This window comes from Rutilus rutilus, assembly GCF_951802725.1.
Source record: "Rutilus rutilus genome assembly, chromosome: 3".
Classification (NCBI taxonomy): domain Eukaryota; kingdom Metazoa; phylum Chordata; class Actinopteri; order Cypriniformes; family Leuciscidae; genus Rutilus; species Rutilus rutilus.
Genome location: NC_140211.1, coordinates 44,410,892 through 44,555,070, shown reverse-complemented (window position 1 = coordinate 44,555,070; position 144,179 = coordinate 44,410,892). Strand labels below are relative to the sequence as shown.

Genomic DNA, 144,179 nt, shown 5'->3' with positions numbered 1-144,179 from the left:
TGATATAAACCAACTCCCATGCCTCTGCGACATTCAGAATGGAAGATATGCCTCTTTGGATTTTGGTTGCTAGGGTACTCTGTTTGGTTGCTAGGGAGTGTCTTGGCAGCTCTCAATCATGAAACTCAAAGGCTGCTTGTCGATATGAATGTTATAAACCAACTCCCATGCCTCTGTGACATTCAGAATGGAAGATATCCCTCTTTGGATTTTGGTTGCTAAGGTGCTCGACAATGGTTGCTAGGGAGGGGCTTGGAAGTGTTGAGGTGATTCATGATTGGCTGTTTGCTGCCCCGAGTCAAATGAGACCACCCCCATGTTTCTATGACAATTCAGTCCGGAGATATCTCTTTGAACTCTTTCAATGTAAGTCTATGGATCTTGTTGCTAAGGGGCTCTAAATGGTTGCTAAGGCGTGGCTTGATAGCTTCACAATGATCCAGAGAGACTGACTGGTCATCTGAGTAAAATGAGCCCTCCCCTTTGTCTCTATGACACTGTGATCCAGAGCTACGTTCAATACAAAGTCCCTATGCAATTTACCATAGTAGGAAAAGCATGTGTGTTTCACGGGATGTTCCTTCCCTATAGTAAGTCAATGGGGCAACTTTGGGCATCTCCTGCCCCCCAGGGGTGCAACTTTTACCCCATTGTGAGGTATGTTCTTACAGAGCCTGTCAGCCTCTTCAAATGTGGCAAATCACACGTTTCTGCGAAATCCTTGCTCAGAGCTACGTGTGGTCAAAGTTCGTCGCAATGTTAAGTCAATGGGACTTTTTTGGCCGCTTTTTCGCCCCTGGGGCGAACACCGTACCCCCGATCACTTATAAAAGTCATAGCACACCATTCCCGAATGATCCGCACGATTTGACGCCTCATTCGTGTGTCTGTGACAAAAGCTGCGGGACGAGTTACGCGCCAAACTTTTGTCCGGAATAATAAGAAGAAAAATAATAATAATAACTAGAATGTACATTTCCTGAAGAAAATGTGAAGTGGTGCTTGCAGTGGCAAAACTCGCCACTCGGTTGCTAGGGTGTTGTACATGATTGCATACGAGCCAACAACCATGCCTCTACGATGTTGTGGAGCTGAAATATGGCTTCTATATGTTGCAATATGGTTGCTAGGTGGCTCTAAATGGTTGCTAGGGTGTGAATACACAGTTACCATGGTGATATTTACAGACCGTTTTCCAACTGAAACTAATGAGCCAACCCCCATCTCTATACAATATTCTGATGCAGAGATGTAGGTCTTGTAAAATGGTTGCTAGGGTACTCTGTTTGGTTGCTATGGAGATGCTTGTCAGCTGCTAATGATGAAACTGCAAAGGCTTCTTGTCAGTATGAATGATATAAACCAACTCCCATCTCTATATGATGTTCTGATGCAGAGATATACGTTTTGCTAAACAGTTGCTAGGGTACTCTATTTGGTTGCTAGCGAGTGGCTTGTCAGCTGCCAATCATGAAACTCCAAAGGCTTCTTGTCACTATGAATGATATAAACCAACTCCCATGCCTCTGCGACATTCAGAATGGAAGATATGCCTCTTTGGATTTTGGTTGCTAGGGTACTCTGTTTGGTTGCTAGGGAGTGTCTTGGCAGCTCTCAATCATGAAACTCAAAGGCTGCTTGTCGATATGAATGTTATAAACCAACTCCCATGCCTCTGTGACATTCAGAATGGAAGATATCCCTCTTTGGATTTTGGTTGCTAAGGTGCTCGACAATGGTTGCTAGGGAGGGGCTTGGAAGTGTTGAGGTGATTCATGATTGGCTGTTTGCTGCCCCGAGTCAAATGAGACCACCCCCATGTTTCTATGACAATTCAGTCCGGAGATATCTCTTTGAACTCTTTCAATGTAAGTCTATGGATCTTGTTGCTAAGGGGCTCTAAATGGTTGCTAAGGCGTGGCTTGATAGCTTCACAATGATCCAGAGAGACTGACTGGTCATCTGAGTAAAATGAGCCCTCCCCTTTGTCTCTATGACACTGTGATCCAGAGCTACGTTCAATACAAAGTCCCTATGCAATTTACCATAGTAGGAAAAGCATGTGTGTTTCACGGGATGTTCCTTCCCTATAGTAAGTCAATGGGGCAACTTTGGGCATCTCCTGCCCCCCAGGGGTGCAACTTTTACCCCATTGTGAGGTATGTTCTTACAGAGCCTGTCAGCCTCTTCAAATGTGGCAAATCACACGTTTCTGCGAAATCCTTGCTCAGAGCTACGTGTGGTCAAAGTTCGTCGCAATGTTAAGTCAATGGGACTTTTTTGGCCGCTTTTTCGCCCCTGGGGCGAACACCGTACCCCCGATCACTTATAAAAGTCATAGCACACCATTCCCGAATGATCCGCACGATTTGACGCCTCATTCGTGTGTCTGTGACAAAAGCTGCGGGACGAGTTACGCGCCAAACTTTTGTCCGGAATAATAAGAAGAAAAATAATAATAATAATAAGTATGAGCAATAACAATAGTGATGCCTTGCTTTCAGCAAGCACCACTAATAAGTATGAGCAATAACAATAGTGATGCCTTGCTTTCAGCAAGCACCACTAACTAGAATGTACATTTCCTGAAGAAAATGTGAAGTGGTGCTTGCAGTGGCAAAACTCGCCACTCGGTTGCTAAAGTGCGTTTAGCTAGTTTTTAGCAAGATTCTAACAAAATTATCATCATGCTAGCATTATAAGCATGTGACTAACATAATGCTAGCATGTTGCTATCATGGTGCTAATATGATTAGCATGTTGCTAGCATCATGCTAGCATGTTTTTAGCAAAAGCTAACGTGAATGTAGCTAGCATGATTAGCATGTTGTTAGCATGATGCTAGCATTTTTTAACAAGATGCTAACATGAATAGCACGTTTGCTAGCATGTTTGTAGCAAGAAGCTAGCATGATTAGCATGTAGCTAGTATCATGCTAGCATTATTAGCATGTTGCTAGCATCATGCTAGCATTATTAGCATCATGCTAGCATCATGTTAGCATGATTAGCATGTAGCTAGCATGATGCTAGCTTGTTTTACCATGTTGCTAGCATGGTTTACCATGATTTACCATAGTTTACCATGATTTACCACAATTTACCATAGTTTACCAGATTTACTATAGTATACCATGATTTACCATGTTCAAGTATGATTTACTATGATTCTACCATGATTTACCACGATTTACTATAGTATACCATGATTTACCATGTTCAAGTATGATTTACTGATTCTAGCATGATTTACCATAGTTTACCATGATTTACCATAGTTTAACATGATTTACCACAATTTACTATAGTTTACCATGATTTACTATAGTATACCATGATTTACCATGTTCAAGTATGATTTACTGATTCTAGCATGATTTACCATAGTTTACCATGATTTACCATAGTTTACCATGATTTACCACGATTTACGATAGTTTACCATGATTTACTATAGTATACCATGATATACCATGTTCAAGTATGATTTACTGATTTTAGCATGATTTATCATAGTTTACCATGATTTACCATAGTTTACCATGATTTACCATGATTTACTATAGTATACCATGATTTACCATGTTCAAGTATGATTTACTATGATTCTAGCATGATTTACCATAGTTTACCATGATTTACCATAGTTTACCACGATTTACCACGATTTACTATAGTATACCATGATTTACCATGTTGAAGTATGATTTACTGATTCTAGCATGATTTATCATAGTTTACCATGATTTACCATAGTTTACCATGATTTACCATAGTTTACCATGATTTACTATAGTATACCATGATTTACCATGTTGAAGTATGATTTACTGATTCTAGCATGATTTACCATAGTTTACCATGATTTACCACGATTTACCATAGTTTACCATGATTTACCATAGTTTACCACGATTTACCACGATTTACTATAGTATACCATGATTTACCATGTTCAAGTATGATTTACTGATTCTAGCATGATTTATCATAGTTTACCATGATTTACCATAGTTTACCATGATTTACCATAGTTTACCATGATTTACTATAGTATACCATGATTTACCATGTTGAAGTATGATTTACTGATTCTAGCATGATTTACCATAGTTTACCATGATTTACCATAGTTTACCATGATTTACCACGATTTACCATAGTTTACCATGATTTACTATAGTATACCATGATATACCATGTTCAAGTATGATTTACTGATTTTAGCATGATTTATCATAGTTTACCATGATTTATCATAGTTTACCATGATTTACCATAGTTTACCATGATTCACCATAGTTTACCATGATTTACTATAGTATACCATGATTTACCATGTTCAAGTATGATTTACTATGATTCTAGCATGATTTACCATAGTTTACCATGATTTACCACGATTTACCATAGTTTACTATGATTTACTATAGTATACCATGATTTACCATGGTTTAGTATGATTTACTATGATTCTAGGATGATTTACCATAGTTTACCATGATTTAGTCAAAAGAGCCAAGTCCCATCTCTATACTATGTTTTGATGCAGAGATATACGTTTTGCTAAACGGTTGCTAGGGTACTCTTTTTGGTTGCTATGGAGTTACTTGGCAGCTGCCAATGATGAAATTCCAAAGGCTTCTTGTCACTATGAATGATATAAACCAACTCCCATGCCTCTGTGACATTCAGAATGGAAGATATCCCTCTTTGGATTTTGGTTGCTAGGGTACTCTCTTTGGTTGCTAGGGAGTGGCTTGTCAGCTGCCAATCATGAAACTCCAAAGGCTGCTTGTCAGTATGAATGATATAAACCAACTCCCATGCCTCTGCGACATTCAGAATGGAAGATAACCCTCTTTGGATTTTGGTTGCTAGGGTACTCTGTTTGGTTGCTAGGGAGTGGCTTGTCAGCTGCCAATCATGAAACTCCAAAGGCTTCTTGTCAGTATAAATGATATAAACCAACTCCCATGCCTCTGTGACATTCAGAATGGAAGATATCCCTCTTTGGATTTTGGTTGCTAAGGTGCTCGACAATGGTTGCTAGGGAGGGGCTTGGAAGTGTTTAGGTGATTCATGATTGGCTGTTTGCTTCCCCGAGTCAAATGAGACCACCCCCATGTTTCTATGACTATTCAGTCTGGAGATATCTCTTTGAACTCTTTCAATGGAGGTCTATGGAACTTGTTGCTAAGGGGCTCTAAATGGTTGCTAGGGCGTGGCTTGATAGCTTCACAATGATCCTGAGAGACTGATTGGTCGTCTGAGTAAAATGAGCCCTCCCCCTTGTCTCTATGACACTGTGATCCAGAGCTACGTTCAATACAAAGTCCCTATGCAATTTACCATAGTAGGAAAAGCATGTGTGTTTCACGGGACAATCCTTCCCCATAGTAAGTCAAAGGGGCAACTTTGGGCATCTCCTGCCCCCCAGGGGTGCAACTTTTACCCCATTGTGAGGTATGTTCTTACAGAGCCTGTCAGCCTCTTCAAATGTGGCAAATCACACGTTTCTGCGAAATCGTCGCTCAGAGTTATGACTCGTCAAAGTTTGTCGCAATGTTAAGTCTATGGGATTTTTCGGACGCTTTTTCGCCCCTGGGGCGAACACCGCACCCCCGATCGCTTATAAAAGTCATAGCACACCTCTCCTTAATGAGCCGGTCGATTTGACACCTCATTCATGGATCTGTGACAAACGGTGCGGGACGAGTTACGCGCCAAACTTTGTGTGGAATAATAAAAAGAAGAATAATAATAATAACTAGAATGTACATTTCCTGAAGAAAATGTGAAGTGGTGCTTGCAGTGGCAAAACTCGCCACTCGGTTGCTAGGGTGTTGTACATGATTGCATACGAGCCAACAACCATGCCTCTACGATGTTGTGGAGCTGAAATATGGCTTCTATATGTTGCAATATGGTTGCTAGGTGGCTCTAAATGGTTGCTAGGGTGTGAATACACAGTTACCATGGTGATATTTACAGACCGTTTTCCAACTGAAACTAATGAGCCAACCCCCATCTCTATACAATATTCTGATGCAGAGATGTAGGTCTTGTAAAATGGTTGCTAGGGTACTCTGTTTGGTTGCTATGGAGATGCTTGTCAGCTGCTAATGATGAAACTGCAAAGGCTTCTTGTCAGTATGAATGATATAAACCAACTCCCATCTCTATATGATGTTCTGATGCAGAGATATACGTTTTGCTAAACAGTTGCTAGGGTACTCTATTTGGTTGCTAGCGAGTGGCTTGTCAGCTGCCAATCATGAAACTCCAAAGGCTTCTTGTCACTATGAATGATATAAACCAACTCCCATGCCTCTGCGACATTCAGAATGGAAGATATGCCTCTTTGGATTTTGGTTGCTAGGGTACTCTGTTTGGTTGCTAGGGAGTGTCTTGGCAGCTCTCAATCATGAAACTCAAAGGCTGCTTGTCGATATGAATGTTATAAACCAACTCCCATGCCTCTGTGACATTCAGAATGGAAGATATCCCTCTTTGGATTTTGGTTGCTAAGGTGCTCGACAATGGTTGCTAGGGAGGGGCTTGGAAGTGTTGAGGTGATTCATGATTGGCTGTTTGCTGCCCCGAGTCAAATGAGACCACCCCCATGTTTCTATGACAATTCAGTCCGGAGATATCTCTTTGAACTCTTTCAATGTAAGTCTATGGATCTTGTTGCTAAGGGGCTCTAAATGGTTGCTAAGGCGTGGCTTGATAGCTTCACAATGATCCAGAGAGACTGACTGGTCATCTGAGTAAAATGAGCCCTCCCCTTTGTCTCTATGACACTGTGATCCAGAGCTACGTTCAATACAAAGTCCCTATGCAATTTACCATAGTAGGAAAAGCATGTGTGTTTCACGGGATGTTCCTTCCCTATAGTAAGTCAATGGGGCAACTTTGGGCATCTCCTGCCCCCCAGGGGTGCAACTTTTACCCCATTGTGAGGTATGTTCTTACAGAGCCTGTCAGCCTCTTCAAATGTGGCAAATCACACGTTTCTGCGAAATCCTTGCTCAGAGCTACGTGTGGTCAAAGTTCGTCGCAATGTTAAGTCAATGGGACTTTTTTGGCCGCTTTTTCGCCCCTGGGGCGAACACCGTACCCCCGATCACTTATAAAAGTCATAGCACACCATTCCCGAATGATCCGCACGATTTGACGCCTCATTCGTGTGTCTGTGACAAAAGCTGCGGGACGAGTTACGCGCCAAACTTTTGTCCGGAATAATAAGAAGAAAAATAATAATAATAATAAGTATGAGCAATAACAATAGTGATGCCTTGCTTTCAGCAAGCACCACTAACTAGAATGTACATTTCCTGAAGAAAATGTGAAGTGGTGCTTGCAGTGGCAAAACTCGCCACTCGGTTGCTAGGGTGTTGTACATGATTGCATACGAGCCAACAACCATGTCTGTACGATGTTGTGGAGCTGAAATATGGCTTCTATATGTTGCAATATGGTTGCTAGGTGGCTGTAAAGGGTTGCTAGGGTGTGAATACAAAGTTACCATGGTGAAATTTACAGACTGTTTCCCAACCAAAACAAAAGAGCCAACCCCCATCTCTACATGATGTTCTGATGCAGAGACATGGGTCTTGATAAACGGTTGCTAGGGTCCTCTGTTTGGTTGACAGGGAGTGACTTGGCAGGTGCCAATCATGAAACTCCAAAGGCTGATTGTCAGTATGAATGATTTAAACCAACTCCCATGCCTCTGTGATATTCAGAATGGAAGATGTCCGTCTTTGGAATTTGGTTGCTAGGGTACTCTGTTTGGTTGCTAGAGAGTGGCTTGGCAGCTGCCAATCATGAAACTCCAGAGGCTGCTTGTCATTATGAATGATATAAAGCAACTCCCATGCCTGTGTGACATTCAGACTGGAAGATATCCCTCTTTGGATTTTGGTTGCTAGGGTACTCTGATTGGTTGCTAGGGAGTGGCTTGGCAGCTGCCAATCATGAAACTCCAAAGGCTTTTTGTCACTATGAATTTTATAAACCAACCCCCATCTCTATACGATGCTCTGATACAGAGATATAGGTCTTGCTAAATAGTTGCTAGGGTACTCTGTTTGGTTGCTATGGAGTGGCTTGGCAGCTGCCAATCATGAAACTCCAAAGGCTGCTTGTCAGTATGAATGATATAAACCAACTCCCATGCCTCTGCGACATTCAGAATGTAAGATATGCCTCTTTGGATTTTGGTTGCTAGGGTACTCTGTTTGGTTGCGAGGGAGTGTCTTGGCAGCTGCCACTGATGAAACTGCAAAGGCTTCTTGTCACTATGAGTGATATAAACCAACTCCCATGCCTCTGTGACATTCAGAATGGAAGATATCCCTCTTTGGATTTTGGTTGCTAAGGTGCTCGAAAATGGTTGCTAGGGAGGGGCTAGGAAGTATTGAGGTGATTCATGATTGGCTGTTTGCTGCCCCGAGTCAAATGAGACCACCCCCGTGTTTCTATGACAATTCAGTCTTGAGATATCCCTTTGATCTCTTTCAATGGAAGTCTATGGGACTTGTTGCTAAGGTGCTCTAAATGGTTGCTAGGGCGTGGCTTGATAGCTTCACACTGATCTTGAGGGACTGATTGGTCGTCTGAGTAAAATGAGCCTGCCCCCTTGTCTCTATGACAATGTGATCCAGAGCTACGTTCAATACAAAATCCCTATGCGCAATTTAACATAGTAGGAAAAGCATGTGTGTTTCACGGGACATTCCTTCCCCATAGTAAGTCAATGGGGCAACTTTGGGACGCACCTGCCCCCCAGGGGTGCAACTTTTACCCCATTGTGAGGTATGTTCTTACAGAGCCTGTCAGCCTCTTCAAATGTGGCAAATCACACGTTTCTGCGAAATCCTCGCTCAGAGCTACGAGTGCTCAAAGTTCGTCGCAATGTTAAGTCAATGGGACTTTTTGGGCCGCTTTTTCACCCCTGGGCCGAACACCGCACCCCCGATCATTTATAAAAGTCATAGCACACCTCTCCTCAATGAGCCGGTCGATTTGACACCTCACTCAGGGGTCTGAGACAAACGGTGCGGGGTGAGTTACGCGCCAAACTTTTGTCCGCAATAATAATAAAAAGAAAAGAATAATAAGTATGAGCAATAACAATAGTGTTGCTTTGCCTTTGGCAAGCACCACTAATAAGAATAATAAGTATGAGCAATAACAATAGTGTTGCTTTGCCTTTGGCAAGCACCACTAATAAGAAGAAGAATAATAAGTATGAGCAATAACAATAGTGATGCCTTGCTTTCAGCAAGCACCACTAATAATAAGAATAACTAGAATGTACATTTCCTGAAGAAAATGTGAAGTGGTGCTTGCAGTGGCAAAACTCGCCACTCGGTTGCTAGGGTGTTGTACATGATTGCATACGATCCAACAACCATGTCTGTACGATGTTGTGGAGCTGAAATATGGCTTCTATATGTTGCAATATGGTTGCTAGGTGGCTCTAAACGGTTGCTAGGGTGTGGCTACACAGTTACCATGATGATATTTACAGACTGGTTTCCCAACCGAAACAAACAAACACACCCCCATGTCTATACAATGTTCTGGTGATGAGATATAGCCCATTCATGTGTTTGTACGGTTGCTAGGGTACTCCAAATGGTTGCTAAGGTTTGTTTATACAATTTATGGGGTAATATTTAAAGACTGTATGGGAGTCTGGGTCAAAAAATGCCCAACTCTGTGTTTTTACAATGTTTTGTTGCTGAGATATGGCTTGTAAATGTTGTTCAATGGTTGCTAGGGGCCTGTAACTGGTTGCTAGGGCATGACTATGAAGTTTTTATGTCATTACTTATTGGCTGCTTGATAGGACGAATCAAAAGAGCCCACCCCAAGCCTCTATGACCTTCTGAGCCAAAGATATGATTTTACAAATTTTGTGCCAATGTTAAGTCTCTGGGACATTTTTCGGCTAATTTTTCGCCCGCCAGACGAACATCGTAGACCCGATCGCTTATAAAAGTCATAGCACACCTCTCCTCAATAAACCGGTCGATTTGACACCTCATTTAGGGGTCTGTGACAAACGGTGTGGGGCGAGTTACGCGCCGAAGTTTTGTCTAGGTGAATAGTAATCACAACACTAGAATGTACATTTCCTGAAGAAAATGTGAAGTGGTGCTTGCAGTGGCAAAACTCGCCACTCGGTTGCTAGGGTGTTGTACATGATTGCATACGATCCAACAACCATGTCTGTACGATGTTGTGGAGCTGAAATATGGCTTCTATATGTTGCAATATGGTTGCTAGGTGGCTCTAAACGGTTGCTAGGGTGTGGCTACACAGTTACCATGATGATATTTACAGACTGGTTTCCCAACCGAAACAAACAAACACACCCCCATGTCTATACAATGTTCTGGTGATGAGATATAGCCCATTCATGTGTTTGTACGGTTGCTAGGGTACTCCAAATGGTTGCTAAGGTTTGTTTATACAATTTATGGGGTAATATTTAAAGACTGTATGGGAGTCTGGGTCAAAAAATGCCCAACTCTGTGTTTTTACAATGTTTTGTTGCTGAGATATGGCTTGTAAATGTTGTTCAATGGTTGCTAGGGGCCTGTAACTGGTTGCTAGGGCATGACTATGAAGTTTTTATGTCATTACTTATTGGCTGCTTGATAGGACGAATCAAAAGAGCCCACCCCAAGCCTCTATGACCTTCTGAGCCAAAGATATGATTTTACAAATTTTGTGCCAATGTTAAGTCTCTGGGACATTTTTCGGCTAATTTTTCGCCCGCCAGACGAACATCGTAGACCCGATCGCTTATAAAAGTCATAGCACACCTCTCCTCAATAAACCGGTCGATTTGACACCTCATTTAGGGGTCTGTGACAAACGGTGTGGGGCGAGTTACGCGCCGAAGTTTTGTCTAGGTGAATAGTAATCACAACACTAGAATGTACATTTCCTGAAGAAAATGTGAAGTGGTGCTTGCAGTGGCAAAATTCGGCACTCGGTTGCTAGGGTGTTGTACATGATCGCATACGAGCCAACAACCATGTCTGTACGCTGTTGTGGAGCTGAAATATGGCTTCTATATGTTGCAATATGGTTGCTAGGTAGCTTTAAACGGTTGCTAAGGTGTGGTTACACTGTTACCATGATGATATTTACAGACTGGTTTCCCAACCTAAACAAACAAACACACCCCCTTGTCTATACAATGTTCTGGTGATGAGATATTGCCCTTTAATGTGTTTGTACGGTTGCTAGGGTACTCCAAATGGTTGCTAAGGTTTGTTTATACAGTTTATGGGGTAATGTTTAAAGAGTGTTTGCGAGTCTGGGTCAAAAAATGCCCAACTCTGTGTTTTTACAATGTTTTGTTGCTGAGATATGGCTTGTAAATGTTGTTCAATGGTTGCTAGGGGCCTGTAACTGGTTGCTAGGGCATGACTATGAAGTTGTTATGTCACTACTTATTGGCTGCTTGATAGGACGAATCAAAAGAGCCCAACCCCAAGCCTCTATGACCTTCTGAGCCAAAGATATGATTTTACAAATTTTGTGCCAATGTTAAGTCTATGGGACATTTTTCGGCTAATTTTTCGCCCGCCAGACGGACATCATAAACCTGATCGCTTATAAAAGTCATAGCACACCTCTCCTCAATAAACCGGTCAATTTGACACCTCATTCAGGGGTCTTTGACAAACGGTGTGGGGCAAGTTACGCGCCGAAGTTTTGTCTAGGTGAATAGTAATCACAACACTAGAATGTACATTTCCTGAAGAAAATGTGAAGTGGTGCTTGCAGTGGCAAAACTCGCCACTCGGTTGCTAGGGTGTTGTACATGATTGCATACGAGCCAACAACCATGCCTCTACGATGTTGTGGAGCTGAAATATGGCTTCTATATGTTGCAATATGGTTGCTAGGTGGCTCTAAATGGTTGCTAGGGTGTGAATACACAGTTACCATGGTGATATTTACAGACCGTTTTCCAACTGAAACTAATGAGCCAACCCCCATCTCTATACAATATTCTGATGCAGAGATGTAGGTCTTGTAAAATGGTTGCTAGGGTACTCTGTTTGGTTGCTATGGAGATGCTTGTCAGCTGCTAATGATGAAACTGCAAAGGCTTCTTGTCAGTATGAATGATATAAACCAACTCCCATCTCTATATGATGTTCTGATGCAGAGATATACGTTTTGCTAAACAGTTGCTAGGGTACTCTATTTGGTTGCTAGCGAGTGGCTTGTCAGCTGCCAATCATGAAACTCCAAAGGCTTCTTGTCACTATGAATGATATAAACCAACTCCCATGCCTCTGCGACATTCAGAATGGAAGATATGCCTCTTTGGATTTTGGTTGCTAGGGTACTCTGTTTGGTTGCTAGGGAGTGTCTTGGCAGCTCTCAATCATGAAACTCAAAGGCTGCTTGTCGATATGAATGTTATAAACCAACTCCCATGCCTCTGTGACATTCAGAATGGAAGATATCCCTCTTTGGATTTTGGTTGCTAAGGTGCTCGACAATGGTTGCTAGGGAGGGGCTTGGAAGTGTTGAGGTGATTCATGATTGGCTGTTTGCTGCCCCGAGTCAAATGAGACCACCCCCATGTTTCTATGACAATTCAGTCCGGAGATATCTCTTTGAACTCTTTCAATGTAAGTCTATGGATCTTGTTGCTAAGGGGCTCTAAATGGTTGCTAAGGCGTGGCTTGATAGCTTCACAATGATCCAGAGAGACTGACTGGTCATCTGAGTAAAATGAGCCCTCCCCTTTGTCTCTATGACACTGTGATCCAGAGCTACGTTCAATACAAAGTCCCTATGCAATTTACCATAGTAGGAAAAGCATGTGTGTTTCACGGGATGTTCCTTCCCTATAGTAAGTCAATGGGGCAACTTTGGGCATCTCCTGCCCCCCAGGGGTGCAACTTTTACCCCATTGTGAGGTATGTTCTTACAGAGCCTGTCAGCCTCTTCAAATGTGGCAAATCACACGTTTCTGCGAAATCCTTGCTCAGAGCTACGTGTGGTCAAAGTTCGTCGCAATGTTAAGTCAATGGGACTTTTTTGGCCGCTTTTTCGCCCCTGGGGCGAACACCGTACCCCCGATCACTTATAAAAGTCATAGCACACCATTCCCGAATGATCCGCACGATTTGACGCCTCATTCGTGTGTCTGTGACAAAAGCTGCGGGACGAGTTACGCGCCAAACTTTTGTCCGGAATAATAAGAAGAAAAATAATAATAATAATAAGTATGAGCAATAACAATAGTGATGCCTTGCTTTCAGCAAGCACCACTAACTAGAATGTACATTTCCTGAAGAAAATGTGAAGTGGTGCTTGCAGTGGCAAAATTCACCACCCGGTTGCTAGGGTGTTGTACATGATTGCATACAAGCCATCAACCATGTCTGTACGATGTTGTGGAGCTGAAATATGGCTTCTATATGTTGCAATATGGTTGCTAGGTAGCTTTAAATGGTTGCTAAGGTGTGGTTACACAGTTACCATGAGGATATTTACAGACTGGTGTCCCAACCAAAACAAACAAACACACTCCCATGTCTATACGATGTTCTGGTGCTGAGATATAGCCCATCCATGTGTTTGTACGGTTGCTAGGGTACTCCAAATGGTTGCTAAGGTTTGTTTATACAGTTTATGGGGTAATTTTTAAAGAGTATTTACAAGTCTGTGTCAAAAATGCCCAACTCTGTGTTTTTACAATGTTTTGTTGCTGAGATATGGCTTGTAAATTTTGTTCAATGGTTGCTAGGGGCCTGTAACTGGTTGCTAGGGCGTGACTATTAAGTTGTTATGTCACTCCTTATTGGCTGCTTGATAGGACGAATCAAAAGAGCCCAACCCCAAGCCTCTATGACCTTCTGAGCCAAAGATATGATTTTACAAATTTTGTGCCAATGTTAAGTCTATGGGACATTTTTCGGCTAATTTTTCACCCGCCAGACGAACATCTTACACCCGATCGCTTATAAAAGTCAAAGCACACCTGTCCTCAATAAACCGGTCAATTTGACACCTCATTCAGGGGTCTGTGACAAACGGTGTGGGGCAAGTTACGCGTCGAAGTTTTGTCTAGGTGAATAGTAATCACAACACTAGAATGTACATTTCCTGAAGAAAATGTGAAGTGGTGCTTGCAGTGGCAAAATTCACCACCCGGTTGCTAGGGTGTTGTACATGATTGCATACAAGCCATCAACCATGTGGAGCTGAAACATGGCTTCTATATGTTGCAATGTGGTTGCTAGGTAGCTTTAAATGGTTGCTAAGGTGTGGTTACACAGTTACCATGATGATATTTACAGATTGGTTTCCCAACCGAAACAAACAAGCACACCCCCATGTCTATACGATGTTCTGGTGCTGAGATATAGCTCATTCATGTGTTTGTACGGTTGCTAGGGTACTCCAAATGGTTGCTAAGGTTTGTTTATACAGTTTATGGGGTAATATATAAAGAGTATTTGCAAGTCTGGGTCAAAAAATGCCCAAATCTGTGTTTTTACAATGTTTTGTTGCTGAGATATGGCTTGTAAATGTTGTTCAATGGTTGCTAGGGGCCTGTAACTGGTTGCTAGGGCGTGGCTATGAAGTTGTTATTTCACTACTTATTGGCTGCTTGATAGGACGAATCAAAAGAGCCCAACCCCAAGGCTCTATGACCTTCTGAGCCAAAGATATGATTTTACACATTTTGTGCCAATGTTAAGTCTATGGGACATTTTTCGGCTAATTTTTCGCCCGCCAGACGAACATCCTACACCCGATCGCTTATAAAAGTCATAGCACACCTCTCCTCAATAAACCGGTCGATTTGACACCTCATTCAGGGGTCTGTGACAAACGGTGTGGGGCGAGTTACGCGCCAAAGTTTTGTCTAGGTGAATAGTAATCACAACACTAGAATGTACATTTCCTGAAGAAAATGTGAAGTGGTGCTTGCAGTGGCAAAACTCGCCACTCGGTTGCTAGGGTGTTGTACATGATTGCATACGATCCAACAACCATGTCTGTACGATGTTGTGGAGCTGAAATATGGCTTCTATATGTTGCAATATGGTTGCTAGGTGGCTCTAAACGGTTGCTAGGGTGTGGCTACACAGTTACCATGATGATATTTACAGACTGGTTTCCCAACCGAAACAAACAAACACACCCCCATGTCTATACAATGTTCTGGTGATGAGATATAGCCCATTCATGTGTTTGTACGGTTGCTAGGGTACTCCAAATGGTTGCTAAGGTTTGTTTATACAATTTATGGGGTAATATTTAAAGACTGTATGGGAGTCTGGGTCAAAAAATGCCCAACTCTGTGTTTTTACAATGTTTTGTTGCTGAGATATGGCTTGTAAATGTTGTTCAATGGTTGCTAGGGGCCTGTAACTGGTTGCTAGGGCATGACTATGAAGTTTTTATGTCATTACTTATTGGCTGCTTGATAGGACGAATCAAAAGAGCCCACCCCAAGCCTCTATGACCTTCTGAGCCAAAGATATGATTTTACAAATTTTGTGCCAATGTTAAGTCTCTGGGACATTTTTCGGCTAATTTTTCGCCCGCCAGACGAACATCGTAGACCCGATCGCTTATAAAAGTCATAGCACACCTCTCCTCAATAAACCGGTCGATTTGACACCTCATTTAGGGGTCTGTGACAAACGGTGTGGGGCGAGTTACGCGCCGAAGTTTTGTCTAGGTGAATAGTAATCACAACACTAGAATGTACATTTCCTGAAGAAAATGTGAAGTGGTGCTTGCAGTGGCAAAACTCGCCACTCGGTTGCTAGGGTGTTGTACATGATTGCATACGAGCCAACAACCATGCCTCTACGATGTTGTGGAGCTGAAATATGGCTTCTATATGTTGCAATATGGTTGCTAGGTGGCTCTAAATGGTTGCTAGGGTGTGAATACACAGTTACCATGGTGATATTTACAGACCGTTTTCCAACTGAAACTAATGAGCCAACCCCCATCTCTATACAATATTCTGATGCAGAGATGTAGGTCTTGTAAAATGGTTGCTAGGGTACTCTGTTTGGTTGCTATGGAGATGCTTGTCAGCTGCTAATGATGAAACTGCAAAGGCTTCTTGTCAGTATGAATGATATAAACCAACTCCCATCTCTATATGATGTTCTGATGCAGAGATATACGTTTTGCTAAACAGTTGCTAGGGTACTCTATTTGGTTGCTAGCGAGTGGCTTGTCAGCTGCCAATCATGAAACTCCAAAGGCTTCTTGTCACTATGAATGATATAAACCAACTCCCATGCCTCTGCGACATTCAGAATGGAAGATATGCCTCTTTGGATTTTGGTTGCTAGGGTACTCTGTTTGGTTGCTAGGGAGTGTCTTGGCAGCTCTCAATCATGAAACTCAAAGGCTGCTTGTCGATATGAATGTTATAAACCAACTCCCATGCCTCTGTGACATTCAGAATGGAAGATATCCCTCTTTGGATTTTGGTTGCTAAGGTGCTCGACAATGGTTGCTAGGGAGGGGCTTGGAAGTGTTGAGGTGATTCATGATTGGCTGTTTGCTGCCCCGAGTCAAATGAGACCACCCCCATGTTTCTATGACAATTCAGTCCGGAGATATCTCTTTGAACTCTTTCAATGTAAGTCTATGGATCTTGTTGCTAAGGGGCTCTAAATGGTTGCTAAGGCGTGGCTTGATAGCTTCACAATGATCCAGAGAGACTGACTGGTCATCTGAGTAAAATGAGCCCTCCCCTTTGTCTCTATGACACTGTGATCCAGAGCTACGTTCAATACAAAGTCCCTATGCAATTTACCATAGTAGGAAAAGCATGTGTGTTTCACGGGATGTTCCTTCCCTATAGTAAGTCAATGGGGCAACTTTGGGCATCTCCTGCCCCCCAGGGGTGCAACTTTTACCCCATTGTGAGGTATGTTCTTACAGAGCCTGTCAGCCTCTTCAAATGTGGCAAATCACACGTTTCTGCGAAATCCTTGCTCAGAGCTACGTGTGGTCAAAGTTCGTCGCAATGTTAAGTCAATGGGACTTTTTTGGCCGCTTTTTCGCCCCTGGGGCGAACACCGTACCCCCGATCACTTATAAAAGTCATAGCACACCATTCCCGAATGATCCGCACGATTTGACGCCTCATTCGTGTGTCTGTGACAAAAGCTGCGGGACGAGTTACGCGCCAAACTTTTGTCCGGAATAATAAGAAGAAAAATAATAATAATAATAAGTATGAGCAATAACAATAGTGATGCCTTGCTTTCAGCAAGCACCACTAACTAGAATGTACATTTCCTGAAGAAAATGTGAAGTGGTGCTTGCAGTGGCAAAACTCGCCACTCGGTTGCTAGGGTGTTGTACATGATTGCATACGATCCAACAACCATGTCTGTACGATGTTGTGGAGCTGAAATATGGCTTCTATATGTTGCAATATGGTTGCTAGGTGGCTCTAAACGGTTGCTAGGGTGTGGCTACACAGTTACCATGATGATATTTACAGACTGGTTTCCCAACCGAAACAAACAAACACACCCCCATGTCTATACAATGTTCTGGTGATGAGATATAGCCCATTCATGTGTTTGTACGGTTGCTAGGGTACTCCAAATGGTTGCTAAGGTTTGTTTATACAATTTATGGGGTAATATTTAAAGACTGTATGGGAGTCTGGGTCAAAAAATGCCCAACTCTGTGTTTTTACAATGTTTTGTTGCTGAGATATGGCTTGTAAATGTTGTTCAATGGTTGCTAGGGGCCTGTAACTGGTTGCTAGGGCATGACTATGAAGTTTTTATGTCATTACTTATTGGCTGCTTGATAGGACGAATCAAAAGAGCCCACCCCAAGCCTCTATGACCTTCTGAGCCAAAGATATGATTTTACAAATTTTGTGCCAATGTTAAGTCTCTGGGACATTTTTCGGCTAATTTTTCGCCCGCCAGACGAACATCGTAGACCCGATCGCTTATAAAAGTCATAGCACACCTCTCCTCAATAAACCGGTCGATTTGACACCTCATTTAGGGGTCTGTGACAAACGGTGTGGGGCGAGTTACGCGCCGAAGTTTTGTCTAGGTGAATAGTAATCACAACACTAGAATGTACATTTCCTGAAGAAAATGTGAAGTGGTGCTTGCAGTGGCAAAACTCGCCACTCGGTTGCTAGGGTGTTGTACATGATTGCATACGAGCCAACAACCATGCCTCTACGATGTTGTGGAGCTGAAATATGGCTTCTATATGTTGCAATATGGTTGCTAGGTGGCTCTAAATGGTTGCTAGGGTGTGAATACACAGTTACCATGGTGATATTTACAGACCGTTTTCCAACTGAAACTAATGAGCCAACCCCCATCTCTATACAATATTCTGATGCAGAGATGTAGGTCTTGTAAAATGGTTGCTAGGGTACTCTGTTTGGTTGCTATGGAGATGCTTGTCAGCTGCTAATGATGAAACTGCAAAGGCTTCTTGTCAGTATGAATGATATAAACCAACTCCCATCTCTATATGATGTTCTGATGCAGAGATATACGTTTTGCTAAACAGTTGCTAGGGTACTCTATTTGGTTGCTAGCGAGTGGCTTGTCAGCTGCCAATCATGAAACTCCAAAGGCTTCTTGTCACTATGAATGATATAAACCAACTCCCATGCCTCTGCGACATTCAGAATGGAAGATATGCCTCTTTGGATTTTGGTTGCTAGGGTACTCTGTTTGGTTGCTAGGGAGTGTCTTGGCAGCTCTCAATCATGAAACTCAAAGGCTGCTTGTCGATATGAATGTTATAAACCAACTCCCATGCCTCTGTGACATTCAGAATGGAAGATATCCCTCTTTGGATTTTGGTTGCTAAGGTGCTCGACAATGGTTGCTAGGGAGGGGCTTGGAAGTGTTGAGGTGATTCATGATTGGCTGTTTGCTGCCCCGAGTCAAATGAGACCACCCCCATGTTTCTATGACAATTCAGTCCGGAGATATCTCTTTGAACTCTTTCAATGTAAGTCTATGGATCTTGTTGCTAAGGGGCTCTAAATGGTTGCTAAGGCGTGGCTTGATAGCTTCACAATGATCCAGAGAGACTGACTGGTCATCTGAGTAAAATGAGCCCTCCCCTTTGTCTCTATGACACTGTGATCCAGAGCTACGTTCAATACAAAGTCCCTATGCAATTTACCATAGTAGGAAAAGCATGTGTGTTTCACGGGATGTTCCTTCCCTATAGTAAGTCAATGGGGCAACTTTGGGCATCTCCTGCCCCCCAGGGGTGCAACTTTTACCCCATTGTGAGGTATGTTCTTACAGAGCCTGTCAGCCTCTTCAAATGTGGCAAATCACACGTTTCTGCGAAATCCTTGCTCAGAGCTACGTGTGGTCAAAGTTCGTCGCAATGTTAAGTCAATGGGACTTTTTTGGCCGCTTTTTCGCCCCTGGGGCGAACACCGTACCCCCGATCACTTATAAAAGTCATAGCACACCATTCCCGAATGATCCGCACGATTTGACGCCTCATTCGTGTGTCTGTGACAAAAGCTGCGGGACGAGTTACGCGCCAAACTTTTGTCCGGAATAATAAGAAGAAAAATAATAATAATAATAAGTATGAGCAATAACAATAGTGATGCCTTGCTTTCAGCAAGCACCACTAACTAGAATGTACATTTCCTGAAGAAAATGTGAAGTGGTGCTTGCAGTGGCAAAACTCGCCACTCGGTTGCTAGGGTGTTGTACATGATTGCATACGAGCCAACAACCATGCCTCTACGATGTTGTGGAGCTGAAATATGGCTTCTATATGTTGCAATATGGTTGCTAGGTGGCTCTAAATGGTTGCTAGGGTGTGAATACACAGTTACCATGGTGATATTTACAGACCGTTTTCCAACTGAAACTAATGAGCCAACCCCCATCTCTATACAATATTCTGATGCAGAGATGTAGGTCTTGTAAAATGGTTGCTAGGGTACTCTGTTTGGTTGCTATGGAGATGCTTGTCAGCTGCTAATGATGAAACTGCAAAGGCTTCTTGTCAGTATGAATGATATAAACCAACTCCCATCTCTATATGATGTTCTGATGCAGAGATATACGTTTTGCTAAACAGTTGCTAGGGTACTCTATTTGGTTGCTAGCGAGTGGCTTGTCAGCTGCCAATCATGAAACTCCAAAGGCTTCTTGTCACTATGAATGATATAAACCAACTCCCATGCCTCTGCGACATTCAGAATGGAAGATATGCCTCTTTGGATTTTGGTTGCTAGGGTACTCTGTTTGGTTGCTAGGGAGTGTCTTGGCAGCTCTCAATCATGAAACTCAAAGGCTGCTTGTCGATATGAATGTTATAAACCAACTCCCATGCCTCTGTGACATTCAGAATGGAAGATATCCCTCTTTGGATTTTGGTTGCTAAGGTGCTCGACAATGGTTGCTAGGGAGGGGCTTGGAAGTGTTGAGGTGATTCATGATTGGCTGTTTGCTGCCCCGAGTCAAATGAGACCACCCCCATGTTTCTATGACAATTCAGTCCGGAGATATCTCTTTGAACTCTTTCAATGTAAGTCTATGGATCTTGTTGCTAAGGGGCTCTAAATGGTTGCTAAGGCGTGGCTTGATAGCTTCACAATGATCCAGAGAGACTGACTGGTCATCTGAGTAAAATGAGCCCTCCCCTTTGTCTCTATGACACTGTGATCCAGAGCTACGTTCAATACAAAGTCCCTATGCAATTTACCATAGTAGGAAAAGCATGTGTGTTTCACGGGATGTTCCTTCCCTATAGTAAGTCAATGGGGCAACTTTGGGCATCTCCTGCCCCCCAGGGGTGCAACTTTTACCCCATTGTGAGGTATGTTCTTACAGAGCCTGTCAGCCTCTTCAAATGTGGCAAATCACACGTTTCTGCGAAATCCTTGCTCAGAGCTACGTGTGGTCAAAGTTCGTCGCAATGTTAAGTCAATGGGACTTTTTTGGCCGCTTTTTCGCCCCTGGGGCGAACACCGTACCCCCGATCACTTATAAAAGTCATAGCACACCATTCCCGAATGATCCGCACGATTTGACGCCTCATTCGTGTGTCTGTGACAAAAGCTGCGGGACGAGTTACGCGCCAAACTTTTGTCCGGAATAATAAGAAGAAAAATAATAATAATAATAAGTATGAGCAATAACAATAGTGATGCCTTGCTTTCAGCAAGCACCACTAACTAGAATGTACATTTCCTGAAGAAAATGTGAAGTGGTGCTTGCAGTGGCAAAACTCGCCACTCGGTTGCTAAAGTGCGTTTAGCTAGTTTTTAGCAAGATTCTAACAAAATTATCATCATGCTAGCATTATAAGCATGTGACTAACATAATGCTAGCATGTTGCTATCATGGTGCTAATATGATTAGCATGTTGCTAGCATCATGCTAGCATGTTTTTAGCAAAAGCTAACGTGAATGTAGCTAGCATGATTAGCATGTTGTTAGCATGATGCTAGCATTTTTTAACAAGATGCTAACATGAATAGCACGTTTGCTAGCATGTTTGTAGCAAGAAGCTAGCATGATTAGCATGTAGCTAGTATCATGCTAGCATTATTAGCATGTTGCTAGCATCATGCTAGCATTATTAGCATCATGCTAGCATCATGTTAGCATGATTAGCATGTAGCTAGCATGATGCTAGCTTGTTTTACCATGTTGCTAGCATGGTTTACCATGATTTACCATAGTTTACCATGATTTACCACAATTTACCATAGTTTACCAGATTTACTATAGTATACCATGATTTACCATGTTCAAGTATGATTTACTATGATTCTACCATGATTTACCACGATTTACTATAGTATACCATGATTTACCATGTTCAAGTATGATTTACTGATTCTAGCATGATTTACCATAGTTTACCATGATTTACCATAGTTTAACATGATTTACCACAATTTACTATAGTTTACCATGATTTACTATAGTATACCATGATTTACCATGTTCAAGTATGATTTACTGATTCTAGCATGATTTACCATAGTTTACCATGATTTACCATAGTTTACCATGATTTACCACGATTTACGATAGTTTACCATGATTTACTATAGTATACCATGATATACCATGTTCAAGTATGATTTACTGATTTTAGCATGATTTATCATAGTTTACCATGATTTACCATAGTTTACCATGATTTACCATGATTTACTATAGTATACCATGATTTACCATGTTCAAGTATGATTTACTATGATTCTAGCATGATTTACCATAGTTTACCATGATTTACCATAGTTTACCACGATTTACCACGATTTACTATAGTATACCATGATTTACCATGTTGAAGTATGATTTACTGATTCTAGCATGATTTATCATAGTTTACCATGATTTACCATAGTTTACCATGATTTACCATAGTTTACCATGATTTACTATAGTATACCATGATTTACCATGTTGAAGTATGATTTACTGATTCTAGCATGATTTACCATAGTTTACCATGATTTACCACGATTTACCATAGTTTACCATGATTTACCATAGTTTACCACGATTTACCACGATTTACTATAGTATACCATGATTTACCATGTTCAAGTATGATTTACTGATTCTAGCATGATTTATCATAGTTTACCATGATTTACCATAGTTTACCATGATTTACCATAGTTTACCATGATTTACTATAGTATACCATGATTTACCATGTTGAAGTATGATTTACTGATTCTAGCATGATTTACCATAGTTTACCATGATTTACCATAGTTTACCATGATTTACCACGATTTACCATAGTTTACCATGATTTACTATAGTATACCATGATATACCATGTTCAAGTATGATTTACTGATTTTAGCATGATTTATCATAGTTTACCATGATTTATCATAGTTTACCATGATTTACCATAGTTTACCATGATTCACCATAGTTTACCATGATTTACTATAGTATACCATGATTTACCATGTTCAAGTATGATTTACTATGATTCTAGCATGATTTACCATAGTTTACCATGATTTACCACGATTTACCATAGTTTACTATGATTTACTATAGTATACCATGATTTACCATGGTTTAGTATGATTTACTATGATTCTAGGATGATTTACCATAGTTTACCATGATTTAGTCAAAAGAGCCAAGTCCCATCTCTATACTATGTTTTGATGCAGAGATATACGTTTTGCTAAACGGTTGCTAGGGTACTCTTTTTGGTTGCTATGGAGTTACTTGGCAGCTGCCAATGATGAAATTCCAAAGGCTTCTTGTCACTATGAATGATATAAACCAACTCCCATGCCTCTGTGACATTCAGAATGGAAGATATCCCTCTTTGGATTTTGGTTGCTAGGGTACTCTCTTTGGTTGCTAGGGAGTGGCTTGTCAGCTGCCAATCATGAAACTCCAAAGGCTGCTTGTCAGTATGAATGATATAAACCAACTCCCATGCCTCTGCGACATTCAGAATGGAAGATAACCCTCTTTGGATTTTGGTTGCTAGGGTACTCTGTTTGGTTGCTAGGGAGTGGCTTGTCAGCTGCCAATCATGAAACTCCAAAGGCTTCTTGTCAGTATAAATGATATAAACCAACTCCCATGCCTCTGTGACATTCAGAATGGAAGATATCCCTCTTTGGATTTTGGTTGCTAAGGTGCTCGACAATGGTTGCTAGGGAGGGGCTTGGAAGTGTTTAGGTGATTCATGATTGGCTGTTTGCTTCCCCGAGTCAAATGAGACCACCCCCATGTTTCTATGACTATTCAGTCTGGAGATATCTCTTTGAACTCTTTCAATGGAGGTCTATGGAACTTGTTGCTAAGGGGCTCTAAATGGTTGCTAGGGCGTGGCTTGATAGCTTCACAATGATCCTGAGAGACTGATTGGTCGTCTGAGTAAAATGAGCCCTCCCCCTTGTCTCTATGACACTGTGATCCAGAGCTACGTTCAATACAAAGTCCCTATGCAATTTACCATAGTAGGAAAAGCATGTGTGTTTCACGGGACGTTCCTTCCCCATAGTAAGTCAAAGGGGCAACTTTGGGCATCTCCTGCCCCCCAGGGGTGCAACTTTTACCCCATTGTGAGGTATGTTCTTACAGAGCCTGTCAGCCTCTTCAAATGTGGCAAATCACACGTTTCTGCGAAATCGTCGCTCAGAGTTATGACTCGTCAAAGTTTGTCGCAATGTTAAGTCTATGGGATTTTTCGGACGCTTTTTCGCCCCTGGGGCGAACACCGCACCCCCGATCGCTTATAAAAGTCATAGCACACCTCTCCTTAATGAGCCGGTCGATTTGACACCTCATTCATGGATCTGTGACAAACGGTGCGGGACGAGTTACGCGCCAAACTTTGTGTGGAATAATAAAAAGAAGAATAATAATAACTAGAATGTACATTTCCTGAAGAAAATGTGAAGTGGTGCTTGCAGTGGCAAAACTCGCCACTCGGTTGCTAGGGTGTTGTACATGATTGCATACGAGCCAACAACCATGCCTCTACGATGTTGTGGAGCTGAAATATGGCTTCTATATGTTGCAATATGGTTGCTAGGTGGCTCTAAATGGTTGCTAGGGTGTGAATACACAGTTACCATGGTGATATTTACAGACCGTTTTCCAACTGAAACTAATGAGCCAACCCCCATCTCTATACAATATTCTGATGCAGAGATGTAGGTCTTGTAAAATGGTTGCTAGGGTACTCTGTTTGGTTGCTATGGAGATGCTTGTCAGCTGCTAATGATGAAACTGCAAAGGCTTCTTGTCAGTATGAATGATATAAACCAACTCCCATCTCTATATGATGTTCTGATGCAGAGATATACGTTTTGCTAAACAGTTGCTAGGGTACTCTATTTGGTTGCTAGCGAGTGGCTTGTCAGCTGCCAATCATGAAACTCCAAAGGCTTCTTGTCACTATGAATGATATAAACCAACTCCCATGCCTCTGCGACATTCAGAATGGAAGATATGCCTCTTTGGATTTTGGTTGCTAGGGTACTCTGTTTGGTTGCTAGGGAGTGTCTTGGCAGCTCTCAATCATGAAACTCAAAGGCTGCTTGTCGATATGAATGTTATAAACCAACTCCCATGCCTCTGTGACATTCAGAATGGAAGATATCCCTCTTTGGATTTTGGTTGCTAAGGTGCTCGACAATGGTTGCTAGGGAGGGGCTTGGAAGTGTTGAGGTGATTCATGATTGGCTGTTTGCTGCCCCGAGTCAAATGAGACCACCCCCATGTTTCTATGACAATTCAGTCCGGAGATATCTCTTTGAACTCTTTCAATGTAAGTCTATGGATCTTGTTGCTAAGGGGCTCTAAATGGTTGCTAAGGCGTGGCTTGATAGCTTCACAATGATCCAGAGAGACTGACTGGTCATCTGAGTAAAATGAGCCCTCCCCTTTGTCTCTATGACACTGTGATCCAGAGCTACGTTCAATACAAAGTCCCTATGCAATTTACCATAGTAGGAAAAGCATGTGTGTTTCACGGGATGTTCCTTCCCTATAGTAAGTCAATGGGGCAACTTTGGGCATCTCCTGCCCCCCAGGGGTGCAACTTTTACCCCATTGTGAGGTATGTTCTTACAGAGCCTGTCAGCCTCTTCAAATGTGGCAAATCACACGTTTCTGCGAAATCCTTGCTCAGAGCTACGTGTGGTCAAAGTTCGTCGCAATGTTAAGTCAATGGGACTTTTTTGGCCGCTTTTTCGCCCCTGGGGCGAACACCGTACCCCCGATCACTTATAAAAGTCATAGCACACCATTCCCGAATGATCCGCACGATTTGACGCCTCATTCGTGTGTCTGTGACAAAAGCTGCGGGACGAGTTACGCGCCAAACTTTTGTCCGGAATAATAAGAAGAAAAATAATAATAATAATAAGTATGAGCAATAACAATAGTGATGCCTTGCTTTCAGCAAGCACCACTAATAATAAGTATGAGCAATAACAATAGTGATGCCTTGCTTTCAGCAAGCACCACTAATAAGTATGAGCAATAACAATAGTGATGCCTTGCTTTCAGCAAGCACCACTAATAAGTATGAGCAATAACAATAGTGATGCCTTGCTTTCAGCAAGCACCACTAATAATAACTAGATGCGAAAGTTCGTCGAGACAAACTTTAAGTTGGCTTGAGAAAGTTTGGACCGGTACGATTTTTGCTAGGCGGTTGTTAGGATGTTATGGGTGGTTGCTATGGTGTTGCTAGGCGGTTGCTAAGGTATTCTGGGTGGTTGCTAGGCGGTTGCTAGGGTATTTTGGGTGGTTGCTAGGGTATTTTGGGTGGTTGCTAGGCGGTTGCTAGGGTGTTCTGGATGGTTGCTAGGATATTTTTGGTGGTTGCTAGGGTCTTTTGGGTGGTTGCTAGGGTCTTTTGGGTGGTTGCTAGGCGGTTGCTAGGGTATTTTGGGTGGTTGCTAGGGTGTTCTGGGTGGTTGCTAGGGTGTTATGGGTGGTTGCTATGGTGTTGCTAGGCGGTTGCTAAGGTATTTTGGGTGGTAGCTAGGGTGTTCTGGGTGGTTGCTAGGAAGTTGCTAGGGTGTTATGGGTGGTTGCTATGGTGTTGCTAGGCGTTGCTAAGGTATTCTGGGTGGTTGCTAGGTGGTGGCTAGGGTGTTCTGGGTGGTTGCTAGGCAGTTGCTAGGGTGTTATGGGTGGTTGCTATGGTGTTGCTAGGCGTTGCTAAGGTATTCTGGGTGGTTGCTAGGTGGTGGCTAGGGTGTTCTGGGTGGTTGCTAGGCTGTTTTGGGTGGTTGCTAGGGTATTCTGGATGGTTGCTATGGTCTTTTGGGTGGTTGCTAGGCAGTTGCTAGGGTGTTTTGGGTGGTTACTAGGCGGTTGCTAGGGTCTTTTGGGTGGTTGCTAGGGTCTTTTGGGTGGTTGCTAGGGTGTTCTGGGTGGTTGCTAGGGTCTTTTGGGTGGTGGCTAGCCGGTTGCTAGGGTGTTCTGGGTGGTTGCTAGGCTGTTTTGGGTGGTTGCTAGGATATTCTGGGTGGTTGCTAGGCGGTTGCTAGGATATTTCTGATGGTTGCTAGGGTCTTTTGGGTGGTTGCTAGGCGGTTGCTAGGGTATTTTCAGTGGTTGCTAGGGTCTTTTGGGTGGTTGCTGGGCAGTTGCTAGGGTATTTTGGGTGGTTGCTAGGGTGTTCTGGGTGGTTGCTAGGCAGTTGCTAGGGTGTTCTGGGTGGTTGCTAGGCGGTTGCTAGGGTGTTCTGGGTGGTTGCTAGGGTCTTTTGGGTGGTTGCTAGGCGGTTGCTAGGGTGTCCTGGGTGGTTGCTAGGGTCTTTTGGGTGGTTGCTAGGGTCTTTTGGGTAGTTGCTAGGGTCTTTTGGGTGGTTGCTAGGAGGTTGCTAGGACATTTTCGGTGGTTGCTAGGGTCTTTTGGGTGGTTGCTAGGCGGTTGCTAGGGTATTTTGGGTGGTTGCTAGGATATTTTTGGTGGTTGCTAGGGTCTTTTGGGTGGTTGCTAGGGTCTTTTGGGTGGTTGCTAGGGTATTTTGGGTGGTTGCTAGGGTGTTCTGGGTGGTTGCTAGGCGGTTGCTAGGGTGTTCTGGGTGGTTGCTAGGGTCTTTTGGGTAGTTGCTAGGCGGTTGCTAGGATATTTTGGGTAGTTGCTAGGGTCTTTTGGGTGGTTGCTAGGATATTTTCGGTGGTTGCTAGGGTCTTTTGGGTGGTTGCTAGGCGGTTGCTAGGGTATTTTGGGTGGTTGCTAGGGTATTTTGGGTGGTTGCTAGGATATTTTTGGTGGTTGCTAGGGTCTTTTGGGTGGTTGCTAGGCGGTTGCTAGGGTGTTTTGGGTGGTTGCTAGGATATTTTGGGTGGTTGCTAGGTGGTTGCTAGGGTCTTTTGGGTGGTTGCTAGGGTGTTTTGGGTGGTTGCTAGGATATTTTGGGTGGTTGCTAGGGTCTTTTGGGTGGTTGCTAGGGTATTTTGGATAGTTGCTAGGGTGTTCTGGGTGGTTGCTAGGCGGTTGCTAGGGTCTTTTGGGTGGTTGCTATGGTATTCAGGGTGGTTGATATGGTGTTACTAGGTGGTTGGTAGTTGTCACAGATGGTTACTATGGAGTTTTTATGGAGTTCTTAGCATGATCTTGGCATGATTTAACACTTAACTAATCGCTATTAGCATGTAGCTATTCACTGCTAGCATGTGTAGCATGTTGGAAGTGCTGTTTGCTAGCATGAGTCAAAAGAGCCAAACCTCATCTCTATACGATGTTCTGATACAGAGATATAGGTCTTACAAAACGTTTGCTAGGGTACTCGAGTTTGGTTGCTATGGAGTTGCTTGGGAGCTGGAAGCTTTAAACTTAAGAAGTTTAAAGTGGTTTGAAGTTTAAAGTAGTTTGAAGTAGTTTGAAGTTTATGATAGATATATAAATAAGTTAGATAGATACACACACACACACACACACACACACACTCAGACTACCTCGCTCACACACTCACTCAGACACACACACACACACACTCAGAGTTTATGAGTTTAGAGTTTATAAGTGTACGAGTTTTTGAGTTTAGAGTTTATAAGTTTAAATGAGTTTAGAGTTCAGAGTTTATTAATTTATTAGTTTAAGAGTTCATAAGTCTATGAATTCATGAGTTTATTAGTTAATTAGTTATTAAATTTAAGTTAATTAGTTTATAAATGTATGAGATTAGAGTTTATTAGCTTAAATGAGTTTCATTGGCTAATATATATAGAACGGCAGTTTGGTTTAGTCTTCAAGGTGTTTAGATTTGAATTTTTGTCGGTTTGAATTTTTTAGAACTCCCCAATGTAAGTCAATGGGAGTTTTTGAATGAGTTTTTTCGAGTTTTGATCGTCATTTGTAGGAAAACCGTAAGTCCGATCAGTCTGAAAAGATAGAGCACACCGAGTCAGATCAGTTTGAGTGTCTGAGCCGAGTTTGGAGTATGTAGAGTTAAAGCTCTAAGAGGAGTTTGAGTTGTAAATTTTTAGGGTCAGAATAATAATAATAACTAGATGCGAAAGTTCGTCGAGACAAACTTTAAGTTGGCTTGAGAAAGTTTGGACCAGAACGTTTTTTGCTAGGCGGTTGCTAGGATGTGATGGGTGGTTGCTATGGTGTTGCTAGGGTATTTTGGGCAGTTACTAGGGTGTTCTGGGTGGTTGCTAGGTGGTTGCTAGGGTGTCCTGGGTGGTTGCTAGGGTCTTTTGGGTGGTTGCTAGGGTATTTTGGGTAGTTGCTAGGGTGTTCTAGGTGGTTGCAAGGGTATTCTGGGTGGTTGCTAGGCGGTTGCTAGGGTGTTCTGGGTGGTTGCTAGGCTGTTTTGGGTGGTTGCTAGGGTATTCTGGGTGGTTGCTAGGCGGTTGCTAGGATATTTCTGGTGGTTGCTAGGTTCTTTTGGGTGGTTGCTAGGCGGTTGCTAGGATATTTTGGGTGGTTGCTAGGGTCTTTTGGGTAGTTGCTAGGCGGTTGCTAGGATATTTTGGGTAGTTGCTAGGGTCTTTTGGGTGGTTGATAGGCGGTTGCTAGGATATTTTCGGTGGTTGCTAGGGTCTTTTGGGTGGTTGCTAGGCGGTTGCTAGGGTATTTTGGGTGGTTGCTAGGATATTTTCGGTGGTTCCTAGGGTCTTTTGGGTGGTTGCTAGGCGGTTGCTAGGGTGTTTTGGGTGGTTGCTAGGATATTTTGGGTGGTTACTAGGATATTTTGGGTGGTTGCTAGGGTCTTTTGGGTGGTTGCTAGGGTGTTCTGGGTGGTTGCTAGGATATTTTCGGTGGTTGCTAAGAACTTTTGGGTGGTTGCTAGGCGGTTGCTAGGGTCTTTTGGGTGGTTGCTAGGGTATTCTGGGTGGTTGCTAGGCGGTTGCTAGGGTATTTTGGGCGGTTGCTAGGGTGTTCTGGGTGGTTGCTAGGGTGTTGCTAGGCGGTTGCTAGGGTATTCTGGGTGGTTGCTAGGTGGTTGCTAGGGTATTCTGGGTGGTTGCTATGGTGTTGCTAGGCGGTTGCTAGGGTATTCTGGGTCGTTGCTATGGTGTTGCTAGGGTATTCTGGGTGGTTGCTATGGTGTTGCTAGGGTGTTGCTAGGCGTTTGCTAGGGTGTTCTGGTGGTTGCTATGGTGTTGCTAGGCGGTTGTTAGGGTATTCAGGGCGGTTGATATGGTGTTACTAGGTGGCTGGTAGTTGTCACAGATGGTTGCTATGGAGTTTTTATAGAGTTCTTAGCATGATCTTGGCATGATTTAACACTTAACTAATCGCTATTAGCATGTAGCTATTCACTGCTAGCATGTGTAGCATGTTGGAAGTGCTGTTTGCTAGCATGAGTCAAAAGAGCCAAACCTCATCTCTATACGATGTTCTGATACAGAGATATAGGTCTTACAAAACGGTTGCTAGGGTACTCGAGTTTGGTTGCTATGGAGTTGCTTGGGAGCTGGAAGCTTTAAACTTAAGAAGTTTAAAGTGGTTTGAAGTTTAAAGTAGTTTGAAGTTTATGACAGATAGATAAATAAGTTGGATAGATAGACAGACACACACACACACACACACACACACACACACACACACACACTAACTCGCTCACACACTCACTCAGACACACACACTCAGAGTTTATGAGTTTAGAGTTTATAAGTGTATAAATTGATGAGTTTATAAGTGTAAGAGTTTTTGAGTTTAGAGTTTATAAGTTTAAATGAGTTTAAGAGTTTAGAGTTTATAAGTTTAAATGAGTTTAAGAGTTCAGAGTTTATTAATTTATGAGTTTAAGAGTTCATAAGTCTATGAATTCATGAGTTTATAAGTTAATTAGTTTATAAGTGTTTATAGTTTAGAGTTTATTAGTTTAAATGAGTCTCAATGGCTCATATAGTATATAGAACGGCAGTTTGGTTTAGTCTTCAAGGTGTTTAGATTTAAATTTTTGTCGGTTTGAATTTTTTAGAACTCCCCAATGTAAGTCAATGGGAGTTTTTGAATGAGTTTTTTCGAGTTTTGATCGTCATTTGTAGGAAAACCGTAAGTCCGATCAGTCTGAAAAGATAGAGCACACCGAGTCAGATCAGTTTGAGTGTCTGAGCCGAGTTTGGAGTATGTAGAGTTAAAGCTCTAAGAGGAGTTTGAGTTGTAAATTTTTAGGGTCAGAATAATAATAATAATATGTTTAAATAGGATTTCAATATGTTGGCTCTCTCAAGCCAACTTAATAATAAGTTTAAATAGGATTTCAATATGTTGGCTCTCTCAAGCCAACTTAATAATAAGTTTAAATAGGATTTCAATATGTTGGCTCTCTCAAGCCAACTTAATAACTAGAATGTACATTTCCTGAAGAAAATGTGAAGTGGTGCTTGCAGTGGCAAAACTCGCCACTCGGTTGCTAGGGTGTTGTACATGATTGCATACGAGCCAACAACCATGCCTCTACGATGTTGTGGAGCTGAAATATGGCTTCTATATGTTGCAATATGGTTGCTAGGTTGCTAGGGTGTGAATACACAGTTACCATGGTGATATTTACAGACTGTTTTCCAACTGAAGCTAATGAGCCAACCCCCATCTCTATACAATATTCTGATGCAGAGATGTAGGTCTTGTAAAATGGTTGCTAGGGTACTCTGTTTGGTTGCAATGGAGATGCTTGTCAGCTGTCAATGATGAAATTCCAAAGGCTTCTTGTCAGTATGAATGATATAAACCAACTCCCATCTCTATACGATGTTCTGATGCAGAGATATACATTTTGCTAAACGGTTGCTAGGGTACTCTATTTGGTTGCTAGCGAGTGGCTTGTCAGCTGCCAATCATGAAACTCCAAAGGCTTCTTGTCACTATGAATGATATAAACCAGCTCCCATGCCTCTGCGACATTCAGAATGGAAGATATGCCTCTTTGGATATTGGTTGCTAGGGTACTCTGTTTGGTTGCTAGGGAGTGGCTTGTCAGCTGTCAATGATGAAATTCCAAAGGCTTCTTGTCAGTATGAATTATATAATCCAACTCCCATGCCTCTGTGACATTCAGAATGGAAGATATGCCTCTTTGTATTTTGGTTGCTAGGGTACTCTGTTTGGTTGCTATGGAGTTACTTGGCAGCTGCCAATGATGCAATTCCAAAGGCTTCTTGTCACTATGAATGATATAAACCAACTCCCATGCCTCTGTGACATTCAGAATGGAAGATATCCCTCTTTGGATTTTGGTTGCTAGGGTACTCTGTTTGGTTGCTAGGGAGTGTCTTGGCAGCTGTCAATCATGAAACTCAAAGGCTGCTTGTCAATATGAATGATATAAACCAACTCCCATGCCTCTGTGACATTCAGAATGGAAGATATCCCTCTTTGGATTTTGGTTGCTAAGGTGCTCGACAATTGTTGCTAGGGAGGGGCTTGGAAGTGTTGAGGTGATTCATGATTGGCTGTTTGCTGCCCTGAGTCAAATGAGACCACCCCCATGTTTCTATGACAATTCAGTCCGGAGATATCTCTTTGAACTCTTTCAATGGAAGTCTATGGAACTTGTTGCTAAGGGGCTCTAAATGGTTGCTAGGGCGTGGCTTGATAGCTTCACAATGATCCAGAGAGACTGATTGGTCATCTGAGTAAAATGAGCCCTCCCCCTTGTCTCTATGACACTGTGATCCAGAGCTACGTTCAATACAAAGTCCCTATGCAATTTACCATAGTAGGAAAAGCATGTGTGTTTCACGGGACGTTCCTTCCCCATAGTAAGTCAATGGGGCAACTTTGGGCATCTCCTGCCCCCCAGGGGTGCAACTTTTACCCCATTGTGAGGTATGTTCTTACAGAGCCTATCAGCCTCTTCAAATGTGGCAAATCACACGTTTCTGCGAAATCCTTGCTCAGAGCTACGTGTGGTCAAAGTTCGTCGCAATGTTAAGTCAATGGGACTTTTTTGGCCGCTTTTTCGCCCCTGGGGCGAACACCGTACCCCCGATCACTTATAAAAGTCATAGCACACCATTCCCGAATAATCCGCACGATTTGACGCCTCATTCGTGTGTCTGTGTCAAAAGCTGCGGGACGAGTTACGCGCTGTAATAGAAATTTTACATTTAGATGTGTTTTTTACTCTTAGATGTGTTTTTACTTTTAGAAGTGTACAACTTGTATTAACATCTGTCACTTTATTTGTACTCATGAGCATTTAAAGAAATATATTCATATAAGCTAAAGCATAAGTTAAGACAAGCTTGCAGGGACGAAATGTTTTGAGTTATAGGAGACTTAGTAGCAAAGAGACTAAGAGTACTCAAGTGACCTTTTGTGCTTCAAGTGTCCCTTTGTGAGCTTCAAGTGTGAAAATATGTGCGCAGCTCAGATCAAAATAAAGATAGACAAAGGGTGTGAATTTTGAGCAGCAGCTAAAAACAGGAACTTGTATCTAGGCATGATATTGTTCTGTTTAGATATAATTTATGCAAGACAAAGATTTTGAACGAGATGCCTCCTTTTAAGGTAAACGAATGGTGAAGCCTAACCAGGATGTGTTTTGTGTATATAAGCTGGGCAAAAAGCAGAAGTCGGGGCCTTCCCATACCAGATGCGTTCTGTATGTGAATGTCAATTTCTTGCAAGAAATAAAGATCTTTATAACCTTTGAAATCTCCAGCTGTCTTCCAATTATTATTTAAAGTTGAGAAAGAATTTCCACGACAAATGGCGACGAGGAGGGATTCGCAAAGCTGATGACCTCCGTGGACGAAGCAATTGACTGAACATCCCAAAGACAAGAAGTCTCTGGCTCCGATACCCCAACGCTAAACTGCAAGGGATGGGAGAATTGTAGACACCACGGCAGGCCTAGGTGGACGCGATCCCGAATAAAGAACAAAGCTGCAAAAAGCACGGTGAGAGAAAATTAGGGTTTGAGAATAAATTTGAAAGTAATTTCTCAAATGCCAGGTGTTAATTGTTTTCCCAGAAGGGCCAGAGTTTGGAGAATAAACCGGAAAGTAATTCTCAAACGTCTAGACAAGGTGCGGTTTGGAATAAGCTGAAAGTGATTTTCAAATATTTAATAAGGCACTTGTCTGGGAAAAAGACCTAGCATCGACGGATGTGGGCATTTTTGAAAGTCCTAGATTGACGGATTTAGGCTGGCGTGGTGGCGACGCTGGGGGGGAGGATTAACACAGTAAATATAGTGCGTGTGAGCACGCGACTGGGAAATACGATACTGAAAAAAAAAAATTTAAATACGCAAATATAAATACCGTCGAGTATGTTAATGATAAGGAATTGGAGACAGTGGATTTCTCAAAAGGGTGGCATCATAGGATACCACAGTTAATTAATGTGTGTTTAATGTAAGCATAAGTGTTTAATGTCTGAGTGTAAGCCATCTGCAAAAGACAAAGGAAAATTGGACAAAAATATACAGAAGTCCAAAAATATACAGAAAAATATACAGATGACTTTAATGGTCGAATTATAGATGTATGGTTAAATGAGGCAATTACCAGACAAAGAAAACAGATAAATGCAGCATTAGCAACCATTAGAGAGTGCAATCAGAGGAAGCCAGAAAGAGGAAGCCAGAGAAAAAAACTTTACTAAACTCTGTTTCTAATTCTTCCGAGGAAATGAGATGCATGAAAACCCGCCTGGCTGAGGACGACCGCTGTCCGGCTCCCTACTCCCCCTACCAACCACCACCAACAGTGGTCCTCCACGAACCGCAAAGACAACCAGGAACAATGGAAGGCAAAAGACAAAGACAAAGAAGAAGAGGGAACGAGTCTGCAAGCAAGACCACCAAGACACCCTGAACATCGAAGCTTGCTAGGTTCGATCACCCTGCCCTCTGCTCCTCCAGACTACACTCCTCCATCTCCAACATTCGCAAATGTTCACCAACCCAAAGAGAAGCACAGGCCAGACAATCAAAGATAAGTACGTATGAAAGATATCTGAAAACTGTTTTTTCTGGACGGTCTGGACCCTGAAATAGGGAAAAAGGTCAAAACAACGTCTGGAAGAAATCCGGCGACACGCAACTCATCAACAACAGCTGCTGAGAGACCAAGCCAAGAACAAACAGAAAAAGATTGACAAAGACACTCAACTGGCTCTGCTGAAGATGGGGTGGAAGAGGACGTGGAATGGGTGACCGACCCGCAATGGACCCTGAAGTTTGTTATAATTGTGGACGAAAAGGACACTGGAGAAATGACTGTCCGGATCCTCCAAAGAACAGAGGATTCCAACAGCCACCAGAGCCACAAGGGGATTGAAAGAAGGAGGGGGAGGGGAGCGACGGTGAAGGGTCTGACTCCCAGGTGGTAAATATGTTTAATCTTATCTCTTTTTTCTGCTCCTTGCAATGAAGAAAATATGCTTGCTGTTTCTTGCAATGAAGAAAATATGCTTGCTGTTTCTTGCAATGAAGAAAATTCGCTTGCTGATACTGAACGAATGTATAAAGCATTTGCAAAATTACCAATGATTGATATCAGTATCGAGGGTAGGAAAATTAAGGTTCTAAATTGACAGTGGAGTGAAGAACTCAGCAATTAAAAATGAACAATTGCCTGATTTAATTGTATTATCTGGAAAATGGGCAACCTCCAGAAGTGCCACAGGGCATCTGGTAAAGGAACCATATACAGCAGATTTGTCTTGTCAGATTGGTGATCACTCATTTTCTCATGCTTTTCTTGTAACTACTACCTGTCCTTGTAATCTTCTGGGAAGAGATTTGATGTGTAAACTAAAGCTGAATTTGTATTGTGATGACAGTGGCCTCACTGCTGATATGAGCATGGTGCGAATGCCATGTTTGTTTTTGAATGGAGCACTCCTCAGTGTGGTCTGCAAAACAAAGCCACAGATAGGATGCCTCCTGACCATGATTTCATGGAAGAAAGTGATTTGCATTGCACATGTCATGTTAGCAGTGAGCCAGATGAAATGTTTGCTGAAAAATGGTCTGAACTAGAGATTGAGGAACTGAAAACCTCAGAGTTAATTTGGTCAGATAAATGGTGTGCTGTGAAGGTTGAATTGACTGATAGCCAAGCATCACTGTATGATGTAGAGGGGGAGTCCCTCACATCTTTTTAGCTAAACCACAGACTGCAGAGTGGAGAGGCATTGGGCTTTTTTGTGAAACAATGTGACTCACTAAAAGATTGGTGGCTGACAAAATGTGTGGCCATCTGAGCACAGGGTTTTACAAACAGTTACTATTATAAGAAAAAATATTAAGGTAATCAGAACTGTTAAAGTGATGAATAAATAGTACTATATGAATTGCACGTGTTTTAAATATTATACTTTTTATATGAAGGCGTCTAGAATTTGTATCCCGTTATCCCTGGGAGACGGTGTGGAAAAACAATGTTTTCTAATTATAGACATTTGAAATCACATGCTGTCATCATCAGGGGTACGAGATAGAAATGTTTTTTTATTTTGTCCATGGATCAAAGATTGTGTGAAGATTTTCAAATCTTCTTTTAAATAGCTTATGAGCAACAACAAAAAGTTGGGAAATTGAAATTGTGCAAAGAATGACAAATTGCATTTGGGAAATTAAAACGGATTCTCTCAACTGCAATTGTAGGTCTATACGATTTCTATTTAAAGTGTTTAATCTATTTGATTTTGAAAAGTTAGGTTTACGTTCACGGTGTTAAACTCAAACACATGACGACTGCATCGGACAACTGAGAATTGATATCGTAACGTTCAGACACTGTCGCAAGGGGAATGCCACAGTGTGTCTACGTTCAGTGGTTTGTCGTCGTCGAACTTTGTTACCGTTCATATTTGGTGGTATTCCACTCCTAATATATGTTCCCCATTCAGTTCATAAACTGCTAAGGCAGACAAGAATGAATGAATGAATGAATGAATCAATCTCTGGCCAGAGAGGTGTGTGTGGAGTGTGTGAAAGTGGATGTGTGAATTATGGTGTTCAGAGACATAAATGATGTCAATCAAAACAGCTGTATCTAAAAAATTAAAATATGACCCAACAGGGAAGAAAATATTCCCAATAAAATAACAACCATGGATGATTTTGACTAACTATCCTGAGCTGGGTTATTGTTGTGGTAGAAATAAACAATGCCACACACGTACAGCGTATAACTTTGGGAAGGAAGAGAGCAAGCTAGCTTGCCCTGTCCACCCATACTTAACGTTTTACTTTTTACAGGATGTCATGATGGATCTCAGCGAACAGAACTGATTCTGTTCCAAATGTATAAAATATTGTCTTGTTACTGTTTAACATGAAATTTTACAGGTGTCATCAAAAAAGGACGACCGGCCAGACAAGCAGATGAGTCTGGCGACATGATACATGTTGTCACTAACAAAAATACTCAAGGTCTCCATTCACAGGTGAAAGAAGCCAGGAAATGGTTCACTCCACAAACAAGGTCCCATCTGGGGTGCGGTGACACCTCCGTCCAAGCATCTCGACTTAAACTACACCAACCAGCCCTCAGCAACCCCAAACGCCGACACCAACGACAACGCACAGCGTAAAGTGAGGGACAAAGGAAGTGCTAGTAACTTTCCTCCTTTGCCAACATGGGAAAGCCCATTGCAACGGTTCGCAAAGAATCACCCTGGTGAAGATGGAATGTCCATGGGGCAACGAGATGATCAACACATCTGGAGGAAGATGTGGACCAACTAATGGTTCAAGCTTAGCGTAATAATTAATTGTGTGTTATGTTAATTGATGTTTTTATTCAGTTCAATCAAACTGTGCGACTGAGAAATTGATTTAGAACTCATGATTTGAACAATTACTAATTAATAGGTACATTCAGGTACTCGTAAATTAAGAAGAGGAAAAATGTCTTAATTCTGTAGAGTATAAGGACTCTTAACTAGGTACATTACTGAAAAGATAATAAATAATCTAGGGACTATTTTTGAAGAAACTTAAGGGGTTTAGAACCCTAATTCAGATATCATAGATGCTAAAAAAAAAAATTAATAGTTGTTCTCTAATAAGAGAGAATAAGTTACTTTGCTGGACTAGGTCAGAGTAGATAATTGGGTAAACTTCTATAGCGATTAATTAATGACTACATTAAATATTTTTTAGGTGTTTCCATTTGTTAAAATGCAAAAGAAAAACTTTCAAAAGGAGATTGATTTTGGGAAACATATTTAATTTCTGGATTATTATTAGTTAAAGAAGTTACCAGTGTGATTATTGAAATGTTCCTTTCATGTATTGTCTAATGTCTGTATTTGATATCTGAGAGGTGACTGCGGGTCTAGTCTATCTAGGAATACAGTAACAGTGCTTGCTTATTTAGCCCGGTTTCCAGAAATGAAATATGGATTTGTTTTGTTGAGAAAGGTCTTCAACGTGTTAAAAATATATATATATGTATCACAAAGTTAAAACCAAGACCAAGAACAATGTAACTCGAACATGTTAAATTTAAACTGAAATGAATCTAAACAGTTAAGACATTTCAGTGAAATAGAATATTTGCTCATAAAACAAAATTCTAAAAAGCTTTCTTAATTCAGAATGAAGTTACAGATTTAGTGATCTGGATCAATGGATCCATTATGAATTATTCCGCATTGCCAACAAATAGAGGCAGGACATGTTAATTCTGGAAAAATAGGATTTTAGGATAGATAATAAAAGATTAAATGACATATCAGCAGCTAAAGCTATGCTCATGGCAACAGCTGGGTGAGAGTTAATTTTAAAATTAATGACATTGTTTGAAACAAAATAATATAATTATTGATATTTGTGTTAAGGATAAAAACGGAAGTATTCTAGAACTTTTTGGTTAGATTTTATTACACAGATCCTTAAATAGATCTGACTAAGTAAAACAATCGCCTGCTTGAATTAAAAGCTAGTAAAATATGGTTAAGAAAAATGGTTAATCAGCAGTATCTAAAGGCCTAATAGATCAAGGTGATTCGAAATTTAGCAAAGGATAATGAAACTTGATTCAAAGTTAAAAGGCAATGTACTATGGTATGGAGAAGTAAATGTCAAATTTTGTGTATGTTCTTTGAATGAACATGGGGTGGAATGTAATAGAAATTTTACATTTAGATGTGTTTTTTACTCTTAGATGTGTTTTTACTTTTAGAAGTGTACAACTTGTATTAACATCTGTCACTTTATTTGTACTCATGAGCATTTAAAGAAATATATTCATATAAGCTAAAGCATAAGTTAAGACAAGCTTGCAGGGACGAAATGTTTTGAGTTATAGGAGACTTAGTAGCAAAGAGACTAAGAGTACTCAAGTGACCTTTTGTGCTTCAAGTGTCCCTTTGTGAGCTTCAAGTGTGAAAATATGTGCGCAGCTCAGATCAAAATAAAGATAGACAAAGGGTGTGAATTTTGAGCAGCAGCTAAAAACAGGAACTTGTATCTAGGCATGATATTGTTCTGTTTAGATATAATTTATGCAAGACAAAGATTTTGAACGAGATGCCTCCTTTTAAGGTAAACGAATGGTGAAGCCTAACCAGGATGTGTTTTGTGTATATAAGCTGGGCAAAAAGCAGAAGTCGGGGCCTTCCCATACCAGATGCGTTCTGTATGTGAATGTCAATTTCTTGCAAGAAATAAAGATCTTTATAACCTTTGAAATCTCCAGCTGTCTTCCAATTATTATTTAAAGTTGAGAAAGAATTTCCACGACAGCGCCAAACTTTGTCCAGAATAATAATAATAAGAAGAATAATAAGTATGCAAGAGAACACTAATGATGCCTTGCTTTCAGCAAGCACCATTAATAAGTATGAGCAATAACAATAGTGATGCCTTGCTTTCAGCAAGCACCACTAAATAGGATTTCAATATGTTGGCTCTCTCAAGCCAACTTAATAAGTTTAAATAGGATTTCAATATGTTGGCTCTCTCAAGCCAACTTAATAATAATAATAATAAGTTTAAATAGGATTTCAATATGTTGGCTCTCTCAAGCCAACTTAATAATAAGTTTAAATAGGATTTCAATATGTTGGCTCTCTCAAGCCAACTTAATAAGTTTAAATAGGATTTCAGTAAGTTGGCTTTCTCAAGCCAACTTAATAATAATAAGTTTAAATAGGATTTCAGTAAGTTGGCTTTCTCAAGCCAACTTAATAATAAGTTTAAATAGGATTTCAGTAAGTTGGCTTTCCCAAGCCAACTTAATGATGCACTCTGCAGAACATTTAAACGCAAATGTATTAAACGTACATCACAAGAGTGTTGCTCTTTTGGACACTGTTGACTTTAAACTATTACAACTATTGTTTTTTTCCATTACTCAGATGAGGATGATTATGAGAGATGCCTTCATAAAAGAGAGAACGACTCACGAAAAACTGATTCAGTACCCTGCATTGTGCTTACTTGCAATTGTAAGATTGACATATTTTATTTAAATACAAACAATAATGTGCTTCAAAAAGTATTTCAAGTGACATTAATATCTATGGTAATGTGATTCCTAAAGAGATCTTTGCCAAATCAGATTTTTTTCAGAAATGAAAACAACATATATTGATGTGGACAGAAGAATTTTGACTGGATTTGGGACCACTGCAGAGAAAATACTGACTGAGGCACAAAGAAGAGATGTGGCTAAGGACCTTCTGGCTTTATAAACCACTGCACTTCAATCACATGCTGAAGAAGCACACAAAGGTGAATATTCTTTATTGCTTTCATTAGCAATAAAAAATTAAGCAAGGAAAGTTTATATTTGTAAACTATATTTTGTAGGGTTGATTGGGACCCTTTTTTCCTAGTTATCTCAATGGCAAAAAAGTGTCCTAATCAATGTGAATTCTCCCTTTTAGGTTTTTTTTTCTGTGTTTTTTAACCTTATTACACTCAGCATAATCATCTATTCAACAAGTAATTTGTTCAGTAACAATTTTTTTTTGTGCACAGCAACTACTATATATGATAAAGGGTGTATTTTATAACTGTATTTTTCATATTTGTATATGTATTGTTAAAATACATTGTGCTTATACTGATCATATATATTGTAATAATTCTAACCAAAAGTTATTGGAGAAATCACATTTCTTTTATGGAGCACTGTTGCAGAGAAACATCAGTAACCTTTTTTTTTCATTTTTTTTTCATATTTGTAGGACTAATTTTCATTGCAGGAATCCTTCTCTTGCCTTATGCTGGGTACACACCAAAAGATTTTTTACATCTTATAAGATTTTCAAAATGTGACAGACCACAAACATGAGGACAAAAAATCCTAGATTTAAGCGTTTTGCTCCTTTAGTGTGTGGTGTGCCATGATGTGACAAAGACAGCACACCACACACAAACAGATTTTCAACCAGAGTCTCGACTGTGAACACAGGAAATCTCGCAAAATCTCGCGAGACTTCAGAAAAAGCATGACGGACAACATGCAGGAAGAAATTGCGATAGTGTTTGTAATGATTTTCACAGAAAATCCACGTGAAAAAAACATTGTACCTACCATTATATATAACCTTTTATACAGAAATATATTCATTCTTTATTGTCTTTATTTATTCTTTATTGGATTTATTGTCTCTTTAGAAAAAATTATTTAATCCCTCTATAGAACCTCACTGAACCCTTAACACTCAGCTTTTGAATTTCAACACTTGATTTTAAGAATGACAATTACAGTCAGGGGGTACAAAGAGTAAAGCCGATAAACAAACATAAAAAAGACATATACATAAACAGTGACAAACTTAAAAGTTAAACAAAAATTTGAAAATGTTTACAGATTGAAACGCACTTTGCAGCTTTCTTATTTTTCAAACTCAATATTGTGTTTAGGTATTGTAAAATTTCTGCACTTAAAATGAAAAACAAAGGCTTGTTTCCTCGAAATTTACACTTATGAATAGGCCTACTCAGAGCCATAGAGAGAAAGAGTTGCGACACTCTTTGATGTCGCCGCTATGGCTGTCACGTGGTTCATGTAAGCCCCAATAGTTCCAAAACATACGCTGGCTGTCATGCTCTTCTATGGGACAGACAGCAGCGATTGCATTATTGAACGGTAAATATAAAATAAAACACACACCCAAGTACTTTTTCAGCTGTTATTGCATTATTGCATTTTGTTAATGTCAGTTTTGCATTTGGAGATAAGTTTTAGGCTATATTTTTGGAGGGAAAAGCAGTGTTCATGTTCGCATGGGTAGTAGCACTGGCTTTAGCGGCTCTAACTTAACTTTTCCATATCATTCATCTGATAATGGACGTCTCATGATATTTATTTTAGCACAACTGGGCTGTATTAGGCTATTGATTCCCGTGATTTTGCTTATAAATTTTGATTCAGCCATTAGCCTACCTTCGTGATCACGCAAAGAGGTCTGCCGTGGCGGTCCGTTCAGAGTTCGCTTAAATATTTTTTATTAAACAATGACAGACAACAAAAATGTGTGCTTGTGTGGGTGTGTGTGAACAAGAAAAACAAAAACCAGGGGCAGGTGATCCATGAAACAGACAGGACTGGTGATCCCATAACAATCCTAGAGGTCCAGCATTGTTCTCACAAGCCGCTTCACTCAAGACAATAAAACATAATGAAAAGTTAGTATATCCCAAAAAAATTAAATAAAATAAAAAGTTGCTATAAAGGTGGTAGTGATTCATTACCGAACTCTTACTGTCACAGCTGACGAAGTCGCACTAGCTAGCAGGCAGTGCTTGAAAATTGGTTGAAACGACCAACATAAAATATAAATAATTACGCTGTGCATATACAAATGAAGACCAGTATAAGCATCGCAAAGGGCCTCTGATACAACATAGACAGTTGACAAATCAAAAGAGGTCGATATTTCAGCAACTTAACTCTGGAACAACTCGACGCGCAGCAATGTAAGTGAATGGGGTCCAACGCCAAAATGACAGTGTTTGGAACTATTCCGATCTTCATATCCCGGAAGTAGGCGGTTAAAAGCGCCGCCATTATTTACAACGGAGGTCTATGGGAGTGTCGCAACTCTTTCTCTCTATGGCTCTGGGCCTACTTAATCTCAACATTAAGCTTCCTGCATGTGTGTGTGTGTGTGTGAGAGAGAATGGCCGTGTCTTCCATCATCTCGCTTTCTGATTGGATATTGTTTTGTTTCACGTGATAATCTCCAGAACGTGCGCGCGTTTGTCCTCGGGGTTCCCCCCACACATCAGGATTTCTGATCGTAAATATTAAACATGTTTAATATTTACGATTCGCGATCGGAGTGGCTCCGACGTTCTTCCGAGCAGGTTTGGACACTCTTAACACACCTCACACCAAGGGAAAATCTCATAAAATAATCTGTTAAACCATCAAGATAATCGGGACATAGCTAGGATTGTCGGAAGGGGGGAAATCGGCCCAAAATCAGCCCGATTATCTTTTGGTGTGTACCCAGCATTACCTGTTACATGATGATCCTGCTGGACTGTACATGATAAACAAGGTCGGTTTTTACATATACATGCAAATGTTTTAGGCCATTGACAATTAAAATAATCAGCTTAAAAGGCACTTCTACAACAATAAAATGATATTGTATATGTATATTGTTAGCTCTGTGACCAGTTGCATTTGATGTTTCTCATTTTTAAGACACTTTGAATAAATGTTTGTGGAAAATTAATTAAAGTAAATGTTTTGTAATAAAAATGAATCTTATCCCCCTTTTTTTTCAACCAACAGCCTCCACAGAACCTCACACCAACTATGGTGATTACAGGAGACCCATTTGGTGAAAGCAGTATTGCGTTTTTTCTTGATAGCGAAGAACTGCTTGCTGATGAGCCTGATGACATAACAATGAGTGTAGGCCTTACTATGAGTGCCTACCTTCTGTTCAACATTAAGTACAGGAAACCAACTAAAAGTACACTGACTTTTCTGCAGTATCTGTTAGGCATTCAGGAGTAGAGCATCAAGCTTACAGTTGTGTTGAGGCTTATCAATTACTTAATTGTCCTGTGTGAATATTCCCAGAGTGAAAATGTTACCATTGACTGCATTGTAATTTGAATTGTAGTAAATTTGAATTGTACTGTTTTTGAGGAACCTGAAATATATTTTAAAGTTATAAGATATTTGAGTCATATTTATCTTTTACAGTTTTGTCAAGATTTAAACTCTTAATGTATGACAATATTAACACTATACATGTGCTTCCATGAATTAGATGTTGATGTACAGTATTAACTATTCTGAATGAATTTACTTATGACTATAAGGTGATTATTTCTTGAACTTTTTATTTTTATGGATGTTGTTGTTTCCAATAAACAATGTTTGTTTTGAATTTGGTTTCAGTTTTTCATTTTGTTTATAAAACAAATAATAAATGTAAATAAATAAATTATATTTATTAGTAAACAAAAGGGAGGGGGAGGGTGGGAGCAAGAAATAGAGTTCAAATTGGGAAATGGTGCATTGAAGCACCAGAGGTAGTTCCTGATCATTCTTAATAAAAGGGTTCCTCAAGAAGCCTTTAAGGTTTCTCAGAGAACTGCCCCTTTTGAAAGGGTGCCTAGAGGTTATATAAAGGGTTCTGCCGGTGTGGCAAAGTGAAGAACCCCAAAAGGTTCCTCCAGGATCCTTTCATTTGTACAGTGTACATCTTAAAGTCGCTTATTTTAAATGTCTATTTACATCTGACAGGAAAATCTTCTATATGCGACTATATCGCAGATGAGCACATCACAACATGAAATAGACATCTGAGTGATGAATGTGTGCTATTATGTAAGATAAATCACTGTTACCAAATTAGATAAATGATCTGTAAGGAAGGAAAATAAACAAATCTATAAAGTAACTAAACATAAGTTATATATTTTATTTGTCCATTTGTACTGTTGATAAATTGAGGAACATTTATGTTGGACAAACAGTGAGTTAACACATCAGCAACAACCTCAACATGTAAATGTAGTGTTGAGCACATAAATCACAGAGGTAACGTGAATCTTGTCTGGATGTTACAGGGACAGATGAGCACAAAGTGTGTTTATCCGGTGGAGAGTGGCTGATGAAGGCTTTGAGTGAGTATATTACAGAAATGAAAAACAAAATCTATTTAAATATTAAGTTGTAGTTTATTTTAATTATTGCAATTTCAAACAATAATTAAATAATTAAAAGTGCTTATTACAGCACTTTTCTGATTCTTGATTTCTGTGCATTTGCTGCACAGCTTTTGTGGTGGAGCTGGGCCTGCAAGGAAAGATGATGGTTGCATTTGTGGGAGGATTTTAGGAATCTTACTAAAATATAAAGTAATATCATTTCTAATACTGAAATCAAATGACATTGTGCTGTTAAAATTACTGCTTTTGTATTATGTTTGTGTATTTGATCTGAAATGTCAGCAGACTGATGTGAGCCCAGAGCTGAATCCTGGAAATGGTGCCATGGATGAGACCCTCCATCACTCCACCGGCCCGCAACAACCTCCAGCACAAAGGCACGGCTCACCTCTGGCGATCAGCTGCTTCATCAGAATAAAGCCACAGAATGGGAACAGTGAGATGGCAGTAGGATGGGGTTCACCGCCTGTAAATACATGATTGTAGTTTGAATAAAGTTTCATGTGTTGTTGACTTGTATATGCATTTGTTTATTGATGGTTACTTTTATTTGTTCTTTTACTAATTTATTCATGTTTCTTATTGTTGTCAGTAAATAAAATATAATTATTTAATTCATTTATGCATTAATTCATTGCTTGACTCAAAATTTAAATGTGTTCACTGCATTTATTGTGATTGTGTATTCATGCTATGTCATATGACAAAACAAATTACATTTAGCTTGTTTTATTAGATTATATAATTTTCAGTCAAACAAAGGTAATATAATTAAGTATTGGTCAGCATTTATCATTATTATTGTGTGTAAGTTTTGGGATGGGCTAGCAATACAATTTGTTCTGGGGTAATATTAATTTTTAAGGAGTGATACTTAAATTTTTCGAGTATAAAATCAACAGTTTTCTCCAAAGGCGAGATCTCCCCATCAGACAGAAATCTTACTTTCTTCAGACACATGACACATCACTTTTGAATGACTGGGATCTTGATCTTCAGACACCAGACATGATGCAACTATTTTAATTTCTTTGGAGCTCTAAATTAAAACAAACACAGTTCACAAGTACACAAGAGGTTGCACTTTATTCTTATAAGTCTACACTGATCTTGGATTAACACACCGACAGCATATGAATGTTAATGGGATAGTCCAGCCAAAAACAATAATTCTCTCACCTTTTACCCACTCTCATGCCATCCCAGATGCATATGACTTTCTTTCTTCAGATAAACACGAATGAAGAGAATCCATCCGGTGAGTTTATATAATGCAAATAAATGGGTATTTAAAAGTTGACACTTTTAAAACCCCACACAGTGACTGTAATGGGTTATTAATACAACCCCAGTGGATGAATCAATGTCTTCTGAAGTAAAACAATAGATAATAAAAATACTAATAATTTAAACTGTTTTAACCACCGCTTCTGACCAACCGTCACACATGGGCTACAATACCTGTATATGGATTCACGGAGATGGAATATTTTCTGAAAAATCTTTGTTTGTGTTAATGTGAAGAAAGAAAGTAATATGCATCTGGGATGGCATGAGAGTGGGTAAAAGGTGAGAGAATTTAAATTTTTTTGTTTGGAGTATCTGTTTAGACTTGTGTATACTTCATTACAATGTACCCAGTCACTGCTTTTTTACATTTACTGTAACAAGAACTGTTCAAATGATCATTACATAATTTAGCCTAAAATATAAATTAATTTTACACAAATTTTGTATATTATGTACTTGTGCATTTTTAGTACTATATGTGTATTATGAGAATACTGAGGTCGGACTGTCACAACATCCAAGACTTTCACTTTCATACTTATGTATAGTGACAATAAAGGATATAATTAAATATCCTTGAAGGTCTGTACCATCTGAAAGCAAGCCAACATCTGGTTGCAATTTACATATTGTTTGAATTCTTCAGAATTAAGTGATCATTAATTGTGATGGTGCATGTGTAACCGAATGAATGAGATGATTGACATTAGTGAGCACCTATCAGCAGGTAATCCACCCTATTTAAGAGCTGGTTGGCTGTAGCCTGGCATGCGTCACGTCCGACTCCGCCCCCTGATTCGTTGTTGACAGTGGCTGTAGGTAGGTGGGTTAGCATATAGCAATGGTTATCTTTGTGTATGGCACTGACTATTTGTGTTGTGTTTAGCCTGTCTTTTCTCTGTGCCTTGTCCGTGGCATCGTCTTAGTGGGTGCATTCGTGTGCTTGCTTTACAATCAGGTATGTGTAAATTAGGTGTGGAGGGCGAATTGTCTGTTTTGTTTGGGATCGACTGATGTTTTGGGCTGTGTGCAGTGTCTCTGTGCTCCAGCTGAGTGCACAAATTCAGAGCGTCTGTGCGACGAAAGGATAAACCCCATGGGTGGTTAGATCATCTTCTTTTGGTAAGTTTATTGCGCATGTAACTGAGTTGAGTTTAACATTTAGCGTTGAGGCATAACATTTTAGTGGTGTTTTCTTTGTCTTTGGACCAGGATTTTCCCTCTCGTCCGGGCGATCATTTTCTCTACTGATGCTATAAATAGCCATTATAATCTTGTCGATTCCTTGCTGCCATATTACAAGAACATCATATATTTCTGCAAAGAGAAGGGATTGCCGCTTTCCGGTCACACCTGTGGCGTTTACTCTTGCTGCTGTCTGGTTTGGTTTTATTTATTGAGGGTGTAATATTACCATTTGCTACATGTGGAACTAACACTCATTAGGGTCTGTAACCAGTGCACAAAACCGTCCGTGGCTCTATGCGAACCCGTGATGGAAATTGAGTGTTGTTGTTTGTTAAATTATTACCATCATTTGTTTGCTTATACTGGGACAATCTCTAATTGTGGTTTGTTATTATTATTATTATTATTATTATTATTATTATTTAGAAGTTGTGTATTAATTTTCTTATTTCTTTTCAGGAGCTGGGGTCCCACGGGTAGAGGGTCTCTTCTGGTGGTGGTGTTTCTTCGAGTGTTTGCCGTGTGACACTGTTGAAGTGCTTGATGGTGTGACCTGAGTGCACTATGGTGTGTGAGTGTGCTTTGGTAAATTAAACTTAACGACTGCGTCTCCCGTGGTGTACCTCAGCCCTGTCAATTTGTGTCTTTTTGGGGTTTTTTTTGTCAACTGTATGTTTTGTGTAAATGTCATTTGTTGACCTTGTGTCAGTATTCTTTTTAGTTCCAGATGTTATTTTATGAAATGGTTGTCTTTTAATGTGATTTGTCTTTTTGCTATAAATTAAATTGTAATAAATCTTTTGTATTTTTGATACCCATGTCTCTGCCTACCTTTACTAGAGAAAGTGAACCTGAGTGACCTAATGATGATAATCTGAGTGTTGTCCATATTTCCCGGGGCGAAACTCCCCGGGTGGCGTAGTCGTAAATCTTTCTACCTGTAATACCGCTCTATCGCCACACATGTGCTAACAATGGGTCTAAACCCCAAGCGTGCCGCACAAGCCCTCAAAAGTGAAGCCAAAACGTCTCGATCGCCCCCCGGTGACTGGTCCTAGTATAGGTTATAAGTCCCGCCTCCCCGTGTTATTCAACGGGACGTGAGACCAACTAAACAATTAAATTACACTTCAAATATCTTTTTTCCAAAGGTGGTTTATTTCATTTGCTGTCATTTTTATCACGCTGATGTAAGTTCAAGTGTCCGTTTCAAAAATAAGTTGGCTTTTAGTTAGTTACGTGATGCGGTGGTGTAACGTCATGATTGACAGCTGTGATTGACAGGTCCTCTGAGCGAAGTAGTCACTGAAGCACCAACGGACATTTTTTCGGGATCTTCGGAGGACTGAGGAGATTGTATTTACTATATTTTAACAAGCCTCTTGTCTAACTGCAATCAATTTGTAAAAAAGTGTGCAGAATCCACTCTCCCTGCGTGCGTTCTTCGAGAGTGAGGGCGGAGCGTTGATCTCGCGGCTTTACTTCCTGCTCACGACTGCGCAGGTCTGGTCCCGAGATCGCTACTGCGCAGACTCAAGTTCCAATATGTCAGCGCCATATCGGGACTCTGGCGGCTTCAGTTCTCATCAATGGAAGAGAGCGAAGGGGCGTCGTCCATATTTTTTTACAGTCTATGGTCTAAACCTGTACCTGTGATGGCCAGGGTTGCTAACTTTGATTATCAGGTTAGAGAGACTTTCTTGATGGCTGAAAATATCCCACACATGTATATGACACTATTGTTACATCACAATCTAATCAAAGCCTACAATGCATAAAAAAATAACATTTAACATTATCAGGAACAAACAAATATTCTCCGAAAGAATTGGTACCCATTTAACCCATTATCATTATTATGCAGTATTTTAATGTAGCCTACTATTATACCTCTAGACATTAATTCTCTCTCGTGCAGACAAATACTGCTCCTGAAAGCTAATGCTAGTGATGCTACATTTGACACTGAAGCTTCAAAGCGCGTATCGAGTACGCAGCGCAATTTTTCATGACGCGTATTGTTTTCAGAGAAACACGCGTGATCAACGAAAAACGAAGCCTCACTTTCTTTCCAGTCACGTGAATGCTTCACTTTGCGTGTCGGAATGCTTGAACCCACACCACTACTCTACATGTTTTTGGAAGTTTAAGTCCATTCACTGACATTTGTGTATATATATATGTATGTATATATAAATAAGCCTACAGCCTATGTTACATGATTATATATTCTGACACATAAACAGCATAGAAACCATAAAATAATTAGACCAACATTTACTTGCATCAAGCAACTCTGTTGGTATTTTTATTTCTGTATAGTATTAATATAATTGTTACATTTCTTTTATTGCCACACTTTAATATGTGAATTATATTATCAGACAACTGAACATTTAGCGTTGTCAGGCTTTTATTTGTGCTTAATGGATAAAACAACGGCGCTGCGCACTCAGCTGCTCATAAACATGGCTGCTATAAATTTGACCTGCCACAAGATGGCGCTGTTTTCGACACTTGGTGCTTCGAATCTTATCATCTTTTCCCTAAACCACAGGTGTCAAACTTAGTTCCTGGAGGGCCACAGCCCTACACAGTTTGGTTCCAACCCTGCTTCAACACACACACACCTGCAGTTTTCAAATAAGCCTGAAGGACTTAGCTGATCAGGTGTGTTTAATTAGGGTTGAAGCTAAACTCTGCAGGGCTGTGGTGCTTCATGAGGCTTCATTTGCCCATCCCTAGCTTATGCTGACATAGTAGTAGTAGAAGATAAATCACAGATACAATTAAAAAACAAAACTAACTTTATATCACTACAATTAAATGGGAAGCCGCTCACATGTAAACACAACACTGACGTCTTCACTTCCAGGTCAAGCATCTGTCAAACTCAGTGGCCAATGAGAACACACCGCTGTTTGCCCCGCCCCCACGAGAGTTATGTGCCTGAATGGCGAACGAAAACTCAGGGAGCGTAAACAAAAACTTAAGAAGCGCATTTGCAAGTACAGATCAGCGAAAGAAAAAAAGAGAAAACAATTAGTAAAACATGCAGTATATTAAAAACAAAGTCAAATTTTTTTCAAAGACATTTTATTTAGTTTCAATTTATATTTTCATTCATTTCTTGAAAAGTTTGTTCAATTTTAAAGGCACAAAAATAATCCCATTGTATATGCGGGAAAACAAATTAATGCAATCATGAGATTTATTAGGATTAGTGGATAAAAAAAATAGGATATGGATTACGTGAGAAATATTGAATTCATTCTCTTTACACACACATAGGTGGCGGTATGCACCAATGAAATTGGTTTGCAACCTGCAACCCGCTTTAGTAGAAGAAGAATCAACCTCACTCATGTTATGTACCTCTTACGTGAGTGACTCTCAGTTGTACGTTATATCATAGGGAGCCCGACTTTATTTTGTGTCATGTGTATGAGTAGTTAAAAACTGTGCCGCTTTGTGTGAAATCTGCACTGGACCCATGTCCAAGAGGTAACTGCTGTTCATTAATTTTTTTCTTCAGTCTTAGATTGTTGATTTCACACTTGAATGATTCACTACAAAATGATTCAAGAGTTTTTACTGTGGCTGAAATAGAAATGTCTTATTATTATCATCATTGTTATTATTATGTTGGCTTGATAAAACCAATGATCCACGATATTCATCACACTCTTTTAAATAATAGTGTACAACTATACATATATAGCACTCACTGAAAGAAAAACGGTTGTACTGTAGGCTATATCATGCATACAGTATAACCCTCATATTTTTTGTATAAATTGTGCTATACTTAAATAGAGCACCCCAGTATTCCCTTAGACATGGAAATGACAGTTTAATAATAATTAATTGGAATTGTTTTTTTGTTTTTTTTTATAAGATATTCTGCTTTATATTCCAAAACATTACAATCTTTCTAAACTATTTAACAGAGTAGGTACCTCTACAAGCATGATGAACACAGGATAGCCATAAATTACATGTCAAATGCTATATATGATATACCATCAGTTACATGTGTATAGTATAGTAACAATGGCACTTTTGATATTCATTTAATCTTTTATGACTGTTAATGAGATGACATATATATATATATATATATATATATATATATATATATATATATATATATTATCAATCTGTGCATATCTAGTCAGATATTGTGACCTTAGCACAACCTTTTCCACTTCGTCCTTCATCATAGCAGAATTTGCATGGTTTCTGTGTTACAAGCTGAAGGATGGAGTGAGAAACTGAGGAAGCATCAATTTGAGGTTTTGAAAGTCACGCATTTGAAATCTTACTGACAGTACCTTGAAACAGAAAAACGGATATCTCTGATCACAAGTTTAGTAGATTATGTTTAATTTTAATTGACATGTTCTTTCTTTTGTTTTGACTGCAGATTAAGGATATGGTAGCTCTTTTTATGATGGCCAAAACCCTGGCACTGAGGCTGCATTTGCTGAGACATTTGGATGACCAAATCCTTCCTTCACTGAAAGCATGCACTGGTAAGCGTCTGGTTTCTCCCTGTCTTCGAACCTTTGCTGCCTGCTTTCCTACACGTTCCAACCTCAGTCCAAGGTGTATATGCACCACAGAACGAGACCCACTTTTCCTTGTTGCTGGAACCATTCGCCCTTACCAGGAGCTCCTCGCCAGTGGAAGTGGTCTGTCATTGTTGCACCACCTTACTTCTGATGAGGACCACACCTTTATGAAACGACTCTCCTCCTGTACTTCATCTCAGCAAGTTCTATGTCTCTTGCGATCTTACCCTGTCCTCTCAGCTGCAGCAGCAGTATCTATACTTCACAGACTGGCTGACTTGGAGCAGGATGCCACATGTGGTCTTCGGGAACCGGAGATACTGCTATCAGATTTGGCCCTTAATAAACTTTGTCAAAGACTGGAACATGATTCAGCTGGATTAGAGGATGAAGTGTTGGTTAGAGCTCTCCTGGGCTGTACGCGTCTCTACCTTGACCCTCAGAGCCGCCTAGTGCAGAGGCTAGTGTTCGAATGCCAGAAGAAATTAGATTTGGAACAGTTAAGTGTTGAAGCGCTATGTGGGTTATCAAGGGCTTTCTTTGCATTGGAAGGGCCTGACGGTGGGATGGTAAAATTGGCTATGAATCAGCTCCAAAATGAAGAACCAGCTCAATGGAATATGGCAGAGCTAGTTGCTGTTTACTGCATGCTAGCAAATGGTTTGGGTGAAGATGGACACTACCTGGAGCTTCTAAATGAAATGAATGCGCAGGCACTTCGACAGGCGCAACGAATGGACCCAGTGGCGGTTAGTAAGATTCTAGGTGCTTTAGTCACATTGAGACAGAATCAAGCATTACCACTTGTAATTGCGCTTTGCAAGCAAGCTGTTCATCATGTGCAAAACTTTGCAGATGCAGAACTGACTGTGGTGTTGTCAGCACTTATGCACTATGGACACAGCGACCACTTTCTTGTGGAAGCTCTTGAGCGTCATGTGCCCAAAGTTGCCTTCACCGCTCATGCAGAAATCGTAACCAAGGTGATGCAGTATTTCCAGAGACGGCGCATTCTTTCTCCACCAGTTTTTAACACTGTGGCTGAGAGTTTTGTGTATCGCGCAGAGGAGTACTCAACGTGGCAGGTGTCACAACAGATAGCTGCACTGGGAGATTTGGGATATCTGCCACCTGACGTTGGGAGATTGTTCGGAAAGGTGGAGTCTGTTTTGCATGCCCGGTTTTCACAATTTCAGCCCAGAGCCCTTCTAGACCTACTGTATGCCTGTACACTTCTACAGAGGTACCCACTTAACTTCGTCTCAAAAGTCTTCAGTCCTTACTTCATGCAGCAGCTACAGGGTAAGAAGCAATGAAGAAGCATGTTCTATGCAGTACTTGGGATTAATTTTCAGGAATATTCATTTAAATCATTTAAATTATTTAACACTTGATCATTAACATGCTTCTGTGCTTACTTTTTTGAATAATATCTTTTCCATCTCTGCACTTTCTAAGGGGAGGGCAATGGGTTGGACCCCATAGTGCTTGCAAAGCTGACTCAACTCTACATGACTGTAAAGCTGGAGTGTCCGTTTTATGATGTGAGTAAAACTGTATTTTTCTATCTCACACCAAACATGATGTAAAAAAGCTGAGCAAATCACTAACAAATGGTTCTTTCACACCAAGAGTGAAATTAATCTCTGTCAGGATGAAAGAATGTAACTTTTATTTCAGTACAATAAAGGGCACAAATCGAATCACCTTTTAGCGAGGGGTGGGGAAAAATTAAATTCTTAAGACAAACGATAACTGGTTACCATGATCACTATGATGATTTTTAAATGATTGATACAATAAATGAAGTAACAGAAAGACTTCTGCAGAAGTACCAGTATGTCCGACTCTGTGCTGTACACTGCAAAAATGCTTTTCTCACTCAGTATTTTTGTCTTGTTTTCAATCCAAATATCGAAAAATTCTTAAATCAAGACTTCCATAAAGATAAAATTCCATAAGATATTATGTCTTGTTTTTTGGGAAAATAAATAAAAATTAAGCCCTGTGTTGAAAATCAAGCTTTTAATGTTTTTCATATGTCTATGTGGTGTTTTTAATCTGCTTTAAGACAAAACCATGTACAAATTCATAAGTCCACACTATTGCTGAGTATTTTCTCTTTAAAACTGCGGTGAACCAAAGACAGTCTCAAAAACGCGGTTTGAAATCGCTGGTGTTTCTGACGTCACACACTACCTTGTAACCGTCAACATGCCGGCGAGCTTTAGCATATCATTAACAGCAAACTAACAGGGAGTCTCGAGAGATGCCAGGTTATGCCGGTATATTTTTCTGTTGATATGAAAAATCAGGTAGATTTAGCAATATAGCGGGTGTATGATGTATATTACGTTCCCACGTTCTTCTGAGTTGTTCAAAGCGTTTCTAATGATTGTTAGAAGGCAGCTGTCTGACTCTGAGATGACGAACGGGAACATGGTTTGTGTAACATTAGCACTCATTACACATTGGCGAATCATATTTAACCACATTATGTGTCCGACGTTGTGAAGAGCGATACCATTGTGCAGCGTTTACCTCAGTAAGTTGGCGAGTGAATCTGTGATTGGGGCCGGGCCCAATTAGCATATTCATATACAGTACTAAATGTTTCGAATAAATTAAGCAATGGAGTTACATTCAAGCTATTTTAAGGTGAAATTTTCATAGAATGTTTTTGCATTTCACTGTGCTTTCTTTTTTTCTTTTCTTTTTTTTTTAAGAAATCAACATCCTGGACGTTGAGAGCCAAAATGTATAAAATGTTAAATACATAAATACTTTTAAAGTTGCAATACATTGTGCAATACAATGTAATTACCTTGACAGCTAAATATTGTTGGAAGGTATGGAAAGTAATATCCTTTTATGGAAAGCTTGTATTCATTTTGAAGAATTAAATCCTTTTGAGTGAATGAGACAAGTAAAGCGCGTCTGTTGCAGAAATCATCATCATCATCAGGTAATAAAAACACAAATGTTCATTGTTAGTTCATGTTAGCTCAGATCTATTAAATAATATTCCCCCAGTTTCACAGATAAGGCTTAAGCCTAGTCCCAGACTAAAATGCATTTTTGAGCTGTTTTAACAGAAAACAACTTGCACTGACAGATCTTAAAATATGTCCGTGCCATTGTTTTGTCTCAAGATGCACACCAGTAATGTGTTTTTCTAAGGCACGTTAATAAAAGCTACGCAAATTGAACTAAGGCCTATTACTGGCTTAATCTAAGCCCAGACCATTAACATATACAACTTTTGATTTTAATAATGTATTAATAAATGTTAAAATAAACATTTGACTAAAGGCCCTTTCACACCGAACGCGTAACGAAAAAGCGATACGAAAAAAACGAATAGTTCGCGTGCGAATAGTTCGCGTCAAAACCATTCACATCATACGCGATGCGAATTTGCGAAGTTCGGAGCTTCAACATTCCAAAACATTCGCGCCAACAGTTGAGAAAGATGGACACATCATCATCATCCAGTGAAGACGAGCTTTTAATTTCATTTCACTTGAAAAGACAGAAAAGACGGTTTTGGGTGCACCCAATCTTGAGGAATAGAGAGTCTGAAGGGGAGTATACTAATCTCGTACAGGAGCTAAAACTGTATCATGACCGGTTCCACACTTATTTTCGGATGTCCGTGGGACAATTTGAGGAGCTCCTTCAGACAGTGGCACCGCATCTGACTAGACAAAATACTAACTTCAGAGAACCAATCGATCCGGAGCAGCGTCTGGCAGTCTGCTTAAGGTGATTTGTCCTCCTAAAATCATCAGGGGCTGCGTTTACATGCAATCAAATAAACAATCATTACTTATCGGACTCATTTGGTCTAAAAAGCCTTCATGTAAACACTCGGTTGGACTCGATACGAAAGAAATGGATTGAATGGGGTGGGTTTATTCCCCGATTGAGAGAACATGTAAACACTTGAACCGATTGAAAACCTAAACATAAAGGACTGCGCATGTGCAATGACGTTGAAATAGCGTAATGACGTACCTATGCCACGCTGAACAGTTGTCATGTATATTAGTGACATAGCCCATCAACACACACATCAACCCGATCACATGTTTAGCATTCATGTAAACACTACGTTCAGATTCGTTGAAACAAAAGTTGTGCATGTAAACGTGGCCTGATTGTCATGTTCAATATTACAATGCTTTCAGTTGATTCACAATGAAACACATTTAGCTACCAGTCCTACAGTTTTAATAAACATTAAAATGTACATTAGTATTCAATTGTTTAAGTAGAGCTAAACAAGGTAACACATGTAATATAAGAATGCCAGGATATATCTGAATAAAAGCATCACAGAAAACCCAGGAACAGTTTTACCTTTTATTGTTAATAATAACATGTCTGAACAACAATATTTTTACTATTGATAAGATATGGTTTATTTATACTCACAAATCTACATTATTCAAATACTTAAATATTCCTCAGATTCCTTAGCACTGGGGATTCTTTCACCACCATAGCCGCTAGTTTCCGCCTTGGAATTTCCACTGTGTCCAACATCGTTAGGCAAACATGTGATATCCTCTGGGAGACCTTAAAAGACACCTACATGCCAGTCCCCAATGAGGAACTCTGGAAGACAACTGCCCTGAAATTCTCTGAAAAATGGAACTTCCCCAATTGTATCGGTGCTTTGGATGGGAAGCACATTGTGATTCAGGCACCAGCTAATTCTGGCTCCCAATTTTTTAACTATAAGGGCACCTTTTCTGTAGTTTTGCTTGCCTTGGTTGATGCCGACTACCGCTTCCTAGTGGTGGATGTAGGGGCATCAGGCAGCAACAGCGATGGTGGAATATTTTCCAATTCTTTATTGGGACAGGCCCTAAATACTGGAAATTTAAACATTCCAGAGCCTTCTCCTCTGCCATCTGCACCAGAGCTGGGGGCGTTACCATATGTAATTGTTGCAGATGAGGCATTTCCTTTAAAAACGTTCCTTCTCCGTCCCTACCCTGGAAGACGCCTGCCAGATGACCAGCGCGTGTTTAACTACTGGCTCTCCAGGGCTCGACGTATAGTCGAGAATGCTTTTGGCATTCTCAGCCAGTGCTGGAGAGTCTACCAGCGCCGTCTGCAAGTGGCTCCAGAGACAGCCGACAGCATTGTAAAGGCAACTTGCATCTTACACAACTTCCTCCGAAGGGCCAATGGGAATCACGGTGCAGAGCCTGACAGTTCTGATGGTGCAGAGGGCAGTGAGCTGGGTGACATTAGAGGCCTTCGAGGGAACAGGGCATCAGCTGAGGCTCTGAGGGTGCGGGACACATTCAGACATTATTTTAGCTCACCTGCAGGCCAAGTTCCATGGCAGGTTGCTTATGTGAACCGAGGTCAACCTCAATAATATTATTGACTTGATTGATTTCTGAAAATTGTTACATTAAATTAATTCATAATGATAAGCACAATGTAGCATGCTTTGTTAAATGCAGATTAAAGGCCCTTTTGCCTCCAAAACTGCATTAAACAAAGCATGCTACAGTGTGCTCATCATTATGAATCCATTTAATGCAACAGTTTTAATGCAACATAAAAAAGTATATGATATAATTTAAAGGTTATTATTATTAATTAGTCCAATTTACGTTCCAAAATCCCTTGATTTTAATTTCTTCCCGGTTGTGCAGGTGGCCCTGAAAAAGCTAACGCAACATGGTTAATTTGTATATTGTTCAAAAAGTAAATCATTTGAGTTTGCCTGTTAAATCTAAATGTATTTCATGAAAGTAATAATCTTGTATTTGTATATATTTTTTATAGGCTAGTTTGTAGTTGTACTTTAATAATTTAAGACCTTTAAAGCCAGTGAAAAAACACCAATGTCTTGATTATTATTTATTTAAGATGTATACAGACAGAATTTAAAGGACAGAAAATAATAACTGATAACACAATATTAAAAAATAAACTCATAGAACGGTGTATGCTGATGTAGATGGAAGGCTAAACTCCACCCCATAAATCATCTCCTGCATTTTCATTTTTAGCCAGGACTGCCTTTCTGAAGGCATCCTTCTCATGGCCGGGGCCAGGCTCATTAAAAAATGATAAATATCATCTTTCTCTTCTTGCTGCCTAACTTTCTGGTCATCCCTGGCCTCTTTCCTTGACAGATAATTCTCAAAGAAATCCTTAGACTTCCTTTTCTGAGGAGGTGGACAGAAAGGCTCTCCCTCACTCTCGGATGTGCCCTGACCTGCATCATCTATCACCTGCTGCTCCTCCTCAAGATTGCTGCAGACACTGTTCAAAAGCATTCTGTAAACTTTCCTGTGCGACCTTATTATTCAAACACTGCATTATTTTTCAACTTCATAGATGTATTTTAGAGAATAAAAAAAAAACAAAAAACTTATAAATCTGAATAACTGAACTAGCTACAGCTACCTTCTGAAAGAAGTAGAAGCCTCAAGAAAGCTCATGCACTCCATATACTTCCACCTCTTCCTAGATTTTCCAGCCTGTCCACTTTTGGTTGACTTTTCCTCTCTCCTTTTCCTAACGTAAGTGTCCCTGAGGTTTTTCCAAAGTTTTTTTGCGTCTTCAACTAAACACAAAGCGTTTTGTAATGTCCATATACATTACATGTAACTCACGAAGTAACCAGCTAAAAACAATCGACAAAACACTGTAAATATCACACAATAATATGTATAGTATACTAAAAACAGCCCTAAATAGTCTCACTACATTTAGTTAAATTTTCAAAGTAAACACGGTATCTATCTTTGACATTATAGCTGCTAAGTATTATCTTCTATCCAAATGTAGCTTAGCCTGCTAGCTTACACAGCAGAGTTCTATACAGCGGCTTTTACACTATCGCACAACATACTCACAGTCGTGATAACCGAGTTGGTTGGCAATGCCACTCCACACGTTGTCTTTTAAGTCATTGTCCTTGTAGCTTTTGTGACTTTTATCAAACAAAACAGGGTTTGTTGACACACAAGCGATCAGCAAATCCGCCATTGTTGTTGTGACGTTGCCTTTGTTTCCTTGAATGTGATTGGCTGAAGTATTTTCCGTCGCCGCAAAGGTAAAAAAAATCGACATCGAAGCGAATAAAATAAATGTCGTTTTTTCGCCGCAGCAGATTCGCGTTCGGTGTGCAAGCACTCATTACACAAACAGCTGATCAAAAAATAAAACCATCGCGCGAATTATTCGTGCGTCAAAATCGCGTCTGGTGTGAAAGGGCCTTAAGATTAATAAATGTTTTAGAAGTATTATTCATTGTTAATTAAGTTGGCTTGAGAGAGCCAACTTACTGATATTGTACTTGAAAAATTTACAACTCTATCTCCTCCTAGAGCTTTAACTCTACATACTCCAAACTCGGCTCAGACACTCAAACTGATCTGACAGGGTGTGCTATATCTTTTCAGACTGATCGGACTTACGGTTTTCCTAAAAATGACGATCAAAACTCGGAAAAACTCCCATTGACTTAAAGGGGACATATCATGCCAAATGCACTTTTTTAGCCCTTAGATGCATTTTGTTGTATATTTAGAGTGTTTAGAAGTACAGAAAATATGAAATTATTCTCTTCAGGTGCTTCGTTGATATCTTTATATTCTGTTTTGGTCATATTTTTCAACCTGTTCCGATTTTTCTGTTATCTATGACGTTTTTTGAACTATTACGTCACAGTATTTGCAGCGGAACTGCCAAATAAGGACATTGACTTCCGGCCCAACACTTCGAGCAATCCGCCATTTTTATTTCTCGCTGCAATTTTGTAGTCCAAGCTAAAGGATGCAGAAGTTACGAGAGGGTAAGTTAAAATGTTCGGTTGTTGGATGTAGTAACCCACACGCTTCATTACACCGTCTAATGTAGATAAACTGCCGCGCTTGTGACAAGGGCGCATGTTTAACTGAAAGAACGAGCAGAGAGAGAGACCCGGTCGCGCGCGCGCGCGCTCTCTCTCTCTCTACAGAGCCAGGCGAAAGTGTAAACAAGACACCACCGTCTCCAAACTAGACGCTGTCTTGCTCTCTCTCCCTCGCACATATTAATCAAAATAAATCGACACGGTGGTAAAAGGTCGGAAGACCAAAGTTTCATGTGTAAATACAGTACACACCAGTGCGATACATCCATATGAAGACGTTGTTCTACAGGTTCGTCGTCTTCATTTTCATCTCGCTCCGACTCTGGCTCGAACATGTAAGGCTGGCTGGACAAGTCTTCCGTTGTTGACATTTTGTTAATAATGTGTGAATAAAAAGTTTCTGTGCCGCTAGATAATCGTATCTCTGCTATCAAACTACAAAAATGGCCGAACGGGGTGGAGTTGAACCTCTGCAACCTGGAGAGGGGGCGGGGTATGAAGTGTCTCAATTGTATTTAAAGAGACCGCACCAAAACGAGTTGCTCTCAGACGCACATCAGAAAAGGGGTAGAAAAGGGGCCTGTGGAGCTATAATAATGAAGAATTCAGACCCAAGCATTGCAGTTCCGCTTTATATAGACTACAAATGTATGATTTATATGTAAAAAGGAACAATTTAAAAGCATGATATGTCTCCTTTAACATTGGGGAGTTCTAAAAAATTCTAATCCAAACCGACGTTTTCACACACACAGACACAAAGGGCCTGACACCCCTGCGATTCTCTCCCTCTCTCTCTCCCTCAGAGGATTTATATTATCGAGCAACCAATAAGTAATGGCCTAAAATCTTCATAGCAACCACCCAGGACACCCTAGCAACCGCCTAGTAACCACCCAGAACACCCTAGCAACCACCCAAAATAACCTAGCAACCACCTAGCAACACCCTAGCAACCACCCAAAACACCCTAGTAACCATCCATAACACCCTAGCAACCACTGAAAATATCCTAGCAACCGCCTAGCAACCACCCAGTACACCCTAGTAACCACCCATAACATCCTAGCAACTGCTTAGCAACCACCCAGAACACCCTAGCAACCGCCTAGCAACCACCCAGAATACCTTAGAAACCGCCTAGCAACACCATAGCAAGCACCCAAAAGACCCTAGCAACCACCCAAATATCCTAGCAACTGCCTAGCAACGACCCAGAACACCCTAGTAACCACCCAAAATAACCTAGCAACCACCTAGCAACACCCTAGTAACCATCCATAACACCCTAGCAACCACTCAAAATACCCTAGCAACCGCCTAGCAACCACCCAAAAGACCCTAGCAACCACCCATAACATCCTAGCAACCGCCTAGCAACCACCCAGAACACCCTAGCAACCACCCAAAATACCCTAGCAACCACCTAGCAACCACCCAGAATACCTTAGCAACCGCCTAGCAACACCATAGCAACCACCCAGAACAGCCTAGCAACCGCCTAGCAACCGCCTAGAAACACCCTAGCAACCACCCAAAATACCTTAGCAACCGATTAACAACACCATAGCAACTGATTAACAACACCATAGCAACCGCCTAGCATCCACCCAGAATACCCTAGCAACCGCTTAGCAACACCATAGCAACCACCCAGAATACCCTAGCAACCACCTAGCAACACCATAGCGACCACCCATAACATCCTAGCAACCGCCTAGCAAAAAACTTTCTGGTCCAAACTTTCTCAAGCCAACTTAAAGTTTGTCTCGACGAACTTTCGCATCTAGTTATTAAGTTGGCTTGAGAGAGCCAACATATTGAAATCCTATTTAAACTTATTATTATTAAGTTGGCTTGAGAAAGCCAACTTACTGATATTGTACTTAAACTTATTAAGTTGGCTTGAGAGAGCCAACTTACTGAAATCCTATTTAAACTTATTATTAAGTTGGCTTGAGAAAGCCAACTTACTGATATTGTACTTAAACTTATTAAGTTGGCTTGAGAAAGCCAACTTACTGATATTGTACTTAAACTTATTATTAAGTTGGCTTGAGAGAGCCAACATATTGAAATCCTATTTAAACTTATTATTAAGTTGGCTTGAGAAAGCCAACTTACTGATATTGTACTTAAACTTATTATTAAGTTGGCTTGAGAGAGCCAACATATTGAAATCCTATTTAAACTTATTATTATTATTAGTGGTGCTTGCTGAAAGCAAGGCATCACTATTGTTATTGCTCATACTTATTAGTGGTGCTTGCTGAAAGCAAGGCATCACTATTGTTATTGCTCATACTTATTATTAGTGGTGCTTGCTGAAAGCAAGGCATCACTATTGTTATTGCTCATACTTATTATTATTATTATTTTTCTTCTTATTATTCCGGACAAAAGTTTGGCGCGTAACTCGTCCCGCAGCTTTTGTCACAGACACACGAATGAGGCGTCAAATCGTGCGGATCATTCGGGAATGGTGTGCTATGACTTTTATAAGTGATCGGGGGTACGGTGTTCGCCCCAGGGGCGAAAAAGCGGCCAAAAAAGTCCCATTGACTTAACATTGCGACGAACTTTGACCACACGTAGCTCTGAGCAAGGATTTCGCAGAAACGTGTGATTTGCCACATTTGAAGAGGCTGACAGGCTCTGTAAGAACATACCTCACAATGGGGTAAAAGTTGCACCCCTGGGGGGCAGGAGATGCCCAAAGTTGCCCCATTGACTTACTATAGGGAAGGAACATCCCGTGAAACACACATGCTTTTCCTACTATGGTAAATTGCATAGGGACTTTGTATTGAACGTAGCTCTGGATCACAGTGTCATAGAGACAAAGGGGAGGGCTCATTTTACTCAGATGACCAGTCAGTCTCTCTGGATCATTGTGAAGCTATCAAGCCACGCCTTAGCAACCATTTAGAGCCCCTTAGCAACAAGATCCATAGACTTACATTGAAAGAGTTCAAAGAGATATCTCCGGACTGAATTGTCATAGAAACATGGGGGTGGTCTCATTTGACTCGGGGCAGCAAACAGCCAATCATGAATCACCTCAACACTTCCAAGCCCCTCCCTAGCAACCATTGTCGAGCACCTTAGCAACCAAAATCCAAAGAGGGATATCTTCCATTCTGAATGTCACAGAGGCATGGGAGTTGGTTTATAACATTCATATCGACAAGCAGCCTTTGAGTTTCATGATTGAGAGCTGCCAAGACACTCCCTAGCAACCAAACAGAGTACCCTAGCAACCAAAATCCAAAGAGGCATATCTTCCATTCTGAATGTCGCAGAGGCATGGGAGTTGGTTTATATCATTCATAGTGACAAGAAGCCTTTGGAGTTTCATGATTGGCAGCTGACAAGCCACTCGCTAGCAACCAAATAGAGTACCCTAGCAACTGTTTAGCAAAACGTATATCTCTGCATCAGAACATCATATAGAGATGGGAGTTGGTTTATATCATTCATACTGACAAGAAGCCTTTGCAGTTTCATCATTAGCAGCTGACAAGCATCTCCATAGCAACCAAACAGAGTACCCTAGCAACCATTTTACAAGACCTACATCTCTGCATCAGAATATTGTATAGAGATGGGGGTTGGCTCATTAGTTTCAGTTGGAAAACGGTCTGTAAATATCACCATGGTAACTGTGTATTCACACCCTAGCAACCATTTAGAGCCACCTAGCAACCATATTGCAACATATAGAAGCCATATTTCAGCTCCACAACATCGTAGAGGCATGGTTGTTGGCTCGTATGCAATCATGTACAACACCCTAGCAACCGAGTGGCGAGTTTTGCCACTGCAAGCACCACTTCACATTTTCTTCAGGAAATGTACATTCTAGTTCTTATTATTATTATTATTCTGGACAAAGTTTGGCGCGTAACTCGCCCCGCACCGTTGGTCTCAGCCCCATGAATGAGGTGTCAAATCGACCGGCTCATTAAGGAGAGGTGTGCTATGACTTTTATAAGCGATCGGGGGTGCGGTGTTCGCCAGGGGCGAAAAAGTGTCCAAAAAAGTCCCATTGACTTAACATTGCGACGAACTTTGACCACACGTAGCTCTGAGCGAGGATTTCGCAGAAATGTGTGATTTGCCACATTTGAAGAGGCTGACAGGCTCTGTAAGAACATACCTCACAATGGGGTAAAAGTTGCACCCCTGGGGGGCAGGAGATGCCCAAAGTTGCCCCATTGACTTACTATGGGGAAGGAACGTCCCGTGAAACACACATGCTTTTCCTACTATGGTAAATTGCATAGGGACATTGTATTGAACGTAGCTCTGGATCACAGTGTCATAGAGACAAGGGGGAGGGCTCATTTTACTCAGACGACCAATCAGTCTCTCAGGATCATTGTGAAGCTATCAAGCCACGCCCTAGCAACCATTTAGAGCCCCTTAGCAACAAGTTCCATAGACTTCCATTGAAAGAGTTCAAAGAGATATCTCCAGACTGAATTGTCATAGAAACATGGGGGTGGTCTCATTTGACTCGGGGCAGTAAACAGCCAATCATGAATCACCTCAACACTTCCAAGCCCCTCCCTAGCAACCATTGTCGAGCACCTTAGCAACCAAAATCCAAAGAGGGATATCTTCCATTCTGAATGTCACAGAGGCATGGGAGTTGGTTTATATCATTCATACTGACAAGAAGCCTTTGGAATTTCATCATTGGCAGCTGCCAAGTAACTCCATAGCAACCAAACAGAGTACCCTAGCAACCAAAATCCAAAGAGGCATATCTTCCATTCTGAATGTTACAGAGACATGGGAGTTGGTTTATATCATTCATAGTGACAAGAAGCCTTTGCAGTTTCATCATTGGCATCTGCCAAGCCACTCCATAGCAACCAAACAGAGTACCCTAGCAACCAAAATCCAAATAGGGATATCTGCCATTCTGAATGTCACAGAGAAATGAGAGTTGGTTTATATCATTCATAGTGACAAGAAGCCTTTGCAGTTTCATCATTGGCAACTGACAAGCCACTCCATAGCAACCAAACAGAGTACCCTAGCAACCAAAATCCAAAGAGGGATATCTTCCATTCTGAATGTCGCAGAGGCATGGGAGTTGGTTTAAATCATTCATACTGGCAAGCAGCCTTTGGAGTTTCATGACTGGCAGCTGACAAGCCACTCCCTAGCAACCAAACAGAGTACCCTAGCAACCAAAATCCAAAGAGGGATATCTTCCATTCTGAATGTCACAGAGGCATGGGAGTTGGTTTATAACATTCATACTGACAAGAAGCCTTTGGAGTTTCATCATTGGCAGCTGCAAAGCAACTCCATAGCAACCAAACAGATTACCCTAGCAACCAAAATCCAAAGAGGGATATCTTCCATTCTGAATGTCACACAGGTATGGGAGTTGGTTTATATCATTCATACTGACAAGCAGCCTTTGGAGTCTCATGATTCGCAGCTGCCAAGCCACTCCATAGCAACCAAATAGAGTACCCTAGTAACCAAAATCCAAAGAGGGATATCTTCCATTCTGAATGTCGCAGAGGCATGGGAGTTGGTTTATATCATTCATATTGACAAGCAGCCTTTGAGTTTCATGATTGACAGCTGCCAAGACACTCCCTAGCAACCAAACAGAGTACCCTAGCAACCAAAATACAAAGAGGGATATCTTCCATTCTGAAAGTCACAGAGGCATGAGAGTTGGTTTATATCATTCATAGTGACAAGAAGCCTTTGGAATTGCATCATTGGCAGCTGCCAAGTAACTCCATAGCAACCAAACAGAGTACCCTAGCAACCAATATCCAAAGTGGCATATCTTCCATTCTGAATGTCACAGAGGCATGGGAGTTGGATTATATAATTCATACTGACAAGAAGCCTTTGGAATTTCATCATTGACAGCTGACAAGCCACTCCCTAGCAACCAAACAGAGTACCCTAGCAACCAAAATCCAAAGAGGCATATCTTCCATTCTGAATGTCACAGAGGCATGGGAGTTGGTTTATATCATTCATACTGACAAGAAGCCTTTGGAGTTTCATGATTGGCAGCTGACAAGCCACTCGCTAGCAACCAAATAGAGTACCCTAGCAACCGTTTAGCAAAACGTATATCTCTGCATCAGAACATCGTATAGAGATGGGAGTTGGTTTATATCATTCATACTGACAAGAAGCCTTTGCAGTTTCATCATTAGCAGCTGCCAAGCCACTCCCTAGCAACCAAACAGAGTACCCTAGCAACCAAAATCCAAAGAGGGATATCTTCCATTCTGAATTGCACAGAGGCATGGGAGTTGGTTTATATCATTCATAGTGACAAGAAGCCTTTGCAGTTTCATCATTGGCATCTGCCAAGCCACTCCATAGCAACCAAACAGAGTACCCTAGCAACCAAAATCCAAAGAGGGATATCTGCCATTCTGAATGTCACAGAGAAATGAGAGTTGGTTTATATCATTCATACTGACACGAAGCCTTTGCAGTTTCATCATTGGCAGCAGCCAAGCCACTCCCTAGCAACCAAACAGAGTACCCTAGCAACCGTTTAGCAAGACCTATATCTCTGCATCAGAACATCGTATAGAGATGGGAGTTGGTTTATATCATTCATACTGACAAGAAGCCTTTGCAGTTTCATCATTAGCAGCTGCCAAGCAACTCCCTAGCAACCAAACAGAGTACCCTAGCAACCAAAATCCAAAGAGGGATATCTTCCAGTCTGAATGTCACAGAGGCATGGGGGTTGGTTTATATCATTCATAGTGACAAGAAGCCTTTGCAGTTTCACCATTGGCAGCTGACAAGCAACTCCATAGCAACCAAACAGAGTACCCTAGCAACCGTTTATCAAGACCCATGTCTCTGCATCAGAACATCGTATAGAGATGGGGGTTGGCTCTTTTGTTTCGGTTGGGAAACAGTCTGTAAATATCACCATGGTAACTGTGTATTCACACCCTAGCAACAATTTAGAACCACCTAGCAACCATATTGCAACATATAGAAGCCATATTTCAGCTCCACAACATCGTACAGACATGGTTGTTGGCTCGAATGCAATCATGTACAACACCCTAGCAACCGAGTGGAGAGTTTTGCCACTGCAAGCACCACTTCACATTTTCTTCAGGAAATGTACATTCTAGTTATTCTTCTTCTTATTATTATTATTCTGGACAAAGTTTGGCGCGTAACTCGCCCCGCACCGTTTGTCACAGATCCATGAATGAGGTGTCAAATCGACCGGCTCATTAAGGAGAGGTGTGCTATGACTTTTATAAGCGATCGGGGGTGCGGTGTTCGCCCCAGGGGCGAAAAAGCTTCCGAAAAATCCCATAGACTTAACATTGCGACAAACTTTGACGAGTCATAACTCTGAGCGACGATTTCGCAGAAACGTGTGATTTGCCACATTTGAAGAGGCTGACAGGCTCTGTAAGAACATACCTCTCAATGGGGTAAAAGTTGCACCCCTGGGGGGCAGGAGATGCCCAAAGTTGCCCCTTTGACTTACTATGGGGAAGGAACGTCCCGTGAAACACACATGCTTTTCCTACTATGGTAAATTGCATAGGGACTTTGTATTGAACGTAGCTCTGGATCACAGTGTCATAGAGACAAGGGGGAGGGCTCATTTTACTCAGACGACCAATCAGTCTCTCAGGATCATTGTGAAGCTATCAAGCCACGCCCTAGCAACCATTTAGAGCCCCTTAGCAACAAGTTCCATAGACTTCCATTGAAAGAGTTCAAAGAGATATCTCCAGACTGAATTGTCATAGAAACATGGGGGTGGTCTCATTTGACTCGGGGCAGCAAACAGCCAATCATGAATCACCTAAACACTTCCAAGCCCCTCCCTAGCAACCATTGTCGAGCACCTTAGCAACCAAAATCCAAAGAGGGATATCTTCCATTCTGAATGTCACAGAGGCATGGGAGTTGGTTTATATCATTCATACTGACAAGAAGCCTTTGGAGTTTCATGATTGGCAGCTGACAAGCCACTCCCTAGCAACCAAACAGAGTAACCTAGCAACCAAAATCCAAAGAGGGTTATCTTCCATTCTGAATGTCGCAGAGGCATGGGAGTTGGTTTATATCATTCATACTAACAAGCAGCCTTTGGAGTTTCATGATTGGCAGCTGACAAGCCACTCCCTAGCAACCAAACAGAGTAACCTAGCAACCAAAATCCAAAGAGGGTTATCTTCCATTCTGAATGTCGCAGAGGCATGGGAGTTGGTTTATATCATTCATACTGACAAGAAGCCTTTGGAGTTTCATGATTGGCAGCTGACAAGCCACTCCCTAGCAACCAAACAGAGTACCCTAGCAACCAAAATCCAAAGAGGGATATCTTCCATTCTGAATGTCACAGAGGCATGGGAGTTGGTTTATATCATTCATAGTGACAAGAAGCCTTTGGAATTTCATCATTGGCAGCTGCCAAGTAACTCCATAGCAACCAAAAAGAGTACCCTAGCAACCGTTTAGCAAAACGTATATCTCTGCATCAAAACATAGTATAGAGATGGGACTTGGCTCTTTTGACTAAATCATGGTAAACTATGGTAAATCATTCTAGAATCATAGTAAATCATACTAAAACATGGTAAATCATGGTATACTATAGTAAATCATAGTAAACTATGGTAAATCGTGGTAAATCATGGTAAACTATGGTAAATCATGCTAGAATCATAGTAAATCATACTTGAAAATGGTAAATCATGGTATACTATAGTAAATCATGGTAAACTATGGTAAATCATGGTAAACTATGATAAATCATGCTAAAATCAGTAAATCATACTTGAACATGGTATATCATGGTATACTATAGTAAATCATGGTAAACTATGGTAAATCATGGTAAATCATGGTAAACTATGGTAAATCATGGTAAACTATGGTAAATCATGCTAGAATCAGTAAATCATACTTCAACATGGTAAATCATGGTAAACTATGGTAAATCATGGTAAACTATGGTAAATCATGGTAAACTATGATGAATCATGCTAGAATCAGTAAATCATACTTGAACATGGTATATCATGGTATACTATAGTAAATCATGGTAAACTATGGTAAATCGTGGTAAATCATGGTAAACTATGGTAAATCATGGTCAACTATGGTAAATCATGCTAGAATAATAGTAAATCATACTTGAACATGGTAAATCATGGTATACTATAGTAAATCATGGTAAATTATGGTAAATCATGGTAAACTATGGTAAATCATGGTAAACTATGATAAATCATGCTAAAATCAGTAAATCATACTTGAACATGGTATATCATGGTATACTATAGTAAATCATGGTAAACTATGGTAAATCGTGGTAAATCATGGTAAACTATGGTAAATTATGGTAAACTATGGTAAATAATGCTAGAATCAGTAAATCATACTTCAACATGGTAAATCATGGTATACTATAGTAAATCATGGTAAACTATGGTAAATCATGGTAAACTATGGTAAATCATGGTAAACTATGATAAATCATGCTAGAATCAGTAAATCATACTTGAACATGGTATATCATGGTATACTATAGTAAATCATGGTAAACTATGGTAAATCGTGGTAAATCATGGTAAACTATGGTAAATCATGGTAAACTATGGTAAATCATGCTAGAATCAGTAAATCATACTTCAACATGGTAAATCATGGTATACTATAGTAAATCGTGGTAAACTATGGTAAATCATGGTAAACTATGGTAAATCATGCTAGAATCAGTAAATCATACTTGAACATGGTAAATCATGGTATACTATAGTAAATCATGTTAAACTATAGTAAATTGTGGTAAATCATGTTAAACTATGGTAAATCATGGTAAACTATGGTAAATCATGCTAGAATCAATAAATCATACTTGAACATGGTAAATCATGGTATACTATAGTAAATCATGGTAAACTATAGTAAATCGTGGTAAATCATGGTAGAATCATAGTAAATCATACTTGAACATGGTAAATCATGGTATACTATAGTAAACTATGGTAAACTATGGTAAATTGTGGTAAATCATGGTAAATCATGGTAAACCATGCTAGCAACATGGTAAAACAAGCTAGCATCATGCTAGCTACATGCTAATAATGCTAATATGATGCTAGCATGATGCTAATAATGCTAGCATGATGCTAGCAACATGCTAATAATGCTAGCTTGATACTAGCTACATGCTAATCATGCTAGCTTCTTGCTACAAACATGCTAGCAAACATGCTATTCATGTTAGCATCTTGTTAAAAAATGTTAGCATCATGCTAACAACATGCTAATCATGCTAGCTACATTCACGTTAGCTTTTGCTAAAAACATGCTAGCATGATGCTAGCAACATGCTAATCATATTAGCACCATGCTAGCAACATGCTAGCATTATGTTAGTCACATGCATATAATGCTAGCATGATGATAATTTTGTTATAATCTTGCTAAAAACTAGCTAAACGCACTTTAGCAAACCGAGTGGTGAGTTTTGTCACTGCAAGCACCACTTCACATTTTCTTCAGGAAATGTACATTCTAGTGTTGTGATTACTATTCACCTAGACAAAACTTCGGCGCGTAACTCGCCCCACACCGTTTGTCACAGACCCCTGAATGAGGTGTCAAATCGACCGGTTTATTGAGGAAAGGTGTGCTATGACTTTTATAAATGATCGGGTGTAAGATGTTCGTCTGTCGGGCGGAGAATTAGCCGAAAAATTTCCCATAGACTTAACATAGCCACAAAATTTGCAAAATCATATCTTTGGCTCAGAAGGTCATAGAGCCTTGGGGTTGGGCTCTTTTGATTCGTCCTATCAAGCAGCCAATACGTAGTGGCATAACAACTTCATAGCCACGCCCTAGTAACCAGTTACAGGCCCCTAGCAACCATTGAACAACATTTACAAGCCATATCTCAGCAACAAAACATTGTAAAAACACAGAGTTGGCCATTTTTTGACCCAGACCTGCAAATACTCTTTAAATATTACCCCATAAACTGTATAAACAAACCTTAGCAACCATTTGGAGTACCCTAGCAACCGTACAAACACATGAATGAGCTATATCTCAGCACCAGAACATCGTATAGACATGGGGGTGTGCTTGTTTGTTTCGGTTGGGAAACCAATCTGTAAATATCATCATGGTAACTGTGTATTCACACCCTAGCAACCGTTTAGAGCCACCTAGCAACCATATTGAAACATATAGAAACCATATTTCAGCTCCACAACATCGTACAGACATGGTTGTTGGCTCGTATGCAATCATGTACAACACCCTAGCAACCGGGTGGCGAATTTTGCCACTGCAAGCACCACTTCACATTTTCTTCAGGAAATGTACATTCTAGTTATTATTATTATTATTCTGGACAAAGTTTGGCGCGTAACTCGCCCCACACCGTTTGTCTCAGAGCCATGAATGAGGTGTCAAATCGACCGGCTCATTAAGGAGAGGTGTGCTATGACTTTTATAAGCGATCGGGGGTGCGGTGTTCACCCCAGGGGCGAAAAAGCGGCCAAAAAAGTCACATAGACTTAACATTGCAACGAACTTTGAGCACTCATAGCTCTGAGCGAGGATTTCGCAGAAACATGTAATTTGCCACATTTGAAGAGGCTGACAGGCTCTGTAGGAACATACCTCACAATGGGGTAAAAGTTGCACCCCTGGGGGGCAGGAGCGTCCCAAAGTTGCCCCATTGACTTACTATGGGGAAGGAACGCCCCGTGAAACACACATGCTTTTCCTACTATGGTAAATTGCATAGGGATTTTGTATTGAAGATAGCTCTGCATCACAGTGTCATAGAGACAAGGGGGCGGGCTCATTTTACTCAGACGACCAATCAGTCTCTCAGGATCATTGTAAAGCTATCAAGCCACGCCCTAGCAACCATTTAGAGCACCTTAGCAACAAGTCCCATAGACTTCCATTGAAAGATATCAAAGGGATATCTCCGGACTGAATTGTCATAGAAACATGGGGGTGGTCTCATTTGACTTGGGCCAGCAAACAGCCAATCATGAATCACCTCAACACTTCCTAGCCCCTCCCTAGCAACCATTGTCGAACACCTTAGCAACCAAAATCCAAAGAGGGATATCTTCCATTCTGAATGTCACAGAGGCATGGGAGTTGGTTTATATCATTCATAGTGACAAGAAGCCTTTGCAGTTTCATCATTGGCATCTGCCAAGCCACTCCATAGCAACAAAACAGAGTACCCTAGCAACCAAAATCCAAAGAGGTATATCTGCCATTCTGAATGTCGCAGAGGCATGGGAGTTGGTTTATATCATTCATAGTGACAAGAAGCCTTTGGAGTTTCATGATTGGCAGCTGACAAGCCACTCGCTAGCAACCAAATAGAGTACCCTAGCAACTGTTTAGCAAAACGTATATCTCTGCATCAGAACATCATATAGAGATGGGAGTTGGTTTATATCATTCATACTGACAAGAAGCCTTTGCAGTTTCATCATTAGCAGCTGACAAGCATCTCCATAGCAACCAAACAGAGTACCCTAGCAACCATTTTACAAGACCTACACCTCTGCATCAGAATATTGTATAGAGATGGGGGTTGGCTCATTAGTTTCAGTTGGAAAACAGTCTGTAAATATCACCATGGTAACTGTGTATTCACACCCTAGCAACCATTTAGAGCCACCTAGCAACCATATTGCAACATATAGAAGCCATATTTCAGCTCCACAACATCGTAGAGGCATGGTTGTTGGCTCGTATGCAATCATGTACAACACCCTAGCAACCGAGTGGCGAGTTTTGCCACTGCAAGCACCACTTCACATTTTCTTCAGGAAATGTACATTCTAGTTAAGTTGGCTTGAGACAGCCAACATATTGAAATCCTATTTAAACTTATTATTAAGTTGGCTTGAGAGAGCCAACATATTGAAATCCTATTTAAACTTATTAAGTTGGCTTGAGAGAGCCAACATATTGAAATCCTATTTAAACTTATTATTAAGTTGGCTTGAGAAAGCCAACATATTGAAATCCTATTTAAACTTATTAAGTTGGCTTGAGAGAGCCAACATATTGAAATCCTATTTAAACATATTATTATTATTATTCTGACCCTAAAAATTTACAACTCAAACTCCTCTTAGAGCTTTAACTCTACATACTCCAAACTCGGCTCAGACACTCAAACTGATCTGACTCGGTGTGCTCTATCTTTTCAGACTGATCGGACTTACGATTTTCCTACAAATGACGATCAAAACTCGAAAAAACTCATTCAAAAACTCCCATTGACTTACATTGGGGAGTTCTAAAAAATTCCAACCGACAAAAATTTAAATCTAAACACCTTGAAGACTAAACCAAACTGCCGTTCTATATACTATATGAGCCATTGAGACTCATTTTAACTAATAAACTCTAAACTATTAACACTTATAAACTAATTAACTTATAAACTCATGAATTCATAAACTTATGAACTCTTAAACTCATAAATTAATAAACTCTGAACTCTTAATCTCATTTAAACTTATAAACTCTAAACTGATTTAAACTTATAAACTCAAAACTCAAGAACTCATACACTTATAAACTCATCAATTTATACACTTATAAACTCTAAATTCAGACACACACACTGAGTTTATGAGTGAGTGTGTGAGCGAGTTAGTGTGTGTGTGTGTGTGTGTGTGTGTGTGTGTGTTTGTGTGTGTGTGTGTGTGTGTCTATCTAACTTATTTATCTATCTGTCAAACTTCAAACTACTGTAAACTTCAAACCACTATAAACTTCTTAAGTTTAAATCTTCCAGCTCCCAAGCAACTCCATAGCAACCAAACTCGAGTACCCTATCAACCGTTTTGTAAGACCTATATCTCTGTATCAGAACATCGTATAGAGATGAGGTTTGGCTCTTTTGACTCATGCTAGCAAACAGCACTTCCGACATACTACACATGCTAGCAGTGAATAGCTACATGCTAATAGTGATTAGTTAAGTGTTAAATCATGCCAAGATCATGCTAAGAACTCTCTAAAAACTCCATAGTAACCATCTGTGACAACTACCAGCCTCCTAGTAACACCATATCAACCGCCCTGAATACCTTAGCAACCGCCTAGCAACACCATAGCAACCACCCATAACACCCTAGCAACCGCCTAGCAACCACCCAGAACACCCTAGCAACCACCCAAAAGACCCTAGCAACCACCCAAAACATCCTAGCAACCACCCAAAACACCCTAGCAACCGCCTAGCAACCACCCAGAACACCCTAGCAACCACCCAAAATACCCTAGCAACCACCCAAAACACCCTAGCAACCACCCAAAATATCCTAGTAACCACTCAAAACACCCTAGCAACTGCCTAGCAACCACCCAAAAGACCCGAGCAACCACCCAAAACATCCTAGCAACCACCCAAAACACCCTAGCAACCGCCTAGCAACCACCCAAAAGACCCTAGCAACCACCCAAAAGACCCTAGCAACTGCCTAGCAACCACCCAAAAGACCCTAGCAACCACCTAAAATATCCTAGCAACCGCCTAGCAACCACCCAAAATATCCTAGCAACCGCCTAGCAACCACCCCAAAGACCCTAGCAACCATCAGAAATATCCTAGCAACCGCCTAGCAACCACCCAGAATACCCTAGCAACCACCCAAAACAGCCTAGCAACCACCCAGAAAACCCTAGCAACCGCCTAGCAACCACCCAGAACACCCTAGCAACCACCCAAAATACCCTAGCGACCACCCAAAAGACCTTAGCAACCACCCAGGACACCCTAGCAACCACCTAGCAACCACCCAGAACACCCTAGCAACCGCCCAAAATACCCTAGCAACCACCCATAACATCCTAGCAACCGCCTAGCAAAAAACGTTCTGCTCCAAACTTTCTCAAGCCAACTTAAAGTTTGTCTCGACGAACTTTCGCATCTAGTTATTATTATTCTTCTGACCCTAAAAAAATCTATATCAAACTCGTCCTAGAGCTTTAACCCTACATACTCCAAACTCGGCTCAGACACTCAAACTGATCTGACTCGGTATGCTATATCTTTTCAGACTGATCGGACTTACGGTTTTCCTAAAAATGACGATCAAAACTCGAAAAAACTCATTCAAAAACTCCATTGACTTACATTGGGGAGTTCTAAAAAATTCAAACCGACAAAAATTTAAATCTAAACACCTTGAAGACTAAACCAAACTGCCGTTCTATATACTACATGAGCCATTGAGACTCATTTAAACTAATAAACTCTAAACTATAAACACTTATAAACTAATTAACTTATAAACTCATGAATTCATAAACTTATGAACTCTTAAACTCATAAATTAATAAACTCTGAACTCTTAATCTCATTTAAACTTATAAACTCTAAACTGATTTAAACTTATAAACTCAAAACTCAAGAACTCATACACTTATAAACTCATCAATTTATACACTTATAAACTCTAAACTCAGACACACACACTGAGTTTATGAGTGAGTGTGTGAGCGAGTTAGTGGGTGTGTGTGTGTGTGTTTGTGTGTTTGTTTGTGTGTGTGTGTGTGTGTGTGTGTGTGTGTGTGTGTGTCTATCTAACTTATTTATCTATCTGTCAAACTTCAAACTACTGTAAACTACTGTAAACTTCAAACCACTATAAACTTGTTAAGTTTAAAGCTTCCAGCTCCCAAGCAACTCCATAGCAACCAAACTCGAGTACCCTAGCAACCGTTTTGTAAGACCTATATCTCTGTATCAGAACATCGTATAGAGATGAGGTTTGGCTCTTTTGACTCATGCTAGCAAACAGCACTTCCAACATACTACACATGCTAGCAGTGAATAGCTACATGCTAATAGTGATTAGTTAAGTGTTAAATCATGCCAAGATCATGCTAAGAACTCTCTAAAAACTCCATAGTAACCATCTGTGACAACTACCAGCCACCTAGTAACACCATATCAACCGCCCTGAATACCTTAGCAACCGCCTAGCAACACCATAGCAACCACCCATAACACCCTAGCAACCGCCTAGCAACCACCCAGAACAGCCTAGCAACCACCCATAACACCCTAGCAACCGCCTAGCAACCACCCAAAATACCCTAGCAACCACCCAAAAGACCATAGCAACCACCCAAAACACCCTAGCAACCACCCAAAAGACCCTAGTAACCACCAAAAATATCCTAGCAACCACCCAAAATACCCTAGCAACCGCCTAGCAACCACCCAAAAGACCCTAGCAACCACCGAAAATATCCTAGCAACTGCCTAGCAACTACCCAAAAGACCCTAGCAACCACCCAGAACACCCTAGCAACCGCCTAGCAACCACCCAGAACACCCTAGCAACCACCCAAAAGACCCTAGCAACCACCCAAAATATCCTAGCAACCACCCAAAACACCCTAGCAACGCCTAGCAACCACCCAAAAGACCCTAGCAACCACCGAGAACACCCTAGCAACCACCCAAAATACCCTAGCAACCACCCAAAACACCCTAGCAACCACCTAAAAACCCTAGCAACTGCCTAGCAACCACCCAAAACACCCTAGCAACCACCCAGAATACCCTAGCAACCGCCTAGCAACCACCCAAAACACCCTAGCAACCACCCAAAATACCCTAGCAACCGCCTAGCAACCACCCAAAACACCCTAGCAACCACTCAAAATATTCTAGCAACCGCCTAGCAACCACCCAAAACACCCTAGCAACCACCCAAAATACCCTAGCAACCTCCTAGCAACCACCCAAAAGACCCTAGCAACCACCCAAAATATCCTAGCAACCACCCAATAGACCCTAGCAGCCGCCTAGCAACCACCCAAAACACCCTAGCAACCACCCAAAACACCCTAGCAACCACCCAAAAACCCTAGCAACCGCCTAGCAACCACCCAAAAGACCCTAGCAACCGCCTAGCAACCACCCAAAAGACCCTAGCAACCACCCAGAATACCCTAGCAACCGCCTAGCAACACCATAGCGAACACCCATAACATCCTAGCAACCGCCTAGCAAAAAACGTTCTGGTCCAAACTTTCTCAAGCCAACTTAAAGTTTGTCTCGACGAACTTTCGCATCTAGTTATTATTATTATTCCGAGACTAAAATTTCTATATGAAACTCGTCCTAGAGCTTTAACTCTACATACTCCAAACTCGGCTCAGACACTCACACTGTTCTGACTCGCGTTGCTTTATCTTTTCAGACTGATCGGACTTACGGTTTTCCTACAAATGACGATCAAAACTCGGAAAAACTCCCATTGACTTACATTGGGGAGTTCTAAAAAATTCAAATCCAGATTCAAACTCGCCAACCGACAAAAATTCAAATCTAAATACCTTGAAGACTAAACCAAACTGCCGTTCTATATATATTAGCCAATGAAACTCATTTAAACTAATAAACTCTAATCTCATACATTTATAAACTAATTAACTTAAATTTAATAACTAATTAACCAATAAACTCATGAATTCATAGACTTATGAACTCTTAAACTCATAAATTAATAAACTCTGAACTCTAAACTCATTTAAACTTATAAACTCTAAACTCAAAAACTCATACACTTATAAACTCATCAGTTTATACACTTATAAACTCTAAACTCATAAACTCTGAGTGTGTGTGTGTGTGTCTGAGTGAGTGTGTGAGCGAGGTAGTCTGTGAGTGTGTGTGTGTGTGTGTGTGTGTGTGTGTATCTATCTAACTTATTTATCTATCTATCTCTCTGTCATAAACTTCAAACTACTTTAAACTTCAAACCAATTTAAACTTCTTAAGTTTAAAGCTCCCAGCTCCCAAGCAACTCCATAGCAACCAAACTTGAGTACCCTAGCAACCGTTTTGCAAGACCTATATCTCTGTATCAGAACATCGTATAGAGATGAGGTTTGGCTCTTTTGACTCATGCTAGCAAACAGCACTTCCAATATGCTACATATGCTAGCAGTGAATAGCTACATGCTAATAGCGATTAGATAAGTGTTAAATCATGCCAAGATCATGCTAAGAACTCTAGAAAAACTCCATAGTAACCATCTGTGACAACTACCAACCACCTAGTAACACCATATCAACCGCCCTGAATACCATAGCAACCACCCAGAACACCCTAGCAACCGCCTAGCAACCACCCAAAAGACCCTAGCAACCACCCAGAACACCGTAGCAACCACCCAAAAGACCCTAGCAACCACACAAAACACCCTAGCAACCGCCTAGCAACCACCCAAAAGACCCTAGCAACCACCCAAAACACCCTAGAAACCGCCTAGCAACCACCCAAAAGACCCTAGCAACCACCCAAAATATCCTATCAACCGCCTAGCAACCACCCAAAAGACCCTAGCAACCACCAGAAATATCCTAGCAACCGCCTAGCAACCACCCAGAATATCCTAGCAACCACCCAAAACAGCCTAGCAACCACCCAGAACACCCTAGCAACCGCCTAGCAACCACCCAAAAGACCCTAGCAACCGCCTAGCAACCACCCAGAACACCCTAGCAACCACCCAAAAGACCCTAGCAACCGCCTAGCAACCACCCAAAAGACCCTAGCAACCGCCTAGCAACCACCAAGAACACCCTAGCAACCACCCAAAAGACCCTAGCAACCACCCAAAAGACCCTAGCAACCGCCTAGCAACCACCCAAAAGACCCTAGCAACCACCCAAAAGACCCTAGCAACCGCCTAGCAACCACCCAAAACACCCTAGCAACCGCCTAGCAACCACCCAAAAGACCCTAGCAACCACCAAAAATATCCTAGCAACCACCCAGAACACCCTAGCAACCACCTAGCAACCGCCTAGCAACCACACAAAAGACCCTAGCAACAGCCTAGCAACCACCCAAAATACCCTAGCAACCGCCTAGCAACCACCCAAAATACCCTAGCATCCGCCTAGCAACACCATAGCGACCACCCATAACATCCTAGCAACCGCCTAGCAAAAAACGTTTTGGTCCAAACTTTCTCAAGCCAACTTAAAGTTTGTCTCGACGAACTTTCGCATCTAGTTAAGTTGGCTTGAGAGAGCCAACATATTGAAATCCTATTTAAACTTATTATTATTATTATTAAGTTGGCTTGAGAGAGCCAACATATTGAAATCCTATTTAAACTTATTATTATTATTATTATTCCGAGACTAAAATTTCTATATGAAACTCGTCCTAGAGCTTTAACTCTACATACTCCAAACTCGGCTCAGACACTCAAACTGTTCTGACTCGCGTTGCTTTATCTTTTCAGACTGATCGGACTTACGGTTTTCCTACAAATGACGATCAAAACTCGGAAAAACTCCCATTGACTTACAATGGGGAGTTCTAAAAAATTCAAATCCAGATTCAAACTCACCAACCGACAAAAATTTAAATCTAAACACCTTGAAGACTAAACCAAACTGCCGTTCTATATATATTAGCCAATGAAACTCATTTAAACTAATAAACTCTAATCTCATACATTTATAAACTAATTAACTTAAATTTAATAGCTAATTAACTAATAAACTCATGAATTCATAGACTTATGAACTCTTAAACTCATAAATTAATAAACTCTGAACTCTAAACTCATTTAAACTTATAAACTCTAAACTCAAAAACTCGTACACATATAAACTCTAAACTCATAAACTCTGAGTGTGTGTGTGTGTCTGAGTGAGGTAGTCTGAGTGTGTGTGTGTGTGTGTGTGTGTGTGTGTGTGTGTGTGTGTGTGTGTGTGTGTGTGTGTGTGTGTATCTATCTAACTTATTTATATATCTATCATAAACTTCAAACTACTTTAAACTACTTTAAACTTCAAACCACTTTAAACTTCTTAAGTTTAATGCTTCCAGCTCCCAAGCAACTCCATAGCAACCAAACTTGAGTACCCTAGCAACCGTTTTGAAAGACCTATATCTCTGTATCAGAACATCGTATAGAGATGAGTTTTGGCTCTTTTGACTCCTGCTAGCAAACAGCACTTCCAACATGCTACACATGCTAGCAGTGAATAGCTACATGCTAATAGCGATTAGTTAAGTGTTAAATCATGCCAAGATCATGCTAAGAACTCTATAAAAACTCCATAGTAACCATCTGTGACAACTACCAACCACCTAGTAACACCATATCAACCGTCCTGAATACCATAGCAACCCCCCAGAACACCCTAGCAACCGCCTAGCAACCACCCAGAACACCCTAGCAACCACCCAAAATATCCTAGCAACCACCCAGAACACCCTAGCAACCGCCTAGCAACCACCCAAAAGACCCTAGCAACCACCCAGAACACCCTAGCAACACCCAAAGGACCCCTAGCAACCACCCAAAAGACCCTAGCAACCGCCTAGCAACCACCCAAAACACCCTAGCAACCACCCAAAACACCCTAGCAACCACCTAGCAACCACCCAAAAGACCCTAGCAACAACCCAGAATACACTAGCAACCACCCAAAACAGCCTAGCAACCACCCAGAACACCCTAGCCACCACCCAGCAACCACCCAGAATACCTTAGCAACGCCTAGCAACACCATAGCAACCACCCATAACACCCTAGCAACTGCATAGCAACCACCCAGAACATCCTAGCAACCACCCAAAATACCCTAGCAACCGCCTAGCAACCACCCAAAAGACCCTAGCAACCACCCAAAAGACCCTAGCAACCGCCTAGCAACCACCCAAAAGACCCTAGCAACCACCCAAAAGACCCTAGCAACCGCCTAGCAACCACCCAAAAGACCCTAGCAACCACCAAAAATATCCTAGCAACCACCCAGAACACCCTAGCAACCACCTAGCAACCACCCAAAAGACCCTAGCAACCGCCTAGCAACCACCCAAAACACCCTAGCAACCACCCAAAACACCTTAGCAACCACCCAAAATACCCTAGCAACCGCCTAGCAACCACCCAGAATACCTTAGCAACACCATAGCAACCACCCATAACATCCTAACAACCGCCTAGCAAAAAACGTTCCGGTCCAAACTTTCTCAAGCCAACTTAAAGTTTGTCTCGACGAACTTTCGCATCTAGTTATTATTATTATTATTATTCCGAGACTAAAATTTCTATATGAAACTCGTCCTAGAGCTTTAACTCTACATACTCCAAACTCGGCTCAGACACTCACACTGTTCTGACTCGCGTTGCTTTATCTTTTCAGACTGATCGGACTTACGGTTTTCCTACAAATGACGATCAAAACTCGGAAAAACTCCCATTGACTTACATTGGGGAGTTCTAAAAAATTCAAATCCAGATTCAAACTCGCCAACCGACAAAAATTCAAATCTAAATACCTTGAAGACTAAACCAAACTGCCGTTCTATATATATTAGCCAATGAAACTCATTTAAACTAATAAACTCTAATCTCATACATTTATAAACTAATTAACTTAAATTTAACAACTAATTAACTAATAAACTCATGAATTCATAGACTTATGAACTCTTAAACTCATAAATTAATAAACTCTGAACTGTAAACTCATTTAAACTTATAAACTCTAAACTCAAAAACTCATACACTTATAAACTCATCAGTTTATACACTTATAAACTCTAAACTCATAAACTCTGAGTGTGTGTGTGTGTGTGTGTGTGTGTGTGTGTGTGTGTGTCTGAGTGAGTGTGTGAGCGAGGTAGTCTGTGAGTGTGTGTGTGTGTGTGTGTGTGTGTGTGTGTGTGTGTGTGTGTGTGTGTGTGTGTGTATCTATCTAACTTATTTATCTATCTATCTCTCTGTCATAAACTTCAAACTACTTTAAACTTGAAACCAATTTAAACTTCTTAAGTTTAAAGCTCCCAGCTCCCAAGCAACTCCATAGCAACCAAACTTGAGTACCCTAGCAACCGTTTTGCAAGACCTATATCTCTGTATCAGAACATCGTATAGAGATGAGGTTTGGCTCTTTTGACTCATGCTAGCAAACAGCACTTCCAACATGCTACATATGCTAGCAGTGAATAGCTACATGCTAATAGCGATTAGTTAAGTGTTAAATCATGCCAAGATCATGCTAAGAACTCTATAAAAACTCCATAGTAACCATCTGTGACAACTACCAACCACCTAGTAACACCATATCAACCGCCCTGAATACCATAGCAACCCCCCAGAACACCCTAGCAACCGCCTAGCAACCACCCAAAAGACCCTAGCAACCACCCAGAACACCGTAGCAACCACCCAAAAGACCCTAGCAACCACCCAGAACACCCTAGCAACCGCCTAGCAACCACCCAAAAGACCCTAGCAACCGCCTAGCAACCACCCAGAACACCCTAGCAACCACCCAAAAGACCCTAGCAACCGCCTAGCAACCACCCAGAATACCTTAGCAACCACCTAGCAACACCATAGCGACCACCCATAACATCCTAACAACCGCCTAGCAAAAAACTTTCCGGTCCAAACTTTCTCAAGCCAACTTAAAGTTTGTCTCGACGAACTTTCGCATCTAGTTATTATTATTATTCCGAGACTAAAATTTCTATATGAAACTCGTCCTAGAGCTTTAACTCTACATACTCCAAACTCGGCTCAGACACTCAAACTGTTCTGACTCGCGTTGCTTTATCTTTTCAGACTGATCGGACTTACGGTTTTCCTACAAATGACGATCAAAACTCGGAAAAACTCCCATTGACTTACAATGGGGAGTTCTAAAAAATTCAAATCCAGATTCAAACTCACCAACCGACAAAAATTTAAATCTAAACACCTTGAAGACTAAACCAAACTGCCATTCTATATATATTAGCCAATGAAACTCATTTAAACTAATAAACTCTAATCTCATACATTTATAAACTAATTAACTTAAATTTAATAGCTAATTAACTAATAAACTCATGAATTCATAGACTTATGAACTCTTAAACTCATAAATTAATAAACTCTGAACTCTAAACTCATTTAAACTTATAAACTCTAAACTCAAAAACTCGTACACATATAAACTCTAAACTCATAAACTCTGAGTGTGTGTGTGTGTCTGAGTGAGTGTGTGAGCGAGGTAGTCTGAGTGAGTGTGTGTGTGTGTGTGTGTGTGTGTGTGTGTGTTTGTGTGTGTATCTATCTAACTTATTTATATATCTATCATAAACTTCAAACTACTTTAAACTACTTTAAACTTCAAACCACTTTAAACTTCTTAAGTTTAATGCTTCCAGCTCCCAAGCAACTCCATAGCAACCAAACTTGAGTACCCTAGCAACCGTTTTGCAAGACCTATATCTCTGTATCAGAACATCGTATAGAGATGAGTTTTGGCTCTTTTGACTCATGCTAGCAAACAGCACTTCCAACATGCTACACATGCTAGCAGTGAATAGCTACATGCTAATAGCAATTAGTTAAGTGTTGAATCATGCCAAGATCATGCTATGAACTCTATAAAAACTCCATAGTAACCATCTGTGACAACTACCAACCACCTAGTAACACCATATCAACCGCCCTCAATACCATAGCAACCCCCCAGAACACCCTAGCAACCGCCTAGCAACCACCCAGAACACCCTAGCAACCACCCAAAATACCCTAGCAACCGCCTAGCAACCACCCAAAAGACCCTAACAACCGCCTAGCAACCACCCAAAAGACCCTAGCAACCACCCAGAACACCCTAGCAACCGCTTAGCAACCACCCAGAACACCCTAGCAACCACCCAAAATACCCTAGCAACCACCCAAAATACCCTAGCAACCACCCAAAACACCCTAGCAACCACCCAGAACACCCTAGCAACCACCTAGCAACCACCCAAAAGACCCTAGCAACCACCCAAAATATCCTAGCAACCACCCAAAACACCCTAGCAACCGCCTAGCAACCACCCAAAAGACCCTAGCAACCACCCAAAATATCCTAGCAACCACCCAAAACACCCTAGCAACCGCCTAGCAACCACCCAAAAGACCCTAGCAACCACCCAAAAGACCCTAGCAACCACCCAAAACACCCTAGCAACTGCCTAGCAACCACCCAAAAGACCCTAGCAACCACCCAAAACATCCTAGCAACCACCCAAAACACCCTAGCAACTGCCTAGCAACCACTCAAAAGACCCTAGCAACCACCCAAAAGACCCTAGCAACCACCCAGAAAACCCTAGCAACCGCCTAGCAACCACCCAGAATACCCTAGCAACCACCTAGAACACCCTAGCAACCACCCAAAATACCCTAGCAACCACCCAAAAGACCTTAGCAACCACCCAGGACACCCTAGCAACCACCTAGCAACCACCCAGAACACCCTAGCAACCGCCCAAAATACCCTAAAAAATACATTAGGAACCACCCAGAACACCCTAGCAACCTTTGCGGCCCAAACTTTCTCAAGCCAACTTAAAGTTTGTCTCGACGAACTTTCGCATCTAGTTATTATTATTATTCTTCTTACCAAAAAATTCCACTCAATCTCCTCCTAGAGCTTTAACTCTACATACTCCAAACTCGGCTCAGACACTCAAACTGTTCTGACTCGAGTTGCTTTATCTTTTCAGACTGATCGGACTTACGGTTTTCCTACAAATGATGATCAAAACTCGGAAAAACTCCCATTGACTTGCATTGGGGAGTACTAAAAAATTCAAATCCAGATTCAAACTGACCAACCGACAAAAATTCAAATCTAAATACCTTGAAGACTAAACCAAACTGCCGTTCTATATATATTAGCCAATGAAACTCATTTAAACTAATAAACTCTAATCTCATACATTTATAAACTAATTAACTTAAATTTAATAACTAATTAACTAATAAACTCATGAATTCATAGACTTATGAACTCTTATACTCATAAATTAATAAACTCTGAACTCTAAACTCATTTAAACTTATAAACTCTAAACTCAAAAACTCATACACTTATAAACTCATCAGTTTATACACTTATAAACTCTAAACTCATAAACTCTGAGTGTGTGTGTGTGTGTGTGTGTCTGAGTGAGTGTGTGAGCGAGGTAGTCTGTGTGAGTGTGTGTGTGTGTGTGTGTGTGTGTGTGTGTGTGTATCTATCTAACTTATTTATCTATCTATCTCTCTGTCATAAACTTCAAACTACTTTAAACTTTAAACCAATTTAAACTTCTTAAGTTTAAAGCTCCCAGCTCCCAAGCAACTCCATAGCAACCAAACTTGAGTACCCTAGCAACCATTTTGCAAGACCTATATCTCTGTATCAGAACATCGTATAGAGATGAGGTTTGGCTCTTTTGACTCATGCTAGCAAACAGCACTTCCAACATGCTACATATGCTAGCAGTGAATAGCTACATGCTAATAGCGATTAGTTAAGTGTTAAATCATGCCAAGATCATGCTAAGAACTCTATAAAAACTCCATAGTAACCATCTGTGACAACTACCAACCACCTAGTAACACCATATCAACCGCCCTGAATACCATAGCAACCCCCCAGAACACCCTAGCAACCGCCTAGCAACCACCCAAAAGACCCTAGCAACCACCCAGAACACCGTAGCAACCACCCAAAAGACCCTAGCAACCTCCCAGAAACCCTAGCAACCGCCTAGCAACCACCCAAAACACCCTAGCAACCACCCAAAACACCCTAGCAACCGCCTAGCAACCACCCAAAAGACCCTAGCAACCACCCAAAAGACCCTAGCAACCGCCTAGCAACCACCCAAAAGACCCTAGCAACCACCCAAAATATCCTAGCAACTGCCTAGCAACCACCCAAAAGACCCTAGCAACCACCAGAAATATCCTAGCAACCGCCTAGCAACCACCCAGAATATCCTAGCAACCACCCAAAACCGCCTAGCAACAACCCAGAACACCCTAGCAACCGCCTAGCAACCACCCAAAAGACCCTAGCAACCGCCTAGCAACCACCCAGAACACCCTAGCAACCACCCAAAAGACCCTAGCAACCACCCAAAAGACCCTAGCAACCACCCAAAATACCCTAGCAACCGCCTAGCAACCACCCAAAAGACCCTAGCAACCATCCAAAAGACCCTAGCAACCGCCTAGCAACCACCCAAAACACCCTAGCAACCACCCAAAACACCCTAGCAACCGCCTAGCAACCACCCAAAAGACCCTAGCAACCACCCAAAACAGCCTAGCAACCACCCAGAACACCCTAGCCACCACCTAGCAACCACCCAGAATACCTTAGCAACGCCTAGCAACACCATAGCAACCACCCATAACACCCTTGCAACTGCCTAGCAACCACCCAGAACACCCTAGCAACCACCCAAAATATCCTAGCAACCACCCAAAACACCCTAGCAACCGCCTAGCAACCACCCAAAAGACCCTAGCAACCGCCTAGCAACCACCCAAAAGACCCTAGCAACCACCAAAAATATCCTAGCAACCACCCAGAACACCCTAGCAACCACCCAGAACACCCTAGCAACCACCCAAAATACCCTAGCAACCGCCTAGCAACCACCCAAAATACCTTAGCAACCGCCTAGCAACACCATAGCGACCATCCATAACATCCTAACAACCGCCTAGCAAAAAACTTTCCGGTCCAAACTTTCTCAAGCCAACTTAAAGTTTGTCTCGACGAACTTTCGCATCTAGTTATTATTATTCTTCTGAGCGGAAAAAAATCTGAGACTAACTCCTCCTAGAGCTTTAACGCTACATACTCCAAACTCGGCTCAGACACTCAAACTGATCTGACTCGAGTTGCTTTATCTTTTCAGACTGATCGGACTTACGGTTTTCCTAAAAATGACGATCAAAACTCAAAAAAACTCATTCAAAAACTCCATTGACTTACATTGGGGAGTTCTAAAAAATTCAAACCGACAAAAATTTAAATCTAAACACCTTGAAGACTAAACCAAACTGCCGTTCTATATACTATATGAGCCATTGAGACTCATTTAAACTAATACACTCTAAACTATAAACACTTATAAACTAATTAACTTATAAACTAATGAATTCATAAACTTATGAACTCTTAAGCTCTTAAATTAATAAACTCTGAACTCTTAATCTCATTTAAACTTATAAACTCTAAACTGATTTAAACTTATAAACTCAAAACTCAAGAACTCATACACTTATAAACTCATCAATTTATACACTTATAAACTCTAAACTCAGACACACACACTGAGTTTATGAGTGAGTGTGTGAGCGAGTTAGAGTGTGTGTGTGTGTGTGTGTGTGTGTGTGTGTGTGTGTGTGTGTGTGTGTGTGTGTGTTTGTGTGTGTGTGTCTATCTAACTTATTTATCTATCTGTCAAACTTCAAACTACTGTAAGCTACTGTAAACTTCAAACCACTATAAACTTCTTAAGTTTAAATCTTCCAGCTCCCAAGCAACTCCATAGCAACCAAACTCGAGTACCCTAGCAACCGTTTTGTAAGACCTATATCTCTGTATCAGAACATCGTATAGAGATGAGGTTTGGCTCTTTTGACTCATGCTAGCAAACAGCACTTCCAACATGCTACACATGCTAGCAGTGAATAGCTACATGCTAATAGTGATTAGTTAAGTGTTAAATCATGCCAAGATCATGCTAAGAACTCTATAAAAACTCCATAGTAACCATCTGTGACAACTACCAACCACCTAGTAACACCATATCAACCGCCCTGAATACCTTAGCAACCGCCTAGCAACACCATAGCAACCACCCATAACACCCTAGCAACCGCCTAGCAACCACCCAGAACAGCCTAGCAACCACCCATAACACCCTAGCAACCACCTAGCAACCACCCTAGCAACCACCCAAAAGACCCTAGCAACCGCCTAGCAACCACCCAAAAGACCCTAGCAACCACCAAAAATATCCTAGCAACCACCCAAAATACCCTAGCAACCGCCTAGCAACCACCCAAAAGACCCTAGCAACCACCGAAATATCCTAGCAATCGCCTAGCAACCACCCAAAAGACCCTAGCAACTACCCAAAATATCCTAGCAACCGCCTAGCAACTACCCAAAAGACCCTAGCAACCACCCAGAACACCCTAGCAACCGCCTAGCAACCACCCAGAACACCCTAGCAACCACCCAAAAGACCCTAGCAACCACCCAAAATATCCTAGCAACCACCCAAAACACCCTAGCAACGCCTAGCAACCACCCAAAAGACCCTAGCAACCACCGAGAACACCCTAGCAACCACCCAAAATACCCTAGCAACCACCCAAAAGACCCTAGCAACCACCCAAAACACCCTAGCAACCGCCTAGCAACCACCCAAAAGACCCTAGCAACCACCCAAAATATCCTAGCAACCACCCAAAACACCCTAGCATCCGCCTAGCAACCACCCAAAACATCCTAGCAACCACCCAAAAGACCCTAGCAACCACCCAAAAGACCCTAGCAACCACCTAGCAACCACCCAAAAGACCCTAGCAACCACCTAAAATATCCTAGCAACCGCCTAGCAACCACCCAAAATATCCTAACAACCGCCTAGCAACCACCCAAAAGACCCTAGCAACCATCAGAAATATCCTAGCAACCGCCTAGCAACCACCCAGAATACCCTAGCAACCACCCAAAACAGCCTAGCAACCACCCAGAAAACCCTAGCAACCGCCTAGCAACCACCCAGAATACCCTAGCAACCACCTAGAACACCCTAGCAACCACCCAAAATACCCTAGCAACCACCCAAAAGACCTTAGCAACCACCCAGAACACCCTAACAACCGCCTAGCAACCACCCAGAAAACCTTAGCAACCGCCTAGCAACACCATAGCAACCACCCAGAACACCCTAGCAACCGCCTAGCAACCATCCAGAATACCCCAGCTACCACCTAGCAACCACACAGAACACCTTAGCAACCCACTAGAAACACCCTAGCAACTTTTTAACTTCAAACTTTAAACTACTTTAAACTTCAAAATAATTTAAACTTTAAACTAAAAACTTCAAACTACTTTAAATTAAACTTCAAACTACTTTAAACTTTAAACTAAATTAAACTTCAAAGTACTTTAAACTTTAAACTAAATTAAACTTCAAACTTCTTTAAACTTTAAACTAAATTAAACTTCAAACTACTTTAAACTTTAAACTAAATTAAACTTCAAACTACTTTAATCTTCAAACTACTTTAAACTTTAAACTTTCCAGTCCAAACTTTCTCAAGCCAACTTAAAGTTTGTCTCGACGAACTTTCGCATCTAGTTAAGTTGGCTTGAGAGAGCCAACATATTGAAATCCTATTTAAACTTATTATTATTATTATTATTCCGAGACTAAAATTTCTATATGAAACTCGTCCTAGAGCTTTAACTCTACATACTCCAAACTCGGCTCAGACACTCAAACTGTTCTGACTCGCGTTGCTTTATCTTTTCAGACTGATCGGACTTACGGTTTTCCTACAAATGACGATCAAAACTCGGAAAAACTCCCATTGACTTACAATGGGGAGTTCTAAAAAATTCAAATCCAGATTCAAACTCACCAACCGACAAAAATTTAAATCTAAACACCTTGAAGACTAAACCAAACTGCCATTCTATATATATTAGCCAATGAAACTCATTTAAACTAATAAACTCTAATCTCATACATTTATAAACTAATTAACTTAAATTTAATAGCTAATTAACTAATAAACTCATGAATTCATAGACTTATGAACTCTTAAACTCATAAATTAATAAACTCTGAACTCTAAACTCATTTAAACTTATAAACTCTAAACTCAAAAACTCGTACACATATAAACTCTAAACTCATAAACTCTGAGTGTGTGTGTGTGTCTGAGTGAGTGTGTGAGCGAGGTAGTCTGAGTGAGTGTGTGTGTGTGTGTGTGTGTGTGTGTGTGTGTGTGTTGTGTGTGTATCTATCTAACTTATTTATATATCTATCATAAACTTCAAACTACTTTAAACTACTTTAAACTTCAAACCACTTTAAACTTCTTAAGTTTAATGCTTCCAGCTCCCAAGCAACTCCATAGCAACCAAACTTGAGTACCCTAGCAACCGTTTTGCAAGACCTATATCTCTGTATCAGAACATCGTATAGAGATGAGTTTTGGCTCTTTTGACTCATGCTAGCAAACAGCACTTCCAACATGCTACACATGCTAGCAGTGAATAGCTACATGCTAATAGCAATTAGTTAAGTGTTGAATCATGCCAAGATCATGCTATGAACTCTATAAAAACTCCATAGTAACCATCTGTGACAACTACCAACCACCTAGTAACACCATATCAACCGCCCTCAATACCATAGCAACCCCCCAGAACACCCTAGCAACCGCCTAGCAACCACCCAGAACACCCTAGCAACCACCCAAAATACCCTAGCAACCGCCTAGCAACCACCCAAAAGACCCTAACAACCGCCTAGCAACCACCCAAAAGACCCTAGCAACCACCCAGAACACCCTAGCAACCGCTTAGCAACCACCCAGAACACCCTAGCAACCACCCAAAAGACCCTAGCAACCACCCAAAACACCCTAGCAACCACCCAGAACACCCTAGCAACCACCTAGCAACCACCCAAAAGACCCTAGCAACCACCCAAAATATCCTAGCAACCACCCAAAACACCCTAGCAACCGCCTAGCAACCACCCAAAAGACCCTAGCAACCACCCAAAATATCCTAACAACCACCCAAAACACCCTAGCAACCGCCTAGCAACCACCCAAAAGACCCTAGCAACCACCCAAAACACCCTAGCAACTGCCTAGCAACCACCCAAAAGACCCTAGCAACCACCCAAAACATCCTAGCAACCACCCAAAACACCCTAGCAACTGCCTAGCAACCACTCAAAAGACCCTAGCAACCACCCAAAAGACCCTAGCAACCACCCAGAAAACCCTAGCAACCGCCTAGCAACCACCCAGAATACCCTAGCAACCACCTAGAACACCCTAGCAACCACCCAAAATACCCTAGCAACCACCCAAAAGACCTTAGCAACCACCCAGGACACCCTAGCAACCACCTAGCAACCACCCAGAACACCCTAGCAACCGCCCAAAATACCCTAAAAAATACATTAGGAACCACCCAGAACACCCTAGCAACCTTTGCGGCCCAAACTTTCTCAAGCCAACTTAAAGTTTGTCTCGACGAACTTTCGCATCTAGTTAAGTTGGCTTGAGAGAGCCAACATATTGAAATCCTATTTAAACTTATTATTATTATTATTCTTCTTACCAAAAAATTCCACTCAATCTCCTCCTAGAGCTTTAACTCTACATACTCCAAACTCGGCTCAGACACTCAAACTGTTCTGACTCGAGTTGCTTTATCTTTTCAGACTGATCGGACTTACGGTTTTCCTACAAATGATGATCAAAACTCGGAAAAACTCCCATTGACTTGCATTGGGGAGTTCTAAAAAATTCAAATCCAGATTCAAACTGACCAACCGACAAAAATTCAAATCTAAATACCTTGAAGACTAAACCAAACTGCCGTTCTATATATATTAGCCAATGAAACTCATTTAAACTAATAAACTCTAATCTCATACATTTATAAACTAATTAACTTAAATTTAATAACTAATTAACTAATAAACTCATGAATTCATAGACTTATGAACTCTTATACTCATAAATTAATAAACTCTGAACTCTAAACTCATTTAAACTTATAAACTCTAAACTCAAAAACTCATACACTTATAAACTCATCAGTTTATACACTTATAAACTCTAAACTCATAAACTCTGAGTGTGTGTGTGTGTGTGTGTGTCTGAGTGAGTGTGTGAGCGAGGTAGTCTGTGTGAGTGTGTGTGTGTGTGTGTGTGTGTGTGTGTGTATCTATCTAACTTATTTATCTATCTATCTCTCTGTCATAAACTTCAAACTACTTTAAACTTTAAACCAATTTAAACTTCTTAAGTTTAAAGCTCCCAGCTCCCAAGCAACTCCATAGCAACCAAACTTGAGTACCCTAGCAACCATTTTGCAAGACCTATATCTCTGTATCAGAACATCGTATAGAGATGAGGTTTGGCTCTTTTGACTCATGCTAGCAAACAGCACTTCCAACATGCTACATATGCTAGCAGTGAATAGCTACATGCTAATAGCGATTAGTTAAGTGTTAAATCATGCCAAGATCATGCTAAGAACTCTATAAAAACTCCATAGTAACCATCTGTGACAACTACCAACCACCTAGTAACACCATATCAACCGCCCTGAATACCATAGCAACCCCCCAGAACACCCTAGCAACCGCCTAGCAACCACCCAAAAGACCCTAGCAACCACCCAGAACACCGTAGCAACCACCCAAAAGACCCTAGCAACCTCCCAGAAACCCTAGCAACCGCCTAGCAACCACCCAAAACACCCTAGCAACCGCCTAGCAACCACCCAAAAGACCCTAGCAACCACCCAAAAGACCCTAGCAACCGCCTAGCAACCACCCAAAAGACCCTAGCAACCACCCAAAATATCCTAGCAACTGCCTAGCAACCACCCAAAAGACCCTAGCAACCACCAGAAATATCCTAGCAACCGCCTAGCAACCACCCAGAATATCCTAGCAACCACCCAAAACCGCCTAGCAACAACCCAGAACACCCTAGCAACCGCCTAGCAACCACCCAAAAGACCCTAGCAACCGCCTAGCAACCACCCAGAACACCCTAGCAACCACCCAAAAGACCCTAGCAACCACCCAAAAGACCCTAGCAACCACCCAAAATACCCTAGCAACCGCCTAGCAACCACCCAAAAGACCCTAGCAACCATCCAAAAGACCCTAGCAACCGCCTAGCAACCACCCAAAACACCCTAGCAACCACCCAAAACACCCTAGCAACCGCCTAGCAACCACCCAAAAGACCCTAGCAATCACCCAAAACAGCCTAGCAACCACCCAGAACACCCTAGCCACCACCTAGCAACCACCCAGAATACCTTAGCAACGCCTAGCAACACCATAGCAACCACCCATAACACCCTTGCAACTGCCTAGCAACCACCCAGAACACCCTAGCAACCACCCAAAATATCCTAGCAACCACCCAAAACACCCTAGCAACCGCCTAGCAACCACCCAAAAGACCCTAGCAACCGCCTAGCAACCACCCAAAAGACCCTAGCAACCACCAAAAATATCCTAGCAACCACCCAGAACACCCTAGCAACCACCCAGAACACCCTAGCAACCACCCAAAATACCCTAGCAACCGCCTAGCAACCACCCAAAATACCTTAGCAACCGCCTAGCAACACCATAGCGACCATCCATAACATCCTAACAACCGCCTAGCAAAAAACTTTCCGGTCCAAACTTTCTCAAGCCAACTTAAAGTTTGTCTCGACGAACTTTCGCATCTAGTTATTATTATTATTCCGAGACTAAAATTTCTATATGAAACTCGTCCTAGAGCTTTAACTCTACATACTCCAAACTCGGCTCAGACACTCAAACTGTTCTGACTCGCGTTGCTTTATCTTTTCAGACTGATCGGACTTACGGTTTTCCTACAAATGACGATCAAAACTCGGAAAAACTCCCATTGACTTACAATGGGGAGTTCTAAAAAATTCAAATCCAGATTCAAACTCACCAACCGACAAAAATTTAAATCTAAACACCTTGAAGACTAAACCAAACTGCCGTTCTATATATATTAGCCAATGAAACTCATTTAAACTAATAAACTCTAATCTCATACATTTATAAACTAATTAACTTAAATTTAATAGCTAATTAACTAATAAACTCATGAATTCATAGACTTATGAACTCTTAAACTCATAAATTAATAAACTCTGAACTCTAAACTCATTTAAACTTATAAACTCTAAACTCAAAAACTCGTACACTTATAAACTCTAAACTCATAAACTCTGAGTGTGTGTGTGTGTGTGTGTCTGAGTGAGTGTGTGAGCGAGGTAGTCTGAGTGTGTGTGTGTGTGTGTGTGTGTGTGTGTGTGTTTGTGTGTATCTATCTAACTTATTTATATATCTATCATAAACTTCAAACTACTTTAAACTACTTTAAACTTCAAACCACTTTAAACTTCTTTAGTTTAATGCTTCCAGCTCCCAAGCAACTCCATAGCAACCAAACTTGAGTACCCTAGCAACCGTTTTGCAAGACCTATATCTCTGTATCAGAACATCGTATAGAGATGAGTTTTGGCTCTTTTGACTCATGCTAGCAAACAGCACTTCCAACATGCTACACATGCTAGCAGTGAATAGCTACATGCTAATAGCAATTAGTTAAGTGTTGAATCATGCCAAGATCATGCTAAGAACTCTATAAAAACTCCATAGTAACCATCTGTGACAACTACCAACCACCTAGTAACACCATATCAACCGCCCTGAATACCATAGCAACCACCCAGAACACCCTAGCAACCGCCTAGCAACCACCCAGAACACCCTAGCAACCACCCAAAATACCTTAGAACACCCTAGCAACACCATAGCAACCACTCAGAACACCCTAGCAACCACCCAAAATACCTTAGAACACCCTAGCAACACCATAGCAACCACTCAGAACACCCTAGCAACTGCCTAACAACCACCCAGAACACCCTAGCAACCACCCAAAATACCTTAGAACACCCTAGCAACACCATAGCAACCACCCAAAACACCCTAGCAACCACCCAAAATACCTTAGAACACCATAGCAACACCATAGCAACCACTCAGAACACCCTAGCAACCACCCAAAATACCTTAGGACACCCTAGCAACACCATAGCAACCACTCAGAACACCCTAGCAACTGCCTAACAACCACCCAGAACACCCTAGCAACCACCCAAAATACCTTAGAACACCCTAGCAACACCATAGCAACCACTCAGAACACCCTAGCAACCACCCAAAATACCTTAGAACACCCTAGCTACACCATAGCAACCACCCAGAACACCCTAGCAACCACCCAAAATACCTTAGAACACCCTAGCAACACCATAGCAACCACCCAGAACACCCTAGCAACCACCCAAAATACCTTAGCAACCGCCTAGCAACACCATAGCAACCACTCAGAACACCGTAGCAACTGCCTAACAACCACCCAGAACACTCTAGCAACCACCCAAAATACCCTAGCAACCACCCAGAACACCCTAGCAACCACCCAAAATACCTTAGCAACCGCCTAGCAACCACCCAAAAGACCCTAGCAACCACCCAAAATATCTTAGCAACCACCCATAACACCCTAGCAACTGCTTAGCAACCACCCAGAACACCCTAGTAACCACCCAAAATACCCTAGCAACCGCCTAGCAACCACCCAAAACACCCTAGCAACCACCCAAAACACCCTAGCAACCGCCTAGCAACCACCCAAAAGACCCTAGCAACCGCCTAGCAACCACCCAAAAGACCCTAGCAACCACCAAAAATATCCTAGCAACCACCCAGAACACCCTAGCAACCACCTAGCAACCACACAAAAGACCCTAGCAACCGCCTAGCAACCACCCAAAACACCCTAGCAACCGCCTAGCAACCATCCAGAATACCTTAGCAACCACCTAGCAACATCATAGCGACCATCCATAACATCCTAACAACCGCCTAGCAAAAAACTTTCCGGTCCAAACTTTCTCAAGCCAACTTAAAGTTTGTCTCGACGAACTTTCGCATCTAGTTAAGTTGGCTTGAGAGAGCCAACATATTGAAATCCTATTTAAACTTATTATTATTATTATTCTTCTTACCAAAAAATTCCACTCAATCTCCTCCTAGAGCTTTAACTCTACATACTCCAAACTCGGCTCAGACACTCAAACTGTTCTGACTCGAGTTGCTTTATCTTTTCAGACTGATCGGACTTACGGTTTTCCTACAAATGATGATCAAAACTCGGAAAAACTCCCATTGACTTGCATTGGGGAGTTCTAAAAAATTCAAATCCAGATTCAAACTGACCAACCGACAAAAATTCAAATCTAAATACCTTGAAGACTAAACCAAACTGCCGTTCTATATATATTAGCCAATGAAACTCATTTAAACTAATAAACTCTAATCTCATACATTTATAAACTAATTAACTTAAATTTAATAACTAATTAACTAATAAACTCATGAATTCATAGACTTATGAACTCTTAAACTCATAAATTAATAAACTCTGAACTCTAAACTCATTTAAACTTATAAACTCTAAACTCAAAAACTCATACACTTATAAACTCATCAGTTTATACACTTATAAACTCTAAACTCATAAACTCTGAGTGTGTGTGTGTGTGTGTGTGTGTGTGTGTCTGAGTGAGTGTGTGAGCGAGGTAGTCTGTGTGAGTGTGTGTGTGTGTGTGTGTGTGTGTGTGTATCTATCTAACTTATTTATCTATCTATCTCTCTGTCATAAACTTCAAACTACTTTAAACTTTAAGCCAATTTAAACTTCTTAAGTTTAAAGCTCCCAGCTCCCAAGCAACTCCATAGCAACCAAACTTGAGTACCCTAGCAACCATTTTGCAAGACCTATATCTCTGTATCAGAACATCGTATAGAGATGAGGTTTGGCTCTTTTGACTCATGCTAGCAAACAGCACTTCCAACATGCTACATATGCTAGCAGTGAATAGCTACATGCTAATAGCGATTAGTTAAGTGTTAAATCATGCCAAGATCATGCTAAGAACTCTATAAAAACTCCATAGTAACCATCTGTGACAACTACCAACCACCTAGTAACACCATATCAACCGCCCTGAATACCATAGCAACCCCCCAGAACACCCTAGCAACCGCCTAGCAACCACCCAAAAGACCCTAGCAACCACCCAGAACACCGTAGCAACCACCCAAAAGACCCTAGCAACCACCCAGAAACCCTAGCAACCGCCTAGCAACCACCCAAAACACCCTAGCAACCACCCAAAACACCCTAGCAACCGCCTAGCAACCACCCAAAAGACCCTAGCAACCACCCAAAAGACCCTAGCAACCATCCAAAAGACCCTAGCAACCACCCAAAACAGCCTAGCAACCATCCAAAAGACCCTAGCAACCGCCTAGCAACCACCCAAAATATCCTAGCAACCACCCAAAACACCCTAGCAACCGCCTAGCAACCACCCAAAAGACCCTAGCAACCACCCAAAACAGCCTAGCAACCACCCAGAACACCCTAGCCACCACCTAGCAACCACCCAGAATACCTTAGCAACGCCTAGCAACACCATAGCAACCACCCATAACACCCTTGCAACTGCCTAGCAACCACCCAGAATACCTTAGCAATGCCTAGCAACACCATAGCAACCACCCATAACACCCTAGCAACCGCCTAGCAACCACCCAGAACACCCTAGCAACCACCCAAAATATCCTAGCAACCACCCAAAACACCCTAGCAACCGCCTAGCAACCACCCAAAAGACCCTAGCAACCGCCTAGCAACCACCCAAAAGACCCTAGCAACCACCAAAAATATCCTAGCAACCACCCAGAACACCCTAGCAACCGCCTAGCAACCACACAAAAGACCCTAGCAACCACCCAAAACACCCTAGCAACCACCCAGAACACCCTAGCAACCACCCAAAATACCCTAGCAACCGCCTAGCAACCACCCAGAATACCTTAGCAACCGCCTAGCAACACCATAGCGACCATCCATAACATCCTAACAACCGCCTAGCAAAAAACTTTCCGGTCCAAACTTTCTCAAGCCAACTTAAAGTTTGTCTCGACGAACTTTCGCATCTAGTTATTATTATTCTTCTGACCCAAAATGTTCTGACACTAACTCGCCCTAGAGCTTTAACTCTACAAACTCCAAACTCGGGTCAGACCTTCAGACTATTCTGACTCGAGTTGCTATATCTTTTCAGACTGATTTGACTTTCAGTTTTCTTAAAAATTAATATTAAATATCATAAAAATCCCATTGACTTTCATTGCAGACTGTTAAAATTGAGCCAAGGCTACGGTGGCCCATTAGTGCACAAACACAAAAACTCAAATCTAAACTCCCTGAAGCCCTAGACTCAATTAAACTACTATTCTATGTACTAATAAACCTATCTATCTATCTATCTATCTATCTATCTATCTATCTTTCTAACTTATCTATCTCTCTTTCCTTCTAACTAATCTATCTATCTATCTATCTATCTTTCTTTCTAACTAATCTATCTATCTTTCTAACTAATCTATCTATCTTTCTAACTAACTTATCTTGTGCTGGAACAATGTTTTCATATTTTCAACAAAAGATTTCATATTTAGTTTAATTTGATAAAAGATTTAATTGTTTGATGTTTGTAATTCTTTAATGTCATTCATGGCTTTAATATTCCTATGCACTTTATTTATGGTTTAGAGCTCCACCTAGTGGCAAGTTTGACGTTGCTTTAATTCTGTAATTTTCCGGAATCAGTAGCTAGTGAGTGCTCCATGCAGCAGCTAAAGATGGCTCTCTTTAATCGCCATATATATCGGTAATCTTTAACCTTGCAACAGCATCGCTTGTAAGTATTTATAGTTTTACATTGATGTTCATAATACTTGCATATAAATGTGAACTGTTACATGTAAAGATAGTTATTAATAATTTTCTATCAGGCTATTGCATTAGCCACATTGTGCTTTAGCTTCATATCTCAGAATACTATATTAATGTGGATGTTGGTATGATGCTGTAATTATTGTTAATTCCAGGACGTTATTATTGAAATATGTTTATTTGTTTATTTGTAGTTTCACTCCGTACCCAAGAACATTAAACCTGTGGTCAAACCTTCTTGTCTTCAGAGTCGTGTGAGGGAAGGGAGTTTATCTGACTGTCAAACGTTTAAACCATGTTGAGGACAGTACAGTGAAAAAGCGGCTGCAAGAACAGTTACAGCAGTAGATTGTGAAGATTCAAGTAGATTGAACGAGTATTGTGTGCACAATGGAGTCTCACTCAAAATCAGGTCCCATCTATCGTGTTCACGATCGGGCCGCTCCTCTACAAATGCTGCAGCTGCAATGGCCAGAGCAAAAGCTGAAGCAGCCAAGGCACGTTTAATGTATGCAGATGAGGAAGAAAGAATAAAGGTGGAGAAAGCCAAATTGGAGGCAAAAATGGATAAAATGGTGTTAGAGCGAGAAACAGCTGCAGCCGTAGCCGAAGCAGAGGCTCTAGAAGCAGCTGTTGACACCAGCGTCCATAGTAGACACGATCCTCCACTGGAAACAGCTCCTGTTGATGTTATGCAGCGGACATGTGAGTACGTTGAACAGATGAATCTACATGCAGTCACAGAATCAGCATTAAAAGCAGAGCCACTCTCTCCAGATGAGACAATACAGCCCCACACAGAGTTATCGGTAAGAAATTCTGTTACTGCTACACGTCTAAAGGCAGAGAGTTGCTCAGACGACGCTGAACTTGATCATATGCAATCAAGAAAAGATTCTGCTCAACCATCACGATTCACTAAAGGCACATATCATCCTTCTGGTAACACAGCAGAAAATAACCAGCGCAGAAAATACACACGTTTTGCCCAAAGTAGCACACCTCAATCTTTCCAACAAGACAAGACAGACATTTCAGATTTTGTCAGATATTTTGCTCGCCGTGAACTTGTTAACACGGGTTTAATACAGTTCAATGATCAACCAGAAAGTTTCAGAGCCTGGCAGCGGTCCTTTCAAAATGCCGTAAGTGGTTTGAATTTGACACCCAGTGAGGAAATAGACTTGTTAGTCAAATGGTTGGGAAAAGAATCAGCTGAACACGCTAAACGCATGAGGTCAGTACACATTAATCAGCCAATGGAGGGTCTTGACAGAATATGGACTAGACTGGAAGAGTGTTATGGTGCTCCAGAGGTAATCGAAAGAGCACTTTTCAAGCGTGTTGAAAATTTTCCGAGAATTTCAAGCAGAGATTACTCAAAGCTTCACTAATTGAGCGATCTTCTTATGATCTAAATAGAGTCAGCTAAAGCTGATGGATACCTTCCAGGCCTGTCATACCTGGACACAGCTAGGGGCATCAATCCCATAGTTCAGAAGTTGCCATTTAATCTACAAGAAAAGTGGCTGTCACATGGATCTGGTTACAAAGAGAGGTATGGTGTTTCATTTCCTCCCTTTGAGGTCTTGGTTGACTTCATAAGTCAGCAAGCTAGAATAAGGAATGACCCTGGGTTCAATCTTACTACTCAAACGGATTCACTTCATAAAGCAGACAAAGCTAGCTGGAAGCCAAGCAAATCAAGAGAAGTCTCAGTTAACAAGATAAATGTGTCTTCCCCTGTTCATTTTGACACAGATAAAGATGAATGGAAAACTGAAGATGCAGAGAGACTTTGTCCCATTCACAAAAGACCTCACTTACTAAGAAAAGGTCGTTCCTTCCGTGAGAAACCTTTGGAGGAACGTTTTGCATTTTTGAAAGAAAAGAGAATCTGTTTCAAGTGTTGCTTAGCCACAACACACACAGCTAAGAACTGCAAATTTGTAACCAAATGTTCTGAGTGTGGAAGTGAGAAACACATTTCTGCACTACACCCAGGCCAAGCTCCAAAAGCTCAAGAAGCAGCCTCCTCATCCCAGCATGGCGGGGAGGAAGTTTCCACGCCACCGACAGAAGTGGAAGCGCATTGCACTGAAGTTTGCAGAGGTGACCTTATTAATAAGTCATGTTCAAAGATCAGCTTGGTGAAAGTCTATCCCAAAGGCCAGCCTGAGAAAGCACTGAAAGTCTATGTGATCCTTGATGAACAGAGTAATAGGTCATTAGCTCGTTCTGTATTCTTTGATGCCTTCAAAGAAGATGGCCCAGCTTCTCCGTATACCCTTAGAACTTGTTCTGGAGTGACAGAGACCGCCGGCCGTAAAGCATCTGGCTACCAAATCGAGTCTGTAGATGGAAATGTAATCCTCACCCTACCAAGTTTGTAAGAGTGCAACAACATTCCTAACAATAGGGCAGAGATTCCCACACCCAGTGCTGCTCTCTATCACTCTCACTTGAAGCCTATAGCTCCATTCATACCAGAGTTAGAACAAGATGTTCCTATCATGATTCTTCTGGGTCGTGACATTATCAGAGTCCATAAGGTTCGCAGACAGGTAAATGGTCCTCATGATGCTCCTTATGCACAGAAGCTTGACCTGGGATGGGTGATAGTTGGCAATGTTTGTCTGAACGGCATTCACAAGTCTACCACTGTGAGTACATTCTTCACTAACACAAAAGAACAACGCCCATCCATCTTTGATCCATGTCCAAATGTTTTTCATGTGAAAGAGAGAAACAGTAGTGATTGGAGAAATTACAATGGGATGTGTTCTGTAGAGCAACTTGTTTACAATCACAAGGGTGATCAGTTTGGTCAAGAAGTGTTTAAGGTAACCTGTGATGACAACAAAGTGGCCCCATCTATCAATGACCTGTCATTCCTTCACATTATGGAGCAAGAGCTGGAAAAAGACGAAAGAAGCAGCTGGGTAGCGCCATTGCCTTTCAAAGCTCCAAGGTGCAGACTCCCTAACAACAGATGTCAAGCCATGAAAAGGTTGTCAGCCCTGAGACGTAATCTAGAGAGAAATCCAGAGATGAAACAGCACTTCTTTACTTTTATGGGCAAAGTTTTTAGTAACAACCATGCTGAAGAAGCTCCCCCTCTCATGGAAGGAGAAGAGTGCTGGTATTTGCCTCTCTTTGGGGTATATCACCCTAAAAAACCTGGGAAAATAAGAGTCGTCTTTGATTCCAGTGCCCGTCATGAGGATGTCGCGCTGAATGATGTTCTTTTATCTGGACCAGACCTGAACAACACCCTTCTTGGGGTGCTAATGCGATTTCGCAAGGAAGCTGTGGCCATAACAGCTGACATTGAACAAATGTTCTACTGTTTCTTAGTGAGAGAGGAAGACCGCAATTTCCTAAGGTTCCTGTGGTTCCGAAATAATGACCCATCTGAAAACATCATTGAGTACTGATGCGGGTCCATGTTTTTGGCAACAGTCCATCTCCTGCTGTAGCCATCTATTGTCTCCGGCAGTCGGTCAAAGATGGCGATCCTGAGGTGAAGAACTTTGTGAACCGTGACTTCTATGTTGACGATGGTCTGAAGTCTCTTCCTACAGTTAAGGCGGCAGTGGACCTGCTCAAAAACACACAGAGGACTCTTGCTGGTTCCAACTTAAGGCTTCACAAGGTCGCTTCAAACAACAAAGAGGTTCTAAAGGCCTTCCCACCTGAGGATCATGCCAGTGATCTCAAAGACTTGGATCTTGGATCTGACATGCTTCCTACGCAGCGCAGTCTGGGACTGAGTTGGAGTCTGAAGTCTGACACCTTTACTTTCGAGATAGCTACTGAAGCAAAACCCTTTACTCGTCGAGGTGTCTTATCCACCATTAATAGCATCTTTGACCCCCTTGGCTTTGTTGCTCCAGTTACAATTCAGGGAAAATCAATCATGAGAGAACTTAATAAACAGAATCATGACTGGGACTCCCCTCTTCCCAAAGAAATGGAGGGAAAATGGGACATGTGGCGACTTTCACTTAAGGAATTAAGTAAACTCCACATTCCAAGATGCTACACAAACATATCACCTTCTACAGCTACACGAAAGGAGTTATTTGTCTTCTGTGATGCATCAACAAAAGCAATAGCTGCAGTGGCCTACCTTAGATTGACAGATTCATGTGGAATCAACCATGTCAGCTTCATCATGGGTAAAGCAAAACTCAGCCCTGAGCAAACAGTGCCCCGTCTCGAGTTGTGTGCTGCGGTTCTGGCAGTAGAACTGGCAGAGTTCATCACTTCAGAAATTGACATACCCTTGGATGACACTACTTACTTTACAGATAGTAAGGTTGTGCTGGGCTACATATATAATGAGACGCGACGCTTCTATGTGTATGTCAGCAATCGAGTCCTCCGAATTCGCAAGTCTTCACATCCAAATCAGTGGAAGTATGTGCGCACAGATGTAAACCCAGCAGACATAGCAACAAGGTCTGTCACTGCTGCTCATCTCCAAGACACCAATTGGCTTCAGGGACCAAAGTTTCTGATAAACAACCCTCAGATTCTACCTGAAGATAAAACACATGAGCTTGTGAATCCTTCTTCAGATGCAGAAGTACGTCCTCAAGTCTCCACATTGAAGACCTCAATGATGGGTAAGAGTCTTGGAGCACAACGCTTTTCCAGATTTTCCACTTGGAAGTCCATCACTCAAGCTATTGCACGTCTTCTTCATATATCTTGTCAGTTTCATAAAGGCTCAACAACAGAAACATCAAGTTGCAAGGGCTGGCATTACTGTTCAAATGCTCCAACAGTTGAAGAACTCGTATGTGCTGAAAAAATAATCATCAAAGCAGTCCAACAGGAGACATATGACCAAGAATATAAGAGCTTGGGAACCGGGGATAAGCTCTCGAGAAAAAGTCCGCTTAAAGCCTTAGACCCGTTCATAGATGCAGACGGTCTGCTAAGAGTAGGAGGACGATTAACAGAAGCACAGATTGAGCTTGGTGTAAAAAAGCCCCTTATTATCCCTGGGAAACATCACGTTGCAACACTTTTAGTCAAACATCATCATGAAAAAGTGCAACACCAGGGACGACATTACACAGAGGGTGCAGTGCGTGCTGCTGGCTATTGGATAGTTGGTGGAAAGAGACGCGTTTGCAGCGTCATTCATGAATGTGTTACATGCCGAAGACTTAGGAGAGAACCACAGACTCAAAAAATGGCGGATCTTCCAGCAGATCGTGTGTCCACTGACCCTCCATTTACGAATGTGGAACTAGATGTTTTCGGCCCATGGAGTGTGGCGGCACGACGGACCAGAGGTGGTCATGCGCAAAGCAAGAGGTGGGCAGTGATATTCACATGCATGAGTGTGAGAGCTGTGCATATTGAGCTTATTGAGTCTTTAGATACATCTAGCTTCATTAATGCCCTACGGCGTTTTCTTGCTATTCGAGGGCCTGTGAAGCACATCCGCTCAGACAGACGAACAAATTTTGTAGGTGCTTGCAAGGAGCTTAACATTTCCTCTAATGTTGACAATTCCTCTGTTACAAAATTTCTCGTGGACCAGGGCTGTATCTGGCAGTTTAACCCGCCTCATGCGTCTCATATGGGTGGGTCCTGGGAGAGGATGATTGGACTTGCTAGAAGGATACTAGATGCAATGTTCCAACAGCTTGGACCTTCAGCACTAACACATGAGACACTCTCCACTCTAATGGCAGAAGTTGCAGCTATAAACAATGCCAGACCTCTTGTCCCAGTGTCAACTGACCCAGATGACCCATTCATACTCACACCTAATGCACTCCTAACTCAAAAGGTCACAATTGCTCCTGCCCCAGCTGGTGATTGGGTCAAAGACCTTCATAATCGTCAGTGGCGCCGGGTTCAGCACTTGGCACAGACTTTTTGGGATAAATGGAAAAAGCAGTACCTGACTCTTTTGCAACCAAAGAGAAAGTGGCACGCTAGTAAGCCTGACCTTGAACTAGGAAGCATTGTGCTCTTGAAGGATGAACAGCAAAAAAGGAATGAATGGCCTATGGGGCTTGTTACTCAAGTCTTCCCAAGCAAAGACAACAAAGTCCGTAAGGTGGAAGTCAAGGTCTTTAAAAAGGAAGGCCCAAAGGTCTTCATACGGCCTATCACTAAGACAATCCTTCTCCTCGCTCCTGAGAAACTTGATTAGGTTAATCCAAATGACTTTTGGTTAGTGGCGTGTTCCATGCCAGACGGGGAGTGTGCTGGAACAATGTTTTCATATTTTCAACAAAAGATTTCATATTTAGTTTAATTTGATAAAAGATTTAATTGTTTGATGTTTGTAATTCTTTAATGTCATTCATGGCTTTAATATTCCTATGCACTTTATTTATGGTTTAGAGCTCCACCTAGTGGCAAGTTTGACGTTGCTTTAATTATGTAATTTTCCGGAATCAGTAGCTAGTGAGTGCTCCATGCAGCAGCTAAAGATGGCTCTCTTTAATCGCCATATATATCGGTAATCTTTAACCTTGCAACAGCATCGCTTGTAAGTATTTATAGTTTTACATTGATGTTCATAATACTTGCATATAAATGCGAACTGTTACATGTAAAGATAGTTATTAATAATTTTCTATCAGGCTATTGCATTAGCCACATTGTGCTTTAGCTTCATATCTCAGAATACTATATTAATGTGGATGTTGGTATGATGCTGTAATTATTGTTAATTCCAGGACGTTATTATTGAAATATGTTTATTTGTTTATTTGTAGTTTCACTCCGTACCCAAGAACATTAAACCTGTGGGCAAACCTTCTTGTCTTCAGAGTCGTGTGAGGGAAGGGAGTTTATCTGACTGTCAAACGTTTAAACCATGTTGAGGACAGTACATATCTATCTTTCTTTTGAACTAATCTATCTATCTTTCTAACTAACTTATCTATCTATCTATCTATCTTTCTTTCTTTCTTTCTTTCTTTCTTTCTTTCTTTCTTCCTAACTAATCTATATTTCTAACTAACTTATCTATCTTTCTTTCTTTCTTACCAATCTATTTATATTTCTAACTAACTGATCTATCTTTCTTTCTAACTAATCGATCTATCTTTCTAACTAATCTATCTATCTTTCTAACTAACTTATCTATCTTTCTTTCTCTCTTACTAATCTATCTATCTTTCTATCTTTCTTTCTTTCTAACTAATCTATCTATCTTTCTTTCTTTTTAACTAATCTATCTATCTTTCTAACTGATCTATCTTTCTTTCTAACTAATCTATCTATCTTTCTAACTAACTAATTTATCTTTCTTTCTTTCTTACTAATCTAGCTATCTTTCTAACTAACTTATCTATCTTTCTTTCTAACTAATCTTTCTAACTAACGTATATATCTTTCTTTCTTACTAATCTATCTTTCTAAATAACTTATCTATCTTTCTTTCTTTCTAACTAATCTATCTATCTGTCTTACTAATCTATTTTCTTTTTAACTAATCTATCTATCTTTCTAACTAACTTATCTATCTTTCTTTCTTACTAATTGATCTATATTTCTAACTAACTCATCTATCTTTCTTTCTAACTAATCGATCTATCTTTCTAACTAATCGATCTATCTTTTTAACTAACTTATCTAACTTTCTTTCTTTCTTTTTAACTAATCTATCTATCTTTCTAACTAACTTATCTATCTTTCTTTATTTCTTACTAATCTATCTATCTTTCTAACTAACTTATCTATCTTTCTTTCTTGATAACTAATCTATCTCTCTTTCTAACTAACTTATCTTTCTTTCTTTCTTACTAATCTATCTTTCTTTCTAACTATTTAACTTATCTATCGTTCTTTCTTTCTAACTAATCTATCTCTTTCTAACTATTTAACTTATCTATCTATCTTTCTTTCTTTTTAACTAATCTAGCTATCTTTCTAACTAACTTATCTATCTTTCTTCCTTACTAATCTATCTATCTTTCTAACTAACTTAACAATCTTTCTTTCTTTCTAAATAATCTGTCTATCTCTCTAACTAAATGATCTATCTTTTTGTTTCTAACTAATCTATCTATCTTTCCAACTAACTTATCTATCTTTCTTTCTTTCAAACTAATCTATCTATCTATCTATCTTTCTAACTAACTTATCTATCTTTCTTTCTTTCTAATCTATCTTTGTAACTAACTTATTTCTTTCTTTATAACAAATCTATCTATCTTTCTAACTAAGTTGTCTATCTTTCTTTATTTCTTACTAATCTATCTATCTTTCTAACTAACTTATCTATCTTTCTTTCTTGATAACTAATCTATCTATCTTTCTAACTAACTTATCTTTCTTTCTTTCTTAATAATCTATCTTTCTAACTAACTAACTTATCTATCTTTCTTTCTTTCTTTCTAACTAATCTATCTATCTTTCTAACTATCTATCTTTCTAACTAACTTATCTTTCTTTCTTTCTTTCTTAATAATCTATCTTTCTAACTAACTAACTAACTAACTTATCTATCTTTCTTTCTTTCTAATCTATCTTTGTAACTAACTTATTTCTTTCTTTATAACAAATCTATCTATCTTTCTAACTAAGTTATCTATCTTTCTTTCTTTCTTACTAATCTATCTATCTTTCTAACTAAGTTAGCTATCTTTCTTTCTTTCTAACTAATCTATATGTCTTTCTAACTAACTTATCTATCTTTCTTTTTAACTAATCTATCTATCTTTCTAACTAACTTATCTATCTTTCTTTCTTTCTTACTAATCTATCTATCTTTCTAACTAACTAATCTATCTAACTTTCTTTCTTTCTTTTTAACTAATCTATCTATCTTTCTAACTAACTTATCTATATTTCTTGATAACTAATCTATCTCTCTTTCTAACTAACTTATCTTTCTTTCTTTCTTTCTTACTAATCTATCTATCTTTCTAACTATTTAACTTATCTATCTTTCTTTCTTTCTAACTAATCTATCTCTTTCTAACTATCTTATCTATCTATCTTTCTTACTTTCTTTTTACTAATCTAGCTATCTTTCTAACTAACTTATCTATCTTTCTTCCTTACAATCTATCTATCTTTCTAACTAACTTAACAATCTTTCTTTCTTTCTAAATAATCTATCTATCTCTCTAACTAACTTATCTATCTTTTTGTTTCTAACTAATCTATCTATCTTTCTAACTAACTTATCTATCTCTCTTTCTTTCTAACTAATCTATCTATCTATCTTTCTAACTAACTTATCTATCTTTCTTTCTTTCTAATCTATCTTTGTAATTAACTTATTTCTTTCTTTATAACAAATCTATCTATCTTTCTAACTAAGTTATCTATCTTTCTTTATTTCTTACTAATCTATCTATCTTTCTAACTAACTTATCTATCTTTCTTTCTTGATAACTAATCTATCTATCTTTCTAACTAACTTATCTTTCTTTCTTTCTTTCTTAATAATCTATCTTTCTAACTAACTAACTTATCTATCTTTCTTTCTTTCTAACTAATCTATCTATCTTTCTAACTATCTATCTTTCTAACTAACTTATCTTTCTTTCTTTCTTAATAATCTATCTTTCTAACTAACTAACTCATCTATCTTTCTTTCTTTCTAATCTATCTTTGTAACTAACTTATTTCTTTCTTTATAACAAATCTATCTATCTTTCTAACTAAGTTATCTATCTTTCTTTCTTTTTTACTAATCTATCTATCTTTCTAACTAAGTTAGCTATCTTTCTTTCTTTCTAACTAATCTATGTCTTTCTAACTAACTAACTTATCTATCTTTCTTTTTAACTAATCTATCTATCTTTCTAACTAACTTATCTATCTTTCTTTCTTTCTTACTAATCTATCTATCTTTCTAACTAACTAATCTATCTAACTTTCTTTCTTTCTTTTTAACTAATCTATCTATCTTTCTAACTAACTTATCTATATTTCTTGATAACTAATCTATCTCTCTTTCTAACTAACTTATCTATCTTTCTTTCTTTCTTTCTTACTAATCTATCTATCTTTCTAACTATTTAACTTATCTATCTTTCTTTCTTTCTAACTAATCTATCTCTTTCTAACTATCTTATCTATCTATCTTTCTTTCTTTCTTTTTACTAATCTAGCTATCTTTCTAACTAACTTATCTATCTTTCTTCCTTACTAATCTATCTATCTTTCTAACTAACTTAACAATCTTTCTTTCTTTCTAAATAATCTATCTATCTTTCCAACTAACTTATCTATCTCTCTTTCTTTCTAACTAATCTATCTATCTATCTTTCTAACTAACTTATCTATCTTTCTTTCTTTCTAATCTATCTTTGTAACTAACTTATTTATTTCTTTATAACAAATCTATCTATCTTTCTAAGTTATCTATCTTTCTTTCTTTCTTACTAATCTATCTATCTTTCTAACTAATTTAGCTATCTATCTTTCTTTCTTTCTAACTAATCTATTTTTCTAACTAACTAACTTATCTATCTTTCTTTATTTTTAACTAATCTATCTATCTTTCTAACTAACTTATCTGTCTTTCCTTCTTTCTTACTAATCTATCTATCTTTCTAACTAACTAATCTATCTCTTTCTAACTAACTTATCTAACTTTCTTTCTTTTTAACTAATCTATCTATCTTTCTAACTAACTTATCTATCTTTCTTTATTTCTTACTAATCTATCTTTCTAACTAACTTATCTATCTTTCTTTCTTGATAACTAATCTATCTCTCTTTCTAACTAACTTATCTTTCTTTCTTTCTTACTAATCTATCTATCTTTCTAACTATTTAACTTATCTATCGTTCTTTATTTCTAACTAATCTATCTCTTTCTAACTATCTTATCTATCTTTCTTTCTTTCTTTTTAACTAATCTAGCTATCTTTCTAACTAACTTAACAATCTTTCTTTCTTTCTAAATAATCTATCTATCTCTCTAACTAATTTATCTATCTTTTTGTTTCTAACTAATCTATCTATCTTTCCAACTAACTTATCTATCTTTCTTTCTTTCTAACTAATCTATCTATCTATCTTTCTAACTAACTTATCTATCTTTCTTTATTTCTAACTAATCTATCTCTCTTTCTTTCTAACTAATCAATCTTTCTTTCTTTCTTTCTAACTAATATTTCTTTCTTTCTAACTAATCAATCTTTCTTTCTTTCTTTCTAACTAATCTTTCTTTCTTTCTAACAAATTTTTCTTTCTTTCTTTCTAACTAATCCTTCTTTCTTCCTTTCTTTCTTTCTTACTAATCTTTCTTTCTTTTGTTCTTTCTTTCTAACTAATATTTCTTTCTTTTTTCTTTCTTTCTTTTTTGTCTTTCTTTCTTTCTTTCTTTCTTTCTTTCTTTCTTTCTTTCTAACTAATCTTTCTTTCTAACTAATCCTTTCTTTCTTTCTAACTAATCCTTCTTTTTTCCTTTCTTTCTTTCTTTCTTTCTAACTAATCTTTCTTTCTTTCGTTTTTTCTTTCGTTCTTTCTTTCTTTCTAACTCATTTTTCTTTCTTTCTAACTAATCCTTCTTTTTTCCTTTCTTTCTTTCTTTCTTTCTTTCTAACTAATCTTTCTTTCGTTCTTTCTTTCGTTCTTTCTTTCTTTCTTTCTTTCTAATCTTTCTTTCTTTCTGACTAATCTATCTTTTTTCTTTTTTTAACTAATCCATCTATCTTTCTATCTATCTTTCTTTCTTTCTACCTAATCTTTCTTTTTTTCTTTCTTTCTTTCTTTCTAACTCATCTTACTATCATTCTTTCTTTCTAACTAATCTTTCTTACTCTTTCTATCAATCTTTCTTTCTTTTTTGTTTCTTTCTTTCTAAGTAATCTTTTTTTCTAACTAACTAATCTTTCTTTCTCTTTCTATCAATCTTTCTTTCTTTTTTGTTTCTTTCTTTCTAAGTAATCTTTTTTTCTAACTAACTAATCTTTCTTTCTCTTTCTATCAATCTTTCTTTCTTTTTTGTTTCTTTCATTCTAAGTAATCTTTCTTTTTAACTAACTAATCTATATATCTTTCTTTCTAACTAATCTCTTTCTTTCTTACTAATCAATCTTTCTTTCTTTCTCTTTCTTTCTGCCTTTCTTTCTTTCTTTCTTTCTTTCTAACTAATCAATCTTTCTTTCTTTCTTTTCTCTCTTTCTTTATTCAAAACTTTTCTATCTATCTATTTATCTAATCTTTATTTTTCTTTCTAACTAATCTGTGTCTTTTTTTCTAACTTTTCTTTCTTTCTTTTGAACTAATCTATCTATCAAACTTTAACCTACTTTAAACATCAAACTACTTTAAACTTCTTCAAACTCTTTGGTCCGGCTTTCTCAAGCCAACTTAAAGTTTGTCTCAACAAACTTTTTTTTCTAGTTCATTCAACTAATGTAGTTAACTAATGTAAACAAATGGAACCTTAAAGTGTTTTTCTGGATCTTGTGAGTAATCTAGTGTGGGCTAGTGTGGGTGGCCCGATCTGTCAACTATGTGCTCAACATTATTTTCCGGTTATCACTGTAAAGCTGCTTTGAAACAATCTGTATTGTAATAAGCGCTATATAAATAAAGGTGACTTGACTGTTTCCATAGAAACTAGATTTGATGACATTAAAATGTGGTAGGGACACAAATATGTGGGACATGTCCGTTTAGATGGGAAAAAAAAACTATTATTTTTGATTAGTTTTTGTTGTTAATTACTGACCATTTATATATATATATATAAATGGTCAGTAATTAACAACAAAAACTAATTTTAAGTTGGTTGAAAGTAATATTTATATTAAACAAATTCATTTGAAATAATGTCAAAGTGTTGAGACATAAATTCAGCTAATTCTATTACAATGATACCACAATTGTACCCTGGAAATCCAGAGTTCTCGCGAGAGCACAAGTTGAATTTGCTCAGCGAGTTTACTCTGGCGTCGAGTAATGATGCTCATTAAATATGCCCTTGTATCCGAGCTGCACCAATCACATCGGGTTATCTGATATAGGCGGGCCAGAGGCGAGCTAAACAGATGACGACAGCGCTGTGACGTCGAAGTCATTAGTAAACTTTGCAAGATGGCTATGGATGAACACCAGTTGTTTGAATCGTCTTTGGCCGCTACAATGAACGAGTTAGACTTGGCTTTTTATCTAAAAGAGGAACAGAAGACGGCGCTCGAATCGTTCCTTTGCAAGAAGGGCATTTTTGCTGTTTTGCCGACCGGATACGGCAAGAGTCTAATCTACCAGTTTGCTCCGCTGGTAGCTAAGCGTATGGGGCTTGTTGTGATTGGTCATAGTGTTATCCAATTGCGTGCAGTGAGATTTCCAAATGCATGCCTGGTGCCGCCCCTCGAGCTGGCCGATTTTCATTAGTCGATGCCAGACCATTAATCTTTCAGATTTAGGTTTGGATTTCCAGGCTACTACAATTGTGGGACATGAACAAAAATGGTGTTTGGACCTATAAATGCTTCATAATTATAATCAGTAATTTATTTTAATGTGAAGGTGTGTAATGACTCTGTGTTTATATTTACCAAACACCCGTTTAAGTTGCTTATTTAACCATGCTCATTTCCTACACTTAACATGCAGGGTCCACGACTTTCGCCAAAGTTTCGTGTGAAGTCATTTTTGGCTTCTGGACAGTCTTTGGAAACTCATGTGGATCCTCAATTCTACAATGCTGTGAAGTCTGGCCTAGTGGATCTGCTGGGAGCTCGATCTTACTTTGCTTCCAGAGTACTTACACCATACTGCTATACGCTAGGTGAAGATGATACACCCAGTGTGACCCTGAAAATTGTACAGTTGTCAACTTCTGACACTAACATGTTTCTGTGGTTGCGTATATGCCAATATTTTCTTGTTTGTATATCTGCAGACATTGAGATAAAACTAGATGAAGAAGGGTATGTCCTGCCTGCCTGTCATTCAGAAGAAGTCCATAAGAGGTAATGCATGTCCTGATCTTTGCGGGGGAAAAAACAGGCACTGACAGTGGTCTGTAAGATTATATATTCTGAGCTCAACATTAATTTGTGTGTTATCAGAATTGCTCTCTGTATTGATGGGTCAAAGCGCTTTGCAGCTAATGCAGAGAAACTTCTAGGCAAGGAAGCCATCAAGCAGCGTCATCTGAGGATTCTGGGATATGAAGTTGTTCAGGTAAAACCAACATAATTTCTCTTGCGTTTTTATTTACAGGCTGTCTGTTTTACTAAATTGTTAGTTACCTTTCCTTCATAAGTGTATTTGCATAGATCATTTTAAAATATCTAAAATTTTATTTTAAAGGAACGGTTCACCTCATAATGAAACTTTGGTCATTTACCCTAATATTATTCCTCATGATATTCTTTCTTCTATTAAACACAAGATACAGTTATGGTCATAACTTTACATGCACCTTGCAGAATCTGCAAAATGTAAGTAGTTTTAACAAAATAAAAGGGATCATAAAATTGTCTTTTTTAGTGCTACCCTGAATAAGCTTTTACACATCAGATATTTAGAAACAGATTTTCTTTATCTGGATAATCTTGCACATTCTTTGGTTTTCCAGGATCTTCTGCATATTTGAACCCTTTCCAGAAGAGACTATATGATTTTTAGATCCATATTTTAATGCTTAGGACAATTACAAAAGGGCACAAACAATCATTGATGCATACTTTTTTTATTCTTTTTTTTTTTATTTGAACTTTTTCTTTTAATTTAGCACTGCCCTTCAGAAGCTACATATAATACCAGAACAATTTCCCAGAAGACAGTTTACTCTTCTTGAGCTTCAGTGAATGATTGCACCTTTTGTAATTGCTGTGTATGAATTGTACTCAGTGTGAAACTACAGCCACTGTTAAATAGGGTTCTAGTATGCAGAAGAAACCCAAAAATGGGCTGGACCTGAAGGGTTTTTCTGAAGAATAGGACAAACTAGTGTCTCATGAACAACTATCTCAAAACATCATTATCGTGGATCATCCAGGTAAGGAAACAAAGTATTAAGAATCAAGCATATGTAAACAGGATTATTTGTGTAAATTCAATTATTTCTTCTTGGACTATATGTAAACTTGTGTGAAATTGCTTATTCAAAGAAGTACTAAAAATAGCTATTTTAATGATCCCTCTTAATTTGTTAATTAACATTTTTCAGATTGTGCAAGGTGTATGTAAACTTACAAATGTACTGGGGTTAGACAATGAAACTGAAACACCTGGTTTTAGACCACAATAATTTATTAGTATGGTGTAGGGCAGATGTGTCAAACTCAGTTCCTGGAGGACCACAGCCCTGCAGAGTTTAGCTTCAACCCTAATCAAACACACCTGATCCAGCACATCAAGTCATTCAGGCTTATTTAAAAAATACAGGTATGTGTGTTGGAACGCAGCTCTGTAGGGCTGTGGCCTTCCAGGAAATGAGTTTGACACCACTGGTGCAGGGCCTCCTTTTGCGGCCAATACAGCATCAATTCGTCTTAGGAATGACAGACACAAGTCCGGCACAATGGCCAGAGGGATTTTGAGCCATTCCAGAACAGGTGACTGTGTAGGCTATCAACTGCACTTTCATGTTCATCAAACCATTCTGTCACAAGTCTTGCTGTGTGCATTAGAGCAAATGTTCTTGACCCTTAAGAAACTTTACTTAATGCTGTCACATAACAAATCTGCTTCATAGGTAAAATTAAAATAATTGCTAATTAGAACATTGAAATACAAATGTAAAGCCTGTACAAATACTAGAAATCGTGAAATAATGGAAACATCATGTAACAAACAGTACACATTTCATTTATCTATTAAAACTTTAATGTCGTTTGGCACTTGGCATAATACTTGGCTGTTAACTTATGAATTTCCAAAAATTAATCAAGTTTTTTGTCAGTTGTGTTATGTTCTTTTCTAATTTGATGTCATTACATTTGCTGTCTTGCCGCCATCCAGTCACTGCATTGCTGATTATGGTTTCAAGTATCGATATATCGTCCCTTTCCAATGAACACAAGAATGCACAGTAATCTCAGAAAACTTAATCCAGATATTTTAATCAAATCAGCAAATTCGTTTGAAGAACCACATTAGCCAGAGATCAGTTATCACAATTAGAAGATAGGGCATCTGTCAAATCATCTCAGATGTAAGTGAGGTATGAAGAATGGATCCAAGGTCACAGATGAGCCAGCAAGATGCGCACCAACAATTTGTCTTCTTTTGAACTCTGTCAATTATGTTGTGTGGATGGCAATATTTTATGTACAGCTGTGCTTTTGCTCTGCTAATTCAAACTTCACACTCTGCTCTTACTAAGGGAATGTAAAATCAGTGATGTACGGCCACCAGGCTGCATATATGCGTGAAACCTATAACAAACCAGTGTTTGTTTCATTGTCCAACCCCTGTATTTAAAAAATGTTTCTGTTGTTTTTTTAACATTCGATCGGATACAAAAATTTCAAGCGCTGAACAAGGATAATAAGGGTAGTGTAAAAGCAATCCATTCAACTCCAGTGGTTTAATCCAAGCCTTCTGAAGTCATACAAATTTATAACACCATGAGGGCAAGTAAAATTAATTTTTGTTTTTGAGATAACTATACCTTTAAACCCTAATCGTATATTCTTAATTGGGCTTAACTTGCACTAGGTTGGAGTTTGGTTTTATGTCCTACAATGGTCTTTTTTTATTTTTTCAATGGTCTCTAGATTTCATACTATGAGTTTGAAAAACTCAAGAATAAAGAGGAGGTTGTGGAATATCTGCACAAGAAGATCTTTCCTAACAGCTACAGACTCAGCTGGTGACATCTGGATCACTAAATGTATATTGAATTCCTATTTCGAAAAGCAGTAGATTTATTAGGTATATAAATGTTTACTTTTGTGTACTGATTTTTTCTTTTTGCTCTTAATTTTTGATTCTAAATGTAAATTCCCATAATAAAAGGAGTGCATAAGATTTTGTCTATTATTGTTTCTCTCTAAATGAAACGTGTACATTGTTTCCCGAGTCAGTTGCCATTTCTATTTTCTCTGTTCTCACACTGAAATGGTTTCGATTTGTTACCAGTTTTGAACCACTGGCATTGCAGAATTGCACAAAATAACAGACTGCGCATTCAACCTTCAAACATTGTCATATAATAATTTCTTTATATTTGCTTTGAATAAGAAAGTGTATTGCCGTACAAAGTATCAACTCCTTTAGAAAATAAATCATAGCAATAGAATCTACACAGAAGAAAATACCACATACATAAAAAAAAACTAACCCCAATGATTAATGGTGAAAGCTATCATGGATTGATTCTTAATGGAGCATTAAAGGGTTATAATCTTGTGTAGATCCAGATATTTGTCCAATTCATTTGAGGGTTTAGAATTGTGTAACTTTGTTCCATTATGTAGCTGGAATCTGAGGTAGGCCAAACTCATCCACCAGTACTCCATCCTGTGTGCAAACAGCAGAATACGCAAATCAATTAAAAGTAATTTCTTCATTGTGGAGACATCCAGTTATACTAAGCAAAATAACAGGTAAATAAAAATGCAGTGTTTAGAATGAAATACTAATGTGTTGCCATTTCATACACACTTTATATTTCGCAAAATACAGATTTATTTAAAAAATGTATGAGATACAGTATGGATTGTGCAGTATTTTTTTTTTTTATCTAATTTTATGTAATAAGTTGCCACTGTTTGGCAATTAATAATAAAATTATAATCCATGAAACAATCTTTTCCAGTGCATTTATCAATTGTGTACCTTTTGTTTATTACTGAAATGGGAAGTATATTTCGCAGCACGTTTCAGATAATTAAAAACTGGACTTATATTCCAGAAAATACAATATATATATATATATATATATATATATATATATATATATATATATATATATAGTGTTTTAGGGATTTGTGGCTCTTTAAGAGTGTATACCCGGTTAGCGGTTCTGTCTCCTGGCACTCCCTCTGGTATAGCTGGAGCAGAAGAAGCCTCGTCCAGATAGGAATTGTCATCGTCCATAAGGAGTTCATCACCAAGTGCATCCAGCTCTTATGGTACAAACAAATAATCACAGATGTAAAACCAACATTATTATGTTTTATAGTGAACAAAGTAAATATATATTTATTCGAAATGGACCAAAAATTTTAACTGCTAAATGCGCAAACTACCTCAATGCCTGTTTTAACTAACCTGCCTCCAGGTCATCTTCATCGATGTCTGGTGTCCCGTAGCTGCGACTTAGAGCTTCTTGTACTTCATTAGCATCTTCCATCATGTCCTCCATCTGGTCTTGTAGATCCTGCAGCATGAATAGCAAAACTTTTCTAATGTTTGTTACAGTTACTATTTTACTTTGGTGAAGGGACAAAAGGAATCTTACCTCTATCTGATCAATTTTAATATTCTTGTATGCTTTTTTCATTTCTTTGGCACCAACTTTCATTGCATCTACCTATTTTTAAAAAAAAGAAAAAAGAAAGAAAGATGCATACATACAAGGTAGGCTTGCAGCATTTACTATGTTGAAAAACAAGGAAATAAGTTACATTTTTATGTTTTATTTGTATTCTTATGACTGCATTCTTACAGTGGTCTTGGTGTCTTTTAGTGTCTGGATGGTGTAGTTTGCTTGTTCCATGTTAAATGACTGCTGCATCAACTGATCTCTCTGCCCTTCATACCTGGAAATACAACAATTTCCCTCAGTGTCTAATATCAATTTCAAATGCACAACCACAACTAACATGGACTCACTTTATATTAAGTGTCTTTAACTATGTACTAACAAGTCACATTTTATTAATATTTGAAGTCATATTTTAATAAGTTAAAGAAGTGGGACCACTAACACTTCAAGGTGAGGCTTGCTGCGGTAGTCTCTTACACGGTGTTCAGCCGCACACCGATTACATCACTTGCCCACCGCAGCACTGCCCCCCACCGTTATTTTGACAACACAACCTTGTTTCTGCAGTGACGTTCTGCATGTTTCCTATAACAATGTCTGCAATTATGTTTTACGTGGCGTGAGAAAGTTACAAAAACGATGCGAAATCTGATCAGAGCAGTTAGATTGAAACGGATTTCCATTTCATGTGATTTTTTGACATTCACACTTGCTAAATCTGATCGGATTTCAATCAGATATGCACAAAAATCGGATTTGGACTGGCAGTCTGAACAAAGCCTTTAAAGCGAGGTGGAAAAGGGGGAAAAACTCCAGCGTCCCCTCAAAGGTGATACCAGTAGAAACCAGGTGGTACCTTAACTGGTGCGAAAATTTCCTCACCGTCACATCCCTATTTGGGATAAATAATTATTATACAGACCAATTAGGTTTCCTTTGTGGGAAGCGAAAATGGGTACGGTGTTGCAGTGGTTTCACTCATACTTAACTAATAGGAGATTATGCGGTCCGCCTTGGACATCATTTCTCCTCTGGAATTCTGGTGTTCGCCAGGGCTCAATTCTCAGCCATGTATTATTTTCTCTTTATATGCTTCCTTTGGGATCTAACAGGTATGGAGTGTCCTTTCACCTTTATGCTGACGACACCTACATTTATCTGGATTTATCTGTTTAAGTTTGTTTAAAACAAACAAACAAAATTTAACACACAAATACAAAACTACCGTAACAGAATCTCTACAAATGCTAAATTTTTATTCAACAGTAACCACAATTTCAACTTTCTAGAGCAGGGGTCGGCAACCCTTTTGTAATGAAGTTTCTGGGTTAATCACTTTCATAAGTTTCCCTGTTCTACCACAATGACCTGTAATATGTTTTAATTCTTTTAGTTCTGTTGGAAGTCTATTCCAATCATGTGTTCCTTTCAAAACAAATGATAACTAGCCAAAGGTACTTTTTCCTCAATGATATATTACAATCACCTGTTATACCAGCTCGTGTACAGTCCTGTTATTTGATATATAATCCTTGAAAACTGATAGAGCAAAACCATTTAAAATCTTGAAAACAAGTACTAAATCAGCAAATTTAATAAAAATGTTCCCAACTCAAAAGAGAATTAAAGTTAAAACACTATAATGATGGGAGCTATTTGGCTTTTTATCTAAAACCTTAAAAGCTTGTTATTCATTTCAATTGGTTTAAGAATAGATTTTCATGTTTGGAATTCATAAATAACACTGCTGCTTCTTTAGTCAAGCTATTTCTAATAAATCTAAAATTAGCTAAATTAAACTTTTTTTTTTTTTTCTGCTGATAATCTATTATTATTTTTAAGTATTTAAGCTACCTCAAGCTTCTTCCCTTTACATCAGTACATGTAAAGGGAAGAAACTGTTTTTTTTGTAGACCCTTTTGGTAAAAAAAAAAAACTAAAAAACATACAAACTGTTTTCTTGACATGATTTAGCAAGCCATTGTGAAACCTGAAGTCAATTTAAAAGGATAGTTCACCCAAAAATGAAAACTCTGTCATAATTACTCACCCTCATGTCTTTCCAAACCCGTAAGGCTTTCGTCTATCTTTGGAACTTTTAGATGAAATCTGAGAGATTTCTGTCCCTTCATGACAGCTATGCAACTACCACTTTGACGCTTCAAAATGTTCATAAAGAAATCGTAAAACTAATCCATATGAATTTAATGGTTTAGTCCAAATTTTCTGATGAGACACAATCGCTTTATATGATGAACACATTTAATTTAGCTCAATTAGAAAGAAATATTCACATATAAACATTGATCAGCAAACATATACAGAAGCTCAACCGAACCTGCTTTACGCCAGAGAACAAACCTCTTGTGGAAGCTCAAACGTGCTGCGTCACGTCAAGCTAACATGTTTACTACAACTGATGTGTGAGTTGATTAATGTTTATATGTGGATAACAGCCTAAGTTCAATTTGTTCATCATAAAAAGCGATTGTCTCTTCAGAAAATTTTGACTAAACTGCTCAATTCTTTTAGAAGAGTCAAAGTGGTTGTTGCATAGCGGAGGGACAGAAAACAGAAAACTCCCAGATTTCATCAAAAAAGACCTTTATTTGAGTTCAGAAAATGACAGAAAGTCTTACGGGTTTGGAACGACATGAGGGTAAGTAATTAATGACAGAATTTTCACTTTTGGTTGAACTAACCTTTTAAAAGATTCCTTATCCTGTGGCTCCCTCAAGTGGACAACGTTAATATTACAGCTTTCATTTTTCTGTTGAAATGGCTGATAGTTTCGAATTTGCTGTTAGAGTTGCTCAAACATGTGACCATCACCTAGATAAGTGCTAACACATGATAACAGCACCTAGTTTCATATCACAAAAATTGCTGAAGCTTTTATCACAGAATTAAATTAAGATACAAAACTTAAGTGTTGTCCTGCCAACTTTTTTCTTATAACCAAAAGAACTCTGAATACATTTTAAAAATGTATAAAGTAACAAATGTTTCAAACAGATTAAATTGTAAAAGAACTGTAAAGAAAAATAGTTAACACTGTACAAAGAGGTCCTGTTAGTTAACATTTGTTAATGCATTAACTAACAGTAACTAACAATGAGCAATACATTTGTTACAATAGTTGTTATTAGTCTAGTAGCCAACTAGGTGAACCCGGAAATGTTGAGTACACCAAAGTTTTTTTGCAGAAATGAGAAGTATGGGTCCCCAGCATACAGAAACTGCCGGATGCTAATTCGCATATGTTGAGCAATTTGCATAATTAGCATAATTAGCATTATTAGCTTAATCGTCCATTTTTAGCAGATATTTTACACTGTATAGCCAATTTCTACAATATGTGAGTGGTTTTAGAGGTTTTAGAGGATGCTGATTTCATTTTTGGCATTTTCAGATTTCAAAGAGCTAATTTTATTACATATTTTGATTTATTTAGGCAAATTCTGATTACTTTCAGTTATAATTTTAGGTTATTTTTACGGTATACAAAATAACTTACATTTCAGAATCTTGAGTGCTCTTGTGAATATTGATGCATTGTTTAGGGAGTGGTGAGGCTGAATCCCCTCCTGACACTTTTGAAGATTCAAAATTGCTTTTTGGATAAACGATGAATCTTTGTTAGGCTGAATGTTATGCATTTCTGGAGGGAAAAGCAATGCGGGTATTTGACATAACTTGGATCCTGCAACTGTACGATACATATTAATGGGGTAGCTCTTTAAGACACCCAATGAGATGACATCACCTAAGCCCATCACCATGTGTGATCAACAAACTATGTACAAATATTCACTGTAGGGCAATGTATGTACAAATATTCACACGCTAGGGCAACTCCCGAATGGCAGAAGGGCTGTCCAGGTTGGTCCACAAGTCGCAAGATCCAATGGGGACCCAGTTAAAACTCCGCCAGATGCAAGAGTTAAAACTGAGTCTGGCCAACCCGGGTCAGCCCGCCACAACAAAAGCTAACCAAGAGGGCCTCACCTCCGCACCACACAAAGCACACACTGGCTACCACCTTCAGGCAAACTACTATGCCTCACAATTAATTAACAAAAGGCAGCCTCATCATCTTCACTATCCTCGTCTGTCCTGGTGAGTCGAGCAATGGTCCAAAGACACTTATATTCTTCATTTTAGACACACCTTCTTCACTGTGACGATCTTGCACAACATTGTAGGCAGACCAGTCCAGGGGAAGAGGAGTAGAATGGAAGCAGCATCCCTCCTCCTGCTCTAGAAACCCTCTCTTGGATGCTCTCTTGGACAGTAGCTGTTCTTGGCACTTCTTTCAGAGCGGGTGGAGTCAGCTTCTTAGGGCCTGTATAATGTTCAATGGCAAGACTGCTGTTAGCTACCGGACAGAATTTCTCAGCTTGGAGCTTTGTCAGACGGGGAACTTTTAGTGACGTAATCCCACCGTCTGGAGTCGCCACTCCAGGGAACAGGATCCCTGCAGGATTTTGCGCAAACTGAGTGGCCATGGCATGTCTTGTGCGGCAACCATTGGGTGTGAAGACTACAAGATCAAAGTTATCACCCCAACTGTGAATAGGGCCAATGCACCTCTTCAGTCCATACCCACAGGTACTTACACTGAAAAAAATTATTCATTGAACTTAATCAATTTTAGTTCAACTTAACGCATTTGTTTAAATGTAGGTAAAATAAATTGAATGCAACCACTTACGATAAATTTTTTTATTAAATTCAACGAATCATATATTTCAGTGTATCTGCATCATCTGAGGCGTATTTGGCAGCTGATTTCCGGAACCCGGAGGACCTCATCATATGTTACAACAAGACCATGCTCATTTAGGTCCCGAAACAGTTCTGAACTACCTTATGATGAAGTTTTACAGCTAGCCCCAAAGTTGTGTGATTCCAGCTTTTACAGATGTGCTGATGCATTGAGCAAGTGTGAGTGCTGGTTTGGTCACCGTTTCTACCCTGGACACAAGACTGGAGACAAGTCTTAGGAGAGTTGGACTTGTATATTGAATGACCCTTTCATGCCTAAAGCTGCCAAGGTCGTATTCACGAGGCAATGGAATATTCTGGACCTCTCCCCGCACTTTTCTGACAAACTTGTCGACATCATCATCGTCATCATTGAAGAGGCCAGTTTGTCCTACTAATTTGAGTTATTTAGCAATGTACGGCCTAAAGCCAACAATCGTCTGACATCCTTCAACTCTCAGTACAATAACGGCATCACCATAATAATCACACAGGTGTGCTAGCATTTGTTTCCGGCACAAACTCCCAGAATTAGCTACAAAAACATGTAATTTGGAGACAGTCCAAGTCACTGACTTGTTTGCACTCATGTGGTCTATGACCGAAGCTAGGCAGCTGTCAATTGGTTTACTAGCAGTTGCATTAGAGTCAATAGGTACCTTCCTGAAAGCATTGTAACACTTGGAGTGATACTGAGCATCAGCTGCAGGTCATTGTTAAGCCTGCCCACCGACTCTATACATGATTTGATTGGCCTGACTAGAGTTTGTTTTTTCTAGCTCGAAAGTCAACGGAGAGTTGCTAGACTACACTGGCTGCAAAATAAATTTTGCTGCCGCTAGGGTGCATCTAGATTTCTAGGCTAGCCGTTCATCACATTTAGACAAAATCACATCTTTCAAGGGTGGAAGGCCTGGCCTATCTAAAGTCTGACATTCTTTAACTGGATTCCACCTGTTAGGATTTTTAGAGTCTTTTTCTTCACAAATAAGACCACAGAACAAGCACTGTTTTGAATACTCAAAAGCAGAGAGTTGAGAACTAATGATTCACTTTCCTGGCTGACTCTGACATGAGTCTGACTTGCGTTTGCTCACGTTTCTAGAGCTAGTAGTATATGAGCTGTAGCAAGATTTGTGACATAGCACAGAAGCTGATGAAGCACCATCAGAAGCAATAATGTTTCACAAAGTCTCATGTATGGCTGTCTCCGAGCTCTTAATTAGCATAGTAGCGATTCCTTTGGACCCAGATATTTTAAAGTTGCTAACTTTGCCACTGCATGGAGCAAACAGACACTTCTTTCCCGACATTTCGACCTAATCAAACCATCTCTCTTTGTTTTGAAAGTACTTAACCCTAGAGTTGAATGGTTAAATAATCCTCCACAACAACTTGAGAAAGCAGCAATAACACTGAATATCGACTGTTTTTAATCCTTTCCTTATCAAACCACAAGAAGTCTGAATTTTAAAAAAAGAAGAATCCGAAATTTTTTAATAATGGGAACTAATTTTAGAACACCAGATTCACCCACAAAATGGATCTGACTAGAAATGTACAATGTATTGAACAATACTGTCACTATAACTCTGTCCACCTTTTATCTTAATGGGAAAACATAAGTAATATCAACATTAAAATGTCAACATTAAATCCCTTGACTGACTTTTACGAATATTAAGGTGATATAAGAAAAAAATATTTGCAAGGTGAATTTCGACTTTAAAACTAGACTATGCTCCCTTGCTTTACAACATACTTATTACAACTACACCAGCTAGCTGCAACAGCTTATTTGCATAAAAACATAACTGGACCTCAAATGTAAACAAATTTAGGTTAGCAACATTCACATCAAAGAGCAAGAGCTCTTGTGATTCTGAAATGTGAGATTATTGTGTTTACCATGAAAATAACCAAAAATTTTGGCCAAAAAATGTCTAAATTTATCCAAATTTGTTATAGAATTACCATTTTGAAGTCTGAAAGTGCCAGAAATGAAATCAGCATCCTCTAAAACCTCTAAAACCACTCACACATTGTAGAAATTGCCCATACAGTGCAAATTATGTGGTCAAAATGGACGATTAAGTTAATAATGCTAATTATGCTAATTATGCAAATTGCTCAACATATGTAAATTAGCATCCGGCAGTTTCTGTATGCTGGGGACCCATACTTCACATTTCTGCAATAAAACTTTGGTGTACTCAACATTTCCGGGTTCACAATGGGGCTCTATGGGCTGGCTACTAGACTATATTCTTTGTTACGTTAGTTAATAAAAATACAACTATCCATTCTTAATTAATTTTAGCTCAGGTCCATTAAACAACATTAATAATGTATTAGTAAATGTTGAAATTAACTTTACCTCAAATTAATATTAGAAGTATTTTTCATTGTTACTACGAGTTAACTAATGGTTAACAAATGGAACCTTACTGTAAAGTGCTACCAAACAATAATAAGGAATCAGAATATTTTCAATCAAAATTTAGGGCATGTTTTAGTCCTGATTAAAACGTAAAAATGTTTAAGTGTAAAGAAATGTTTGAAAACAAATAGCCTATTAAGTTTTTAAGTATTAAGTATTTAAGTGGATGACAACAGGATGAGTACAAGGGCACTTACATTCTCTTCTGTTTGAGGACTCGCATGGCTTTCTGTTTCACCATGTTCTAGAAAAGAAGCAGACAAAATAGACTATATGATTTCTTTCAATGTCCTGCTTGCACTGTCAGGGCAGATCTTCATAAACTGAGTGGTGTGTGATGCTTTATCGACAACACATATGGCTGAATGTTGATTTTTGGTTGTTGTTTTTTATAGTAAAGAAATATTTCTTAAGTAAGATAATTGTCATCAGACATTTGCAGATATTAAAAACTAGCATATAAAAATGTCACATCAGCTCTAAACAATCCCAAACACCATTGGTGCTTGTGTCTCAGAAAATTGTGATACCTGGTTTAAATACGTACAAGTATGAATGTATGATTTTTAGCAAATAACATCTTAAATTTCAATCTGTTCCTCACACTAAGTGCATATATATATATATATATATATATATATATATATATATATATATATATATATATATATATATAATATATACTGTATATATAGCAACAAAAACACATGGCTTCAAAAGACTTGATCTATAGCATACAAGTTATATAGAGATTAAATGGTGATTTTCTTTTTGTTATTTTTATATGCAAGTAAATGAAACAGAATAAAATTGAGTGAAGAATTCCTTTACTATCTATACAGAAATCTATAATTCCACTCGGGTAAAGTCTAAGCCGAATTTTACCTTTGATGGGCCATCCCTCATTTTCTTCATCTGATCTTTGTATTTCATCAGTTCAGCATCAAGTCTGGCTATCTTCTTGTCAACGGACTCTGCTCGTGAGTCGACCTAGAATTTAGCAAGCCAAAGAAAGACATCATATAGTATAACATACATGTATTCATAATTAACTCAGAAAATAAGAAGATACCAGCCATATTGTTAAATGCAGAAAAAAATGGCATCCAGTGATAGGTCAGAAACCAGCAGGACTGGTTCACACACACACACACACACACACACACTCACACAACCTCAACACAAGCCTTTTGCCAACACAACTTTAAGAACAAATATTGTGTATTCAAACACACCAACGATGTCAACAACTATAAAAACAACAACAGAAATGTATCATGTGATGTTTACTTATAATGGACAGCGTCTGTTTTACAACATGACACAGCAAAACATATTTCAATCACTCAAAACAAATAAGATATTTAAATATCCAGGCTAATAACATGAAGAAATACAATTCAGAGAAAGAAATAAGCAAAAATGAAACCATTTCAGCGTTCAGGACAAAGTTATTTTGTTTCTTAGTCTCAAAAGTTAAACAGAACAAACACATACACCTGATATACAGTCCGTGAGGTTCGGTGGTGGTCCTTTAGGTTTCCCTCGTCCGAAGATACGATTCATCCCGACACTATTTTAAACAAACAGGCTAAATAAAAAAAGAAGAAAACAGTATCTCTTCCTTCGCCCGACAACAAAACGGAGCCAAAGAACCCGGAAGTACTGATGTAATCATTACGTCAAGGGGTGTGATATAATATAAATAGATACCTCTTTAGCGACATTCTTTTTAATTATTATTATTATTAATGCCATATACAAGAATCATACAATTAGAAATATTAATATATATATATATATATATATATATATATATATATATATATATATATATATATATAATAAACCACAACAAGAGTAGGCTAATAAATTACTAGTAATAAGAGCAATACAATAAATAATATTATTATTATTAATAATAATATAGCCTATATAAAATCCTATAAGTGCCTAGCCCTTTATCTATTTATTAATTATTTGAGTCAACAATAGGGGAATACAGTACAGAGTCATAAATAACACCTGAGTCCTTAAAACAATGAAATAAAAATCAAGTATCTTTTAACACTTTATCTCATTAGCGACAGTTTCTATGGGCCGTGTCGTGAGGTATCGGGTCCTCACCTATTTTTTACAGTCTATGGTCCTCACCCGATCGAAGGTGTGTCTGTGTCGTGACGCCGCATTCTCCACAGGATCAACGTCGACGTGCGTCAACGTCGCCGCCATATTGGACCGGGCAACTTGCCATAACTCTCAAGTGGACTGAAGAAAAGGTGCCTGGCTAGTTTGGGGTTGTACATCTTTAAGTCTATGTTGTACATAGGCGTGATTTGCGGGTGGGACATGTTGTCCCCACCACTTTTTTCCAGGGTCGATATTCCAGGGTCCCCACTAGGGCTTGGCACGAATAGTCGAATATTCGATATGTATAGCCTATTATTCGTAAAAAAAAAAAAAAGGCTGCTGGCCGTTAATGCACCGAAATCCATTTACAGTCTATAGATAAATCCCACGCACTAAAACTCGCAGTTATAATTAAATGCACTGGGTGGCACTGTGAACTGTTTATTTGATCACGTTATGTCATCGTCTGCCTCGCGAGTTTTGAATTACTTAGATGAAAATGATCTTACTAAATGATCTTACAAAATAGAATTACTTTTGATCAAATGAATTAATGACACTTAATTATCATCATAATATCACCACCACAATGAGAAATCACACCAGCATCCATGTTAAGGAAAATTCAGTCGCAAGCTTTAAAAACAAGTTGTGGGACATTCAGAACATCTCCTATTCCAGCAATAAAGGTAGAAATGGCAGAAATACATCTGGATGTTAGGAGATTAAAATTAAAAAATGACATTGGCTACTGGAGCACACTAAAGGGACACACAGATAGAAAGTTCCAAGAAAAATGCTGGGAACATGGAAAATAAGAAATACATTTTGGGTGGAATGTAGAAAAAGAAGCCCAGAACGTGGAAATAAATAATATAAATATTAGTCCCACATTGGTAATACCATCAATACCTCCTGGGCTTACCTAAACCAGATGTAGATCTAACGTTGCAAAACAAGATGCAAACAAAGGAAATAATCATATCAAAAGAAATAGTTGTAAAGCAGCACCTAAGTCAGGAATATTATAATAGTTTTCAAATATTCACAGATGGATCAAAGAATCCAGACTAGTCTGGAGTCAAGTCAAGTAACCTTTATTTATATAGCGCTTTTTACAATACAATACAATTTTTGTATCAAAGCAGCTTCACAGTGATAACATGAAAATAATACAACAAAGTTTGTTTCTAGAAGAAAATTGCATTATCGTCCACCTTAAGTAAGGCAGATCAATAATATTGTTGAATATTAAATGTCCATCAGCTACCACCCAGTAGAGCATTACAATAATCTAGCCTTGAGGTCATGAACACACGAACTAACTGTTCCACATTTTTCATTGAAAGCAAATGTCGTAATTTAGATATATTTTTAAGATGGAAGAATGCGGTTTTACAGATGCTAGAAACGTGGCTTTCAAATGAAAGATTGGTATCAAAGAGCACACCCAGGTTCCTTGACATAGTAGCAGCGGTTTACATTCCCTATTTTAAATAATGTGTTGAATAAGTATATTACTATCTGATCATGCCCCTATTACATTAACACTCCAAATGGACAATCTTGTATTTTCCCCTCCCAGATTTCGATTTCAAGCAAGATGGCTTCTGGACCCTGACTTTGTTAAATTCCTGGATAACAAAATAGACCTATATTTTCTGTTTAATACAAATCAGACAAGTGCTTCAGTCAAATGGGAGGCCTTCAAAGCCTATATTAGGGGGGAGATATTAAGTTATACAAGATATAGATCCAAAACATATCAGACACAATTAGAAAATCTGGAAAAACAAAACAAGTTATTAGAGCAACACCTCTTTAGCAACAATGACCCTGTAAAGCGAAAAGAACTTCTTGTACTAAAAGCCCAATATAATGAATTAACCAGTAGTAAAATAGCTAAGAACTTAATGTGGCTAAAACAGTCCTATTATGATCAGGGAGAAAAACCGGGGAAGTTGCTTGCATGGAGAATTAAAAAAATACAAATCGATAGAGCCATCAATTCATTAACTTTAGAGAATGGGGCGAATATTGTTGATCCATTGGAAATAAATAATAATTTTAAATTGTATTTTGAAAATCTGTACAAATCTGAATTCACCTACGATTTAAAAAGGCAAGACAGTTTTCTTGATAAACTTAAGTTTCCTAAAGTATCAGAGGGGACAAGAAGTGAACTAGAGAGAAATTTAAGCATAGAAGAGCTCTCAGAGGCATTACAGGGCATGAGTAGTGGAAAAGCCCCTGGGCCTGATGGCCTCCCAATGGAAATTTATAAAACGTTTGCAGGGAAACTTTTACCACACTTGCTTGAAATGTTCAATGAATCATTTGAAAAAGGAATATTACCCCCATCATTGAGATCAGCACTAATTACCCTTATATTAAAGCCAGGCAAACCCGCCAATGAAAAATCATCTTATAGGCCCATATCTTTAATGTCATGCGATACAAAAATTCTCTGTAAGGCCCTAGCTAAGAGAATTGAAGCATTTATACCGAACCTTATTATGAATGATCAAAATGGGTTTGTGCTTGGAAGACAAGCCCTCCATAACATACGTAGAGTCCTAAATATACTATATAAAAAACAAAATGCCAAGGATCATGCGGCCCTGTCATTGGACGCGGAAAAAGCCTTTGACAGGATTGAATGGGGATACCTTTTTGAGGTGCTTAACCCTCATATTACCTTTGGGGTCAATTTGACCCCATTCAGTGTTTAACGTCTCTAAATACATACTTTAAAAAAAAATGTTGCTTCATATTTAAAGACTTTTCTATAATTTAATGGGGACAACTGGGTAAACATAAAATTAACATGATGATAGGTTTTCAATGTTCTGTACATACTTTTGTAGCATCGGTGTTCTTTGGGGTCAATTTGACCCCAGGCTCATTTTGCTGTATAAAACATATATGAAATATCAAAAAAAAAAATTGTTCACACATTGGTGATTAGGCACAAATCCCACATTTATTTTGGATGATATTGAGATCATTATAAGTTGAGATTTTATGATCTTCAAAAACCTTCACTCTGCTTTAGGGCCCTAACCTGACATTACCATATAGGCCTACTTGAAGTATTGCGAGAACCACTGATAGTTCACACGATATATGAAGGGGGGAATCATAATTCTCACAAGAAATTCGATATTTCCAGTGCCAATTATATATTTCCAGGGAAGGGAAAACATAATTCTTGCAAGAACTTTGATATTTTGTTCCGTGGGGGAGGGGGAAACATAATATAGGGGATGAGCAAATGTATGAAAGCTTCCACAGAAGCCTTATAAACCATTTCTCTTTGTGCTTTGTGAGCTCTCTCTTTATGCTCTTTCTCAATTGAAAATTACCTCTTAGCAAAGTTTTTTGGGGGGGGTTTTGGGTTCTATACGGACCTGTTCGCCAGCAAGACACCAGTCGACCCGCCCGAAATGCAGGACGATGCCATACCAGCCATCCCGTCAGTGTTGACCAGTGAGGTCAGGCATGCGATCCAGAACATCCAGAAAGACCAGGCGCCAGGGCTGGACGGAATCGAGGCCGAGCTGCTCAAAGAGGGTGGACCGATGCGTTTCAGCCACTACATGGCGCAGAGAAGAACACCAGATCAATGGAAGACGGCCAAGACAGTGCTGTTGTACAAGAAGGGTGACCGCGAACAGCTGAGGAATTATCGGCCAATCTGGCTCCTGCCGACCGTGTACAAGGTTTTCACCAAGGTGCTGTACAACCGACTAGCCAGGCAGTTGGACGAACAACAGCCACCCGAACAGGCCGGCTTCCGGTCTGGCTACAGCACAATGGACCACATCCACGTGCTGAACCAACTGCTTGAATGCTGCCGGAAGTACAAGATGCCCTTGGTACTGGCCTTCGTAGACTACGAGAAAGCCTTCGACAGCATAGAGATCAATGCCGTACTGCTCACCCTACAACAACAGGGCATCTCCTACGAGTACGTGGACCTTTTGCGGGAGCTGAACAGCGGATGCGCCACCAACATCACCTTGTTCGACCGGACACTTCCCACTTGAATGACAGGGTACAGCTGTGGCCAAATTTGAAATTTTTGCTGCTTCAGTTGTTATGATGTTGATTCACATTTTTCTAGATTATTGTGCAGAGTGATCAGAGGCATTTTACATCATTTCAAAAAGCTTTATCACAAAACCCCAAATTTTACTGTTTTTGTCCTTGGCACCAAATTACCAGCTAACATCATTTTACTAATCATATCATCAGCACATGATTGCTATAAGGAAGGAAGAAGTGCTTCCAATCATTGTGTTCTTCTGTTAGCAATGGTTTCCTCCAAAGAAAGATGGAGGATCATCTTTGCATCAAAATGGCCTCCATTTACCAGATCATCAAGAGCTTCAAGAATAGAGGTTCGGCTGCAGTGAAGAAGGCTTTAGGATGTCCCAGAGTGTCCAGCAAGTACCAGGAACTTCTACCAGGTTGGTGGTGTTTTATTTAAAGGGCTATTTAAGTAGTCAACAAAGAAACATAAAGTACCTGACTTAAACCTTTGGGGAAAAAATCTAATTGTGGGGGTTTAAATTGCTGGGGTCAAATTGACCCCAGTGGGTAAAAGATGTTGGTAGATTTGAGGGTAACAGGAGAGTTAAGAGATTTGGGCTGGGTGATGGGTATATTAAATGGATTAGGCTACTTTATAATGATCCACTGGCAGAAATAATAACAAATAACCAAATTTCAAAACCCTTTCATTTAAGTAGAGGTACACGACAAGGGTGTCCACTGTCCCCTCTGTTATTTTTATTTGCAGTAGAACCCCTTGCAATGGCAATCCGGAGTAGTCCTGAAATAAAAGGCATAACAATAGGTGAGAGGGAACATCGCTTATCTTTGTTTGCAGATGATATTGTGGTGTTTCTTACAAATCTAGACCCTTCTATTCAAGCACTCAATAATATACTAACTGTATTTGGAGAGTTTTCAGGTTACAAAGTTAATAATAATAAAAGTGCCTTGCTATTATTGAATGGGGATGAAAGGAGAAACTGTCTGACTTCCAGGCAATTCGCCAGCTCCCCTGAAGGTTTTTCATATTTAGGAATTAAGATAACCCCAAATATAAAAGAAATTATTCCAATTAATTACGACCCATTAATAAAGAAAGTTATGGACTCACTTGAGAGATGGAATGCTTTGCCAATTTCTACTATTGGACGTATAAGTTTTTTAAAAATGTCAATTCTACCAAAATTTTTATACCTTTTTCAGTCAATTCCACTTCCCCTTCCAGCTACCTTCTTTGCTATACTCAAGAAAACATTCACAAGATTTATATGGAATAACAAACGTCCTCGGTTACGTCTGTCCTTACTCTATCTACCATACGAATGGGGAGGGCTTAAAGTACCAAATATAAAACTTTACTATTGGGCAGCTCAACTTTGTTCTGCTATGTACTACTTCATAGATACAGACACTCCAGCGTGGATAGATATAGAAAAAATAATTCCATTACAGATGTATCTATACTCATCTTCAATTAAAATGTTTAAAAAAACTACGCATAATCCTTTCCTTAGGAATACAATTTCTGTATGGTATGAAGCTCACAAGTTTTTAGATGAAGCAATTACATTGTCAGGTTTGTCACCAATTTGGGGTAATACAAATTTTGTGCCGGGGAGAAGTGATAAGGGATTTAAAAATTGGATGTATAAGGGAATAAGTCAAGTAAAAGATTTATACGAGGAAGGTATAATGTTGTCATTCCAACAACTGATGAGAAAATACGATATCCCTCAGAAACATTTTTTTAAATATTTACAAATAAGAAGTTTTATACACTCTGAAATAAAAAAAATTATTTAGAACCCCCTTTGTCAATTATAGAAAATCACACTTTAAAACATTTAAGGGACAAGGGCAATCTGTCATTCTTTTATAATACACTTTTAGAGGGATCAAAAGAGAGTTCGCTGTCTTATTTAACAGCATGGAAGAATGATCTTCAGGAAGACATTTCTAAAGAAGAATGGATGGAATCTTGTTTATTTGCCCCAAATCACAGCATCAATACTAGGTGTAAATTGCTGCAATATAAATGGCTTATGCGGACCTACATTACCCCAGTCAAATTACATAAATTTAATCCAAATATTCCAGATAGTTGTTTAAAATGCACGCAAGAAATTGGTACCCTTTATCATTGTATATGGGAGTGTAATGAGATTCAAGGATTTTGGAGGGAGATCATTTTTATGATTGGTAAACTGGTTGAAGAAAATGTCCCTCTTGCACCTAAATTTTGTTTGTTTCATATATACCCAGTAAATCTTGAGGTGAATGCAAGAAAACGAAAACTAATTGATTTCAGTTTGCTTCAGGCCAAGCGTGCTATTGCTTTAAAATGGAAGGAGACCCAAGGACCCTCCCCTAGTCAGTGGTTTAAAGAAATGACCTGCAACCTTGCCTTGGAAAAACTGACTTATGTCGTTAAAGGGAAACTAAAAGACTTTTATAAAATTTGGGCTCCCTTTTTGCATTACTGTAACCAAGTTGATCAGACAACATGGGATGACTGAAATAGCAAATTAAACTACACAATGTAAAGCTGTGAACTGTGATATCAAAATGTATAATTTTCTTATTTTATGGTTTAGTTTTGTTCTAGATGTCCTGTAACGTGTTTATTATTGTCTTTATTTTTATCTTATTTATTTTTTGTCTATTTGTTTATATTATTAATTATTTTTATTTTATTTTATTTAAACAAAAACCAATAAACATTTTGTTGAAAGAAGTTCATCCCACTCATTTAATGATGTTGGGTCAAAAATAATCCAACAAGTAACCCAACTATGGGGTGGTATAGCACCTTCCCAACTGTGGGTTATTTTAACCCAATGCATTAAAATACACTTTGTTTTGCAGTATAAACAATAAATATGTTTTAACATGTTTTAAGTATTAAATGAAACGTACTTAGTGAGCCTAGTAAAATATACACAATTATGTGCATAATAATAAATTGAATGAATAGCACACACATGTGTAAAAGTACAAATATTGAAATATACTCATTAAATTCAAAACATAAGCAATTGTGCACATACACAATACACATAATACATTTAAAACATACACATTAAATTCAAAACATGGGTGCACATACAGTACATAAATTAAAAACTTACACAGATGTACATACACAAAATCACATATAGTATACAAACTCAAACCTTACACAGAAGTGCACATGTATAGTAGCCTACATAAATTCACCTTAATATGTCTGTTGGCTACTGGACCTACTGATGATCAGTAACACTGAATACAAAGCTTTTAAGGAGGTGGCAATGTATTGAAGGAACTCCTCCAGGAATATTATAGACTGTACGCTGCAAAAACTCCCAAATGGGAGCAGAGGGCTTTGGGTAGTTTATGTCATAGATGTAGAACATTTTGAAGCATACATTCACTGCTTGAAGTAAGGTCTCCTTTTCAACTGCCTCCATGTTGAAAATTATGAAAACTTGGGAGGAGTTCTTCACCAAGATGTGTGGATCCTGGCTTGTCTCACTATTCAGGTAATGCATCATATTAGTTCCAACCTTAAAAGAATAAATAAACTTTAGTTGGCATACATTGTGACAAACATTCCATGGATACAATATATACAGTATATATATATATATATATATATATATATATATATATATATATATATATATATATATATATATATATATATATTAGAAACAGCGAAATCAGCAGCGTTTACTGTGTAAAAGTAACACTGAAGCAGTTAAAGGGTTACTTTGAAACACAAATTAAAATCTTTTTGATGAAATCTGAGAGCTTTCTGACAGCAACATCTTTACCACTTTCAAGGCCCAGAAAGACATTGTTAAAATAGTCCATGTGAATACAGTGGTTCAACATTAATGTTATGAAGTGACTATACAGTGTGATATTTAAAGACTTCTTGCCAGCTTGAATCAAACCATCCAGTCATTTAACACCTGTGTGGTGAACAGCACATTCCAGGGCCCAGTTTATGGCCGGGCCCTCTCTGTCTGTAATAGTGGACAAAGGTTGGCTACATTTTGATTGGATCTTGGTTGACTCACACAAACAAACGGTCCAACACCATCAGATAAAGATGCTAGGACAACAGCCAGAAACTTCTTAGAGGGCAAGAAGAAGACCTCTGGTACCAAGCCCAGGAAAGACAGGACTTCTCATTAGGGGCTTTTGTACTGGAGGAACCTTTTCATAGCTTCTAGAACTATTGGCGGAAGTACCCGGATTTTTGCGCGTTCGCACCACAGGAACTAGGAACAATTTTAGTTCTAGGAACTCCTTTTGGAGGAACTAATTTAGCTTCAGAGTAGGGTTACTAACCAGCATTATAGGAACTATCCGTGACGTTAGTGTACGCTGATTGGCTGAACGCATGTAAAACACCAGCACCTGCCATTTTTAAAGAGACTGCGTAAACACACAGATTACAGCCTAAATATTTACTCCAGAAACTAACTCTACGAACATGGAAAACAGTGATAGATTGGCCTCCCAACCTTTAAGCTGAGGAGGAAATCCAACACAACTTTGAGGGGACAAAGCAAAACATGAATATGTATTTCTGCTCAGCTAGCAACACACGGCAAACGCTAACAACTTTTCATTACTGTCTACTTTCTATGTATAACAGTTCTATCTAATATCGTATTAGACAGGACTGTTATCGTAAACTAATGAACACGAAGAATGCAAGCATTGTGCTTTGGCTGGCATTATCAGCGCCGTCAATGTCCGCCGCTCCGTCAAAATAAAAGTCACAACAACAAGCTCGGCTTACATCACTTCAGACTTCCTACTGGTGTAGCGAAAGCAACCAGGAAAATGTTCCTAGGGGAACCTTTAGTTCACTGGGAACCACCCTAGTGGCTAGTTCCTAGAACGACCCGGTGCGAAAGCCCCTAATGTTCCACATGCATTTTTTTGCCCTGCACCCATCTAGAGACTAATCCCCAAAGTTTAGACCTGTACTGTCATAAAAATTCCTCAGGACCTCCAGATGTTGCAGAGACGAAACAAGAGAGGCCACAATGATCCATCCAAATCTATTTATAACTATGTTTGGAAACCTTAAAACTGACGTAAACTACACACAACCATTTTATACTTATTCAGAGAAATAAGTATTCTCAGTGACAGCTATTTATAATGCAACATCTTACACAAATGTGACCCTGGATCACAAAACCAGTCACAAGTCGCACGGGTATATTTGTGGCAATAGCCAATACATTGTGCATACACACAATATGGGTCTAACTTATCGATTTTTCTTTTATGCCAAAAATCATTAGGATATTAAGTAAAGATCATGTTCCATGAAGATATTTTGTAAACATTTCCTACCGTAAATATATAAAACATTTATTTTTGTGAGTGAATGCTGCACAATCATGAACATAAATGGACAACTTTAAAAGGCAATTTTCTCAATGTTTCGATTTTTTTGCATCCTCAGATTCCAGATTTTCAAATAGTTGTGTCTCGGCCAAATATTGCCCTATCCTAACAAACCATACATCAATGGAAAGCTTATTTATTTAGCTTTCAGATAAATCTGAATTTCAAAAAATTGACCCATGTGACTGGTTTTGTGGTCCAGGGTCACAAATGTTAATGTACAAATTGAATGAATGCATGACAGTTCAATCTTTTCCCATCTTGTTTGGACTATTTGTTTAGAATATTGCCAAAGCTATTCTGGTGGTGGTTTGGAAAGTGAGAAATGCATCAGTAAAACTTTAAAGACACTTTAACTGATCCTCAACAAACCCGTCTCCATACCGGCGTGATTCAAACAGATGGAACTGGATAATATTCTGATTATCCAATCCAATCTGACTTCTGACCTATAATGATGCCTGAATCATAATCATACACTGTTCATTCATTGGCCAGAGGAGAACTGGCCCCCCTACTGAGCCTGTTTTCTCCCAAGGTTTTTTTCTCCATTTTGCCACCTGATGGAGTTTTGGTTCCTTGCCACTGTCGCCTTTTTCGCCTTTTTCACCTTTGTTGCCATTGGCTTGCTTAGTTTGGGACATTAACATTTCATTTAATATTCAACAGTAATATTGATCTGCCTGCATTGACACCATTATATGAGAACTGAACTGAGCTGGACGATGACATCACGTTTTTTTCCAGAGCGACTATATATAAATGAACTAAATTAATAACTTTTTTACAACAAAAATGAAACATCATTGAACTTACTTAAGCTGGACTGTGATGCTATTTTCTTCTGGAAACAAACTTTGTTGCATTATTTTTCTGTTATCTCTGTAAAGCTGCTTTTAAACAATCTGCATTGTAAAAAGTGCTATATAAATAAATGTGATATCATACCTGCGACTTCCAGTATGAGACCGCTAGGCGTGCTTGTGCTGCCGCTTCACGCTGGTACCTGTCTGTCTGCTATTGTTGACTGTTACGTTTGTGTTCTCATACGGCCAAGGTAAAAGACCTTGATTGGTGCCCAAACTAAGAGATAGGGGAAGTGGTCATCCGATGTAATCATAACCACAACATCTTAAGTGATGTGTGATCCAAAAATCACAAAGTCAGTGGTGACATGCGTACCAATCCCTATATAATTAGCGTCCCTGGATGGGCGAAAGAAAAATCACTACACCTCATTCATGGGATTAGGACAATATGGCTCAGTGTGCATTGTCCCATAAGCCAAGATCAAAGGTCATACTCACATTATGAAATAAATGTTTTTCTCTAAAACACGTTGGCCACAATTATTGGCACCCCTACAATGTTTTAAGAGTAAAATATCTCTGAAGTATATTACCATTAATATTTACCTTATTTTTATTTTTATTTTTTTAGCACACCAGGGTGACTAGGAACATGAAATTGTCTAGCTATGACTTCTTGTTTCACAGTAGTTTAAATATGAGGAAACACAAAGGCCAAATTCCCTTAAAGGCAGGGTAGGTAGAAATGGTCTAAAAATTTTATTTTTCAAATTTGTTTAAACTTTATGTACATATCAATACATAATTAAAATGTAAGTACTCTGAAAAAGAAAGTATCAAAATCGAGTGTCTGTAGACCTCTCACGACTGTTTTAAAGACATCTCATTATTTCCATTCACTCCACCCCCTCATTTCTGTGCTTCTTCCAAAGCCACGTCCCCAAAACACATGAACGCGCGACTCCGACCGCTGAGCTAGAGGACGCATTATTTACCTGAGACAAGCGGAGGGGAAGGGGCATTTTTTTGCCTGGTTTGCCTTCACTAACTGCATATGCCGGTACTGTAAATTTAGATTGCTCTTTCTCTGCCATTGTTTTGGTATTCCTAGGTTCAGTGCCTTCTTCTTCTTCTTCGATAGATTTTATTGGCAGCTTGCAAACATAGTGCATTACCGCCATCTACTGGACGGAGGTGTGATCAGGTTCCGTGCCTCTCGCACTCCTCAAATCAAACGGTCGCGCGCAAGTGGGTAGGTGCTGTGTGGCAAAAGGGTGGTTGCCATGGTTGCGAGAGAGTGACAGTCGCCTAAGCCAATCCTTTGATTCGTCCCGAATCGAAATAATGAGCTGTGTTTAATACAGATTAAACGGTCTAGAGTCACTTGATTTTTATACTCTTTTTTTCAGAGTTCTTACATTTTAATTATGTATTGATATATATAGAAAGTTTTAACAAATTTGGATCTTTAATTTTTAATAAATCCTACCTACCCTGCCTTTAATCATCCATCACAATGAGTAAAACCAAAGAATATAGTTCTGATGTGCATCAAAAGATTGTTGAGGATCACAAAATAGAAAGTGGCTGTAAGAAATAGCTAAAGAATTGAAAATCCCCATTTTGACCATCAGGGCAAAAATTAAGAAGTTCCAATCAACTAAAGGTGTTTAGAATCTGCCAGGAAGAGGACGTGTGTCTATATTACAAGGTTAGGAGGAAAGTTTGAGTGGCCAAAGATTCTCCAAGGATCACAGATGGAGAATTGCAGAGATTACTCAAGTCTTGGGGGTCAGAAGGTCAGAAAGCCAAAAAAAAAAAAAAAAAAAAAAAACCCTACATCACCACATGTTGTTTGGGAGGGTTTCAAGAAAAATCCTCCTCGCTCCTCCAAAAATAAACTCCAGCATATTCAGTTGTCAGACACAACTGGAACTTCAAAAGGGACCGGGTTCTATGGTCAGATGAAACAAAAAAGGGCTTTTTGGCACCAGATGTGTTTGATGCAAAAAAGGACAAAAAGTACCCCATGCCTACGGTTAAATATACTGCTGGATCTTAGCAGTATGGGCGTGTGGGCCTATTCTTTTGCTGGAGATTCTGGATATCTTGTATAGATGCATGGTATTATGGATTCTAGCAAATACCAACAGATAAAAAAAATCAAAACCTGTCTGCCTCTGCTCAACATCTTATAATGGGCCGTGGTTGGATCGATCCAAAACAAACATCAAAATCAACACAAAAATGGGTAACTGAGCACAAAATGAAGCTTCTGCCATGACCGTCCAAGTCCCCAAAACTGAACCCTATAGAAAATGAGTGGGGTGAACTGAAGAGAAGCACCACCAACATGAACTTGTAAATCTGAAGGATCTGGATAGATTCTGTATGGAGGAATGGTCTCTGATTTCTTGTAAGTTGTTCTCCAAACTCATCAGGTATTATAGAAGAAAACTCAGAGCTGTTATCTTGGCAAAAGGAGGTTGCAAAAAGTATTTAATTACAGGGAGCCAATAATTATGCTTCGCTTGTTTTGGAGAAAAGCATTTATCTCATAATGTGATTATGAAATATGTGAACCCCCCCCCCATAATGTGAACCCCCCACTTCCAATTTTTTTACTTCAATGAAAGGTTAGATTTTTGCGCATTTTTTGAATGAAAGATCAAAAGGATAAACGAAAGGATTTTGTTTATCCTGTTTTTTTTTTTTTTACAGCCATTTTTGATCATATTTGGGGTGCTATTCATTCTGACCACAACTGTATACACACTACTCATCTTAAGTGACATGTTACATGGGCAAAAATTATGAATAAATGTAGAACACTTACCTTTTCCTCTGTGTCCATCTGCTGTAAGTTGAACGTTATTGTCATATTTAGCCTACATGTGTAAAGTGCAGTTGTTTCATTTATGAAATTAATGAAACAAAATGCTTGCCTTCGCTTTTTTGGTTTACATGCTATAACTGCGTGAAGGTATGTTAATGTAGGAAAAAAATAGCATTAAGTAGCCTACATTTAAAATAGCTAGATATAATATACCTAAGGACAGTGTAATATAGCCAAGTTTGGGTCTGAAGAAAATTACACTGATTGGTATAATTCTGATAGAAACAGTTTGGTTAGATCCAACAAACATGATTAGATTAAGCTATATTTAAGTAATAATTTGCCACGTAATAAAAGTATTTTTTTGAGTGCAGACACATTTGCAACAGAGTTAAGCTCCAGTGAGTAAACCTTCACTGCAAGGTACCTTCATCTGCATGTTCCAGATTCTAGGACCCTTTTGGTGCTAGAGATGAGGCTGTTGAAATGGATTCTGGCTCCTTTTGCCACTGCATTGTTATACATTATAAGACACCACCACCAGACTGCTAATTTTATCACACAGAAACGTAAATATCACTTGACCAAACCTCTTTCCAGAGACCTTGGCATTATCACAAAGTGATATGATTTTCTAAATTACATTAGATGTCAGAAAAAATAACAATATTTCATTTGTTAGATGCATTATAAGTTTTTTTCATTATATAGTTTCAGAGAAACAAGGTCAACTCACTTCACTTGCATTTTATGCAAATAACGCACTTTATTCCTTTGTCATTCATTTCATTTAGCAGTTGTGTTGATTAGGCTACTGTAGATTACTTATCTTTTTGTTAACAAAATATTATACTTGTGACTTCCTTGTGTTGATAATATTAGAAGCTCTACAAGTTATCCAATATCTCCAAAATCCTTCAGATTGGATTGCTGACAATGTCCTGTTTACATAATTTTTATTTATTCAACAATCCTGGTTGATTGTAATTTACTGTTAAAGTGAAACTTCTTAGCTGGTACACCGTAATTAAAGAAGGACGTCTTTGGTGATGTGTGACCAACACCCAAAACATATTTTGGTGCCTCGGGTGAGAACCACAGTGCTCATTTTACAATCATCACAACAGTACAATCCTTGCTTTTGTCGGTGTTGTTTCATCTTTAAGCTAATTTTACACATGTTGTGTAGACAAATTATGTGACTTTGGGGACTTACCCACGGACGATATTTTAACACAGCATCTGAAATGCTGTGTTGGTTGTTCTGAAATGCCTGAGCAAAGTCTGTAGTCAAAGTGGTTTGGTATAATTACCTTCCAGAACTGTCTTACACGACTGTGTTCCCAAACAACAGTCATCTTTCTCCAAAATGCGTTTATTGCGTTTCGTCTGCGCACTCTGAGACGCAGTAATTTATTATAGGCCTATACGAAAATTATTATATACAGTGGCTGCTCCTACTTTTCTTAGTGATTACCAGCCAGTTTATCAGGAAGTGACGGTTTTGTTCTATTCGACTCACAGGATGAAACATTTATTCACTAATGCATTATTCCCATTTTGCGCATACATTAAATTCGCAACTTTGGATGGAAGATTATCGAAAAAAGAAAAAATGTAGGCTGCCGACTTGGTTCTATGCATCAGTTGTTGATTGATTTTGAGATATGGCATAACACTCAAAAGTAGAGGCAGATGAATGTGAGCTTGCAGGTGAGAGGTTCAAAGTGCAAAACTTGCACCTTGGAACCTATTTCAAAGTTTTGCGTTCTCAAGCCACCAAACACTGTTGTCGTGCAAATGAATGGCCAGAACACATTAAAAGTTTTCTGTTTTCAGTTAAAACGGTGTCGTGTAAGCAGCCCCTAAGTTAATAACTAATGATCTTTGCAATGGAAGTGAATCAATCTAAAACTAACTTTAACTGGACAATAACTTTATTCTAGAGCTGCTGTAAAGCCAAAACAATCTATTTTACTTTAATTTCCTATATCACTGAAGATGCTTTGAAACAATCTATATTCTTAAAAGCGCTATATAAATGAAGATGACTAAGCAGACTAAATTATTGGAGAAACTCTTTTTCTTTACTGAACATATATGCATGGAGTAATAATTATTTAGTAAATAGAGTGAATGTTCATTTAATGTCGACTTTAAAGATCATCATCAGCTATGTTTTATTTACCCTGTTTTTATGTGGAGAACCAGCTATTGTTGTTTAATTTGGGATTTTCCAGTCAGCCAAATCAAGGCCATGCGTTAATCTGTACATAACATAAGACTCAATGCAGAATGAGACTGCCGTTGTGGGTGAGACTTCAGCTGAGCAGATAAAATTATACAGTTACAGGTGATTATAATTCAGTAATTATATTCAATAATTCATAAAACAGTTTGGTGCATCAGAGTTTTCCTTATTTTATGTGGCCATTCAATGCAAGCATACAAGACAAATAATGAGATAATAAGCCTGCACAATATATCTGCCTAGTAAAAAAAAAAAAAACTCCTATATTATCAAATGCCAAACTTTCTATTCTCACAAAAAAAAAATATATATATATATATATTAGGGGTTACTATTATGGATGTGCATGCTCTGTTGTTCTATAGGTTTTGTAATTTGGGAAAACAGCGATGAAGCCTAAAAGAGTCCTGTTATGCATCAAATACAATAACATTGACAACGATGATAAGACAATAGTAATTTAACATACTTCGTTTGCACCTGGCTTGTTCCACAAACAATGGGATGATGTTTCATTTACACTTAAAAAATACATACATATTCAATGAAAGAAAAGAGTCAGGATATAAATTAAAATGATAAAGGCAGGCCATTTGCTCATGTTAATTTATTAGTAGTAAATTAATCTTAATTTTTTACAAATCCACAAGTCCTACTTTGACTTGATAACAAGGCACAATAACTATTTCGATTTCACTGAATAATTTGCTAATGGCAGTGACTTGAAGATTTTTACATCCTTTGGATTCGCTTGTACAATGGGACAAGAAAAAAAGATTGCAATAAAATTAATGGACACTAATTTGCCATAACTAAAGTCATCTAACAGATTAAAAAGCAAGTTTAAAAAAATATTTTGATATATATTCTTGTTGTTTGAGGTGCTATGAACATTTTCTATTCTGTGTTAAAGAGTCATTTCTTAATACAGATGATGGAAATATCTTTTATGTCTTAATCAAAGCATGTGTATTAAACAAACCATGTGTATGTGTGTGTGAATGCATTAATAAAGAGTTACTTCATAAATCATCTCCTCCATTCCAGATGTATTTCATGATATTTTCCACAATACATCATTATCCTACATTTAGGTCTAAAGTATGTATTTCTAAGAAACAAATCAACAGTTTATCACTTTTCCATCATTCATATTGATTCTAGCCTCTGTTTAAGACATTAGAGATGCTTTCTGGAATGTTCTGGAATTCATCTGATTGTCCTCTCTCACATTATACCACTTTAAGGTGTGGTCTATCTAATGAACACGCACATAGACACTCTCACGCACACATACCTCTCACCTTGAACGTGAACACTGAAAAGCCTACATTAACGTCGAAGGGCTCTGTGTTTAAGACTCCACAGAAATCTAGCCAAAGATCCCTCACTTGAGAAAGGCAACAGAGTTCAAATATCCCAATACATATATATATAAACACATGGCGACAATGGAGAACGATAAAGCAACTATCTCTGAAAGTGCACATCAAATAAGACCATTTTCACTGACACCTCTCCAGAATGCTCTCCCCATATCCATAGAATCCTTCCACAGGTCGGCTGAAGAGAGAAGCTAGAGTCAAAGGCAGTATAGAGAGACATCTTACAGTAAGAAGATTACTCTTAGTCTTTCATTTACTTCCACTGCGGTTTGAAAAGGGCTCACACACAAGAGGCAGTTCAACATCTGAAGATCGACAGTAAAATGCAGTGTCTATCTGGTTCGCTGTACGACTGGTGCCACGACACTCTCAGGAATTTCAGAGCAAAGAAGCCAAATTTATTTTTATTCTGGTAGATCATAAAAAAGTACCATTTCAGGTGATGGTGCAAATGAAGGAAATTACTGTACAATCCTGTCCCGGACTTAGGGCTTATACAGTCACTGTGGGTAAGAGAAGCAGATCAGATGAATGGGGCTCCGAAGCACTTGAGGCACCACTGCACACCGTTGCTAGGTGGTCTGTCAATGGGGGATAGGACTTTAAGCTGTTCTGCGCTGAGCTCATTGTATGCAAGACGGTATTCACGATTAAAGGCTTCTGTGAGGGAAAAACAAAGTTAAAAAAGATAGTTAAGAAGTGAATCTCATATAATTCAAGGATATGACTTCTATAGGAAATTATATTTGCTAGAAGATTTGAAAAACATAATTTATTTTTTATTTTTTATGTGACAGCTTTTTGACAATTAAGCACAAATTTCCTTAATATTCTCAATACTCTAATGCAGAAATCAATCTTATTTTCAGTAATGGAAATCATCTTGATAAAAAAAAAAAAAAAAAAAAAAAAATTCTAATAAAAATATTATAATAAATTAATATTTATTCATTTCTCTTTTTTTTTACATTAATGAGAAGGAGATCTATTTGCAATGTCTTAACCCTCATGCTGCATTAGGACATTTGTGGTCATTTTCAGTTTAAT

At 39.3% G+C, this 144,179-nt stretch overlaps 3 protein-coding genes and 1 long non-coding RNA gene across 8 annotated transcripts in view; 2 read left to right on the top strand and 2 right to left on the bottom strand.

The window, feature by feature from the left end:
• The first annotated feature begins 47,205 nt into the window (after positions 1-47,205).
• On the top strand, positions 47,206-48,412 carry LOC311287350. The gene is made up of 2 exons (XR_014626728.1): positions 47,206-47,532; positions 47,623-48,412. It is a non-coding gene; the product is annotated as an uncharacterized lncRNA (long non-coding RNA).
• Positions 48,413-50,901: 2,489 nt separating this feature from the next.
• fastkd3 (FAST kinase domains 3) lies at positions 50,902-115,578 on the top strand. 2 transcript variants are annotated; one of them, XM_084404126.1, is made up of 7 exons: positions 50,902-50,980; positions 52,025-53,474; positions 53,631-53,716; positions 112,210-112,384; positions 112,499-112,568; positions 112,668-112,782; positions 115,326-115,578. In XM_084404126.1, the coding sequence occupies exons 1-7, from the start codon at positions 50,906-50,908 to the stop codon at positions 115,422-115,424; spliced, it is 2,070 nt and encodes a 689-aa protein (XP_084260252.1). In that variant the 5' UTR covers positions 50,902-50,905; the 3' UTR covers positions 115,425-115,578. The 2 variants fall into 2 exon arrangements, with proteins under 2 accessions (XP_084260252.1, XP_084260253.1); XM_084404127.1 differs by having other exon boundaries at positions 50,937-51,102.
• A 172-nt stretch (positions 115,579-115,750) lies between these two features.
• Positions 115,751-125,920, bottom strand: chmp5b (charged multivesicular body protein 5b). Its single transcript, XM_084404128.1, has 8 exons — positions 125,745-125,920; positions 125,133-125,237; positions 124,445-124,491; positions 117,221-117,314; positions 117,014-117,085; positions 116,824-116,932; positions 116,563-116,678; positions 115,751-116,070 (listed from the first exon to the last, which is right to left on the bottom strand). The coding sequence occupies exons 1-8, from the start codon at positions 125,811-125,813 to the stop codon at positions 116,020-116,022; spliced, it is 663 nt and encodes a 220-aa protein (XP_084260254.1). The 5' UTR covers positions 125,814-125,920; the 3' UTR covers positions 115,751-116,019.
• A 16,827-nt stretch (positions 125,921-142,747) lies between these two features.
• Positions 142,748-144,179, bottom strand: part of dennd4c (DENN/MADD domain containing 4C) — a 214,285-nt gene continuing 212,853 nt past the window's right edge. For all 4 annotated transcript variants that reach the window (XM_084404122.1, XM_084404123.1, XM_084404124.1 and 1 more), the window contains one exon: positions 142,748-143,792. In XM_084404122.1, the coding sequence (XP_084260248.1) occupies positions 143,656-143,792 (137 nt within the window). In that variant the 3' untranslated portion in view covers positions 142,748-143,655. The remainder of the gene's footprint in view (positions 143,793-144,179) is intronic.

Excerpts from the sequence above, each read along its gene's own strand:
- chmp5b (XM_084404128.1), bottom strand. The coding sequence starts at position 125,813 with ATGAATCGTATCTTCGGACGAGGGAAACCTAAAGGACCACCACCGAAC. Across the intron at positions 125,238-125,744 it reads TCACGGACTGTATATCAGGT|GTCGACTCACGAGCAGAGTC; the intron begins GTATGTGTTTGT and ends GCTAAATTCTAG. Across the intron at positions 116,679-116,823 it reads TGAAGATGACCTGGAGGCAG|AGCTGGATGCACTTGGTGAT; the intron begins GTTAGTTAAAAC and ends TTGTACCATAAG.
- fastkd3 (XM_084404126.1), top strand. The coding sequence starts at position 50,906 with ATGAAATTGGTTTGCAACCTGCAACCCGCTTTAGTAGAAGAAGAATCA. Across the intron at positions 53,717-112,209 it reads TGGAGTGTCCGTTTTATGAT|GGTCCACGACTTTCGCCAAA; the intron begins GTGAGTAAAACT and ends CTTAACATGCAG. Across the intron at positions 112,783-115,325 it reads TGGGATATGAAGTTGTTCAG|ATTTCATACTATGAGTTTGA; the intron begins GTAAAACCAACA and ends AATGGTCTCTAG.